Source organism: Pollachius pollachius (assembly GCF_949987615.1).
Source record: "Pollachius pollachius genome assembly, chromosome: 8".
NCBI lineage: Eukaryota > Metazoa > Chordata > Actinopteri > Gadiformes > Gadidae > Pollachius > Pollachius pollachius.
The window spans coordinates 19029184-19173362 of record NC_136941.1 but is presented as its reverse complement, the minus strand read 5'-3'; the positions used below and the strand labels follow the sequence as shown (position 1 = coordinate 19173362).

Genomic DNA, 144179 nt, shown 5'->3' with positions numbered 1-144179 from the left:
TTCAGCCCTGTGTGTCAGCTGCTGCAGCAGTCACTCCGCACCGCCGCGCGCAGCAGCATCTGACACATAGCAGGGCTCCTCTCTCTACACCTCCCTCTACACGGGGAACGGCCACGATAGAAATTGCCATCCTTGGAAGAAAAACCCTGTGAAGAGCGTTTTCAAAAGATCACGCCTTCATCATCTCCATTGACCAGGGAGGGAGGGAGGAGGGGGGAGGGCTGCACCCGTGGACCCACCTCGCCACGTGAAGCCGTTTGATGTGTTCGCCGGCGAGTTATATAAATGGATCAATGGAGGACGAGAAGAAAGGGGTCCACAGAGGGGGCCCGGCCGGCCGCCGTCGGCCCCCAGGGAGGGGCCCGGTGTCGGGGAAAGGCCAACACAAGACGGGAGGCGGGCCCCGTCATCCACCGGCTTGCGCCGCACACTTCCTGTTTGGTCTGGACGCAACGGAATCAACTCGGGGAAATGTTGCTATTGATGTTGTTTGCCCTCGCTCTCGCTCTCTCTCTATCTCGCTCCGTCTATCTCTCTCTAGCTCTCGCTCTCTTGATCTTTCTCTCTCTATCGCTTTCTCTCTCTCTCTCTCTCCATCGCTTTCTCTCTCTCTCTCTATTTGTAAAAGTCAGGTCTGAGAAGTTGTCTTCAGGGTTATGGGCGAGCGTAACGAAGGGACAGCAGTTATCCTCCCTGGCAGCTGTGTTGGGGAGGGGGGGGACGTTTACACAAAGTACAGAATACTAATTCTGATCAGGACTCATTTCAAAAAGCCACTAACATTATACAGACATTGTGTGGCGTTGCATGAGAAAACGAAACAGCAAATGAAACATTTACAATTCTGTGGAAAATGACTGTACTGTCGCGGTTCAGAGATTAGCCACCAGCTGTATCAGCAAATATGCTTTGTGCGTACCAGCTGTGGCAAAATAAACACACAGAAAAAAATAAAACATGACAGATGACAACAGTATCTTGTCATCTTCAAATAAATAAATAAAAACACATAAGGACCCATCCGACCGCTCTCAAAGTGACAAATGAGGGACATTTAGCAAGATACCAGGAGATACGCGCCCACAGAGATAGAATGCAAGGGGGAACGGAGAAGAGATATGGAAGAGGAAGAGGGCAGAGAGAGGTATCTTGGGAGAGAGGGAGAGAGGGAGAGAGGGAGAGAGAGAGATGGAGAAATGGAGAGAAAGAGATGGAGAGGTGGAGAGAGAGGGAGAGGGACAGAGGGAGAGAGAGAGAGACATGTCGGCGGCAGCAGAGTCTCTGAGGGTGTGAATGTGATTTAGAGATGGTGTGCACTGTTTACACGGTCTGCCTGGAGGGATGTGCGTCCGTCAGCACCAGAGAACATTTCTTAGCATGGGAGGCACGTAACGCCCGAGACCCCTACTCTCTCTCTCTCTCTCTCTCCCTCTCTCTCTCCCTCTCTCTCTCTGTATCTCTCTCTCTCAATCTCTCTCTCCCCCGCTCCCCCTCTCTTCCTCTCTCTCCCTCTGTATCTCTCTTTCCCCCTCTCTCCCTATCCCCCTCCCACTTCCCCCAGCTGCTCAGGGGCACGCGATGGTCTGGAGAGATTAATGCATCTCCGACGGCAAGCCATGAAATAAAATTAGCAAGCCCTGATCTAGGGCCGTCCGGGGCTCAGGCCAGGACTGCAACAGGGACGGTTCCTCAGTAACCTGCTGGCTCCGCCCCCAATGCCCCCAATGAAGCCAAACGTTTGCTATTTAAACGGGCTGAAAAGGTCTGCCTTCCTGCACACTACTTTTACAAGTTTTTTACATTATGCCGGAGCAGCTCTGCATACTGATTCTCAGCATGTGTCGGCCGCGCTACTATTATTATGAAGGCATGTGAGATTGCGTTTGCGTAGCCGACGTATTGATCTCACACTTTGGCCGGCGATTAAAGAACAGCTCATTTAATGACAAATGTACAGTTTACCAGCCCTCCAACCTGCCAACATCACCACCCCCTCCTTAGCACACCACCCGCCTCCATATTGAAAGGCTCTATCAAACTCTGTCAACGATTAACACCTATCCACTATATAAGCAGCATGAAATGATATTTGCGCGACATAGCACATCTTCTTTGTGTCTACCACTTCATTCTGAATCCTGTAAAAGGTCAGGGGTGGTGGAGAGAGATTAATCGCCTCATGGTGTTCTCAGAAGGGGGTCAACGCAGGGTCGCAGAAGAAATATGGGGTACCAGATTCTGGGCCCTGAATGGCTCAAAGCCCAAGTGGTGGGTGAGAGAGAATGCTTTGATAAACAGCAGAGAGCTAACAGTCAGTCCAATGGAGAGTCCAAAGCGTGTGTGGCTGTCCAAACCGGATGCAGAAATAATTGACACGGACAACGCTAGCTGAAACAGTTGGAAAACATGTCCGACCTGAGTAAAACACCTTGTCAAACACAATGTACTGTATATCAAGAAGCCACGGGATGTACCTTGTTTCATAGTCATGGCTTGCAGCCAGCGCAAATGAGTTAAACCCTCTGTGAATGACGAAACTGAGGAAGCTTAGCATTTGGGGTATTTTTGAAAGCTTAAAATGAAACCAATAGTACATGAATTGCATACTCATTACGGTACCCCACCCTGTTGGGAGGGATGGCTGGATATGTGTGACATAAGATGGCGGATTGGTTCTGCCTGCAACCTCATTAAAGGTGGCTTATTAAAGCCAGGTCACCTCCTTAAACCTACCGTCTCCATCCTGCTCTCCTGGCCTCCTACAAGCTATATTCTGGCTCTTCAGGGGAGGGAGTAGACTTAGCAAAGGAGAAGGTTCACACGTTCACACGACATAAACCAAGGTACTATTTCCAAAACCATTATTAACACACAACCTCCTTCTGAGGTCCTTCTCCTTCTAACCATGACAAAACCGTGTTTTAGTCATGGTTTTGGATTTACTACCTTGGTTTATGTGCAAGGAAAGTTCCTTGTGTTTTATGAATTGTCCCCAAAGAAATATTGGTCATGAAAAGTAATATTTTCATAAACCAAACTGTTATTCTTTCAATGATGCCACACATAAAGATATTCATATTGACCCAAATGCCACCTGTGCCTTACAAAATGTGGGCCCAAGGACCTACTTTATTTGAAAAAGTTCTGAATTCCAAAGCCTATGTTATTTGAAAAAGTTGGAAACCTTGCTTTCTTTAACATCTTGACTTGAGCTATATGTATAATTATTAAAGACTGTTTTGAATCATGATATAGAAATATCAAAGGTGAGAACATTTTGCTCTTCACAGAAACATTGCCCCTTTGAAGCAATTCCACATCCAAGAAGATGCAGGAAACGTAAGTAGAAGATTGAGCTTCCACATTGCCCTCCTTACCCACATACCTAGGAAGTACATTGAGACGCTACAAAGATTTCAACAGAAGGAAGGAGGAAGCCCATAGTAATAACAATAAAGTATAGGGAGTGAGGTTAAATCACACACCGGTGGTATCTTTCCTGAGCTGAGAGTAAAATACATTGAATCTCCCATTTAAAAAACATCTGTTTTTATTCCAAATTGATTGATTGATTGATTGATTGATTGATTGATTGATTGAATTGTGTCACACATTATAAACCATCCAAGCAAGTTCTACTTAAACTATGTCATACAGGCTGGTTTGAACCAGTGTCCACTGCTTGTTATTAGATGGTCCTCTTGAAGAAAGTGACTGTAGTGACCAGTGTTTGCACAATGCACTACGCCAAAGAGAGTACGCCACCAGGGTACGATTAGCATAGTGCTGTTTTCCTGCATACGCGTTGATATGATTTTGGATATAATCCATGCTACTCTGGCCTCATATTTAGTATGCTGGTATGCTGGATGTGTTTGCCACAGCAGCTCATTTGCTCTCTCCCTCCAACTGAGCAGAAACAGCTTTTTGTGTTTTGTTCTTTTTGTCTTTAGCATTTTACACCCTCCCAACGGCACACTAACTCTTCCATACAACACACAAATGTTAGTGTACCATTTCAAACTCACACCTTATTGTATATTCTGAGGTCTATGCTTATGTTTAATAAATACATTATGCTAAACCTCAGTATGTGTTTGATGTCCTTTTGTTGTGTTGAGAGCTGAGGGCCATAACAAGCCATTTCAACTTGAAAAGTCCATGCTTTTTATTTACTTGAAAGTTTCTATTTGTACTTGTGTTTGAAGTTGTTGTTGGTTGAGGACATTTTCTACATCCTACCCTTTAAATGGATTTAACTGGTACCGCGGATGGATTTGAAAGCATTTTTTGTATAGATCAAAGTTGATTTACTGTTAACATATAATGAATTAATTTGACTCAACATAAATACTGTAGGTTGTCAATGCACAAAAGCTCCTCTATTAACAGTATATCATTGTCATTACTATTGTTTTACTGACAACCTTTAATGGGAGATATGCAGTTGTTTAATAAGCAAGCATGAATTATTTTCATGTCATCCTTAGCTATAGGCTCTGAAGGTGAATGATGATGTTTGGTCATGAACAGAGAGAGATAATTAATGTTACATACAGCGGCTTGAGATGATATTAAACAGAACGATTCATTGTGAGTCATTATACAGTATGATCTTTTGACCGCCAGGATTATGCATAATTGATTTTACTGCTCGAGTGCTAATCAAGACAAGACAAGCAATAATGGCTATTGACATCCTGATAACTCTAACAACTAGACGATGTAGCGCAGCTTTATGGAAACACCAGCAGTTAGAAGCTCATTTGGGACTCATACACGATAACTAATTAGCTAATGCTGACAAAAATGTTATAGATCTATTTTCTGTATATTTTTTCTTTCATGAAGTGATGAAGTGTCTTTGTGTAAAATGAAAAGTGCATTAAATAAATTCTATTATTATTATTATTATTATTATTATTATTATTATTATTATTATTATTATTAGTAGTAGTAGTAGTAGTAGTAGTAGTAGTAGTAGTAGTAGTAGTAGTAGTAGTAGTAGTAGTAGTAGTAGTAGTATTATTAGTATTATTATTATTGGTATTATCATTACTATCATTAATCAGTCCTACAGTGTCCTTTGCTTGCTGCCATGACAACCTAATTCCTCATCAAGAATGAATACTTACTACTACTTACTTTAACAACCATACAAATGGCAAATTTGGTAGAAAGAAACATTGAGTTAGAAAATAGATTAATTATTAAACCCATGAATGGAAAACCATGCTGTTTCCATGGGGTGTATGGGTTAGGGTTCTGAGCCCACAGTCTGGCGCACACGTGATTCAGCGGTAAAAGGACCTTAAAAAAATCCAAATATCTCCACACAATAGCGGGGGATTGTGACCGCAAGCGTTGAAATCCATTTAGAGCTCCTCCTGCGACAATTACAAAGTGCATGTGAAATGTTATATTAGCTGGTGTGCCGGCTGCCGGGGAAGCCGGTGATCAGTCTTGGCCCAGGCAGGTGCGATAAGGCTGCGCAGCAGGGCCTAACAAAGACAGATTGGGACCTGCAGGGCACTACATTGCTACAACCAGAGAATCCTCTAGCTTCAACGCTAGGAAATGTGACTCTACATGGATCTGTGCAGTTAGCACATAGCAGATATTGAGCCTGTGAAAGCTCGGGTCTGAGGAAACTAAATAAAACTGTGAAGCGAAGCTAGCAAGTGAAAAGATAAACACAGGGACTAGCACGGGCAATTTGGTTACTTCAACGTAATTTGGACTGGCTTTTTCAATTCTCAATAATCACTTAATTATTATTATCAACCTTTATTTACCCAGGCAAGCAAATTAATAACAAAATTCTTATTTTAAAGTGCAGCCTGAAAGTTCTCTAGATAGCAGCCATGACGCTAATGGTCTAACTTCTCCAGAGTTGATGTTGCAGACCGCAACACATCACAACACGAGTATGAAACAGTATTAGAAGATAGAAGCATGGATATTTATTTTTTTGTTATATTTTCCCACAATATTATGATTTATTGGAGTAGACAGACTTCCAATAGTTATCCCAAGGCATTCTTTTCTATATCAATCCATAAGAAGAAGAACAAACGCATGTCTCTCACTGTAAACTACCAGACACAACCCATGCAACACGTACACCCAGCTCCTTGGATCACCTCTGTTTAAAGGTGAGCTCTGACTTAGGATGGGGAACATGTCCTCTGGAACCTGCCTTCGGACAAGAGCACACATCCACTGCGCACGCTTCTCTTTACCCTATTGACTGAGGAGGAGGCTGTCACTAGATCCGGATTAAAGTCTTAAGACTATCTATAAAAGCAGGGCTAGGCAGCAGAGAGGGGGCGTTGTTGTTTGCTGTCAGATGCTTGTTAGGGCCTGGGGAAGATGTAGGCTGATGAAAAAGACAAACACTGGCCTCCCCTCCAATGTCGACTGAAGATCACACACCTTCGTCTGACCACTGCCATAATAATGACAGCCAGAATAACGGCAGCTGAGATGGAGATCTTAATAAGTCATCATGCTCTTTTTATTTATGTTGAGGGCAGTGGAACCCTGGGGCCGAAGTGAGCCCTAGATCAAACATATGACTCACATCAATACGTCTTTGTTTAACGCCTCAGCTACAGTCCATATGACTCTTATTTAACACTGCAGCGACAAAACTGCATAGGTGACAATATATGTAGGGTAAATGGTACACAGTGGATCCCTGGCCTGTTGTGTTATGTCCTGATATTCATTAAAGTGTTGCTTGAAACCTATTTTGTGTCTCATGGTGTGGATCATGACAAAGGCATCCTGAAGTCTAGAGTGTACCTGCTGCCCTCATACTCACAGAAATCTTGGCTTCTCAGTGGCCCGTGAACCCTATTACCATTCGTTCACCTCTTAATACCCGGCCTAATCTCCTTTAGAGCCAATTACAAACCACATCCATTCTGCGAGCACCCATAACAGATCAAACGCTACCTACGTCTCGTCTGCTCACAGAATGCAAATCCAGCGCCCTTCCACGTGGAAGTGCACCCGTACCCACGACCCATCGTCTCCGGGGAAGGATGCGTATCGCGCCGCATAAATAGGCCTGCCGTACCCACACACATGCAGATTACCTGTCCGTCAACCTACTTTTAATTAGTATTCATGTTTACAAACTTTCATCTCTTGGGACGGGCCACTAAAGCAGCTGCATATGTGATTAGCAAACAGAGCAGTCTACAGCACACACAACCGGACATGCATTTATTCATGCGGGTCCAGACGGTTTAAACAAAAAAAAAATAAAAAATACAACAACGCTCTATTTGCAGAGGGGCCCCTGCATCCTCCCCCTGCGTCCCCAGGGAGCAGACATTTATGAAGACATTCCCTGAAAGCGATTACAATAGCATTGCTATTCCGGGCAGCTCCTACCTGCATCATGATTGCAATTTGTGTTTTTTCTTCTGCTCCCCTACTTCTCCGTACTGTGCTGACGTAGCCAAGCAAGGTGGAGGGAGAATGCAGCAGTGGGGCTTCTCTGGAGTCATGCGGAGAGGTGATTGTGGCTTTGGAGGTTGTGGTAAATTCTGGTGCTGGACTCTCAAGAGACACGTAATGACTAACAGTCAGGGCAATCTGTTAAAATACAAAGTGAATACATGTAAAATATACCACCCTTTCTCCTGTGTAACTGAAAACACACTTATGCATGCACGCACAAAGATATGCAATTCACGTGCGTGTGCACACACACATACACAAGGTTGTGTGTATGTGTGGCTCTCAGCAATCACTTCAGTAGCAATCATGCTTTAATATCTCTCTGACATAAAACTTGAAAATGCATCATTAACGGGGAAACACATGATGCATCTTCTTGGAACTTACACAAACATACTCCGGTTAATAAACCACATTCTAATAATTAAGACATATGGGGGTATGGGGATGGGTTGTAAATCTGTAGACAGCCATCTCCATTGTTCACTTTGTTGCATTCCTCCCAATAAAACAGGACTAAGGAACGCGCTCTGTAATTACAGCTTGCTGTGACATGATGTGTGGGATTCTGAAAGAGAGAATTTATTTTCAGATCGATGTTTGCGCTTCGCAAATATTGTTTGGTCACCAGGAAGTCGATGAAGATGAACTTCTACTGTATGTCTAGGGCTGGAGGGGATTGATTCATTCAAAACGCTGGAGACAGACAAATTTGTTTGACAATGGAGTTTTTCCACGGAGCATTGAAGAAACAACCAATTCAAGACATTGTCGGCGTGATTGTCACATTAAGGACCGAGGACTGAGGACTTAAAGACGACAAGGAGGGGAGCCAGGGTGGCTCACCGGGTAGAGCGCATTACCTTAAGGCTTAATCCTGACCGCAGCGGCCAGGGTTTGATTATCTGCCCGTGGTAGTTTGATGCATGTTCTCCCCTCTCTCTCCCATACCTTCCTGTCTATCTCACTCTATCATAAAGCATAAAAAATGCAAAAAGATAAAACAATATATATATACAGAAAAACCCATATGCCTTCCTCTCCAAAAGAGTAAAGGCCATCGCTATCCAAACTATGCCTATATTGGGAGGGTGCTGGTCCCGATGTGAGCGCTATGAGACGTACGCACGGAAACTAATCAATTCCACCTGACCTTCCATCTTAATCACCACTTGCTCCACAGCTCTGCCGCTACTTAGACCTTCAGCCGTTTGCTGTAGACCTTCAACATCGGGGCCATCGGAGGCCATGAGCAGACATGACCTGCCTGCGGGCGGCTCCTTTCACTGTGTGTGAAGGGGGGAGGGGTAATTGGTTGTAAGAAATAAGCGCTCGCTGGCATAATTAATTTGGGAAGATATTGGCTGCCACTAACTCTGTGGCTGCTGACTGCCCAGGTCGGAGATGGGGATGGACAGTAGTAATGAACACGTATCACAGCTCACTTTCTTTTCTCCAAGCGCCTGAACCGTGGATGCAGCGAAATGGTTAAGACTGGGATTAAAAACTGGGTTTTCAGGAAAAAAAGGAGGAAATTATTCATATTTAATGCTCCCATAGTATACCCAACTCATAAATTCAAGCAAACAGATTGTATATCTTTAGGACACCTCAGACAAGCGTTTGATAAATTCAGAACAACGTGCAAGAAGCTGTTTTGTTTTGGTTACTCTTGCCACATTTAGGTAGTTAGTTTAGGCACTCTGGCGGAGGATTGGTTCTGCTGCTTCTGAATTCCATCGAGGTGTCCTTCATGAAGGGTGGAAGAGAATAACTTCCCTCTTAAGCCTGTTGACGCACACACACACACACACACACACACACACACACAAAGAAAAACACATACACACACACGTGCACACACAGACACAAACACACCCCCTTGCTCACACAAATTCCCACGAACACCCATACACACACACTCAATCGTACACATGTGCGCTCACACACACACACACAAACACGCACGCACACACACACACACACACACACACGCACACACACACACACACACACACAAACACACACACACACACACACAGACAGAGACACTCACACACACACTCTCCCTCACACACACACACATGTGCAGGCAGGTCTCCTGAGAATACACCGCTTCCCTGCTCATCTCAGGAGCGCCAGTCTGGCCCGTGCAAGGTCAACGAGCGGGAAATCAGCCCGGGCCTACCAGGGGAGCGAAGGGGATGGCATGGAGCAGCCTCCGACACACACACGCACACACAAACACACACACACACACACACGCACACACACACACACACACATAGGCACACACCACAGGCCACTATAGGCTGCACAGGCCTCGATGAGTTGGGGGAGTGAATTATGTATAGAGAGTTTGAAGACAGCAAATACATCCTTGTTTGCCTTCATCCACTCCGGGAGGATGAGCAGGATAATGGAAGAGAGGGAGCAGCACTCGTTAAAAGTCAAACATACGACTCCGGAAATCAGCAGTGAAGCTGCGCGGTCTCGAGGGTTCGGGAGCGCCTCTGCCCTTTTCTTCTTCCATCTTCTTCTTTCTCGGACCGAGAAAGAGGAAGATGGAAGAGATGGAAACTACATGTTCTTCGCTGTGGTGAGACCGGTACATCAACGATAACGACTTATCCAAGTGAGGACAGACGTGGGGTCCAAGAGGGGGGAGACCAGCCACTGGGCTTTCTGAGAGAGAGAGAGAGAGAGAGAGAGGGAGAGAGAGAGAGAGAGAGAGGGAGAGAGAGAGAGAGACTAAGAGAGAGACAAGGAGAGATAAATATTCTGTTTTCCTGCAGATGCTTCGCGTGTCCTCACTCTCTCTCTCTCCTCTCTCTCTCTCTCTCCCTCTCCCTCTCTCTTTCTCTCTCTCTCTCTCTGCCCCTCTCCCAAGCCTTAATTTATTCCCTGGGGAGCTATGAGTGATTTTGTCTGTTCTTTCCTTTATATTAAACCTTGCACCCTATTAGCTCTCAATAATCATTTGCTGCAGCCCAGGACACAATGATTTCCCCCGACACATAAAAGTGCAATAACGTCAACTCGGTCTCAGAAATATTATTGCCATCATTCGTTTTTTTATGTTTCTCCCCCAGCCGAGGAAAATAGGTGCTCACAACTTCATAGCCTCACACTGAGAAGAGTGAGTGTGCACACTGTGCATTTGTTACTCAGAAAGTTGTCAAAACAAGATGTCATTTTTCCTTCCACCACAGCTCTGTAACAAGTCATAAAAGAAGGATTTTGCAAAATAATATATGACCGAATAATGGAAATTATTGTTCAGAACGAGACAGAAGTAGAAGTATGGCTGGAGGAATACAGTTTGAACGGATGATGAATCGTGTGCATAAATATTGCCTTGAGTCAAGAATTCAAAGCTGGAATACCCATTACACACAAGATAAAGATCATCATAAATCAGGAAACTGGATGAAAAATAAATGAAAAGGACGCATTTTAATCACATTCAGATCCATCCTACTGGACATTATTTTAACCAGCAACCAAAACTAAAGAAGGTCTTAGGTCAGTCCTGGTTCCACAGTAGATAGAGAGATATCTCATCCATGATTTGCTAATAGAGAGGAGGAGGGAGAGGCAGCTCTCTGCGTGGCGATGGACACACCAGTGTGAAACCACACCAGTGTGAAACCACACCGGTGCCTCAAATTGTGTTCACACTCTGCGCCTCACACCCAGCGAGCGGCTAATTGCCAGGCAGATTCTGGAGAGGAGGGCTGCATATGGTGGGGGGGTTTATACCAGAGAATAGAATCCCATTACATGACGGGCGGCTGACTGCCCCGGGTTATTAGCTGGGGCAGATTATCTTAGTTTATATGTATTACATTTTCCACACAAAGGCCTTATGATTGTATATATCATTTGTTTCTTTCTGCTTTCTTTGCGTATCAAATTAAATTCACTAGGATCATAGGCTATTACACACATGCATGTGCGTACAAATACATGTCTGTGCAAACGTGTGGGTGGGTGTGGGTGGGTGCGTACATATATATATGTATATGTGTATGTATATATTTTGTATAGATATATTTGCATATCGACCTACCTATCTACATAAACAAAAAAATTATATGTATATGCAGAATATGCATATATATAAAAATGAGAAAATGACACCGTTAATTACAAGGGCAAAGCTACAATGTGCAATATTGAATCACTAGAACACATAGATATTATACATTTGGAATTAATGAGTCACACATTTGAGAGAAGCACAGACAAAAATACATGATATTCATCGGCCCAATGGGCATCTCATTATGCACAACGTCATAACTTGAGAATGAGCTAACACATTTCCCCTCCACATAACTACATATTAACCTTAAATAATGACATAACATAAGATACCAATTAACAAAGCCGAGACAATGCTTTCTGTCTAAACCTGGGGCGCCGTTACCAATCCGCGGTGGAAACGGCTCCTCTCCTGTGTGTGTGTGTTGGGAGGAATACCCAGGTTTCAGCTGGCAGCCGGTATAGCATGAAGACACAGTGGCCTCTGGTGGCACTCAAGGATCTGCCCCTGTTTCCTCATTTCCTGCTTCTGTCAATAGATGGCGCTCCACTGGCATCACCACCGCTTTGTAAACACAACTAACCCAATGACTCCCTAATCCTCCTGGAGGTCAGATTGTTATTGTCTCAACTGGGTCCCACTCTGGGTTTCATTATTCCACGGGTAAAGGGAGCTGCATTACTAGATGCGTTACTGTGTGTTTGTTCTTGTTAAGCAAGAGATTCCTCAGCATGATCCCTTATTCAGAGATAAGGGTAGGATGTCCCCCAAACAAGGCCCGGGTTTAGCGCTGTCATCGGTGCTGCGCTGCTGAATTTTGAAGGATGAAGCACATGAAGAACTGACGTTTTCCCAAATCATTATCCGAGGTCCGCGGAGCCGCAGCGTTTCAATGTTCGTGCCTCAAACAAAATCTCCCCTCAGAATCAAATTTCCACTGCTGACTTAACCCTGGTTGATAAGAGGGGACAAGGAGCTGAACAAAGAACGCAGGCTCATGTTTCTTTTCTTCAGTATCGAGGAGCATAAAACACACACAACCCCCCCCCCCCCCCACACACACACACACACACACACACACAAACACACACATTCCTGTAGTAACCTCAGTAGTCTCACTACAATGTGTGAAGAGTTGATGGGGGGAGGCGGGGGGGAGAGGAGATGAGAGAGGCTCTGATGTTCCTCTGTCTGCGTGAAGCAGCTCATCACATGTCTTCATTCGGTGCAGTTAATGGCAAACTCTTGAATCTTTGAATCCCCTTCCTCCTACTTTTTTTTATTGTTTTAAAAAACTGTTCACTGGATGCAATGTAGCCTCACATCTGTCCTCATCCCACTGCCGCCCCCAAACCCCAGAGGTGCATGTGATGTTGTTCCATTACAATGTACTGTCAACGCGTGTGCTTGGATTGGGTTTGTTGGGTGTGCGTGGAGGCTAGGTGGACCAGGCCACTAATATAAAGGGCTGAGCTAGTTTACACACGCAGGAGGAAAAGGGTGAGGGAGGAACGCAGACAGGAAGAGAGGGCCGGGACTTGTTGACTCCTGTCCACATTCCACCCATCTTCTGGAGGAGCGAGAACTAGAACAAGGCCCGCCGAGTGGGGGGAGGCAAAGTGATGAAGAACCCAAAGCAACACAAACCACACACACACAACGCGTCGGTCTGGTGGGCTAGGTTTGGGTTGTTTATCATTTAGGCCGAATGCGTTCCTCCAAGATCAACTCTTAACATACAGACGGGCTTTAGCTCGCCTCAGGTCATGCATGAGTACAAATCACCCCCCACACACTCACACACACACCCTATCCACCAGCACCATCCCCCCACCAACACCACCACCACCACCACCAGGTAAGCCTGATCCACACTAGAGAACTCCAAAATGTCATGAATCTATAGAGCACCAGACTAATTTCTGGCTTCAATTGAATTGAAAAGGCCAAGGGATGCATATTTATCGCATTAGCTCCTTCAATCGAAACCCTGAACCCAGGACACTATTTTGATTCACATGTGAAGTGGGGAATATTGCAGCTCTGTGTATGTGTGTGATATAAATAGACTTGTGACACAATACACCTGCTCTTATTGTTGCCCTCTCTCCCGGTAAAAAGCTCACCTCATAAAGGGGAATCGGCGTTGGATCTCGATATATAATTTGTTTTCCTAGACTACAATTTCCAACCTTTGCTACTGAATAAATGGACGCCATGGGCTGGAAGCCAAATGTCGAAAAAAAGTACAAACAAATTTTTCCTCCTCCTGTTTCATCTTGATAAGTAACGGGCAAAATATGAAAAATAAATATTTATATATTTATTTACAAATATTGCCAGATAACGAAATGTCAATTTGGTGACAACTTCTACAAATAGAGCGGTAGATAAATTGCCCGTGGGCTTAGCAGCAACCTCTTTAATGCAATGGAAATAAAAAAGAACCTTTCTAGAAATTAAATATGATATATTTGCTAGAGTCGTCATTTCGATATTCAAACGGTCTTAATTTTTATAGTGTGAAACTGATGATTGAATTGCTGTTAGTGGTAAAATGCCCAGACAGCTAAAGCAGAAGAATGCAGAAAGTCTTACGAATCACTCCTCATTGTAGTAAAGAGGGTTTTAAAGTTTAACAGACCTAATCCACTCAATAGCTTTATGCTTCGTTTCATTATCAAAGTTGTTTCCTTTTTAACGGCTTACATCTAAAGGTAAAGGTTTAATGTTAAGAATGTGTCTAGCAGGTCAAACTTTCAATAAAATATATTCAAAGTTATCTAGGTTCATATCATATGAATTTTTATGTGGTCATATATCATACACTCCATTCCTGATTGTTTAGTTTATTGAACTAGACCACCTTTAACACACAGCCATCTTACATTCATCAATGTTTGTCGTCAATGGATTTCACATTATGTCACCGGTGTTGCTTAGTGATTGTCCAAATTGCCCTCCCACTTGTGTTCCTCTGCTTTCCCGATGCACAGCCTTCAAGCCACCTTTCTTCTCTCCATGAATGACACATTTTGAACAAGCAATCTGTGCGTCACATCCTCCTGTGTAATTAGTGCCATTATGCGAGCCACCTAGCGCCGTGCGTGTACGTGGGAGGTTCAGATGCCCTGGACTGTGGGAAGACTCATCGTCAGAGAGTGGTCTGGTATTACTGTTCCCATTAGCCTCCGAACACCACTTCCACTCTCCCAATTAGAAGTAGAATCTGCTGCCAAGGATTTTTTTTTGTTTATGTAATAACACCTCCTACACATCTCGAGGAGGGAGGTTGTGTTTTAATTAAGAGTGCATTTCAATATTTTGCATCCTGATAACCAGACAGGCGATGGTTTTATTTTTCTGAATATGGAAAGAAGATTAGGTTTATCTTGATATAAAATAAACCAAGTGCTTCCTCACCTGTATCTATACATAGAATTAACGTACATAATACGGTATATACAATATGCTTAACCATGTGTATTACTGTATTTCAATAACAAAACCATTTCCATTTATATTACAGCTGACAGCTCTTTTAATTGAAAGTTACATTAAATCAAACCCAACCAAAATAATAAAACATAATGCTAGCCAGGGACAGAGACGGATTGCCTTCACTATCTAATAAGGATATTTTTAAAGTATATCATGCTTCTTCTGTTGTGCTTTATCATACCTTGAAGATAAATTTGTTTTGAAAGAGCAGATGAATGAACAAGCAGGAAAGCTCTTCCAATCACATTATGTTCCTACATCAAACTGAATCAATATCAACCAGCAGAGTTTTACGTGCACAGATGCTCTCTATACTGGTCGACAACAGGTTGAAAGTTATGCACAGACACAATACACCAAATTAGTGGGACGCAACACAACACACCCACACACACGTATAGATGTTAACCCAAGCACACAATAACCACAGGCTTGTATAATCAAATGCACATCACTCAACTCACACTCAAGCCCATAACATTGTTTTACTGTAGTTTTGGTCAAGCATAGTGGGATGCAGGCCACGGTATTGCGATTGGTCCACAGAAACCGATAGCGTCCAGCTAACTGACCATCTGGATGAGACAGATCGATGGGCAGAGCCATTGTTGACCTATGCTAGCTCCATTCCACCAACACCACACACACACACATACACACACACACAAACATATACACACACGCAAACACACAAACACACACACACACATCCACCCCACCCTTCCTCCTGCAAACAGACTTTACACACACATGTAGAGCAAACTCAGGCTAATCAGCACCTCTCAAGCCAGCCAGCTGGAATGCTGTCAGCTCTATAGACGTGGTGACAGAGGCGCTGTGCAGCCCGACAGCAAGCCCAGACTCATCCAGCTCATGGGGGATGAGGTTCACTTCAAACCACAGCACTGGTGGATGGCACACCAGCCACCATTTTACCAACTGTTACAATCCCACTGAGGCCCACCACACCTGTGTTGGACAAAATAACTGCAAACAAATACAAATGTTTAATGCTGTGTCGTGCAGCAAGGCAAGAGTTCTTTTCGTTTTCACCCGGATTCACTCACTTTACAGAAGAGGTACATGTGCACGCACACACACACACACACACACACAAGCCCACAACCTCACCCATACTAGTCCTAATTTGTCCGCTAATATCGGGATAGGGCAGAACCCAGTGGGCAGGAGAGAAGGTTTCCATTAAACCTGCTGGGGTGTCATCTCTCATCTCCCCTCTGTTATTACAAAACATTCCATTACGTCAACCAGAGCCTGAGATAAACACAGGGCACTGACGGACCCCCCTGTCACCACCATGAATACCAAACGGAGGACCCCCAGCCCCCCCGCATTCATTCTGGGGGGGGGGGGGGGACCAATGTTTGACATGCTGTATATGTAACACCTCATTTGTTATCTATTTTTACACACGTTTCTCAGTGCGCCGGCTGGAAGCATACGCTGCCACTCAGTGAAGGCCAACAGATGGCTGTTGGATGCAATAGCGTTGCAATTCACAGCAAAAGTTAACCCAATCCGTTTGTGAATTTAGTTGTGTTGTCGTTTTGGCATTGCAAGACAATGTGAAATCAATCCAAATAAACTTGACTGATAAGTCGTTTCCACCCCCTCCCTCCCCACTCTGGAGCTTTGAAGGGCTTCCTTAGGACGGTAAAAGGTATGTCATGTTCACACACTAAGTACTGGGTCATCTGAATTTCTCTGTTCAGTCCATTATACACTCAATACATTGAAATTCCTAAACCTTACCAAAACAAATAGAAACTCTTTGTATTATCAAATTAATCTTGAACACATCAAACCATCATCATGCAGCTCTGTCGCGCTGTATCCCAGTCAGGCCAGAAGAGTGTCCTCAACTTCTGGGAGAGAGGTCATTGGTATTCTGAGAACCACTTCTGGGATCCACATTCAGAATCCAAATGGAGAATGAAATATGTACACTGCAAAACGCTGCTGTTCTTCAGAGTTCATTTGCATGAACATAAAGGTGCATTAGGTTGTAGGTGCATTCCTGCTCAGGCAAGTCTGAACAGAGTCAGCCAATGAAACGAGAAATTACCCAGAGAATCAGAGCAAGTAGGGGATAGAGAGAGGGGGGGGGGGGGGGCAGTCTGCAAACTGTCCACACCCAGAAGAATATATATATCCTCCTGAATGCTTTAAAGTACTCAACATTTTGCAGACTTTGTGTGGTTAAAACACATTTTCAATTGTTTATCCATTAAACAAACAATGGCCCATACAGAGAGAACTAGGGCCACTGTAGATGTCTTAACCTGGGGAGGACGTTCATTCCAAAGACTTTTGATGCCTTTAAGAGCTAAAGCAATCCCTGTGTGTATAGGTACAGCAATACAACATCTTTGGAGGCAATACACTGAATATGTATTTTTCATACAGGAGCCTGCCTGTAGGTATCAATTTAATGAGTTATGTAGAACTATACCTGCTCCTAAATTTTCTGTACCTGAATTAACTTCAAGTCCATTTGGAGCGAACCCTCTGCTAAACCCAACATCATGTGTGTAAAGCTAAACTCCCGGCACAGAGCTACCGTAGTCTGTTCAGTATTCACTAATGAGTCGTGCTCAGAAATCACTTTGAAACATTATGTTGCTTTATGTATTATTGCCCTATGTATTATTTATATGTATTCTAATGTAGTTCTGGTTGTATGACCTACAGTTTATTTCTATTATACATTTGTGTTTCAGTTTTTATTGTGTGTTGTAATCAGACGTCATTGAGAAAGAGAGCCTGCTCTCAATGGCCTTCCCTGAATAAATAAAGGTTGATTCAAATAAAACAAAAATGTGAAGTTTGTCAAAGTCACTGCAACCGGGGGCTCGCGGGTTCATCCTAGAGCGGAGTGTGGTGAAGACCCTGGAGCTGCCCTCCTGACCGTGGCAGACCCACACACAGTGGATGAAGAGGAGGGCTGAGCCCTCCTGACCGTGGCAGACCCACACACAGTGGATGAAGAGGAGGGCTGAGCCCTCCTGACCGTGGCAGACCCACACACAGTGGATGAAGAGGAGGGCTGAGCGGCGCGTGAGAGGATGTTCCCCGCCTGGGGGAAGCACACATTCCACAGCATGACGTGTCCCAGCGAGGCCTCTGCCTCCACACAGCACGACATCCAACACCTCCTCATTCACACTATGGTAATGCCTTCGTTTCACCTCTACGGACGGCATTCCCATCTATAGATAAATATATAAACACACACAAGTACTACATGACTACATGTATCAGTAAGGCTGCCAAGTGTTTTCCCAGAAGCATACTTATTCTAATGAGGCATTAAGTTAAGTTATTCAAGTTAAACTTATCCACTCTGTAACTTTTGGAGTGCACACATCACTTTTGGTTTATTATTAGATTTTCATGACTTTTTTTCCACGAAAAACAAATAGATTCAGTGAGAATAAGCCTCTGGGTTGATTAAGCTGCGGCTGGATGGATTTTGTACTTTTTCATCATTTCTTAAATAATCTTGCAGAAGTGATGGGAGCATTAACAACATGACACAGTGCTATTAGCAAGTGAAATCCCTTCGATCCAATAAACAACAAGGGTGTGAATAAATAATTTACAAAGCGATTGGTGATGTTATTTCAGTGAGACAATGCAACGAAAGGGACAGCATCATTAGAGGTCTATACATTGGAAGCCTAACACTTAACGTCTCATTCATGAGCCTGAAACACGCCCTTAAGCTCCAACAGACACGCTCATTAAGACTTACAGAGATTGGGCAACAGAGAAGCAGCAACAAACTAAAATACCTCTTGCATTGATAATGATTTGATATACATTTGCTTAAAAAACATGCATTGCGGTTTATTAGTTCCCATTGCAGTAGACCTCTGTCGCATACAACTTGTTGTGTTTGTCATTCATTCATTCTACACACCGGAATATTACGGTTATGGCGTGTAACACATGGTAAAATAAAACATTGTAAAAGATATTCGACTCAGTGGACTTGGCCTCTGTGCCTCCATGACCTTTTGCTGTGGACATGTTGTTCTTGTGCCGTCATCGTTAGGACTTTTCTACTTTTATATCCTCGCTTCCCAGCTGTCAAGATGCTGTTGTCCAGAGTGACCTGGCTCAGAACAAACATTCTGGAGGAACACGCCGAAAGATAAAGCCAACACCATTTCCTCGACATCGCTGTCCCTGTCAATAGAACGATACACAAAGCACATCGGGCCATGAATGAATGTATACCCTCAAAAGAAACATGTTGGTGAGACTGGAGTGTGGAGCTACACCTTAAGAATGTGCTCAGGTGGGGCTCCCCCTGCTCGTCCCCCCCCTCCTCCCCCCGGCCATCTATTGTACGACTAGGAGGCAGGAATGTTTTTAGCTCGGCCCAAATCCTTTCAAAGTGCTGAGATGTTGGGTGTCGCCGCATTTCCCCCAAAAAGAAAAAAGACGAGGAGGGGTGACTTGGGGCTTTAAATATTCTTGCTAGAATCTCCCGAAAGCAGAGTGCCTTTTGGAGCCAAGAATATTGTTTGGAGAAGGCAATTGTGTCCAAAAAACCCTGAAAAACATAGCCTAAAGGCAGATGCAGTTAGCGGGATTGTTGAATTATTATGATAATTTAGTATTTCCATGTGGAGTTGAATTTTCTGGGGATAAACGATGCTCAGAGGTAGAACATTAAGCCGCCGCACTAATTACATAGAGCAATTTTTATTCCTATTCCGATTGTAGGCAATTATCTCTCAAATATTGTTAGGAGAATTGAATTGAGATTGATTTGGTATGAGTCCTGAATTGCAACACAGACGCTTTAGAAAGGTAAGAAAGGGATGGCCTTTCAGATAAAGTGACAAACACATATAATTCATGAAATAAACATTAGGGTGCATTGATACATTTATACAACATATGTTACATATAACTTGGTTTTCTGTCAGATTAAATAAAACTCATTATTTCCTTAATAACTTCAGATTTAACAGATTATTCGTTTTAGTCACCTCACAACTATGTCATATTTCTTTTGCGTGTTTTTTAAGAACAGGACCTTAACTTCCTTTTTCTAGTAATGCAATAAAACAAGATTGCAGGGCGTGGCAGCTCTTTATTACCCAAAGGGGGTTGGTCTTGCTCAAGCACCCACATCCGATTGGTCGGTGGGGCTTCTAAAATACCAATACCTGAGCCAGGTAGCCAAAAAGGTCAGAGAGAAGACAGATAGTGCTTTTGTTAGTGGTGTCTCCAGTGCTGCACGAGGAGCCTTGAACATGGTGTTATTGGTATTATTCTTGAAAACTCACTGGGAAACAAAGATGAGGGAAGTAATCAAGGTAAGACACTGAACTTGTACTACAGAATGTGAGAAAGTATCAGGAGACACTTTACATTTTCGGTGTGTAAGTGTAGTCACATTTCCATCCTGATTTCTTTGCTAATGCAATCAAAGAATAAATACATTATTTAGTGGGTGCATGTGATTATTTTGCCTTTCACCACTGGCTGCCTGATTCAAAATACATATTCAAGCGATCAACAACACCCTTTTTTAGTCTAGTTATGTGAAAAAGGAAGTGAGGGTGAGCTGTTGGGACACGTGCAGGAGGGCGTGGGGGTGATAGAGTCAGGCTGGCGGTGGACTGGTGTAGTGTTTCACCAGGAAGAGCGTCACGCTGGCCCTGGTTTTGGCGCGGTTCGGGGGGGGGGGGGGGGGGGGGGGGGGGGGGCGCAGGGGACTGCAAGAGGAGTGAGGAGTTTCTCCAGTCACCTGGCTCAGGACAGGAGCGGGGAGTTCCAGGGCAGCCCCGAGCCCTGCAGCCACGCAGCAGAGCAGGCCTGGGCTTGCAGTGCGCTCCGATTATAGGACTCCATGTGAGCCAAGGTAGAGGCTGGGTTGTGCTCCCTCTCCCTTGTTTCCATCGTCCTCCTCTGCCTCGCAGGCGCCCGCATGAATCACGCCGTCCAATAAACCCGCTGAGACGTGTGAAAGGCTAGAAAAATAAAAGTTGGTGCAAATGGGAGGTTATGTTGGGATAACTTATGGGAAACTGAACGCTTTAGTCAATGTTGGGATTGCAGATTACGATCCAATTTTATGCTCTATTTTGTGTGTCACATGTGTTTCAGAAATGATCCAATCTGCTGAGAGTCGGGTTATATCATGTGTTCTATCCTTCATTCCACCGGAGTCTGTATCCATGGTAACCAGATTTCAGTGGTGTGAAGAGTAAGAGGCATGGGGTTGTACGTCCAAAACCGACCAACAAGCCAGGGAGTCTTCTTGAGATAATGGCACCAGAATGACTTTCCATGATTGCCAAACTATTTTCACATCTAAAAATAAAGGTTTATGGTAAGTGTTGCATATGCTTGCTTTACTTAAATGTATTATTAGAATGTTTGTGTGAATTGTTAGCCTTGAGATGTTCTGGCTGGTTGTGTACTACGAATACTACCTAAATAAAGACATGTCCTGATCAATGCCTGGTGTTGTTCATTTATACAATTGCAACATTCACAAATAATCTCTATAGCAATCATACTGCCCTCAACCGATCATTACTCTTAAGCATACAAAATGACTTTCTTCCCTTAGTGAGCATGAGTAACATTTAGTTCAAGCATACAGACTCTACAATTTAATGAAAACCATCTACTTATCTCACAAAGGAGGGACCAAGTTTTTATTTAAACCGTAAAGTCATTAAATATTGTTTTCCATGCTGGGAATTACTGCAGTTATAGCCCAGTGCAATTGTCTCTGGTGATAGTATATTAAACTAATAACAAACAAAGACATCCCCACCAGCTGATGTTATTTCATTCACCATTGAATCCTAGTAGATATTATGGGAATTGCACCCAATTAAAAATGGAAAAGATACCCATATCCGCATGTCAATTTTGTGCTTTTGATACCTACTATTTTTGGGGTGTTTTCATCTGCATGAGACTTTTAGGTTCAATGAGAATAATTATAACCCCTGAAAGAGGCATTTGGAGGTTTTAAAGCACAACAACTTCCTCTTCCTGTTTTAGCTCAATCCAATCAAATCCCTGAAAAACCTTTTGAAATAAAAATAATGATAAGCAACAGATTTCTGCCTGATGGCGGTGCTTGTCGCACCCACCAAATAAACATGCATTTGCTCCTCACACACACACACACACACACACACACACACACACACACACACACACAAACACACTTGTGAAGCAAGTAGGACAAATGCATGTGGTAGAACCAATTCAAATATTCTTATAAAGAACTAATTATATTTGTTTCAAATAAAAAATACATACTGATATAGATGGACGCTAAATGGATGGCATCATGGAGTTGCTATGGAGAATTTAGAATCATGGTAAATTGAAGTAAAAGGGTTCTATTGTTTACAGTCAAGATAACTTCACTGTAAAGCGTTTGAGGGTTTGAATGTAAACATTGAGTGGGCACTACTTCAGACAATATGAAAGATCAGAGGCTCTTGTTTTTCCTCTTTCTTCTCTTAATTCCTTGCTATGGAGAAGAAACAGGTAAGAACCAATGCTACAATAACACCATTAGCAATCAATAGCAATGCTAAAGAGAACGAATTTAAGTTCACTAAAAAATAATTTACCCTTGAAACTAAGAAAGAAATAAAAGATATTCCTGGTTAGGTAGAGAAAGATATCCTGTTATTTAGTTTGTTCGTCGGGTGCTTTCACCATCGCCCAGGGTTCACATTGTGGAGGTAGCCCTACTAAGCCTGTGTTGTGGTGATTCAGTGGCCGAGGACGTGGGGGTCCATCAGATAGACCGCCTGGTGGAGCTGCTGACATCCACAGAGTGCAGGGACCTCCTCACAGCCCTGTCCAGCCCAGAGGAGAACATCTTCCAGCACCTGAAGCGCCTCCTTCCTGAGAACAACCACCTGGACGCCCAGCCCCGAGCCAGGAGGGACGCCTCCGATGCAGATGGTAATGAAACTCATGAACGTCACCAGACCAGCTACCATAACCTAAGCAGGTACTTACTTCTGACTAGAAGAAAAAGTACTGGAATATTCTGTACAAACAATACAAATATCTTTCGATATTATTGTATGCTTTAGAAAGAGCCTCTTCTATTGTCTTTTCACAAGTATTTTATACTCTTTTTGTGCTTCGGATATATGTAGCTTCTGATGTATACTCCATTCACAACCTTTCAATTCCATTTGTATAATTCTTCAAGCCAAACAGTTTCTATACAAGCGTTGTTTGCGTCTGTGTCGTTGATTTTGGAGTGCAGTCAGTTGGCGTTCCCGGGAAAAGAACTCGGGAAGGTCGAAATAATAAAATGACGTGATGGCAGAGAAAACGAGCCTACGCAGCCCTCCCCAGAGATTCTTCTGGCACTTCTTGCACCTCCAAAATGTTGTCACTTGCACTTCTTTTGAAGTGTGCTGACTGCTCCAGTGAGAGTGGAGGAGGAGGACAAGCCACCCAGCTCTTCCTCCTCATCACACCGAGTGTTAGCGGGCTCTCCGGCGGGGAGGTAGTGGTCCGTCCTGACACCCATATGTTGAGTGTGTTTACCAGCCAGGGAGGCGGAGTGCAGGACAGCGCTGACACGCTGGCTGCTGAGGAACGGGGAGCAGATATACTACGACAGGCTGTCCCGCGGCCTGCAGCACATTGGCAGGTCAGACATCGCCGCAGGTGAGGAACTAACGCAGTGCGGAGAGAGAGAGAGGACGGAGCGGCATGACAATAGTACTGAGAAGAGAGAGAGAGAGAGAGAGAGAGAGGACAGAACGGCATGACAATAGTACTGAGAGAGAGAGTGAGAGAACGAAGCGGCATGACAATAGTACTGAGAATAGAGAGAGAGAGAGCGAGAGAGAGAGAGAGGGAGGACAGAACGGCATGACAATAGTACTGAGAGAGAGAGAGAGAGAGAGAGAGAGAGAGAAATAAGTAAGCACAAAGTTAATGTTAACTTAATGACTTTCAAACAAAGTAGTTAAGGTTTCTTCCCTCCACAGCCAACACTGTTGGTTTCACACCACACTAATAAACTTTCCATGTACAATTCTATGTTGCTGATTACAGCGAAATCTCCGGGGGCCACTACACAGCAATGCCATGGTCCCTCGATGGCAAGCAAATTGGAACAAAGCACCCATGGGCTATACTGTTGTGCACGAGTGTGTGTGTGTGTGTGTGTGTGTGTGTGTGTGTGTGTGTGTGTGTGTTTGTGTGTGTGTGTGTATGTGTTTTCAAACTGGGTTTACTCCAGTCAATAGGACCTATTCAACACTTTTTAACAACGTCTTGTAATTGCTTCATTACTCGGAGATCCGTTTTAATTGGAACTTCAAATGTGGCGTATTCTGCACAATGCTCATTCCTGACATGTGGCGTGCGGCGTGGCGGTGGCGGCGGCGGTCCACTGTAGCGAGGAAAACTCTCGCACAGCCGAGTGGCGTTGGATAGCGGGGAGGTGTAAATGATCAGACAGAGGACTCGCTGAGGAGACGACACCAGCCAGAGTACAAACCATCTGCTGCTTTCATCAGCTGAGTCTGGGGGAAGACGGCAGAGAGGGGCAGGGGAGGATTTAAAGGAGAAGGAGAAGCTGCGATGGGCAGACATGAATCATAAGATGGGAATTAGACGGCGTCAACAGCGGCACAGAAAAAAATAACACTCTCTCTCAGATCAAAAGGCTGCATACTTTTTTCCCTCGGATTCAGCAATTAGCGCGCGTCTCGCTGCGAGGCGGTGTGCACGTGAACACGATATTCCTCATTTCTGTTTGCAAACCCAACGGCTCTCCTGACGACACCGGCCGGTTGTGTTTTTTTTAGGATAGGAAGTAACGTTCCGAAAATATTTGAATACTAATAGTCAGTACTAGTATATTAAATGAAATACTGAATTGGAGAATCCCTTTAAAATGTAATACTGAGTTGGAAAACTATTAACTATTAACTACTATTAACTATGAATTTCTTTCAGGGGTATTTATTTGAGGTCTAATATGAGACTCGAATGACTTTCAGCTATCCGCTGTGTTTGTCTATTCATTTCCATGCCAATATGGAGTTGATTTACTTTTGATAAACTGCTTGATTGGTGCCAGACTAAATGATGGAGTCTAGTGCTGAGGATTCTGTTTTTGGTTTCCAGAGGTGGGGAAGAACATCAACCAGGACAAATCCCTGGGTCTCAAACGCTACGTTGAGGGCTACCACAAACACGCCAGCCGGTTAAAGACGCTGCCCGCCCGCTCAGAGAGAAGCCGGCAGCCACGCCAAGACTCCAGAAAAACAGCCAGGAAGGGTAAGGTCCTTCATCTGGTGACGCACTCTCACCACACTCGGCACAGCACGCTGTCACTTGTCGCTGACACCCTTCAGGGACCGGCTCCCCGGGAGGAAGTTGACATTTGTTAATGACACATCACCAACAGCGGTAGTACGAGAGGTGTACAGAGTACGTCACACAGCCCCGATTAAAGATTCCTCCCCTGCCTGTGAGTACTGAACATGCTGACGTCTACTCAAGTTAAACTGCTTTCGCTGGAAGCAGTTGCTTTTAGAGAAGTGTATCCAGAAACATTTGCATTTGCAGAACTCCTCTAATGAACAGACTTGCTGCTCGTGGAACAACTAATGCGCCACACAAATTGCCTCATGAGAATCCTCCGAGAGCCCCTGCACAGTTTGTCTTTTGAGTCGTGGTGGCGTGGAAAGTTTCCAGAATAGTGCGCTCCCACATACTCGAGTACTACAGTACAGACGGAGACTTCAGACTGTACTGAGCTGCTGTCCACCACCGCAGAACAAGCAGATAATCATAGTAGTTGGCAAGATTTCCTGACCAAGCAGAGAATCGTGAATCTTGGAAACAGTAAACATTTCACATAAAAAATTTGCATGAAGCACATTGTTCTGTTAATAGAGTCAATGTGTCTGATGGATTCCAAAACATTATGTCGTATATAAGGCATTAAAAGCTCAGAGGACATATAATGGTAGTGATGAACAAATCCTATTAAGGACTGCTTGGACTCTGTGTAGTTCTCTGTATCAAACCAAAGTTGTACTTTCAAGAGAGTATGACGTGGAGAAGTCTCAACCAGAGCCTAAATATCTTGGATCTTTCTGGGCTGTCCCTCTTGAGACTGTGTGGATTCCAAAAGGCACGGATGGCTTATTTGATTGTTTCTGTCCCCACTGTAGTCCTACATCTACTTTGTGTTTAGATGAGACGCCAGAATAGATTGGTTGGCCGTGGGCATCTTTCCAACTCATTACTGCTAAACTTCAGCACCCTAACCATACAAGGCTATTTGTTCCCTGGACGCCTGCAAACTCAAAAATGTAATTATCACCTGTCATTCACACACAACAGCCTCCTCCTGGGAACTTTACCCAAGTTACAACTTCAAGTTAAGAAGGAATGGCAAAGGCAGGAGGCTCCTCTGATCACAGAGATGCCCTCCCACCCTGGCTTAATAGTCACTTTAGAGAAGTTATATACTGCTTGTGTGTGTGTGTGTGTGTGTGTGTGTGTGTGTGTGTGTGTGTGTGTGTGTGTGTGTGTGTGTGTGTGCGTGTAAGTGCGTGCGTGCGTGTGTGTGTGCGTGCGTGCGCGTTAGTCCGGGACCTAACATGGCGGGACCTGGACCTGGTTCTGGAGCGGGCCCCGGTCCTCCTGCGGGGGGGCCAGGGGGTCCTGGATGGGGCGTGGCCGCTGCTCTACGGCCTGCTGCTGGGCGTGGGCGGAACCCTCCTCCTCCTCCACATGGCGGTCCGCATCTCCATGAGGGGCCGGCAGAGTGGCCCCCCACGAGGGAGCAGGGGGCAGGGAGACGCCGCGTCCAGGGGGCCCATTGGGGCCCGGAGGACACATGTGACCCAACAGAGGCCTATCAGGGGGTGTTGATGGCCACACTTTAATGATTAAACCAAGCTATTCCTGAAACCGTCCCTGTTGCGTGAATCATGATACGTGTCAAGACTTCCGTGCAAAGAAAATATTCAAGTTGAGTACATTGTCGGTTGAAAATACAAATCCATTGTTTCACTTCTTCAGTAAAACTATCCGGTCAGTTCCAGTTTTCAAAATGCGCCACCAATTCCAATTTCAAAAAGACATCGGATAGGATTCACCTGTGGACAAGGTAATTATGCACCCGGTGCGTCGGCCAGGGTGCCAGTGGCGGGAGGACTGGAGGAAGGGGACAGATGCGCCGGTAAGCCAACCCTTCTCACACCAAAGGGCATTCCGGTGTTCCTGTGATACCGATGCCACTTTCCATTTCCCCCGCAAGTGACGAGTGTGTGCCCGTCTGGCGTGGAAGAACAACTAATTATCCAGGCTGGCACCCACTCTCCATCCCCCTCACCCCACCCCCACCCACCCCCCACCCCCCAAACCAAAGCCTGCAGATCGCCCCACAGGCAATCCAAAAGACTAATAACAATAACAATGCAAGCAGACAATAGAGCACTCTTGGCTGTGATAGCAGACTTGGGCATCGGTGATCGAATCCAAATGGAAAAAAAGATGGAGGATTATTTTCGCAGGTATGAAGTAGCCAGGGTTTGCTGGCAAGCTGGGATGACTTTGTGTATGAAAATACCTCATAGAAATACCAGGAATGACACAGAGGCTACATCCATTTTGAAATAGTAAAGCTATGTTAAGAACGCTGGGATTTAGGGAGGAAATGGCAGTGCTTCCTGGAACATTGTTATACATTTGCCTGCTTGGCCAACGTTATATAGCACAAAGCATCTTTATATTTAAAGGTTTCTGTCTGTCAAATCCTCTAATTATTAAGAATATAAATGAAATAATTATATTATATAAATTTGGCCAATTATGTTTCAGCATGCATAGCGAATCAATAATTAGGAGGTACTAAAACGGCAATTAGACTGCTCTTATGTTATTTTCAGAAATGGATTACAAGTCTGACCAGAAGTGGGGAAAGGCTCATCCCTCAAGGCTTGCTTATACAAAAAGAGCAAGAGGATGTTAATTTGATTACCACTGAGAGAAATATGATAAATATTTCAACACGAGGGGTCACTGTCGTGTCTAATTACGACCTTCGGGGACATTATTTACATTACCAAGAAGAGCCATGTCGTGCAAATATGTTGATGAAACGCTTGTTTTTCTCGTCACCACAACAGCCGTGGCCTGTCACGCCATCTCTCTCCACGTGCAAACTTTCCTTCTTCACTTCTTCCACGCCAGCTGTTGGCATCGTGCATGTGCCGACGGTGACAGGTTCACCTGCTGCGGGCTCACCTGTACACCTGTACGCAGCGGAGAGGAAAGCGGAAGTTTTGCATGGTTGAATGAATCACGGAGAGGAACAACACGCCGCATGAGGCTGGCGTCACCGTAAAAGTGACACGTTCAGAAAAACCACCCGAGCCTCGGGGGACCATCAGGATATTTACGTTTGCGTCTTTTGACGAATATCAGCAGATGATTCTGCAGAGAGGAACATAATGTCAACTCGCGAGATCGAGGAGGTCTCACGAGACTTAACACCCCCTGAGACTATACAGTCTGGATGTTTATCACTAGACACTTTTCCAACTTTTTTGACTATCTGAAGCCTGAACGTGCCAACTTTAATTTCTTAACGATGCCAATATCACGGAATAGGCAGGTCTATTCGGCAGTTAAAAAATATGTCATTTGAATACAAATGACAAAATGAACAAAAACTTGACATGGAATTGGCATAACATCCAAGGGATGGGAGAAGCATGAGGTGTCACTATTCAAGCACATCAGTTTTACATTTATTTGAAAGCTTATTTTTCTGCTTGTCATGCTCTTCTGTTGGCCGTGTAGCATACAATAGTTTGTGGAGCGGATTCTATGAGGAGGGTGCATCTGTCACTTGTGATTGGCTTGGCCCGGCATCAGGAGTCAAGTGCCTTGTCTGGATGAAAATGTAGATGGGGGGGAGGAAGCGATGCGTGCCGAGACGACGCATGGCGGCGGGATTGTGTCCTTGATGCGGCGGCGGCGGGGCGTTCTGCTCCGCGGCCTCTGGGGTGTGCTCAGCGTCACTAAAGGCTTTGACTTCACCTCCCTCCCTCCTATTTGCATCTCCATTCATCCGTGGAGTTGCCGCAGTCCCCGCACACAGCCATCACTCTCCCTTTTGCTCAATATATCCAGATCACACGAGCAAACAAGATCACACTGGCTATTTTAAAGTCACATTGGCGTACTTCTTTTCTTCTTTTTTAAATCGCATTGGCTCAGCTCTTACAACTTCGTTTTCATGGTTACCTCAGCTGGACTGCAACACATCATCTCGCAAAGTTTTGTTTCTGATTAGAGGTTTCTGGGGGTGTTCTAGTGATGCCACAGTGCCACCCTGTGGTGGAAAAGGCAATCGCAGGAGCAAATGTACGAATATAAGATCTTACTATGGCAAGTTATTAAATAACAAAACACTGGAAAAGGAAATGTGGCTATTGCTCAATTAGGAAATTACAATATATTTCATTCTGCAAAATCGGAAAACAGATGTGGGCCATTGATTGCTTGGTAAAGCTTTACAGATAAACTAAAGTAATCTTCAAAGGAATATGAGGTATAAACGATGCCAACAAGCAGTCCAAGCAGCCAGACATCTGTGAGCAGATAGCAGTTCCGATCTGTCATCAGTCAGTGTAGCTGTCTCTGTAATTGGAATTTGCTGTGTGTGGTATACACATTTGTAATGTTTCAAACCAGATGTGCAGTGTCTGAAGCAGCCTACCTTTCCATAAAGTCCACACAGTGTGAGACTCAGCGCAATTATATGGGTAGGCGTTTTTAAACTGCTATGCTGTCACAATAGAGTTGATTATTATGGACGGTTGCGGAGGAGAAAATAAATTTTGTCATTTTGTATGGATGAATCAATACAAGGTTTGGACACATTCAAGAGAAATAATCATGTACAAAAATAATTGCAATATGGATTTTCTTTACCTGAAGTGCCCTACAATCACACAGTAATTATTCTGAAGAAAACAACATAACTATACTTTCCTCCTTCACCGCTGTTTCAATATTGTTTATATATATATAAGTGTCTATTAGTAAGTGGCAATAAACATAAGTGTACTATTACAATAAATAACTTTGAAAAATTGTAACAGCATTGAATTCTGCCGATTAAAGGTCAGAAGGAGGACATGCTTGTAGAAAGAAAATACATCACAATTGATATGCTTACTTTTATGCTTGCTTATATTATATTTATATAAGTTGTTAACTCAGAGATCTCACATTGGCTGTCAATATTTTATACATGCTAACTCATTGGATGTCAGTATTTTATACATGCTAATTCATTGGATGTCAGTATTTTATATACGCTAACTTATTGGATGTCAGTATTTTATATACGCTAAATTGCAAACTCACAGGTCTCACCCTTGAAGCTGTGGAAGAGTCTTGGTTGCCTATGGGAGACCACCCAACTACAAACTGATAACACCCCTTCTGCTTGTGGTTCTTACCCCGATTCAGCCAAACATGGTATGTTGAATGGAGACTATGCATCAAAAATATGTTTTCATCCACCAGATTCAATTCGTTTTCAGAAATGCCATATGCCATAAGTACCATAAGAAACAGACAAAACCTTTTAAAATCGTAGAGCAGGGTAATGTAGTTTGGCAAACAAATATACCTAGATACTCAAATCTTTAAAGCCATATTCAAGTAAGTGTTTCACTATAGTATATAATGCATTGAATCTGAATTCACCCAAAAGTGATTATAGACTGCACAGACAGATACTTGCTGTTGTGTTTCATGTGTCCTAGTGTTTTTCACGTTTATTACATCCACCTCATGGAAAGGTCATCCATGTTGTCCAAACCATAGGCGTGGCAGCCGCAGTGGGCACCCACACACATACACACCTTAAGTGGTTACTACCACTGCACTCGCAGAATACATTGCATTATGCATGCGGTAGCCATATAACATTTGGCTACCGAAGCATCACACATGAGTTATAACACTGATGAAGCAATCATGCAAAAGTTATTGAATTAGGGCCCTGTAATAACATAACAAGCAGCTGTGTTGGCATGTTGGTGCAAGGCATTACAGGATCCACTCCCATGATGCCCCAGAGTTCTAATGAGTGTGGCCTGGTGACGAGGCTGGCTACTACGTGTATCAACAGACTGGTTTGTTTATCTGATTACCTGCTTCTCTGTGGATTGAGTACGATGATGTGATGACGTATCAGTCATTAAGTCGATTCCTCTTTTATATTATAGAAAAGCACATGGTTGGATGATCCTGTAGTAGTATTATTGCTAAATTATTAGCTAGTAGTATCAAGCAATGACCACAATAAAAGTTATTGTTAGTGAGCTCAGGGTTGCACACAAGGAATCAAATACTTATTTCAATGGAAAAAGATACTTATTCCTGCTAGAACTCAAAATAAATAGGACTAAGTCAACTAAATGGTAAAGTAGCAGTCTATTTATTTCCAGACATGCGATCGCAGTTTAATTGTTTGGGTGAATAATTAGCCAAGTGTCTGCGTGAAGCAGGCTCAATAATTGTAATTAATCACTAGAGATTGCTGCATTCTCGCGATTCTCTTGCCATCGGTGTACGGGAAGTGAAACAATAGGCAACATTAATTCCCGTCAGCTATCAGCGGTCAGATGCCCTGAACTGCTCCGTAAATAGGCTAAATCCTTTCCAGAGGCGCCACGTTTTGCTGAAAAGGCACAATCAAGATTTATGATGCCAACTGGTCTGTTAATGAAGCAGAATACATCCCCCAACACGGGCTTATGAATCACTTGTGTGTAGAGTCACAATTTGCTGCTTCATCAATGTCAAACAGCTGTTTACTACATTTACAGAAGTGGTGGTGGTGGAGTTGGTGGTGTGGGATGCTCCGTCATCTTTGGTGTGGAAGATTAATTTCTTACAACAAGCCACGCACGCCCGTTTTGGCAGCCGCCGTGTAATTGGAATAGTTATTCAAGTTGTTCAAATTTGAATGTTTTGAAAGGGTCATGGCTGAGTATTTCTTGGGGAGGTGCTCTCCGTGTAATAGGCCGCCGCTACCCTCGGCCCGCACAGGTCCCCTGGTGACACAACACAAGTTATCCTCCTCAGACACAACGCAATTAGTCTCAATAGCAGAGGAGCTACTGGGCGTGTGAACAAACTTAATGCATTAATCTCTCAGTCGCTCCTTTCCAACGGGGACCTTGTTAATCAAACCATTATGGTCAATGAACGTGCAATGAGTGCAAAATTAATTTCTCGCAGAACTTCATATTACAGGGATTGAAAACTTCAACAGTTCATTACAGGCAGCGCAGTCTAATTTGAAAAGGGATTTGGCAAGAATTATGTCCTTATTCAATGGGATTGGAGTTTAACTTTTAAAAAGGAAAGGTTACGGCATATATATATATATACATATATACGCATCCAAAAGGTTCCCCTCATTTTGAAGTCTGTGTGTTTATGGTCTTTGTTTTTCTTCGACTGGCATCCCAATTAAGGGATAATTTCTCCAACAACTGGAAGGTTAAATGAATGCAGTCTATAGAGCTTCCACGGCCATCTGAAGCTCACAAGAGCGACCGGCACTAAAATCAACAAACCGCAAGTCAAAACTGGAAGTCAAAACAAGTGAAAACAGATTAGAGTGGCACTGCCTAGACTCCACGGCAGGATTTTCATTTAATTTCTCACGAGAGCACCCACCCCGAACCCTGATTGCACAAGGACAATCCAACCCCATGTCAAGTGACACGGCGCAGACAGCTCCCCTCATGGCAGGCCCCAGGTGGCGGGCGAGTGAGGGATGGGAGAAACGAGTGGGAGGGAGGGGAGAGAGAGATAGAGAGGGGGATGTAGATCACAGAGAGGCAAGGCCTTCCAAATGAAAGCTGATTGCTGTCTAAGCCTTGTAATCACTTGTGGTGCCAATTTGCTTTCGGGGAAGGAAGAGAAAAAAAGAGGTGGAGAGCAGTGAACCAGGTGCAGGCCAGAATATCTTTGGAAGAAGTTGTTAATGGCTTCATAAATGCATTCATGCGTCATCCGCGGCATACCGATGGTATCACCTGCCAGCTACTGAGGCTTGACACCTGCTTCATTCTAACCCAGACCTGCTCAATCTTATACAGACCTGCTCAAACTAACCCAGACCTCCTCAATCTAACCCAGACCTGCCCCATCTATCCCAGACCTGCTCCATCAAACCCAGACCTGCTCAATCTAACCTAGACCTGCTCATTCTAACCTTTAAGACTCAATTACCATCCCTTTTCTATCCTTTATAATATATATATATATATATATATATATATATATATATATATACTGTGTGTGTGTATATATATATATATATATACACACACACAGTATATTATAAAGTGGGATCTGTGGTAATTGCTGATTATCAGATTCTTTGTGTGGCTTTATTCTTTATGAAGTTTGAGGTGGAAAGCAAAAAGAACGGTCTCCAAGCTTTTCATGAGGATGTATATTTTTTCTGTAAAAACTGAGGGGTTGCAGCGGAGCAGAGCAACTGTATGTAAAGTTGCTGATGCCACGTACTTTATGCCTTCCTCCCTTCCCTGAGACATTGTCTCCTCACCAGGGAACAGCCAACAGACTGCTAGTCTAGCATCATCTCACAGCTGTGGCCCAGCGCACTTCTCAGTTAATTACAGTAGCGCTCTCTCTCTCTCTCGCTCTCTCTCTCGCTCTCTCTCCATGTGCATGTGTTAATGTGTGTGTGTTTATCCGCTCGGTCAGCAAGTTCACTCAGTAGTTAATTTAAGCGGTGGGTCATATTTGCCTTATGGCTCCAGGCACCGGATTATGAGTCAATATACTGTTGTCTGGGATTTGGATTTTCTCTATTGCTCCATCAGGGGAAGGAAGTACTGCTTACAACAAAATATACAACTTTGTATGACCTGTTCAAATTGTTGTTGAGTAAGAACACACAAGTTCACAACTACAGCATATTTAAGACACTTTATTACAATTACAAAACAACGGATGATTCATTCATGCGGCACATGCTCAAAACATTTCCTGTGGAGAAACAAATTCATTTTTTAGATATAGCGTACTGCATCTGTTGTGTCAGTATGTCTCAGCAGGAACACCACGTCAGCGTTTGATATAAGATCACAGAGAATGACAACGTACTTGTTCCAGGTCCTTCTGATCGTCCGTATTGAAGGCCAGTTCTCGCCTCTCCCTCTCTACCTGCAGACGGAGAACATGTTCAAATGCATACAGTCCAGCATGCATTCCAGTACTCCAGCAACAGATTGGTGGTAAGACGGCCATGTTTCAGACATGGGCTGTGTTCGAATTGGTCCACTTTTGCCTTGATAGTCCACTATTTAGATTGTCACCATTTTGTAGTGTTAGAGTATAAATCTAGTTCCCATTATAGGGCTTATATAGTACTCAATACCCATTTTGCGCCTTAAATAAGTGTACAACTGATGCACTTATTTCCTCATCATATCCCATGATGCATTGCTGATTGCTTTGTCATCCATTGGAGATCGTCCAGCACATATTTGTTCTTTATGCAAATAAGCTGTAAGTGGGTTGCAAAAACATGTCTGTTGATTTATGAGACAATACCTGTCTCGCTGATGGATTTAACGATATAGCGCACTATTCTTAATAGTGTACTATACAGTGTTCACTATGTAAGGAATAATGACCGTAACAGTGAGCCAGATCGAATGCAGCCAATGTCTTTGAAAGGCCAGTCGTAACATGAGTAGCAAACGTAGCCTGCCTTGGATAGTCCTGCGGTGTTTCCAGCGGATGTGTGCTGAGCGTGGAGCACGGCATCGTGGACGGAGAGAAAGAGGTGAGTACGAGGTATCCCCCCCTCGCCGTCAAACACCCCGCCCACCTTCAGCTCCTCGTACACCTGGGCTGCAAACCAGCGGCACACCGACGTCACGCATAGCTGTCCTTACCTCGGCTGTTGGCTATGTTACTAGATAGTCATTTAACCACAAATAATAGATCTTATTGTTTTACCTTGAACATTGGCCAGGAGCAGTTTAATCCCCAGCATCTCGTAGCAGGAGTTCATCTGATTGGAGGTGAACAAAATCAAAAACAAAATGGCGATTTTTGGGTGGGGAGGAGGATTGGATTGGTCAAAACATTACCCAACAAGACCCCGCCAATTCTATAACCACCCCACCACAGGCTGAAGCACATACACGGTATACCCACAGTTCCTGTCTGGGATTCAGTGAGTCCCACCTTATCTTATGCTGATCACACACACGGAGGCTGACCTTGGTGAGCACTTTCACCCCGTTGAGGTCCACAAAGCAGACGCCGGCCAGGTCCAAGACCAGGGTGTGGAAGGGCATGGGCTGGGAGTCCAGGGCCGAGGGGCTGTCGGGGGGACCGCCGTCGGGCATCTGGTCCTCCAACCCACCGTCACTGAAGTGGAAGTTGACATAGCTGGTGGTGGGGGAATCACTTTTGGGGTCGAAGTCGTTCTGCAGCTCAAGCTGTGAGATTGTCTTGGGGAGGACCGGCAGGGATAGATGAAAAGAGAGGGGCGCTCATCAATAAGGGATGCATGCAATACTCTCGGATTCACCGCTCAGGGTGTCAAATGATTTCAGGGAATATAAACAATATAAATATTGCAGATGAAATGGAAAGTGATGGCAGGTTAGAGTCTATGCGCACAACGCTTTCAGATTCAATTATTTTTCAGAAATGCACGGCACAAAGTTTCAATGGCTGGAGGCTCCTGTGCCTCACTATACTGTAGAGTAAGTCGGTATTCTATCACTTCCGGGTCCCTTCAACGCCGAGCGAGCCCCACCTGTGTCTTCATAGTGACCAGACTACTGGGCTTCCTGCATCGCGACTCCTTGTCCTTCTTATCCTCCTTCTCCTTCTCCTTCTGCTGTTTCTTCACAAACTTCCTCCTGGCCAGGATAAGCTTGCCAGGGTCCAGATTGGTCTACAAGTAAACACTTATAGGTAAACACAAGCACACTTACACCCACACACGCACACACACACTGCGACAATGCAGGCATGCAAACAGGGTTGACCGTGATTGGCGGTGAAACAAGGCCATTCATTCAGCGTACCTTCTCGATGACCTTCTGTCGAAAGATTTCCGCATTTGCAAAGTAAAGTGGAGAGCAGTAGTTTACTACTTTCACACCCTTCACAGAAGCCACCTGTCCAGGAAAGAACCATATTTTAGGAGAACATACAGTAACTTGCACGTTATGTTGCAAAAATAATGTGTGCATGCTTGTGCAAGTGTGTTGGTTGTCTGTGTGTGTGGGTTGTGTGTGTGTATGTGTGTGTATGTGTGTCGGGGGTGTGTGTGTGTGTGTGTGTGTGCGTGTGTGTGTGTTTGTATGTGATTAAATGTGTATTTGTATTTATGTGTGTGTGTGTGTGTGTGTGTGTGTGTGTGTGTGTGTGTGTGTGTGTGTGTGTGTGTTTGTGTGTGTGTGTGTGTGTGTATGTGTGGCCGTGTGTGGGCTTGTGGGTGCGCGCTTCCGTGAATGCTAGGGAATTTTCAGTACCTTACTGTAGACTTTAGGATTTTTGTAGATATCCGTATCCTTAATTTGGTCGATTGCAGAGCCATTTCGACTATGAGAGGAAAAGTGTGCATTAAAATAGAAATTACATGCAATCAGAAACGAGTGCTAATGATAAAGCTCCATGCCACCCACTTACAACTGTGTTTTGAATATAACCACCAGTATGGAGAAGCCCACTCCGATGGCGACCCCATACGGCAGGCTGAGGAAGAACGTAGCCAGGAACGACACGACCCACACACACTGGATACGAGAAACACAATCACATCAGCACCGGGAAAAACAATGAAACAACTTTGCATGACAGCGTGCAGCATTGTGATGCATGGCCAAGGCTTACGCAATCCAATCTGCTCTTCTGCCACAGGTAATAGGGGTCAGAGAGTTGCAGCAGAGTGTTCTTCAAGTTGACCGCAATCAGCGCTCCGAGCACCGACTGCAATAAACGGAGAGCGACGCAGTACCACATATTACACCGCTGAAATGTTTGTGGTGGCCGTTTAATTCAATATTTCCCATAATGCAGCTCTGCGCCCACATACTTTAGGCAGGGGTTTCAGATACACGCCCAGGGTTAGCAGGGTGATCATCACCACCAGCATCACACACAGGCTGGCAAACTATGGGATGGAAGAGGCAGAGAGGTATGTGGCAGGTAATAGTGAGACCTAGATTGCTTTTGCAGGTTGTATGTGTTTAGTGGTGCAGCTCAGGGCCCCCTCCCCACCTGCGAGGTCCCCCCGGCATTGTCCACGGCGAGGGTCACCGAGAGGGCACAGCAGATGACGTGGATCTTGAAGAATGACCCGAAGAAATTACTGCATCCTAGAGCCAACATTTCCTGTCAGGGAACACACATAACGATAGCACGATGAAGTGACAACATGATGAACTGATATTAGCAATCTATAGCAGGATACACTTATCATGTCATATCATGTTGAATGAATATTAAAACAGCTTGTGAACTGATATACTCAATATTTGATAAAAGGGTCAAATTATAAATTGAAGACATGACAGAGGCCAAGCAGTTGTGGTTGATTCTGCACCTGATTGGGGTCCACGTCGTAGCCGTGCTTGGCGGCCAGGGTCCTGCCCATGGCCAGGTTGATAACATATCCTACTATAGCCAGGGAGAAGGCAGTGCTCAACATGTCCTCCCATTCACACACTGCTGGCAGGATGGGTGCAGGAAAGCTAGGAGACACATGCCAGGAGTGGTTATGGTTTGCAGTAGTGATACAGACATGATAACATCACTGAATCAGGCCAACATATGGGCTGAGGCTGAAGAGGCCTTTGTTACCCCAGAGGAATCTCCCCCACTATGTCCATGTGATATTTCTCTGGCAGGTCCAAAGGCCCGGATATGGCCGTGGCCACCACCACCTATGTAAGCAGAAACACACAAAGACCCATTGTAAAAGAAAGATCCAAAAACAATGGAAAGTGTAGATGCAAAAGTGCAATTCATAGGAAAAACAAGCTTAGTGAGGGCTGTTTCTTACTATGATGATCTCCATGGGGATGGGGAACGGTAGCTTGTGGCGGTAGCGCGCCCCCAGCTCCTTGGACACGATGAGGACCACACTGCTGATCAGGGCGAAGACCAGCGAGGAGATGTTGGTGTGGGGAAGGCCGCGTAAGATGTCTATAAGAGTCTAGTGGAGCGCAGTGAGGAACAGGGTAGGTTCATTACAAAATATAGGGATTATACCTTGGTCTTTAGCTGAAGACAGCTCAGGAACCTCCAGACATCACTTACATACACAACGGCCAGGGGTCCGCTGTAGGGCGGCACCTTTATCCCAAAGATGTACTTGAGAACTGAGATGAGGATCTGCAGTCCTGCAGCCGTCATGAAGCCTCTGATGAAGGACTCCGAGAGGTAGATGGCCACGAAGCCAAACTGCATAAGGCCCAGGCCCATCTACACACCGTTACAAGAGGGGCAACAATACAATGCACAGCAACGCTACAACAGTATATCGACAATGAGCTGTAATGACATCTTTCAGTCAGTGTGATCTCGATGTGATGCCAATGCGACGGCGAAAGTGTGAAGTGAACGTGACGCCAACGTGACGTCAGCGTGACGACAATGTGACGTTAAGGTGACGACAACGTGATGAATTGCTTTTTCTATAGATCTATAGATCTATATACATAATAGAGACCGATTGAGGTCTTTCAGGCAGCAAAAGCAGAACTAATTGCATTACCTGTATGATAGCTGTGAGGCAGGCGAGTGTTCCAGATATTCCCAGCCGGACGTCGTTCATCCTGTCCGTGTCCACGACGCTGGCGTTGAGCGTGGCGTTGAAATGACTGAAGTCTGACTCTGGGGCCAGCCGCAGACACACCATTCCCACCATGATGCTGAGCACAGCGAAGGTACCTGGACACATGGCCCTGATGATAATGTGTTTTACCGTCGCCTTGAAGCAGCCTATTGGGAAGACTAAGGGCAGAGTGTGGGCTCATTGAAGCAGGGCAGCCCAGGGGCCCCGAGAAACTAATCACTGGTCCTAAAAATCAAGAGGAGTGCACATAAATCTCCCAGATTTACCTGGGACCATCTGGTGGACCGTGCCCATGAAGAAATACGGGATGAGGGGGAAGAAGGAGGAGTAGAGGCCATTTACCGGAGGAAGGCTGGCCAGGAGAGCAAATGCCATGCCTGAGGAGAGGAGACAATATGCAAGTGTCAAATACTTCAATACGTAAAAACATTTAGATAGCCAGTTCATCTGTCTGTTTGCAGCCACATTATTGGGAAATATTGTTTTTGGCTATAGAAGCTCCCAGAAACCACGGGAGAGAAGGCTAGTGTTAATTTTATCACTTTATTTGAAGATAGAGATAGCACAGGACAAGAGTCTAGAATTGTAAAACCAGACTAGAAGGACTAAGTGCTAGAATATTTTTGTACTGATCACATTCACCTAATAGCGGTTTTCTAGAGAGAGACAGAGACAGAGTGACAGAGAGAGACAGAGACATACATAGAGAGAGTGCCAGAGACAGACAGAAGGAGTGACAGAGATAGAGAGTGACAGACAGAGAGAGAGACAGGGACAGTCAGAGAGAGCCAGAGACAGACAGAGATAGAGTGACAGACAGAGAGACAGTCAGAGACAGAGAGAGAGAGTGACAGAGACAGACAGAGATAGAGAATGGCAGAGAGCCAGTCAGAGAGAGAGTGACAGAGACAGAGACAGACAGAGATAGAGAGTGACAGACAGAGAGACAGTCAGAGACAGACTGAGAGAGACAGAGACAGGCCGAGAGAGAGACAGGGACAGTCAAAGAGAGAGACAGAGACAGACAGAGATAGAGAGTGACATACAGTTAGACAGTCAAAGAGAGAGACAGAGACAGACAGAGATAGAGGGTGACAGACAGAGAGACAGTCAGAGACAGACTCAGAGAGACAGAGACAGGCAGAGAGAGAGACAGAGTCAGAGACAGCCAGAGAGAGACAGAGACAGGCTGAGAGAGTGACAGAGACAGAGAGAGAGACAGAGACAGACCTTGGGGCACTTGTATAGTACCAGCGCTGACCCCACTGACGACGTCCACGAGCAGGTTCTCCTTGACCTTGTAGCGGGGCAGCCAGCTCAGCACGGGCAGGTGTCTGTACAGCAGAGCCTTCAGCCGGGCCTCGGAGCACCTGACACAGAGCAACACTCAGCTCAAAACCCCAATCAGGGGACAATCTTTTAACTTAAACTATGTTACTTTCCTTCCACCAATGACATGTCACAGTGCAGGTTTAATTGTTCTTATTGCAAGTCACATATTATCCAGGTAATTTTTGTAAAGGATCTTATACCTGAAGAGTTTCTTCACTTTCTCTCCCACTGGGAACTGCCGATCCTTTTTGTCAAAATCTCTATCGAAATCGGCAATGTTATAGGTGGGCCGATCAACCACATATCGGGGCCCGTCCTGCTCCATGGCTGTGGCACCTAGGAGGAACATATGTTGATACGTACGTATTGCTTAAATATTTGCCCCTAATAGTTACATGTGACCTTCAACTAGGCTCCATGAGTGCATTGCTTTTAGTGGACACCTTATCTAACCCTGAGCTAACCTTGGGCCAGCAGGTCAGTGGAGTGCTCTGTGTTTGATCTGGTTGATCTAGCACACCTACGCCACCAAGCCTTCTATCTCATCCATGACCAGCCTTGTTTAGCTCAAACAATAGACTTCAGGAGAAAGCATTACTTCTAAGGGAAAAAGTTAACCATCTAGATGCCATGTCATTTAACAAAGTTGAGATAAATGAATTACATAAATTTGGATGACTTAGAGTTAAGTGGTAAAAAAACCACCAAGGGATCTAGGAAATCTTAAGGGCAAGTTTCCTACAAACAGTAATTACAGCTATTGACGCGCAATTATTTGTCATTAATTTGTCTTATGAAGATATGAAAAGCTAACCACCCGATATTATCACAACAGATTATGATGTGAATAGACCCCATGAGTTAAACTGCATTAGTATTGAAAAGCAATTCTGTACCTTATCACCGGAGGAGTTCCAGTAGCATGAGGCAGACCTAAGATTTATTCAGAAGGCGGTGTTGATAAAACATCTTGAAATCCATGACCTTCAAAACTTTCTGGGTGGAGCTTACTATGAAGTTACACCAATTGTTGTCAAATAAATATATACACCTGTTGCAGTGGTAATTTAATTTTCCCACTAGGGCAAATGACTAAATACACAATCAAAATATGTGCATGTTTAAGGGATTTTTAATCTCATACCAACTTCCTTAAATTCTTTAAAAATAACAGTAATGGCTTATATGCTTAGGAAAAAACATAATAAAAGTCTTGGGTTACAAACAATAACTTACAAATACATGTTCAATTTGACAAACACAAACATAATAAATCCAAACAATTAAATGCCAATATTGTATTGAGCTAGAGGCAAGCAATACTTCATTAGAGTGTGTAGTGGTAATGAGACATTTGGGTCTGTAGACAAATGCCATAGTAGACAAGCAGAAATATCATTCAAAATCTAAAGTGCAATTATTTGTCTAATAAATTTCATGTTTTCTCCGAAGGGGAATGTTAAAGTCGTCAAATTAACTCAGCAAGCAAAGAGAAGTCTCCATCTAGTGGCATAAAACTGAAATGATCTGTAAAACGACCCAAGCCCTGTTCTTTGAAAATTGGCATTCTATGCAGCTGCTTTAAACAAAAGGTAGCTTTTTAACACATGACTATGTCAAGTGTTACTTATATTTATAGGATCTGCTGCATGAAGCCAAAAATGTAATGCCTCAGACCTCACTACAACCAAAAGATAAATAACAAACTAATTTGCCATTTGTTTTCCAACAATGACTCCTCATCTTAAATGACTACCCCAGTATAATAAAATTTCTGTCTTTGTTCAGCTCAAAATCATCACGGCTATGGACAGACAGGCTTACATACTACATAGATGTTCACTGTCATCAGAAAAGCTATTTAAAAAAAGGTGAGTATAACGGTAGACTTCAACATGAAATATCTTTTTTTTATCCAAAGTGACCTTGGTGAAGAAGAAAAACGGGAATATTTGCGGCGAGGGGAAAAATATTGTTACTTTCAGATGTTACGCTGGGGACGTCAGTCAAAGCAATGAGGGCAGCATTTACATATAAAGTGTTCGATAAAATGAAGCTTGAGTAGTTTCCGTTCTAGCACTCTGTGTTGTGGTACAACAAAAGACATTATACACCATTGGTAGTTGCAGTTAAAATTACTCTTCCGATGTGTATGTAGTCCTTTAAAAAAATGAGCCCGGCATTCAAAAAAAGAAATACACAGCTACACAAGCACACACACACACACACACACACACACACACACACACACACACACACACACACACACACACACACACACACACACACACACACACACACACACACACACGTGAAATGGGAGAACAGGTTGTAAAACCACTGTTTGTGTGTATGAAGCATGTAGAACAAATGCATGTGGAAGAGAGTCTCATGACTTCTTTTTAAATCCAGCACTATACGCATTTCCTCCCCTTGAAACAGAAGCTCATTGAACAGCTCATGCTGTTCAAATCTCCATCAAAAGCATACTCCAGTGAGTCTGACAATGTTGGTGGACTAGAAGTCGCTGAGGATGCTGATGTCTGCAAACTCCTGGCGGTATCGGTGTGAGTACATGGCCAACAGGAAGGCCCATTTGAGGGTCATGAAGCTCCAGACGCAGGACAGGTACAGGCTTTGTGGGTCAGTTGGAGCTGTAGGACAGAGTGACTCTTTCCATTAATTCCCTTGTAGCGCATGTCAACATGATGGACAACTTGGTCCAAACCGTGTCCGTTATGGTCGGTGTCCAACTTATTAGTAGTAATGTTATCCAAATTTATCTTGATACATTGTGATAAATAACATTGTTATGCATGTAAAAGCTAATACCCCTTGATGTACTTATATTGCTATAAAAAGTATGCATTGTGAATTACTTTGCTTCTGCGTGATGGCGACGGTCAGGAAAGTGATGAATGCCACGATGGCTAACAGGCAGAAGACAACACCGACAAAGATGAAGAACTTGAGCCCCTTGAGCCAGGTGCGCCAGTAGTCTTGGAGATACATGATGTGTGTCACAAGAGACCACAGGGCCAGGACTCCTGGGGACAGAAATAAACATGACCACTTCAAGTTGTTGTTATGTTATGTATCAACAGTATTTGCCAACCATAGTGTTATATCCTATACGTGGGTTGTTGCGACAGGGATTCAAGGAGGAGTGTCTGTATTGTATTTAGCGTTGAGGATCATGTGGATGTATTATGTAGAATGTAGGAATAATAATACATAATAACATGTATATGTAATATACATAATCATACATAATAATACATACTTATATGTATTATTATGCATATTAGTTAATATCTTGTTAATGATGATGCTTACTTACTGAGATCTAGGTCTCATGCTTAATGATGATGATGATGCTGATGACTATCAAATACATGTTTACTGCAAGGTGGGGTTTAGACTAAAAGGTATGAGGAACATCAAAAGGGAAGATGTGTTTGATATGAGACGTAAGTGAGTGACCATACCTGACAAGCCTCCCATCGTCGCCGTCCATGGTTGTTTATACGCGATGTTCCAGACGAAAAAGGCCGAAAATCCCACCAGCGTACCAAACGTAGCATACCCTATGCTGATGTACGTCCTGCTCGTCCCCATTATAGCACAATGTGTGTACTGGTCCTGACTAAAACACGTAAGCGTGGAATGTTTGAGGATGTTTAAGTTTAGCTCTAGCTGGTAAACACTAATCTCTTAACCTATGATGTAACGTCCTGGACGATCCTCAGCACCGCAGAAACTGCGAAGTGAGAGAATACTTCACAGGGAGAGTTGTGTTTGAATACAACTTCTTTGTTTTTCGTAAAATTACATTTAAAAGCTACATGGTCTTATAAAGAATCAACGATTGTAATCGGTAATAGGTTGAAGAAAAAATACATCACAGCAGCAGCCAAAACAAAATACCTTGTTCTTCTAATGCCATCTGTAATGTCACACAGTGCTCTATAGCGCCACTCTCTGGTACGGAGCATAATGTGGATTTGTTCTAATAAACCAAACACACAACTACTTATACAGTATTCTACTACACAACCCGCTGGTGAGTACAGCAATTTTACACACGCCGGGTTTAAATGGACACTTCTGATCCGATTAGAAGTGGACGAACAGCTCAATCGGAATAGGGTAGGATCAGAATCTCTGTCGGATTAGAAGAGGTAGTGTAGTCCGCTATAATCGACATACATTTATTCCGATTGGTTTGGGGTGGGTGCGACGACTTTGTTACTTAGAGAGATGGCTTCAGCCGCTGCAGTAGTTCGCAATTGGTCCGCTAGTACTTTTATGCACCCCGAACTGAGAGGCGATCATTCATTCGGCACTGCTGCCCAACTTGTATAGCACCATGGCAACTCTCAGATCAGGGAACTGATCACCACACCAGCACGGCCTGCAGTTCCAGATAGATCTCTTTCTTTCTCTTTAACACAAGTTGGAACCACAATGGACGTGTCACACTGTAACATTTCCCTTCAAAATATATTCTTCTGTTAGTATGTTTGTGTTAACTATAATTGTTTCATTTACTGGTCGCTAAAGATGATGCTTGAAGAACAAAGGTAGGTTTTGGAGGTAATTTAGCCGTCTTTGTAGTTGATAGACGTGCCATCCTAACTCACGTAGTGGTAATGTAGATTTGATTAAACACGTCCACATGTTAATTTCCCTTAGCCCTGCTGCATCTCTTAACATTCGCCTTGTAGCACTAAACCATCTGCCCCAATCAATGGCATGCTGCACGTCATGAAAACTCACTTAGTCTTGCCTTCCTGTTTGTTGCCCCATGACTATCATTGTGCTGATGCCATTTTGTTATGTGTGACTGGGTCAGAAGCAGACGTACAGGTCCTTCAGACTCTCCCGCTCCCGCTAGTGACGCCTCCATCTTCACCTCCTCTGGCACCGTCCTCCATCCCTCCCCCACCCCTCCCACCCACCACGACCACCACCAACGCGTTGCGGCTGCTCCACCAACTCTCGCTGTTCCATACGTAACTGAGCAAAGAGAGGTAGGGGGCATCTTCGATCAAGTAACGCACAACTTTCCAGATCGAGACTGCTGTGCAATTCCGTTGTGTCTTTGAAAGAAGTTCCTTTTAGTCGGCGATCAAATTCAGACAAATTGTCATTAAAACAATCAGGACCTTTCAAGATCAAATGTAATAGTTAAGCAGGTGTCTACAAAAATTTCATACATTAGAGGATTTTCAATAAATTGGTACAAGAGAAAAAGCTGGCTAGACGGCTGTGAAGAAGCTAATGCAGTCTTCTGCTACTCCTGCCGCCTCTTCCACCCTGACGGCGGCTTGGCAGACAGCACTGCTGCGGGCATCAACTGGTGTGACAGATTGAGATGAGATTATCGGCTATTGGGAGGGTGAACATTGCCACTCAACTCCAACAGCTCCAAGATCATTTGACTGCACTACCTTTGAAATGTTGTAAGGGTTGTGAAAACTTTTGATCCTACAATCTGAACAAATGCCAAGATTCTGTATTTGTATTTTATTTGTATTTGTTGCTAATGATATCGAAATATTGTTGAAAACTTAAAACAATTAAACGGAATTCTGAAATAGTCTGCCTCATGTTATACGAGCATAACTAAACTGTTGGAAATATTAGATTCCTGACGACTTTTAAAGTCTATAGCCCCCTGGTCTATAGTGACGCGCTAAAGCACAGCCAGGTACGGTGTGTAATGGAGATTCCAAAGCGCTCTTCTTTGGTCAGAACCAAGAGACGTTTTCCCCATCCCGGACCTACACACACTGGCGGTTTCTTTTTGATGTAAATGTGATAGACGCTCCGCAGTTCCGGGGGGGGTGCGGGTAGAGGTGTTGCTGCGTTGTCTCCATGGGAGAGACGGTGATACAGTCACATTTAACAAACACGTTGAAAGATGGTGCGATCTACGAGAAAGACGCAGAGGAACGTTCCTTGCGTGCCAAGCCGCAAACGAACCGGCTTGGCAGGGTAGAAAGGCCTAAGGAGCGATCTCTGATAGGTCCGTCCTATGCACCTTAACTTTTTAAAATGCAACAAAATATTTAAAGAGCATCATGCTATTCAAATCTCTATTATGCACAGATAATATAACAGTTTATTAGTCAGCCTTTTTTATTAGGTTAAACAGGGATTTGATTACGTTTTTAATTTAAGGACCACCCACAATTGGTCTGGCCCATCCACAACTGGAATCCTGGTGCTGTGCCTGCTTCAGGGAGTCAAAGCCAAAGTTCCTTTCCCCCAATTCCTTCCCCAATTCCAGAACGGTTATCCAAATAACAAAGAAGTGTACAACACTTGCGTTACAGTGTGTGTATTCACACACACACACGCATGTGGCGCTTGCACGGTCGTAGCTCATTGGCGGACCAAATTCTCTGGGGGTGCAAGGCAGAGAAAGGGGAGGTAACTTGGCCCCTTACGACGACATATGGGGCCAAATTCGAAGTCCGAGCGTCTGAGCTTTCATCTTTCAAAGGCGGAGCAGGTTACCTAGTGCTCGTTTTACACCTAACTTAATTGCTAGCCACTGAGGGACCATAGGCAGGCTAGGGGTACTTAATGTTAGAAAACCTCAAAGTGATTTTCATGCCATGGGACCTTTAAACTCATAAACCAAACACACAACTTCTAATACAGTATTCTACCGTGTGTTATCGTAGGGGAAAAAAATATAGCTAAAGGTATTTTTTTCATCAGTTGCATTCATCTTTCAACATCATTTTACCAAGCAATGAACTTATTGTATCAGTTGTTTTATCTCCAGAACACAACATTCACTATTTGTGTGAGCTTGAGTTGACATCCCCACCCCCCACCCCAAATACACACACACACACACGCGCGCACACACACACACGCACACACACACACACACACACACTGGCTCACAGTCCTATTAGCACGATCACCAAAGAAAGTGTCTTTGCTCTCCTCCCCCTGATGCCCCAGGCCTGAGGTTCATGACCAATCAGAGAGACACAGGAAGTTGTCTGAGTCAAACCCTCCCTAGAACTAGACTAACCTTTCAAGCTCTCAAAGTTTTCGAGCCGATGAGAAATGACAAGAGTAGCAGGCAAGCTGGAAGTTACGAAAACCTCTCAAGCCTGAAGAAAAGACCTCAGGTAAAATGTATAAAATAAAAATATCAGATGTCTTTGCTGAATAAAAACAACAAATTTGGGGTTCATTTTGTAATGGCATATATTGCCTCAGTTTTCAATGTTGTGAGATCCTTTTAACGTTACTTCTCATGTATGGAATGGAGAAATTAAAATCTGATACAATTTTAGCGGTATCGACTTTATTAACCCCATTGTCGACCTTAAAATTAAGTAATGTCCAGTGATATAGTACAATTGCGACCACAGAGTGGTCACGTCAACCCTTTATTTGCTCTTAAATTGTTCCTAAATGACTATGGGACACTGCAGAGTACTAAGATTACTAGATTAGATTAAGTACATTTGTGCAGAGACTCAGTAGCACACACCACTGCATGCTTTTGAATGCCTTCATCCATAATGACCTTTTAACCTTTCAACGTCTGCCATCATCAACTTCATTGTCCATCATCATGGGGTCTGGCTGTGAACTAGCCAGTGGAGTCCTGGGGAAGGAAAAGGGTGTTCACGTGCTTGGGTTTGTTTATATATGGGTGTGTCTGTGTGCGTATGTGTGTGTGTGTGTGTGTGTAGGCGGGGGGAGGTTTGGGGCATTTATGTGTGTGTGTGTGTGTGTGTGTGTGTGTGTGTGTGTAAAGGGGATTGGGCAGAAGACAACAACCCCAGCTGTCTAAGGAGACATTTCATGGGCGTAGTAGCGTTGCAGGAAATCCTTCTCCCATTCCCAGAAGAACAGTCAAAATAAATACACACACCGAACTACACTAACACTCACACACACTCATCACATTTGACATACATTTTACGTTAAACCTTATGTTAATGCCTCACACAAGATGGCAGGAAGATGAAAAAAACGGGGAAGCATTATGTCATATCACACTTTTGAACTCCAACATTGTTCCGTGCACTGAATGGCTGTTGTATTACCAATAGAGGGCAGCATTACTTCGAAATGTTGTACAGCCGAAATTGCCTTCTCTTATTGAGTCAGGAATTAAGAGCTTTGACATTGAGGAAAGAGTGAAACTTAATCTAGAATTTGTGGTAATAATGATAATAAGAGGGAGAATAATAATATAATCAAAATTGTAAGAATAACAACACAGCTGTTCACAGGTTCTCTGACCATCAGCTAGATAAAGTCGTGGCCATGACTTCCACACAGCCTTTTTAAAAAAAACACTTGCTCCACATGTCCCTCACAAGGGCAATTATCATCATTTCGATTGCACATTTACTTCTCACTTGAGATTGGATCACATCTGGTAATGATAGTCAAGTATCACTCATGGCTCTACAGCAGCATCTCTTCCAGTCATTAGCATAAAACCTGCAAGACATTGACCTTCCCCTGCATGTCTCTCACCGCAGATAGGCCTCAGCTATGTTCTTTCTTAGCCACGTGAGCCTGTTGACATTCACTTTCGTTCATGAGAAAGACAACTAAAGCTTCCTCACTCTTTGAGAAGTGTGCATCACAGAAGCCGCTGAGCAGGGAGGCAGAGTTATACCCAGCCCTAGACAGAAACAACGCCGTCAACACTCGTTTGGCAAGGTGCGTTCTTCCTTTGGACTGTTTGTTTCCTTATTTGTATGAATCTGGGAAATCTAAGCTTTTATGAAGGAAACGGAAATATACAAAAACCTGCTGAAAATAGAACCAGACTGGTGAGTAGTTTGATGTCATGCTGGTGGTGATGAGCACAAGGCTCTGCAGTTACAGCTTACAGGAAGATAAAGATTCAAGTTGATCTTGTTTGCTATAACTCGGCAAAGCAACTTCACACTCTATCCTCATACTATGCATTCTTTTGTTGAGGTTAGTTAGAATTATTGAAGGATTTATTGAAGGATACAGGTCCTACACAAGTGGGCTATGGATTGCTAAAAAAAGAAAATGCCTTTAGGACACGCACACACACACACACACACACACACACACACACACACACACACACACACACACACACACACACACACACACACATACACACTCACACACAGAGAAGCAGTGGTCAGGGTACTTCAGGGGCCAGGGCAGCTTGACAGAACTCTGGGTCGGTGCAGGAAGGGCAGTGCAGGGCTGGAACAATAGCTGGACTTTAAACAACTCTGTCTCTTATGTAACATGTCCAGCCTGCTGTAGCCATACCACACAGTAGGCCACGGGAGACATTAGTGGAATACACAGGAGTACTACTTACTGTTTAGTATTATATACATTTAATAGAATTTAGTTTTTCTGGTGGCAGACGATGATGAAAATCATTGCATTTTTAAGTATAATTTCTTTAGGCACTCAAAGTGCTTCACATGGCGTGTTTATGGTGTGTGTGTGTGTGTGTGTGTGTGTGTGTGTGTGTGTGTGTGTGTGTGTGTGTGTGTGTGTGTGTGTGTGTGTGTGTGTGTGTGTGTGTGTGTGTGTGCTTGTCAACTTGGCAAACACACCCAAAAATAAATCAATGAAAAATCAATGATGTGTAACCTGTTAGTCGACAATGTCGACCAAGTTACACACCATTGATTTTTTCCTCAATCATGATATAGTTTCAAGGCTTATCGAACAAGTAAAGCAGGTGTATATAACAGCATAATAGATACTTAGAGATTATTGATCTTATTTCATTCAGATACTGCGGCGGCCATGTTCTCTATGGAGGCAATAATCACAACGTTACTCCCATCCAGACGAGGGACGTCGGTGCTGGGAGAAGTAAGTTATTTGTTCACAATCAACAATGAACACAGTATTTTTATACACATTAACATCTGTATTCTATCCTTATCTTCATCATTTTTGTGAAACTTACAGTGTAATCCAGCTGAACAGTCACATTTGATCAGTAGTTTGATTCAGTTATTTTCCCTAACAACATTGATATTATAGAGAGCAGGATTTAAAAGTGTTTGTGAGCACTATGACTTTCAAACCCAGGGAGAGGCAATCCCCCCTTCATAAAAAAAATAGATTTATCACGATAAAGAGTAGCCATGGGTATATTTTTATTGACTAGGACCTACTGTACATTAGCAGCCCTCTAATCACACCAATATCCTCAACCCATCGTCAACGCCAAGAGTAAACATCAATGCAATGGAAGAGTGGTCGTGTGTTAACTAGTCTCTATGAGGCCCATGCACAGTGCAAGCTCAGCGTCGCCCCAGCCATCGCAAGCCCAACGGTCTGCCCTTGAAACTCTTTATCTCAAGCCCACATACAGCAGTGGGCCATAAATCTAGCCCATCTGATAAGTAGTCCTACTGGCATGTTGTGTGGCGTGCATGGCCCACAGCGCAAACAGCAGCAGCAGCAGCCGCCTGACATGCTGTTGCGAACCACCTGTACACCACTCTAGGCAGCGCATGTGAAGAAGTAGGCCTATAGTCTCTTACTGTACAAGGACATTTCAAAGGAAACAAGCACAAAGCCTAGCATATATAATATACTTACTGGCTATATTGTTATTTATTTTTCAATTAAATTGAGCTACTTATATATATATATCTCCTCTGCTTATATAGACTATATACTTATAGTCTAAGCTTCTTAGATATCCTCCATACAACGACGATTCCTAAATTCAAAGTAATGTTTAGCCTATACAAAATACGAACACAGGCGATCGCAGACGGTTTGATTAAACGAAATTAATGAACAACAGACTGGACAGGCTAAACTGAACGGAGCGCTTTAATCTCTAATGATGAGGCGCTCTGAAGCGCACGGAGCCCGCATCCCGCGAGCAGCAAAGTGCGCCTGTGCTGCAGGCGGAGGGGCGGCTGTGCTGCGGGCGCTGGGGGCGGCTGAAGACACAACTTGCACGTTTCCTACAAAAACGTGTCGTCATGCTTGTTTGGGTACAGACGAAGAAGCAGCAGACTTCTCCAGTGCCTGGATTTTTTGTGAATATAATTTCTTGGCAGATGACGTCTACAGCTTTTAGAATCCTGTTGCTGTTCTTTGCTTTATAAGTCGAATTTAAAAAACGTATTGAGTCCTGAATGGATCTGACAACTAACTGTTGCGCCTACTACTGCTACTACCACCACTTGTACGCCGTTGTAATGCACCGGTGTGATATCTAGCATACCTCAAAGTATGTCTCGAGTGGATCGACCGTTCTGCGGAGTCGCTGTCTCTCGATGTGGTTGGTTTTCTTATTAAGAGAAGACCATGCATCTCTTCCGGAGTTACAACTATCAAGTGTTCCCGGACCGAGGCGCCCTGAAGCAGCGGGCGACCATACGAGGCATCAGCTGGGTAGGCTATTCCAGACAACGATCTAATAGGACAATGACCTCTTTAGTGCCATTAGGAGGTAGTTGCTTTTAGTGGACGATTAGTTGTTGACATAATGCAGATGCGAAGAGCAGATTGTTACCCGTGATGTTCTTTGAAGTAGTAATCTTGTATATAAGTATTAGGCTACTGTTAGAATAAGAAGTATAGAAGGCTGATATTGCTGTCATGTTACTGGCGTTAGAAGGTTGTTATTGTTATTATAGGGGAATCAGACTCACCGTGAGTACAATAGTTTAATTATACCTAATTAAACTATCAACCCAATAGCAAGAATTCTTCATTGGTAGTATGATGCTGGTTTTGATTTATGGCATAATCCTATAGTGCCTCTAGGGCTAGGCTATCTTAGACGGTAGTGGTTGGCAGTGATGGCAGAGTCTCTATTGCTGGTGCTGTGTCTCCTACTGGTATCAGCTACTGGTGTACATACTGGCCGAGTGTCTGCTACGCTGAGGACTACAGGTTTGTCAAATTAAGATCAGTAAGTAACAGGTTAAATAACATCCTATTCTTTACCTACATCAAGCAATATCTTAAGGATTATTAGAAGTATTAGTAAGTTATAAGTATTGACAGTATTTTGTTTGATACAGAAGTGGAAAGAAGAGGAAGAAATGGGACAAAGACATCATTTTTGATTCCTTATTAAAAATGTGGTTATTAATAGTGCATTGTTTATTGTTCGCCTCCATCCACCCCTATTTACACTCCTTCACAGTCGTCATTGAGGAGCGCCAGTGTGTGCTGAAGAATGCACAAGAGGAAGTTCATGAAGCTGGAGCCATCAGGTCACAGGAAGGGCCAGAATAGGGCTCTAAATTTACCTGACTTTGACTATTAGGAGACATTACTTCACAGGTCAATTATCTCACCAAACATCTCCGCTGTCACTACATTATGTAAAAGGTTAAACATGTTGTTTTTGGGAAAGCTAGAATCTCTATCAGAATGACATTAGGTTTAATAATTGCACACGTCAATCAATTTTCCCATTAAATGTTACACATATGCCCCAACAGATACATTGTTTGGTAAATGTCACCAAGATGCTGCAGCTTCTGGGCTGCAGTCCATTTATTTGGAAAGAAGAGGATATCAAAACTCACATTTCCCTTTTTCAGGGTATTTCTCGTTGTGTGACTCATGACTTATTTTGTCATGCAGATAGGATCTAATAAATATATACAAAGCCAGAAACAACTGACACAAATGCTTAAGTGACTTGAGGTGGACGGCAAGGTAAGCAATACACACACAGTGCCATCCTACTGACCTCTGGGACATTTCTCCATTAACATTCTGGCACAATACCACAGGCAGCGGCATTCGCAACATTGTTCGAGAAATTATGTGCAGACGGTATGCGCAAAATGCTACTCTCTCTGCTGAAGCATTTCTTGCACTCCACTATCTATGTTTCGTCATTTTGTCATTCATCGACGTGCGGCTGCCGAAACGCACCCTAACAGCAGAGAGTCCATTAGCAGGAACTCCTCACTGCTAAACACCAAGCCGCCCAGCACCTCCCAGGAAGCACGGAGAGTCATTAGGGGATGCTGGCCGCTGCTGTGGTTGCGGTTGCATACCGGCGCAGAGGTGCTAAGGACCAAGAGCAGTGTGCAGAGCAGCATGCCTCGCATTCATACTTCTCCTCTGTCGACCCACATTTCTATTTACGTTTTGTTTTTGTTTTTCCTCTCGCATTCCCAGGCGCGTGTATTTAATGCCTAGAAATGTGTTGTATTATCTAAGACTCCAGAGCCCTTTCAGGTAAAAGCTGTATGCATATGTGGTGACCCTTTGAGGTTCAAGCCATTCTTCTCTCGACGTTTTTAAAGAAGCTGTTTCGAACCAAAAGGCAGTGCACCACTCTCTCACCATGTAACGAGGCTGGCTGGCCACCAGGCTGACTCACTGCCATTATAAAAGTGGATTTACAGCTATGGCCTTGGGGGAACAATTTGAATGAACTGGACAGTGAAATGGTGAGGAATAGCAGCAGATCAGCAGATCTCGCACGGTGTGTAAACAGGTAGACAGGCTGTCATAAACCGCTCCTCTAACAAGTCACATGTGCAGTCTCACACAGTGTCAAAGTTAAATGATGTTGTCTAAAGCTCACAATTATTGCTTTGATCCTAAAATTTACCCCTGAACTAAAACTTAGGAGCAACATTTGAGGCTAAAGCACAGGTCTCCCCCATAGCCCTGTATAATAAACATCATCATATTAAGCATATTTCTAAGTGAACTCAGCTAGAATGGTTCCCAAATTTCGATAGGCAGCACAGTAGCTGCCAGGGTTCATAAACATGGACATAATAAAGTTTGAGGCAGGGAATCACTTCATAAAAAGGAAGTAAAGCTTAGACCAAAATGCATGCATGACAGATAGTAGGTTAAATTATCTTTTTTTGTTTGTTTAGTTTTATTAATTCTGTGATCTGATCTGGTCCGAGATGTTCTTTTAAGACTAAGGGACACTTGAGGTCTGACAACGTTGTTAATCCTTGGAAGTTAACGCTCACTTTGTGTTTCTCCCTTCAGCAAGATGAGAAGGAAATTGTCAAATGAAAGCAATTCCTTTCATCAAGAAAATGTGTGGCGTGGGTGCGGTGTGCGTGTGTTTGCTAATGTTCATGACCCATCCAAAATTCTCTTTGTTGTCTTTAAATACACAGAATCATCAAGCATATTTTATTCGTTTGTATTTTGATTTGAATAACACACATAAACCATTGCAACCAACATACTTGAAGTACCTTGCATTTTATGGGGTGCATCAAAACGGGAAGCAGTGCAAAATGTATGAGAATTTTATGATTCTAATAACCCCTCTCTCTCCCTCTTTTTCTCAGACCCCACTACCAGAAAGGCTGGATTCCAAGGACCCAATGAAACAGGTGTGTTTGGCAGAAGCAACAAAAATTAACTGATTGATGGACCCGTCAACGGGTACATCAGTCTTCACCTTCCCATCGCTCACCACTTAGCCAAAGGTTCTGTTGAGTCTGCATCTGCTTTTGCTGAACACAGTGACAGCCATTGGATCGAAAGGGATTCATCAACATATACTAATTCAAACTGCATACAGCTTATCGAGACGTACAGAAGGAAAGATGTTGAAATCTTAGACCACATGGTCACTTACTTCTTCTTAACTGTCCCATTATTGTCTATCTTACAATCCACACAACCTTTTACGTTATTGGTCTTATTGGGACTTAAACCCCTGACCCTGGTATTATTAATATCATGCTTGGTAATATCAAAATCACATCTTATCTATATTTGACTGCTTATTAACTCTTTGTTGCCACACTATCCTGCATGTTAGCTTGTCAGCAATCTGGCTATTGGCTGATCATTGACGACAGTTGTCAACACTGTTCTGCACGGACTCTGTGGTCATGTCCAGATTCCTCAGTGCCCGCTGCTCAGAGTTGCTGTGCTTGCATCCTCCCAAATTGCTGAACTCGTTCTTTTTGTTGTTGCTCCGCTCCTATCTTCCATTACCGCTCATGCGAGTGCTATGTACTAACCATGCACTCCTAGCGTGGCAGTGAGGAACAAGGATTCAGAAGAGCATGCCAGGGTACATATCCCTAACTGACCCTCAGTCAATCTGCTCAGGCCCTGAACTAGACAGCTTTCAGTCTATCAAAGGATCCAGCTCAGATAAAAGGGGATAAAATGAACCCTCTTTCTGAGGCCAGACGCTGTGTATTTCTATGCATCAGGCCTCCTGGTAGTTTCTATGCATCAGGCCTCCCTGAAAGAAGTTCTTCATTATTTCCCTTAAACAAACAACAGAAGCTGCATTAGCCCCAAAGCCATGTGTGTTTTTCCAGGACTTGCTAACATCAGGCCGGGGACTATCTTAGAGGAATCTCCGGTCACGGAGTTAGTGATTTCCTCTCAGAAGAGGTTGTCTGAATGCTGGTCATGGTCCTACCAGGAGAAACACGGCCGCAGGACAGAGAGTAGAGCTCTGTTGGACGCTCTACCTTATAACATGTATTCTTATGAAATGGTCTACAATTAGATTGATGGACTGGATTACATTGTATACAAGACATTTTCACTTTCCGTCCATCAAGTTAACATTGCACATGAAAGGGCACCACTGACGTAGTGTTACTAGTTTAGTCGCGGTAAATGAGTGGGGTTGGACCTCTATTGCGAATGGAAAGGGTGTTATATTTCATTGTCAAGACGATGAAACACAGTTTCCAATATACAGTTCCCAGCTAGTGTTTGTAGACCTTTAACGTATTTACTCTATGGTTTTATATACGTCAGGAGACCCTTTCTCAGCCGGCCTCTCCTCATGGTTACCCCTATAGGAGGGGTCCAGGATGACCTTCTAAGAAGCCCACCCTAGATTGCTTTGAGGGAATGCTGTAGTGCTGTGATGACTGTAGTAGTGAAGAACATGCAAAAACCAGCCAGCTTGTAGTATGTGGCTTAGTGGCAGACAGCTCATTGAAGGGGATATGACAGGTAGGCAGAGAGGGGGGTTTTTCCACCCTGCGTGTCGCTTGTAGAGGAGGAAGCGACGGGGGTTAGAGAAAGTTTCGGCCACAGCGGAAACATCCGTCTCGTTGGAACTCTCAGCCCACCTTCTACGACGTCAACACATCGTTCACATCAACCCCACACCGCCACCCTCCTCCAGTCACAGGTGAAACACAGACTGCACCTGAAAGTCCCTGTTCCACTTAATGACTGCTAGGTACTGCATCCAGTGCAGCCCCTATTTACAGTAATACAGGGTCACCACAGGTTTAGGTTCACGCATGGCATGGTGGTACCGCTTGTAAGGCACACAGTTTAAGGTAAGGCATGGCTTAGTCCAGGATTAACAGTTGAGGTGAGTGAATGGATTACGAGTTCAAGCATGACGGATATCCACCAGACGCACACCTTTGGTGAAGGTCTTTGAGGTTGAGTGGGAACAAGTTGGACCCGTGGATCATTTAAGCAACATAACGCTGTGACCTGCATGCGATGCAGCCTCTTAAAGGGCCGGAACCAGGCAGGTGTAGACAATTCAAGGCCAATGTACTCCAGGGAACCGTTTACGTAATTCTAGTGTTGTGTTGTGGAAGTTTTTATTGGTGTGATTGCCTCCAGGTCTGTGAGTTTAACCGCTGCTTACGCAAGCTAGAGACGCTGTCACTGTGATGAAGTGAACGGCCTCTTAGAATCCATTCCTCTGGATCTTGAAGTTGACGAGCATGAGAACGTGACTAGGGGTCTCCTAAGGGTGGAGGCAGGGGCCGCTGGTGACCTGCTGTCTGCTCCGTCTCCTGGGAAAGGGATATGTGGGGGTGAAGGGGAGGCGTAGTAGACTCCAGGGAGCCCGATAGGGCGGCACAATGTCAGCTCTGGGAATTGGCCAGCCCAACATATGTGGCAATGTTTCTGTTTGTGTGTGTGTGTATGTTTGTCACATTGTGTGTGTCGCATTGTGTGTGTCGTATTGTGTGCGTGTGTGTTGCCTTGTGTGTGACGTATTGTGTGCGTGTGTGTTGCATTGTGTGTGTCGCATTGTGTGTCGCAGTGTGTGTGTCGCAATGTGTGTGTGTGTGTGTGTGTTTGTGTGAGTGTGTGTGTGTATGTGTGTGTGTTACATTGGGCATTTTGTTGTGTGCGTGTGTAGGCATGCCTGAGTGTGTGTGTAATAATGTAGTGTGTGTACATGTGCCTGTGTGTGTTTGTGTGTGTGACAATGTGCATATGGGTGTGTGCGTTTGCATGTGTGTGTGTGTGTATATGTCTCGGTGTGTGTGCATGTATGTGAGACAATATGGGTGTGCTTGTGTGTGTGTTTGTGCCATTGCCTGTAGATGGTTTCATTGTGTAGGTATTTGGTTTCAGTGGATTCCGACACTGAGTTGTTGTGGGTATCCCCTGTGGATGCTTGCCTTTGTGTATTCAAGTCCCCTGTTCCATGTGCATTCAGAGAGCACATGCAGTGTATGATGACTCTTACAGGGCATGAGAGACTCTATGAGAACAAGCTTTATCTGGCAGACAGGGTGTCAGAGGCCTGGTCATTTCTCCATGGTACACATTGGTTTACGGGGGCCAGAGAGGCGGGCGGGGGGGGCGGTCCCAGGAAACATGACAGCAGAGAGAGGCAGACTGATGTGCCGGCTGCGGTCGGTCCCAGCCGTTGGCGGGAGCACTGGAAGTGGTCAGCCGTCCGGGGCTCTCTACACACGCTCCGCCCACAGCCCCACCTTGGACAAACAGCGGTTCCTCTGGGAGAACAAACAGACGACCGTCTGAGTCACTCGTGGAATCACAAGACCACGAGGACAGAGGAAGGAGAACAGGGGCAGAGGAGGAGGGGAGAAACGTTGGGGTTTTCTCTTTGAGCCACAGGGTGCTGTCACCGAGACGTACACGTTTCTGTTGTGGTACAGTACGGAAAAAAAATAGATATTGTATTAATACTAACAAAGTAAGTTGAAAAGCTTAGAACTAACGCTTTTCAGCATCTAACACATTATTCATTCAGTTTTAAAACTTTACACTGTATGGTACAAACTAGATGCAGCAGTAATATTTGGGCATGTTTGGTCGGCATTATACGAGAACTTGGGGATCTTCCACACTATTTTCAGATCATTTTCGGTCCAGAGAACTCGGTCAGGCTGCCATGTAATCCTTTTGGGGTAATAGCGTATGGTTGATCTTGTCACCGTTCGGCTCAGATTATATTCTATCATTATGAAAAGGATCCATACAGAGAAATACATTTTTTTTATGTACCTTTCACTTGATGTGGTCTGTTTGATTTAGTGTCTTATGAAGTTTTGCTGGAGGAGAAGTCTCACGAGAGTTGGGTTCTGCAGGAAGAGAGCATTGGAAACGGGAGAGAGAGCTGGAGAAAGTGCTTGTTTTGTTAGGCTGTTGTCTAAGAGATTGGATCAAGGAGAGTTGAGATGTTAACAACCAAAGGGAAATTTCCTGCAACAGCGAGATTTCAGAGCAAGATTTCCGATTGACAGGCGTTAGTGGAGGATTACATTGCAACCAGTTCCCGGATAGTGCAATAATCAATAACGGTCCAATTTCATAAATAAAAATATCCATTAGTCGCCTAGAACTAAATGGATCAGAACATATGTTTAAAGTCCCTTTAAGGCCACTGTAATGACATCAACGGAGAACGTGCCTTCTGTGCCGGCCACTGGATGTACTGTGGAGTCGCAGAGCTCAGGTGTGGGAGAGTATAAACCAGCCATTACTTTTCTGTCTTTTGTTTGATTAATTCTCACCATCCTGCCTCCTACACTCTGCAAATTACAGTCGGGCACCCACACAGTTCTCGGCTCACAACCGTGGACGTGTTTCACCTCACAAGCTTCCCATGAGCATGCTTGCTCTCTCTGTCTCTCTCTCCCTCTGTCTCTCCCCCTCTCTCTCCCTCTCTCTCTCTCATTCTCCCCCTCTCCCCCTCTCTTTCCCCCTCTCTTTGAATTTCTATCACTCCGATGCGGAAGCACAGATGAACACTTTGCTCTCTAATTTACTTTCCTAGCCTCTGTTTTCCACCGATAAACTGTAGAAGCGGGTTGTTTGTGTGAAGCTTACCATCTGCATTTATTCTCATTATAGCTCTTGTTGCCAGCTCTCGCTCTCTCTGTTGTCTATATGAATCTCCTTGTTTTTCATCTCACCTCATCTCACTATCTCTCTCTCTCACGCCCCTTTCCCTCTCCCTCTCTCCCCCCTCTTTCTTTTCCTTTCTCTCTTTCTCTTTCTTTCGCTCTCTCTCTCTCTCTCTCTCTCTCTCTCGGTCATCCTCAAACTCATACATAATGTTAAGCTCTTGATGAACTTTATGGTTTGTCTTCTCTTTCCTCCTCCTCCTGATGTAGTTTCTATCAGATCGCATCCTGAAGGCGGCGAGGGTGGTGTACAACAGCTTGATAGAACGCAACCCCGCCCTGATCCGGGACAGAAAGCACCACCTAAAGACGTACAGGTATTTTCCTACTGGTGTCCTCTTCCTCCTGACAATGTAATGGTGTCTCTCGCTACGATACTAGCTTCATATTAAAACCCTACCTGTTTCCTCCACTCATGTCTGTAGACAGTGCTGCTCAGGTAAGGAGCTCGTCGATTGGCTGTTGAAGCTCAACGAGGGCTGCCAATCAAGGAGCCAGGCGGTCGGCATGTGGCAGGTGTTGGTGGACGAACGCATTCTTGTTCATGGTGAGGGGAAACGGAGGTGCATTGTGAATAACAATGGTTAAAGACCTGCTCAGTCAAAACAGGTGTATCGAAATAAACCACTACCATTTTGTTTTGAATTTTAAAGCCGTTGCATATTGTATTTGGACAGTCTGTGAAGTTGTCCAGTTTATGTCAGCTCTGTATAATCTAACTCAGACCTCAGTAAACACAGGGGTTTCCAGGATTTGAAAAACCTTCATAACACAACAAAAGAGCTATGATGACAGCAGATTGTTGGGTAACATTCACTCTCGATTGCTTGTGATGAACTGGTACTTCAGTTTGAATTTCTATGGCTTGAATTATCTGGTCCGTATTTTGACCACTTGAATATGAGTATTTCGAAAATCTGCAACTTGATTTTTTGTATCTGAAGTAGTGCACGTTGATTTATTTTTTCTAAATCATGTTGTTGAAATGGTTCAAGTTGAAATGCCAGATTTGAGATTCAAAGAGGTGAATTCAAAATGAATAAATTCAGATTACTTTAACATTGCAATGTTATGAATTCAATTGTATTCACATTTCGATATACAAAATGCAATACCTTTTAAAATTCAGAACATTAGGGTGATTTTTTTCCATAGGAGCCAGATAAATTCCTACTTGTGAAGGCTTACACAATATTTATTTTATTTTATTACTTTTGATGTTGTGCCTGTTTGTTTGGATTTTGAGAATAGGGAATGTCTCCCCCACAGTATTTTACATAAATGTGCAATTAGCCTGAATAGCGATGAGCTGAGTGCCATGAGATGTTTGACAATGTTTCCTCGCTCAGCACAGTATTCAGACACCACTCATGGTTTTGTGATGAGGCCGTTGTCATCCAGCATAAAATGGAGAGTAAAATACACCACTGCAAACCCCACTGCAATCAGGACAGAAATACTTCACCAGAGGACGAAATGACTCTGGTGAAGCACGAAAATGACCCAGAATGGTGGCACATTTATCATAGATTTGAATTATGATTATTTAGTTTGCGATCAAGCTAGAGGCTATGTGTTCCGCCCGATTGGGACACTTAAAAATAGCCACTCTCAGTATCTTAGTTTTAGTATTTTTGTTTAAGTTCCGACGGTTTGTAATCAGTACATTTTCTACCCTCAACAGTCCTAGATGCCTTTTTCAGAATATTTTCTGCCATTTGTGCCAATATCTAGTGAAACAAGAGCTGAACTACCACGACAAGGACACCCAGTTCTACCGCTTCCTGGAGTCAGAGTTCAGCCAGGACCCCATGAGGACCACGGAGAAGGACCTGGAGAAAGACTCGGAGAGGGACTTGGAGAGGGACTCAGAGGACGAGCTTCAGGAGGGCCTCTCCCTCCTGTCCCAGATGGGCCCTGATGCTCTTCTCACCATGATCTTACGCAAACAGTCAGTATTCTCTCTAGTGTCATCACTACACGATAGCTGGTGTGAAACTATGTCCTGGATGTTATGTGAGAGATTAAAAACAGTAGGCCTGCTAACAAATCGTATGAATAAAATGCGTGTGTGTTGGTGTACACACTATGGGATTGCGCTAATTCCATTACAGGGATTATCAGGTCGGCGATTATGAAGGTTCACTGAGCATGTCATCGATTATGTTAGAATTTGAAACAACGCAACCAGCGACGCAAGCCTTGGAAGCGATCTCTGGCTCATTTCATGTCTCAACACAGGATATCCTATATGTTTCTTTAGCATCTGTATCTGTCTATCTGTCCCATGCGGACTGATAACGTGTGTGGGTGTGGGTGTGTGTGTGGGTGTGTGTGTGTGTGTGTGTGTGTGTGTGGGTGTGTGTGTGTGTGTGGGTGTGTGTTTGTGTGTGTGTGTGTGTGTGTGTGTGTGTGTCTCCAGCCCCAGCCAGAGGAGTGCGGAGGACCTTGAGGTTATCTATGAGGAGCTGCTGCACGTCAAGGCTGTAGCCCACCTCTCCACCTCAGTCAGTACACACACACACACACACACACACACACACACACACACACACACAGTGATTTAGACTTACACACGCAGTTTGAATAACCCTGGTCCACATATTGTTTTCAGATATACTACACGTGAACACTCCGAAAATAAACAAAATAACGCTTTTTCCCGTGATTTATTTGTTATTATTAGCAGTTTATTTGTTTTTATTAGTGCGACGAGACGACCGTCACGTAATATCCCGAGTTTGAGATCTCAATCATGGGATATTGCCCAATATCCCGAGATAGCGAATTAATAGTAACAATTGAAGTCATAGCCTGGTTGTTGCCTGTCTAGTGTACCGCAGGACTTTCTTCAGTGTGGTCACCTTCTGCCACGTTGTGCCTGTAGGTGCGCAAGGAGCTGGCGGCCGTGCTGGTGTTCGAGACACACGGCAAGGCTGGAACAGTGTGTGAGTGGGACAGCCTCGCCGACACTGGAATGTACTGGGAGATAACCTTCATTTGAGCACACACACACACACACACACACACACACACACACACACACACACACACACACACACACACACACACACACATACACCTTTACACACATGCACAAACACACACAATGTTGTCTCTCATTCTCACATAATGAATACATTAAGGCACAGGCACAAACATACACACACATACACACAAATCCCATGCATGGTCTACAGTTAAACACACAGTACCAACACCAACATGTTTAGTTTGTCTTTAAACCTTGTCCTGAACACCACTCGTCGTACCATGAGAACCCTATCAACCAATTTCATTGGTTAAACATGCAGCTCTCATCACTGTATCACTAATATTTACCCACGGTCCATCCAGAATCTTTGTTGTCTCCTCCATTTCCTCCCTCACAATGAAAGTGGAGGATCCTATGATTTATGTTGAGTTTATTTATTTTAGTTTTTAATGAAGAGGTAGAGGTGGACCTAGGTGTAAATGACCAGCATGACGGCGCCATTCAAAGCTTTACTTGTGTTGCAGTGTTTAGCCAGGGGGACAAAGGCACATCCTGGTACATCATCTGGAAGGGCTCCGTGAACGTGATCACACACGGGAAGGTAAGCCGCTCGTGTTATCTTCACCCTTTGACTTCGGAAGGGCTGCGTGCGTACCCGTGTTCATTCCCGGCCCGCTGACCGACGACCCGAGCCGTCCGTAGGGTCTGGTGGCGAAGCTCCGCGAGGGGGAGGACTTCGGCCAGCTGGCGCTGCTGAACGACGCACCGCGGGCCGCCACCATCATCCTGAGGGAGGACAACTGCCACTTCCTGAGGGTGGACAAGCAGGACTACATCAGGATCCTCAAGGTAGACCAGGGCTGAACACACACTCACACGTGTGCAAAGAGCACGTCCCCGAGTGGCATCGCTCTAATAAGTGTATGTACAAGTAGCATGCTTTCAAGAAACACATGTACAAGTAAGTATGTGTCAAAACGTCCCATGCATGCATCATATCATCACCTGTGTGCAAGTTGCGTATGTGTGTGTTTGATTATGTGTGGTAGCCTATGAGCCAGTAGCATGTTTGTGTTAACATGTCTGTCAGACAGCATGTGTGCAACGATGTCCGTGTGCATTTGCATTTCCAAGCTGCCACATGTTGGTGGCTGGACAGATCTCCTGCCATGGTCGTGGAGAGGCTGCTCACCTCTCCACGTGTTTATTGGGTCTCAGGATGTGGAGGCGAACACTGTGCGCCTGGAGGAGCACGGCCACACCGTGCTGGTCCTGGAGAAGAGCACCACGGACTCCACCGAACAGGGCGGGGCAGGAAGCAGCAGCAAGTAGGCATAGAGGCGGGGCGCCCCGGGGGATCACCGGGTAGAGCCTGACCCTGGGCTTTTGCTGCATGTCTTCCCCTCTGTCTCCCATATCTTCCTGTCTTACTCACTCTACATGAGGCCTCCCAGCCCGACACACCCATCCAGCTGCACTAGGCTGCACAACTCGGTTAACAAGCACGGGTCTACAACTGTGGCAACACCCTTTACACCCTTTTTGTCGCTGAGACACACTAAAGGGAGCTACTTCACTTTACTGGGGCTGTTAATAACGCAGTGTTCTTATGTTAATATTTGTCTATCGTCATGTGGCCGGCAACGGACTTCAAACCCTCTGTTTGCAGAGAGTTTTCATCCCACCCTCGAGTGTGTATTTCCTTTTATCCCCCCCCCCCAGTGAGAGTTAATAATGCAGTGTTGACTCTCTGACTCTTTGGTGATGTGCTGCCATTGTTTGGTCCCCTGACACACTCCTCCATGAGACCTCCATGATACTCCACCTACACTCTCTCTCTCTCAGTTCTCTCTTCTTACACACTTCTCCATGATACACCTCTCACCCTCTCTCGGTTCTCCCTCCTGCTTCCTCTCTTGTTCTCTGCCATCAATTCTATCCACTCTAGTTCAGCAATCAAATCCTGTTTTTCTAATCCGTTTTTTTTCCATCCCCTGAATCCAAAGGTACACCGTTATGTCGGGAACGCCAGAGAAGATTCTGGAACACCTGCTGGAGAAGGTGAAGCTGGACACTAACGGAAATGACACCATAGGTGGGGGTCCCGGTTCATCTCCTATAGTCTAGGGCGCTCTCTGCATATGCAGACCAAAGTCCCTATACCTTAGAATGCTGCTGCACAACAGTTTGTCAAACTGCATTGTAGTGTACAATCCAATATGTGCTGAGCTTTGTGTGTTCCTCCACAGATTCCTGCGTGGGGGACTTCTTACTCACCCACAAAATCTTCATGGCCTCCAGCCAGCTGTGTCCAGCTCTGCAGCACCAATATCCACTGATGTTTACTGTGAGGTGGCGGGCGGGACTGTAACAACAGCGGCGTTGGCTTCCGCACATGCCATCGACATGACAATGTCAACAGCTTGCATTCAACACATTCTGTGTGGCGCAAACCTCGTTGGCACGCGAACCCCGTTGGTTGATTTAGATAGTGGGGTTGATTTTCAGAGAAGAGTCGTCGCAGGAACAGGTTCCGCTCATATCACTAATTATGCGTTTGCTCCCTTTATGTACCAGGGCACTTGAAGAAGAATAAACTAGTAAAAATACGTCTACTACCCGTGCCCTAGTATATAAAACAAACAAACCTGTAATTTTGTGTTTTTCCTGCAATGGCGCCTCTGTGAAAAGGACCTATTCAATGACATCACCAACAAGGTTGTGTGATTGCAGACCAATGGTCCATAATCAAGTGATTGTGGACCAATTAGCACGCACCAGACAAAATGGCTAGGACAATTAGCTGGCGGGGGATTGGTCAAGTATGCAGCAAAACAAACAAAATCCATAAAAAAGTAATTGCTCATGTTTTTACTCAAAACACTCCCACACAAACACAGCCTTGACGGGTCTATGTAGAGGACAGCCCAGAGTATTGTATGTGACCAGTGTGTATGTGGCTGCCTGGACCTTAACCCATGGCGCACCTACCACGCCCAGCCGCCCCAGGGCTCGGAGCTGGAGAGGGCAGACTACTCGCTCACCGCCAGGCAGAAGGTGGTGAAGCTGCTGGGCCAGTGGGTGCTGCTCTACGGCCTTCTGCTCAAGGATGACCCCGTCGCCCTGGACCTCCTGGAGGTAAGGCCCCCCTGAGCTAGGATAGAAACACACACCGGCTCTGCGGAGCGGATCAGACGCACCTGATTGGTCAGTGGCCTGAGCAGGACCAAGAGTGGGTGATGGGGGAGAGAGGGGGCGGCTGCTGTGGGCTGCTGACGTTGTGTTACTCATGGGTTTCTGTTGGACCCGAACAGAGGCTGAAGAAGGAGGTGGCAGCGGATAGCCGGCTGTCCACCATGCTGAAGGATCAGCTAAGAGAAAGGAGGAGGACTCGACTGTAGGTTGAAATGATCTATTATTTATAGATTATATAGGATCTATTACATTCTTCTTCCTATTACCTGATGATTACCCGATTTTTTTACTGGGTTGGTATCTCCACAGATCCGAGAATGGAAATCATTCCCTTAGCAGGGTAAGTTGGCTGACTCTTTAATTGAACTCTATTTCTAAGAATGCGATCATGACTACAGGGTAGACTCACAACTAGTATGACCAGAAGTACAGCTTTGGCACACACCTTTCAGTTGTTGTCGTTAGAGATTAATCTTAATGTCACGTTATTGGCACCTGTCATTTGAATGTCACCCACGTGCTCCATTGTTTCCTCCCTGCAGCAGCACAGCCAGCAATTTGATTGGTTCTGCAACTGTGAGGAACCAGTGGGGAGGTTACAGCCAATCAGAGGCCAGGATAAAGGTCAGTTACGTCAGAGCGTAAATATGGGCATCTCAAACCAAATGTGTGTTATTATAATTAGAGGGAAGCAAAACAGTAAGATGATGTTATCCCATTTTGCAAATGTCATATTTCTATGCCATCCTCATATTTCACCTAACATAACTACCTTTCTATCACAGTTCACATCATTTAAAATGGAACAGTTCTAAAAGCAGCCATTTACGGCAAATTATCATGCCTTCCTCTATTGATATTGATTATGTCACATGTTTTTGTTGTCTTTTTTACTCTAGTGTTGTATGAGATTTCTAGGCCAGACAACATCCCCATCACTCTGATGCTCCCAGTGAACACATCTGTACAGGAGGTGCTGTCGGCAGTGGTGAAGCCCGGGGCGGACTACGTCCTGGTCAAAATGAACTCCATGGGAGGTGGGGTCCATGCCGCAGCATAGAAACACCTAGCACAGCATGGCATAGCATGGAACACTTACGCATTCAGATTCTGCTCATATCATGACCCTTGCATAGCATAGCACAATGCAACATGATATAACATTACTAACATATCAAAAAATAACAGCACAACAAAATAGAACAGTGTAACATAATTAAGCCTTAACATAACCTAGCTATTACTGCTTCAGTAAGACACAGAGCAACCCCAACATACAACCTATGTTACTGACATTAAGTAGGATTTAGTTGGTCGATTAGTAATACTCACACACTCATTTTCATATGTAACATACATGTACAAACAAAGGCCTTTACAATAAAGTATTAGAAACTCAACCAAATGTGTGTATCCAATAGGCATAGCTCAACCAAACTAAATGGTTGAGTTATGCCTGAAATAATATGCTATAAACCTCTGTGCTACCAAAATTTGGTTGAATTACTGGCACCTGCCAGTAATGTATTAATGTTGACCCAATATCCTTTGGCATTTCAAGCAAACTACTAGGGTGCAGTATTTTCAACTATTCACACTATATTTTCTTGATAAGCAAAAATGTCTCTTAAATCAGCCTAGCATAACAAACCTTAGTGCAAGGTTTCATCCAAAGCAAATCACAAGAGTTATTGTGAGGTCTGATGAACTGTATATGAACTGAAGAATAAGCCTATTCTTTGGGTTCCCCTCCGCTGCAGACCGGGCCCAGCTGAAGCTGGACTCCAGCGCCGTGTCCACCGGCCTGGGGCTCAACGAGAGGCTCTTCATGTGCACCTCCAGCCAGGTGGAACGGCTGGTGAGTTACTGTTTACATTCCACCGCAGGCTAGAGATGACATCTAGCGCATGGCTGCCTCCCAGTGGACCACACCCACACCCCCAACCTGTCACTGTTACTGTCACAGTCTGGCGAGTACCGATACTAAAAGTATTTATTTGACACTCAAGATAACCTCGTAGTGCGTAGGGTCGGTTCATCAGTGGTGTCGTGGGTCTATGAGTGGGTGATGTTTAAGTGTGGGGTTTGTTGTGGGTGCATAAAGCAAGAACAACCATGTTGCCCAGCATGACTCCACCTCAGAGCCCCCAGAGAGAAGGACAGCACTCATGTACATGTACTTCAGCGACCCCACTCCACTGTGCGTGCAACAGAAAAACAGGAAGGGTGACGTCGTCTCAACACAAATAGTACTTCACCAGGTCAATGCACTCTATAATGCAGACCTGAGGGAACAATGATCGCTGCATGCTAAATATTGGTCGAAGGCTTGTAGGTTCTAGAGTCTTTCCAAGCCCATCTCTAGCTCTCACCCTCTATCCCCTTCTCTCTCTTTTTCTTCCTCTCTTTTCTCTCTCTAACCCCCCTCTCACACACTACCCTCACTCTCATCCTCCGTAATCAAACACTCTCCTTCAATCCCTCTCTCTCTCTCTCTCTCTCTCTCTCTCTCTCTCTCCACTCTGCTGCTCCCAGAGGCCCTTAAAGGAGCAGCAGGGGCCCGAGCAGGGGACTGCAGACGCACTGGAGCAGATGTGCTCCAAAGACGTGGCCAGCCAGCTGACAAACTACGACTGGGAGCTCTTCACTGCCATGCATGAGGTACGCTCGTCCAAACAACGCATTCCTGAGGATGAGGAGGACGCAAGTGCTTGCTTAGCGCCAACAAGGAAACGGGCGTTTGCATGTGATTCACATTCTCAAAGGCAGCTGATACTTCAGTTCCAGTATCTAGCCAGATAGACATCTCGTCTGGCTGTCTTCCTGCATGCTTCACACACATGTCTTCAGGTGGAGCTCCTCTACTACGTCTTCGGCCGCAGCAAGTTCCCCGGCGCCACGACGGCCAACCTGCAGCGCTTCGTGCGGCGCTTCAACGAGGTGCAGCACTGGGTGGTGACCGAGGTGTGCCTCTGTGAGGACCTGATGAAGAGGGCCACGCTGCTCAAGAAGTTCGTCAAGATCGCCTCTGTGTAAGGCATCGCTTTGGTTTGGTTTAGAATAAAGGACGACTCGTGAGTTCAGGGTCGGCCTGCGGGGGCACTAACCCTAACCTTTGATAAACCGTCTCTTAAAGCTGCTGTAGGTGAGATTACAGAGAGAGAGCAAAATAGAACAAGATTTTTTAATCAAAAATATATATATATATATATATATATAATTTTTTATCCATCCACCCTGCTCCCACCCTTCCTTTGTTTCTCTGCCTTTGGGAGGTCTTGCATTTCACACACCGGTGATTGACAGGGAAGATGTAGTCCCCAAACCAATCTGGAAAGAGATGCCCCTATGGATGAGAAATTTGCATCCTACAAATCGAAATTGGCTCATAAAGAGGCAGGACCAGTCAACTAGAGCATTTCACTCACTAACAGCTGCAGGGTTACATTCAAATAATGGCTCTTAAATCCTACCTACAGTATCTTTAATCAGTTGATTAGCTGAACTTGATTTGAATTCTGAATCTGAAATGCGGTTATCAGTATGTAAATACCTCCCTTAGCACTAATGTGGTCATTCAGCCCGAGTGCCCTAGTGGTGTTCATGTAAACACACTCTGAGGGGACTTGGGAGTGCTTGTCCTTCCTGAGCCTGTTGCTTTGCTTCACAGGCTGAAGGAGCAGAAGAATCTCAACTCCTTCTTCGCCGTGATGTTTGGACTGAGCAACAGCGCAGTGCAGCGACTGTACAAGACGTGGGAGGTTAGTGGACGGGGGTCCTGAGGGGGGCAGGTGTGTGTGTTATGGTGGGGGGGGAGGCTGCAGGTCACCTGACAAGTGAACATAAAGCGACTTGAAGGCCTCCTTGAGCAAGACACCCAGACCACTAGCTGTGTGATGTGGATGTTGACTTTGTGTGTCAACCTGTGTGTGTGTGTGTGTGTGTGTGTGTGTGTGTGTGTGTGTGTGTGTGTGAGGAAGGGAGGGTGAAAACCTTCCTCAGCGAGGGTCGGGTGAGTGGGTTAGGTAAAGGGTGAACAAGGGTTTGGTGACGGTTAACGGTTAACAAAACAGCAAATCATACGTAGTCAAGTATTCTGCTGCAATCGGCCTACTTTCACAATGACACTTCTTTGTGTCTGTGTGTGTGTGTGTTTGTGTATGTGTTGCAGAGAATACCAAGCAAAACCAAAAGGATCTACTGTGCTTATGAAAGGTTGATGGTAAGTCTCACACAACCTAATGCAATAGAAGTAGCTGTTCATATTTAATTTATTAACATATTATTATAGATCATAATGATATATATGCTATAAATATTTAGTATATGCTACACGTGAACCTCGTAAGACGGCGCAATTCGATTGGTTCGCTATCTGGGGATATTGGGCAATATCCCATGATTGAGATCTCAAACTCTGAATAATGTTCATCGACGGTCATCTCGTCACGCAAATAAAAGCAAATAAAAACAAATAAATCCTGGCAAAAAGTGTTTATTTTTAGAGTGTTGCCGTGCAGTATACACTGTAGTCAGTACTATCTTCAGTGAATAATTGTTAAATGTCATTGTGCTTCATGCAGGATCCTTCGCGGAACCACAGGGCCTACAGACTAGCGGTGGCTAAACTCAGCCCTCCCTACATCCCCTTCATGCCCCTGCTGCTCAAAGGTAACGGGTGCCTAGGTGAACGATACTACACACAGAGCTGCCAGCTCACCTCCTGATCGCTTCATCCATGAGCAGTAACAAATGAATAGCTGTGCTCCACAGCTATTCATTTTGAATAGCTCTTTGATTGTTTATGTAGGCCATTGTTGAAACGGTCCAATACCATTAAAGTGTACCTTTACTGAAAAGGTTATTGCTAGGTCGAGGATTGATCGATATGTGTCCTTTAAAGAAATGTCTTGTCATCTGAAAGAATAACTGATTGATACGATTATTTATAGACATCATGATAATGTCAAACACACACATTGGACACACATTAAAAAGTGCATGAGACATCCAACAATAGGTCAACATGTTACAATACGTCTCAAAGCCTTGTTTTTGAGAGGATTAAGGGTTAAAGGTGCATTTGTTCCATCTGTGGCCAGACATGACATTCATCCACGAGGGAAACAAGAACTACACGGACAAATTAGTAAACTTTGAGAAGATGGTGAGTCAAACAAAGCTTTCTGTTCATCACAAATGTTGCAGTTGCACCAACTTAAGTATAATGTAACTATAATTCACTTTAATGTAAAGGCTCTCGCCTCATTTGCATCAGACATAAAATTCCTTTCTATTTTCTGCAGCGGTTGATCGCTAAGACACTGAAGATAGTGCAGGGATGCAGGAGTCAGCCGTACGGTAAGCTGCTCAGCTTGTTGACGCCATGCGGCCCTCACACTATCGAGTGAGATTAACGATGAGTAGACTGATTAACATTATCTACTCTGTATTTCTCTCTCTCTCCTGCAGTGCATTCATCCCCAACCAGGGGGCTGGCCGACCGCATGCTGCTGGAGGCCCCTTCCATCCGCATCTCGACGTGTAAGATACCACTCGTTATGGTCCCACGTCTTCTATAGGGTGGACATTTACATACAGTATAGAGCTTGTTAGCGTTAAGGAGAAACTCCTAGGTCAGAGGTCAGCTAGATCTATGTTATTTAATTTAATCCTCATACCAAAATGGGTATGAAATGTTATATTTTCTTCTTCTTTGGTTTTTAGATTCTGACTCTCTGCCTTGCCGGAGTCCCAGCAACATCCGGCTGTACGTCCAGAATCTGAGCGTGATCGACAACCAGTGCAGACTCACAGAGCTCTCCAGGACCCTGGAGTGCTAGGGCCCGGACCAACGCAGACTCACAGAGCTCTCCAGGACTCTGGAGCGCTAGGACCCGGACCAACGCAGACTCACAGAGCTCTCCAGGACCCTGGAGCACTAGGGCCCGGATCAACGCAGACTCACAGAGCTCTCCAGGACTCTGGAGCGCTAGGGCCCGGACCAACGCAGACTCACAGAGCTCTCCAGGACCCTGGAGCGCTAGGACCCGGACAAGCGCACAAAGAACTTATAAATGCACACAGAGCACCCTACGCCACGCACCGCATCTCAGAGTGAAGGCCGTCCCCCGATGAACTGATGCTTTTCGTTCTGGAATACATTTATGCAAGTGATGGAAACCGAACGTTGGTTTTTATAAGAGAATGAAGAGCACTACTTGTGTCACACCAGTGACCTCTAGTGCCTTGCCAGTGAACTACAGATACATGTGTGCGTTGGATTGTGTTGCTGCCTATAGAACATAAGCCTAAGTCTGGTGCCTACAAGGACATTTGTGTAGCACTCACTGAATACCTGCTTTTGGATAAGGTTACAATGTTGATTTTAGAGCCAATGTATATATGGGTCAGAGGTGATGGGCTGATGAAGTATATTTTCACATGAAGGAGAAAAAGCACTGAATCAGCACAGAATCAATGTTCGAGATGTCATGTAACACCTGTTTTATGTACAGTTTTTGTATTTCATAAATTATTTTTGGAGTTTAATGAACACAAATCTCAGTGTGTAAAAAGGGAAATACTTTATTTAAAATACACATTTTGAACAAAAACAAAATCCCTAAAAACAAAAATTCTCCCCAATATGGGGTGAGAAGAATTCACAACAAACAATTTATCATTTGAATTTAAAAATAATCTTCTTGTCAGAAATATATACAACTTATTTTAGAGTCCAAGAAATGGGGTTGTTTAGAAAAGTCCTGACCCTCCTCCGACTAGAACCGTGGATGAAAGATCGCATCATCATAAATAACAGGTCGGAAAATTATGTTACAGATTGAATCAATTACCAAATTAATCTAAAAGACAGTCTTCTGAAACTGTGATGTTTTTTACTTGACATAAGGCTGCGCTAAAGACAGAACAGCTATGTGACACATATGGTTAGTAAAAGGTGGTGTTTAAACAGCATGCCACATTCAAATGTGACACCACAAAATTATCTTGAGCAGCGAACGCGGCGTGTTTCTGGGGAGGGGCTCAAGAGAATGTGCTTCACACACACGGCAGGTTTGTGATACAAAAATCTGATAGCAAAGTGGTCCAAGATGTATGCACTGAGGAAAAAAAACGCCATAGTAGAAAACCATGGAAAAACGACCTCTTCACTGCTGCCATTAGTGAGAATATAATGGCCTGTGAGGGAAACATAAGGCTTCAAGGACTCTTGGATCAGATAGCGAAGCACACACAGAAATACGCTGAAAACAATAAGAACGCATGAAACTGATCATAATAGTAGATTACAAATATTGCACTTCCAAACAACATGTTTTCCCAGTGCCCTTTTTCCGATGTCATTGGGTGTCAAACAGAATATGCCCCTCATTTTGATGGCAGCCATTGATTGTGATGGGATTAAATCCCCATGAAGATGGAAAGTCTTTGCAGTTCCACATTGTGTTCCAACGATTACACCATGGTCAGAAAAGAATAACGACATAATTACGACATCAGAGCAAAGGCAAAACAGTTTTTAACTGATTCATACAGAAAACAGACATTCATAAATACACCACTCACACACACCATACTTATGTGCTTGCATACAATACGCATTTCGTACGAGCACACATCCTCACAAAGGTCATTAACTATCTACATTTAAGGCACCTGTGAAACCCTATGCAAATACTCCACACACAACCTGTTCAATGTTCATTCCCTGGGTGGATCTGCAGCCCTCTGTGGCAGTGCGGTGTGACCTCACTACCCTCTTTGCTAGCGCACATCCTCATACACACACAAGCCCTTTAATTAAAGAGACCGTTAAAGCCTACAGAATCGCCTGCGGTGAGCTGAAACCTCTGCAGCATGGAGAGGGGAGGACCCCACCACCGCACGCACCCCCAGAACACATTGCCTCCACCTGCCCTCGGCTCCAAAAGGATGATTGTCGCTTCTGCTCTTCAAGACATCATTACGTAACGGTGGCTTTACAAGAGGTTCTTCCTCCTGATCTTTATGCCTTTTTTATGACCTCACGATAATAGAGCAGCTCCTGTTCTGAGGGAAAGGCGACAGCAGCCCGCCCGCTGTTGACAGAAGGCGGGAGCCTGGCTCCCCTGCAGGCCGTGGGCTCCAGTCCCCTTCCCAGGGGAGAGAACAGGATGTGGACGAGGCTGCAGCGGGTTCACACCTGGGGAGTGGATGAGGCTGGAGCGTGTTCATACTCTGGACCGCGGCAACGAACAACCACCAGTAGGAGACCAAGGCTAACCTCTGAGGAAGGTCTTCACACAGTCTTTGGTGTTTTATCAGTAGATTCCTCCGTTGAGTGCAAAAAAAACGAAAAAACAAAACAAACAAAAATAAAAAATGTAACTACACTGAAGTATCCACCATCCTCAGGCAGGTTGAAATGAGGTTCATCAACGCTTTAGTAAATTGTGGTGTTATATTATCTTTGGTAATAACGTTCTATTCTACACTTACTGTCTTTGATTCAGCGTGTATCTTTCCAGATGAATACCCTGGATTCCTATTTGAAAAACTAATGGGATTTTCAGAAAGGTGGACAGGGAGTCTGGGATGAGTCAGCACGGGGCTGCGGTCCTTCAGAAGTACATGCAGTCTTTTTAGCACCAATAATAAAGTGTTCAAACAAAATGTATTATGTGGAGGTGTGTAAAAAACTAAAATCCTCAGGAACCTTCCATTCCATAGTGTAGGACAAAATATCTGGTGGTTCAGTCAAACCTTGAGCCTGAAGCCAGTTTCTACCGAGCAGGAGAAATAGTCTTGATCTGTCAGTTGAAAACACTGCAGAAAAGAAAGTGTAAAAAAAGAAAAAAAAGCAAAGACATTCATTTGGTTTGGAGATCATTTTGGTTTGTGTCGTCTCATCTTCTAGTGCAGCACAGTGGAGTTCCAGTGGTCGTTTCTCCTCCTAACTCTCTTCACACTGCAAAGTCTGATCGTCTCTCCTGTTCCTCCATTGCAATCATATGGCTCGATCCTGCTGGTCTGCGGTGGGTTCCGGGGCCTCCTAGGCCTCGGACGCAGCCTGGGGCTTTAGTTGGGCCTTCTCCATGGCCGTGCCGTACGGGAGAGACCTCTTGAAGAATCCCAGCTGCAGGCGCGAGGAAAGACAGTTTGAATCAGCGCGCACACACACAACCTCTACCCAGAATAATGCAACGGGCCTTGGGATAAAAATAACAAACCTAAAAAAGAATAGATCATTATGTTCCTTGTTATGTTCAGATGGATACGGTTGGGTGAGGGGGTCTCAGGTTTGTAAGACAACCCCATCAGCAGCAGCACTCACCTTGTACATGACGTAGATGAGCAGAGCTAGAAGCAGCAAGCCGGCCAGGATGGCCAGGATGATGATCCACAGAGGAACCAAGTATTTACCGTCTGGCTTGTTCCACACCACAGATGTCACCACCTACACAGACACAACACAGGGCAACGCTTGAAAAACAGTGAAGGGCACAGTATATTCCATTACCTCATATGATAATATTGATGAATTGATGCTGATGAGGACATTCAAATCAATCAGTGTAAGTCGAGGCACCTTTTTGTGTTCGGTGGGGAGGTGCTTGGGTAGGATGGCGTAGGGCATCTGCCTCACACTGTACTTGGCAAGACACTCCAGCACATAATTCTTGTTTTGCTTCTGAAAAGAGGCACATCACCAAACACATGAACATAGGAACCGAAGACTTTGGTCCTGCGAGGCATTTCCAACCAAAGGAACACGTTGTTTGTCCCGTTGGTGTCGTTGCAGTTCAGGTGATATACAAAAGGTGGCGATAAACCCTTACGTACGGGAACCATGCAATTAAAACGCTATGAGATGTGGTGACCACCAGCCAATGAATGACATTATGCACATTATCTCATAATTGTTGTAGCACTCCCTTTAAAAAAACAAGTCCAATGAGTTTAACTTAACTGAAAAATCCAAAGCACTAAAGCAGAGGCCACAAATGACAATTATAAAAGACTGATCAGCAATCCAGTAAATAGCAGTGCATGTTTAGTGCCCTGCTACTCTGTAGCTTATTTAGCCAAATAGTGGAGGCTGTGTGTATTGGCAGGCCCAAGGCTTCACAAAACACGAAGGCCAACGCACAATGATGCATTATAGACCAGAACAGAGGCTCCTTCTGCCAGTAGGTCTCTCTCTCTCTCTCTCTCTCTCTCTCAATAGTAGTGGGCGTAAACTCCCGACACGAGGAAACACAAGCGACTCCCTGGGCTCCTTTTCGAAGCGGTGGTGAAAAAGCAGACGTGACGCACCCAGGGGCTGCTCTACGTACCTCCAGGAAGGTCTCAGCCCAGAGGCGCGAGCGCACTTTGAGGATGGCACTCGTCCCCTTCTCCAGCAGACCCACGTTGCACTGCAGCGTCCAGCACTCAGTGTTGGAGCACGACTAGAGAGGGAGAGGGAGAGGGAGAGAGAGAGAGAGACATAGAGAGACAGAGAGGGAGAGCATTATTAATAAACTCAAAAAGGAGCAATCGAGTACAAAATACTTTGACCTCTAATGACACCAAGCGCCAAGCAGACGTCATCGGACACGTTCTTTTCATTTGTCATTTTCTGACAGAATTAAACCAACTAACCCACCCACCGGCAGCCATGTTCACGAAGCTGCCAAGGCCAAATGAACATAACAAAGAGGCTAATGTTATGATCCTCATACCAGGCCTGCTTCCAATTAAAACACTGGGGGAATGTCATGAGACAGTGGAGGGCTGCAGCAGCAGTCACCATGTCGACGCTGCTCACAGCCCCCTCTCCGAACACCGTAGAATAGCCCATCTACACACGTTTAACTTTAAGACATCGTAAACATACAAATAAAACCTCCTCAAGCTGTGTGTACTGTTATATTTTTAAAGGAGGGCAGCTCTGCTACAGGGGTAGACCACCCCTGCTGGCCTGGCCCGGTCTCACAGTGTTTCCTGTGGGAGAAACTTTAGTAAAGGCTTAAGTGGAATGTTATTATTATTATTAATATCACTTAGACACCGGGCACGACCAGCGCTGAGGAGGGGAGAGGATCTGGGTGGCTCCCGGAGGGTCCATATTAACTGATTTATACGGGGCCCACACAGACAGACAGGCAGACGGACGGGCCGAAAGACCTCATACTGGTGGACCCCCCCCCCCCCCCAACCACAAGATGCCCACGAGCACAAGACCTTAGGTGCGGCGTGGAAACCGCACAGCCCAACTATATGAACCACCCTGGTGGGATAATGTGTGGTGGAATATTTGTTTACATGTGAGAATCATAAGCAATGGGTTCATGAGAAGAGCGGGTACGGGAACAGGACTATCGTTTTTCACCGTGTTGTCCCAAACACACAATAAAAATGTCACCACAAATGAACCCCAGAGCATTAAACTACACTAACCTGACCAAACGTTTCCAAACTTAAAATAAAGTGCATGCTTCCCCTTTGAACCTAGCTTTGGCCGAGAGTTGTGGTCCCTACACTGGAACCCCAACACAGCCGAGCTCGCCTGTCATCAAGACCTTAAACGTGTTATCTCTGTCTTGCCGGCTTAAGACTCTGAAGCACCGCGCCCAGCAAGTCCAGACAATAGAGACCTTCATAAAGACGTGTCATCAGACTGATTTGATAACGGATCAGCGGTTTAGCACCGACAAGTAGACACACAAAGAGCTCTTTTACTGACACAGGTAGGGAGAGTGAGAGAGAGAGCGAGAGAGAGCGAGAGAGAGAGAGACACACACACAGAAAGAAAGCATGAGACAGACCGACAGAGACAGCGAAAGAGAGCCACAACAGAGCGAGACAGAGACAGAGTGAGAGAGACAGAGACAAAGACAGAGAGAGTGAGATAGAGAGACAGAGTGCGACCTGCTGCTCGGTCCATCAATAGAGACAGTGTGCTGGGGCGCTGAGCCTGACAGCCTTCAGAGTGGAAAATTAAAGGCTGTTCTGTGAGGTAAGCAGTACCTCGGTGACCTCACGCTGCACCCTCCTCCCCCATGCCCCCTCACCTACGAGCCCAACCGCTCAAAAATGCCTTTAAAGTTAATCACCACAGCGGACACCACCCCGTGCCCTCTGACCCCCCTCACCCCCACCCCCCCTTCTATAACGACATCATAACCTAATACACCAATCCTGGGAGCCTTGTGAAAAAGACAAGGGTTCAGGAGAATCTGAAGGCCCCCTGCAAACCCGCTCTAGTGTTTATTATCCTTGTCTGCTCTCCATGTCAAACAATAATAGCAGCCTCAACCTATATACCGAACACCACTCTCTGGTAAAGTGAGGGACATGTTAGCCTGTTCCCAGTTCAGCCCTTAATGAGTCACCATGGGCCGTGTGTTTGTTGGGAAGTGTGACCCGAGCAAGAGAGGCCAGCGCCTTCGGTGGGAAAACGTCAACCACCTAATGGATCCTCTGGTCTCCATAATTGGATTGTGAGTCCAGGTTAGTGCCGGGGGGGGGGGGGGAGGGGGAGGGTCTCACCAGGTTGGTCAGCTGAGAGAGGGACTCTCTGTGCACCTCTCTCCTCTCCACGTGGTGTTCATGGGCCTGCAGCGCCAGCAAGGACGGAGGCTCTGTGGAGGTCTGCTGCAGCTGGAGAGGGACAAGACACACACACACACACACACAGGGTTACATCACTGCAGACAACGGCCCCCCGGGGAGGAAGGACCACACTGGCCTCTCTGTGTGTTTGTGGGGCCTGACGTTAACGCGACCCCAGGGCCTTGTTTTTAATCATTCATCCTGTGGAAGTTTCTCATTGGCCAGGCCGATGCACCTATCACACGGTGGGAGGAGCACAGAATAAATAATAGAACCACAGTCCACACACACACACACACACACACACACACACATGCACACAAATAAATATTTTTTTCAAATAAAACTATAAGCAACAACACACCCAAAAAACAACAACACATGAGTTGAATCTCTGCCGTAAACAAACGACAGGCCTCAGGGCTACATCCTGGTCTGTTGGGGGGTGATGATGGGTGTGGGGGGGGTGGGGTCGGCTGATGGTGGAGATGAGTGAGTGCTGTGTGCGGTGGTCGGTATAAGAGTGCTGTGCCCTGGGGACGATCTGAAGGCATCAAAGGGAAGCACTGGGTGGAGCAGGAGGGAGGAGAGTGTGTGGTGGGTGAGGCGAACCAGAGGAGGATGAGCCCTATCTGTTGAGCACATATATTAAACCCTTATGGGGCCTCCTCCTTATCATCATCAATTTCTTCATTAACTGCTCTTCCATTCATAAGGACTTTTCTTTAACAACTAAACACAAAAAAAAAATTCTCTCAGTCTTTTGCAGTTTTGCCTTCATGAGGTTTCTATAGGGATACAGGATTGTTGTCGTCTAGCTTCAGACTTTGTTCGTGGGGGCAGTAGCAGAGACTGAACACCGCCGTGTCGTCGTCGCCCCCCCCCCCATCACAACAGTCCCCGTGCCCAGGCGGCGAGGAGCAAGGGTGCTGCCATCCGTCCGTCCCCCTCCCTCCCTCGCTCCGTGCAGCCGGGTGAGAGGCAGCGGGTGCGCGGGTGGTGAGCGGATTTACTTTGAGGCGCAGGGAGTTCACGGTGTAGTTGGAGGTGCAGTTGAGCGGGCCCTCGGTGGAGAACTCCAGGGGGTAGAGGAGCTCGTAGCCCTGGACGCGCAGCGGGCACCGCAGCTGGAGCAGGGTGCTGCTGATCCGGCTGGGCCCGTTGTTCACCAGCTGGGAGCAGAAGGGGATGGAGGGGGCGGTTAATGCGGGAGTGGAGGAAATCGGAGCTCGAGATCGGTCCGGAAAAACCTCCATGAGCTGGTTGCTCGCTTGGATTCACGGTTTGAAAAGATGAGCTGTTATTATGTTGCTACTGATCTTGCTACTGTTGCAGCTTCTACTGTTCCTACTACTTTGAAGGCTACTTGGCCGTTGAGTTACTTTTCCAAAGGCAGCGTGCCTCAATATGAGCTCTGTCAGCATGGTAGCTACGGTGGAGCCCCCCGTCACACTGCCGATCTGCGGTCAGTGTGGACGGCAGCGGGCCGACTGTCTGCCAGGAGAAGCCCCGTTACCTCATAGACGTGCTCCACGGCTGGCCCCACGTTGTCCTCGGCGGCCTCGTCCTTGGTGCCCTTACGGTTGGCAGGAGGGAAGAAGACTTTATCTGGCCGGGACACGCTTCAAAGGAAAGGGGAGGGGAGAGGGTTAGTGACCATGACAAGGTGAAGGCCTTGAGGTTCCAAAAGTTCACATGAGGGGGAGACTGTGTGTGGTGTGTGTGTGTGTGTGTGTGTGTGTGTGTGTGTGTGTGTGTGTGTGTGTGTGTGTGTGTGTGTGTGTGTGTGTGTGTGTGTGTGTGTGTGTGGGCGTGCGTGTGTGCGTGTGTGTGTGTTTAAACTCACCCTTGTAAAATGACGTTGGCCTGCACCACCACCTCCAGCTTGTAGGGAACAACCTCACTGTGGGAGTTGTTCTCGTTTTTACTGTGGAACGGGAGAGAGGAAACGATCCATCACCGGTTAACAACGCCTCCGTCTCCACACGGCGATGGAGCCCATGATGTCATGGAAGCTAGCCAGACAAAGGAATAATCTGGAGCCCTGCAGGCGGGGTTGGACGGAAGCTTTACCTGCGGATCTGGAAGTCGAACTGCACCGTGTTGTGCTGGTCCTTCAGTCGTGGCACGGTGAACCGCAGGCCAGCCCAAAGCTGCAGAGACACAACACACCAGGGTTAAAAACATGGAGCAATCCATCTTGCGCTGTGATCCACAGAGAACCATGTGTCCATCACTTAGATAAAGAACAACTAAAGGAAAGCAGATCGGGGGGAAAGAACAGAGGATGTGAGCCGAGGTCCACGTGAACGCTGCCATATGATGTGCATGCCTTCCAGACAGAAAGCATTCTCAGAAGGCCATGCCTCCATTCCTCTCCTCTCCCTCCCTGCCCTGCCCCTCTCCTGTCCTGCTTAGTTGGCAGGACCACCAGGGTCATTCGCTCTGTGAACCCGCCCCTCGGTTCCTCTGTGAGACACCGGGCTGCTCCCAGACTGGGCAGAGAGATCTTTGCCCAATCTGGGAGCAGCCCGGCTCCCAGGCATCACCATTACCTCCATTCCATCTACTTTCATATGCTTTTTGTTTTCCTATCCAACCCACACACATAAAACACGCAGACTAATTTTTATCAGAAGTCCTGTGTGCAAAGTGGTTGGCTGCTATGTGTGTGTGTGTGTGTGTGTGTGTGTGCGTGCGCACCTACGTGCGTGCGTGTGTGTGTATGTGTGTGTGTGTGTGTGTGTGTGTGTGTGTGTGTGTGTGTGTGTGTGTGTGCGTGTGCGTGTGCGTGTGAAGAGTGAAAGCATGGGGAGAAAAGTGGTTTTAAAATAAGCCCATTAAAACCCTATGTTTAACATTCATTAAAAAGTTCTCCAACTTTTGCTGTTAAAAGCGCACGTCTTCCTGCCTCTACCTGTGTATGTTGATTAACAACAGACCGACTGCTTACCACTGATTGTTAACAGCATTCCAACCACAGGCCTCTGATTGGCTATCAATGCCCTTCCTTCCGAGGTCACCAAATCAGATACATAACAGCTACCACTGTTTCCACTAAAAGCCAATCGGGCAGCTGACAGCAGCCAGTTAAAACTCTGACCAACCGCTTCGCTCTTAATGGCCGCCTGCCCCGTTCTGTGTCCCGCCCCTCCCTCCCTCTACCTGCCGGCCTCTCCCTGGACCCATCAGGCAGTGACAGCCTGTGTGCTGGGCTCCTGGAGAGGAGCTCTCCCCAGCGGGGGCCCCGACCCACGGACCGGGGGAGGGGGGACTTCCTAACCGCCTTTCGTAAACTTCCTGTGACAACGCTGTCCTACACATGAAACCACTCACGTTTCCTGTCCTCCTGTGTGTGTCTGTGCGTGCTTTATTCTCCTTCTCCCCCCCCCCCCACACACACACACCAAACTCCAAACCCCGCCCCCTCTACAAGACGACACACAATCCTCCCCCCTCTGCACTGCAGGAAGCTGAGATTGTGAAGCACAGGCCTGAAAAAACATTCTTGTTTATATTCTTTTGCCGCACACACAAACATCTCAAGAGGCCGAGCGTATCACATTACATCACATTATATTAACCCCGGTGAAGTGATGAGGTACCTACGACTCCCAAAGAATCACACCCCTCGGACAGTATCAAAACAAATGATAAAAAAGAAGGGGGGGAGCGCACACACACACACACACACACAAACACACACACACAAGAGGACAGATGGTGGAAGCGTTGTCGGAGGGTTCTTACGCTGGTGCCGGACTTCATGGGGTTGCCCAGGTCACAGCTGAGGTAGCGCGTCTGGTTCTCCGTCTCGTAGCTGCAGGTCAGCTGGGCCAGGCTCTGGGGAGGGAGAGCACAACAGAGGCTGGTCACGCACCACAGAACGGACCCGTCGCCGCCGACCCTCTACCCCACAGGACGGTGTGGCTGCACCGAGAGGAAGAGGGGAGGAGGAGGAAGAAGAAGAAGAAAAAACCCTGAACTGCATCCTGTGCTAAATGGGATTCACAGCGGAGTCAAGAATGTGTCTCAACTGTTTAAATAATACGACTTCAGCTTCAAGTTGATATCCAGTCTTCATTCGATTATTTTCTCTTGGTGTGTGCGTGTGTCTTGATGTGTGTGTGTGTGTGCGCGCGTGCGTGTGTGTGTGTGGCTCACCTCGTTGTTGCGGGCGATGCCGCTGTAGTCGGCCTCGGGGGGCAGCACCACGTAGAGCTCCGCCTCGTACGCCCCCCCCTCGCCCTCATTGCGGGCGTTGAACGTCAAGGTCAGCGAGTTGTCATCGCCGAGGTAGACTTCCTTCCTGTCCCTGGGGATCACACACATACACGCAAACACAGACACACACATACACACACACACACACACACACACACACACACACACACACGCACACACACGCACACACACACACACACACAGGGTTAGGAGATGCTGTGGTTGGAATTCAACAGAAAAATCAAACATCTCAAAGGGAAAGTTTCCTTTGGTGAGGCATGACAGATAAAGCGATTCAGCGAGATGCTTTATTTGCCATCATTGGCCAATCCCCTGGCCAATAAAGTGCTGATATAGTGTCATGAATAACACCAAACACATCTCTGAGGAGCGACGTGTGCTACACATCTGTCTGCACTGGGCGCCGGCCCAGAAGGCATAAGTCAGCCTGGAGAGGCTCCTCCTCCCTGGACTCCACTGACAGCGTTTCCGGTGTAGCAATAAAGTTCTACACGTAGTACAGTACGGAGCAGCGTTGTAAAACACCGCACCCCCCCCCCCCCCCCCCCCTTACTTTCTCTCCCCCGTCCCTCCCTTTCTCCAGCTCACTAAACTCCTCCCCAGAACAATGCGGAGCCTCCATAAGAAAGGCTCACACAGATGCTTCTAATTAAAGCCTGCCTTTATAAAAGGAGAACGAAGTGAGGAGAGATAGTGGGGCTGACTTCAGACGGCCTCCCGTCTGCCTGCTCAGCCCTTCAGCCTGGCGTCACCCGTCTTACACACCCGAAACCAACGGTACGGAGAAGAAATAAAGGAAAAAAAACAACGGAAAACCATGAAAGCATACCGGCTTTCCGGGGCTGGCTTTATCAGGGTGGAAGATAAACCAAAGGAGGGGTGATAAATGTGTTTTTTACTGAAATTCCAGAAAGAAATTCCATTGCCCACCTTAAGCTACAGCTCCCCCTAAACCTTAATGGAATAAGTGATAGCAGACCAGGGGAAAGGAGCCGTATTCTGACTGTATCAGAAGTCTGTCACTTTTTAAGGAGGACTTGTGCTGTGTAGGCTGGTATGATGCTGCTGCCCGCTAACAGCCACATGCAGGTTATTGTATAAGTGATGGATAAACATGGCTTTGTTTCGTTTATTTAAATGAAGGTACGGAGGGTAGTTAAATATAGACAGGAGACATCTTAATGACAGAGGAGGGGGGGGAAGTATCAGGGGCAGTGTTATTTTTGGGAAAAATGCTAACAAAACATTGCATTGCATTTTTGCAACCAGAAAGTGTGTCAACGTGATCCCATAAGTAGCTTCAAAAAGGAGTCTGAAAGCCGTTGGCGTAAAAGGCTCATACTTTCCACAAGGAGCACCCTCCCTCCCAAACACTCTATCAGCCAATCAAAGCACCTGTAGAACAAAGCTACTTCCTGTTTACACAGAGCCGAGCATTCCCCCATTATGCCAATGGAGCATTGTGGCTATTAACAGTAGGTCTTGATACACAAAAGTTAACATGCAAGGAAAATAATTAATGTCTGGCTTCTACTTCTCAACCACAACAAGTTCCGTAATGGTGGAAAAAGAAAGGGAGATGAAGAGTTCAGTGTTATTGTCTACAGGAATCTCCTGTACTTCCTCAGATCTTTATGCCACCGGATTCATGGTATTATAGGAGGAAATTAATGGGGCTCACCCTTGGACTGCTAACTTCAGGTCGGGAACACAGATGTTGTCTTCTCCACAGTCCAGCAGAATCTGAGCCTGGAAGGAGCATGAGGAGAAACAGAATGCCTTTAACGGGTCGCTTTATTGGGGGCTCCAAAGAGCGACATGGGAGCGATTCAGGTGTTGGCGTTTATATGAAAGTATTCCTGGTTCTTCTTGTTGTGGTGTTTCACTTTGGCACGTTTGTATTGCTGTTTTGGCCAGAGGGGTGCTCTATAGTAGGTAGCTTTATCTGTGCAGACTCCCTGTTAAATGTGCTGTGTGAAGGATTCAGTGGCATCTAGTGGTGAGGTTGCTGACTGAATACCCCACTCACTCCCTTTCCAACAACGTACGAGAAGCCACGGTGGCCTGTACCTCTAAAACGATGTCATCATCTACAGGACACGGTAGTCAAGTGTAAAGCGATGAGGTTCCTTGATGGATTTAATAATTGTATTAACTTATTGTATTAAGTTAATTAGTCTGTAAAACTGTAGAACCTAGCTTAACCCATTTGTACCGGCTGCTGTGCGGCGCAACATTGTATCTAGTAGATACAATGTTGCTCCGCGCAGCCGGTGCAAATGGGTTAATGGTAAACATTGATGTGCAATCCGGTCTTAAAGGTAAACACGCACAGATGCGTGATCCGGTCTGAATGGGTTAAAAGGGAGATAGGGATTATGATGGAAATTAAAAACCCATTCTAAAGCCATTTTACAATTGCAATAATACACTAATTGAAAATACTACTTGGGGTGATGGGGTTCAATTAAACATAGCCCAGCTAACAAGTTGAAAGATGCGAAGGGGTGACATGAAGAGGCTCTGCTAGACACGCACGCACGCACACGCACACACACACACACACACACACACACACACACACACACACACACACACGCACACACACACACACACACACACACACACACGCGCGCGGGTGTGAGTGGAACCGTATGGCGGAGCACCCAGTGAAACTCGGGGATCTTGGGGATCAAATTGCTCCCTGCTGGGATGGCAGCACTGTGTCCCCATGCTGCCGGTGACGAGCCGGTGATAATAAATAGAAAGATGGAGGAGGATTAGAGAGGGCCGGGCGACTCCCCTGTCATTACGACATCAAGGCGGGCTCTAATTATGGACACCATGGTAACCACCAAGCTAACTCTGCCCCGTGTGCACTCTCTCTCTCTCCATCTCTCTCTCTCTATCACATTCTGGGGTTCAGCAGACGAGGTTCAGCGGCCTTGAGTGGCATCAACAACGGCTGAGAGAAATTACGGACAGCTTGTGTTGCAGGGTGGTGGTGATGGGGGTGGGGGGTGATGGGGAAGGGGGCGGAGATGCAGGACACACCGTATTCTGTTTATTTTATGATCATGCAATCAAGAAGCTGCACATGTGCTTTGGGTGTACCCGGTGCTGCAACAACTGGGGGTATTCAAGAGCAACCCCTGGCCGCCGGCCTCTTCCTCCGCAGCCGGAGCCCGCGACCACAGCTGGAAGCACTCCAGCCTCTCTGCCTAAATGTGTGTCTTTGTTCATCAGCTGGGCGACGTCGGCAGAGGGACCCAGGCGGGGCACTTAATAGGTCCGTCATCGCGCAGAGGGGATGGGGGGGGGGGGGGGCACATGTGGAGCGCATTAGCCAGGGGAGGGAGAGGAGAGGCAAGGCTGCGCCGCATCACACACACGGCCCACCGCTTCTCCTTCGTACTGCCTCGAACCCTTCAGCGGTGTGAGGGGAAAGTTGGCCGACTGGGAAAAACATTTATGCTAGGAGGTCTGCAGCACGCTTCCAAAGCCTTGAGGGAGGTGGGGGGCATGGTGCTTCTGATCGAGGCCAGGGCTTTGGCGCAGCACGCACAGCCTCCATGGTTCACACACAGACACACAGCAGGCCAGCGTTAAGGTCTACTGTATGTTGCCAGCACTACAACCCCCTTTCCCTCGCGACATGCCCTTGCGCATACACAGGGGTTCCCTCTGCCCATGCCATTTTGGAACTCAGAAGAACTAGTGTGTGGAGTTAGGGTGGTTAAGGTTTAGATTGATGCTTTGGTTGCACAGCTGCACTACTGCAGAAAAACACCACATCTGATGGAGGCTGATCTGACGGAGCACGGCCGGTGACAGGCGTCAGTCCTGATCCAACAGGGGGCGAGACACAGATACAGAAAGAGAGTGAACTGGGGTGAGTACTGTGTTCAATGCCTTTCCCAAAGATGGCTTGAACTGCTGGGCTCACACATCGTGAGCGCTGAAGCCCACAGCTGAGAGCAACCCCGCCCCCCACCTCGGGGGGGGGGGGGGGGGGGGTAAACAGCCTCAGCAGTGCCGACCCAACCCAGACATATTAGAGATATTTATTATATATATACACACACAAATATCTAAAGGACTCCACCAATGCACCATTCCATAGCCAGAAGGGAAGGAGTGCTAGGAGAAGTGAAACACTTAATGTACATAACGTAACTTATACCACGGCCTGGGGAATGCTCGATTCTGATTGGCTGAAGGGTGTGCATTAACTCTTGATATACGGACACCTGCTAAGTAGTTCCAGTCAAATTGTCTGTTCAGCCTTCAAAACGAGTTCTGGTAAATTGTGAAAAATGCATTAGACTGTAATCAGAAAACGTGGTTATATGCTACAGACCCAGGAGTAATTGTGGCATAAAGCCTGGGACGAATTTGAAATTATAAATATGTACAATGCATAACGTTAGCTCTCTGGCTCATAGCTGAGCGGACTAGAATACCTTGCGTTGCCAAGTCGTAGCTAAGGTCCATCCGATTTACTGGAGGAGTGAACAACAATCAAAAAAAAAAGAACCTTACGGGATGGTAATGGTTGTTCCAGGAATTAGTCAAACCCTCAGGCGTTACCAGAGAAACAAAGTTTTGGCTTGTGAAAAACTTTATATTTGGATTGTAAAACGCATGAAAAAATAAATGAATGTTCTTAATTTATTTTCTTTGGCAAGTGACTGTGGTATAAGCGGGATAATGCCCTTTGAGGTATCCATTATCAGGAATTAATGGATGACGCAGAGGCGTGAACCGTTGCCTCCGCAAAGTCCATCGGGCATTATCCCTTACATAATGTTCACTAGCACCAAACACTTTAGTTTCAACGTGATTTCCAGGCCCTCCAGACTTTAGACGGCTTCCCAGTGGGGCCGTTTAAGATGGGGGGGGGGGGCAATAAAGAAGTGTGGCCCCAGTCCCTCAGCAAGAGTGGGGAGGGGGACAGGCTGAGCGTCGGTGAAGGCCGTTGAGCGGTCTGGGGGTTGAGCCTGTGCACATGTAAGGAACACATACTACGATGAGGCCTGCAAGCTGAGATTACTACACACTTTACAGCGCTACGTGACCAAAGCTGGAGAGCTGGAGCAGCACACTCATATAACGCTCACCGCCGTTGGCGTTTTAGCCTGTGGATGGCTTAAAGAAGGTTATAGTGCTGGGATCAGAGGACTCCACGGGGAGGAGGGCTGCGTACCTTCTGCACGATGAGGCTGTCCGTCTGGTAGTTGAGGACGGGTCGTAGGCCATGGGCGTCGGCCGCGGCGTAGGGGTCCAGGCTGAAGTTCAGCGCCACGTAGATGGAGGACAGCTTGTCTCTGAACTCCTTCTCGTCCTGCACCGGACACAACAGCGCCAGACACTTAGGCACTGCGGTCAAGCTTTGAGAAAAAAGGGGAATATTTTCCGTAGATGACGTGACTTCATGAGACGAACCCGCAGGTAGATCTTGGTGTCGTGGCAGGAGCGCTCTCCGCGCCTCATCCTCAGGCTCCTCTGCAGCGAGGCCTGGTGGGAGTCCAGGAACAGAGCCCGCCTCACCCCGCCCTTCTGCTGGTGCTTCTGGCTGTCCAGCTGCACCTCCACCTGGAAGTCTGCAGCACAGACACACACACACACACACACACACACACACACACACACACACACACACAGCATGATGAATGTCCTAGTCTCACCTAATGACAGGTTTTTAAAAAGATTCATCAGAACCACTCAGGCTCACGCAAAATGAGGTCAATGTGGCCGCTACATAATGCGGGGATGACAGAGAATTCTTGTTCACCGGAGCACAGGGTCATTAAGGGGTGAGTTACCGGGGAGCCGAGGGGGATTATGAATGAACAATACGGGATGCTAAGGGTTATGAATAGAGCACAGAGTGCAGCCCTCAAGGCTCGCTACTATACATTCTCTTAACCTTACACTGACGGCACTTAGCCAAACAAGACCTAACATCTCTACATTATTGTGTGACATGAGGAATGGATTCTCTGTGTGTTATAGGGAGCAGATGTGGGGAGGATTGTCTCACCTAGTGTTTCTGGCAGGTGCTTCCCATCCGCCGAGATGCAGAAACTCAGGTTGACACTGTTGAACAGAAGGAAGGGAGACAGGGTGAGTCAAACAAGAGCACTCCTGGGACCCCAGTCCTCAGAGCCCGCCCTGATCCCGCTCGCTCTTGCCGTCACCTTTGTTTAAAACTGTATAAATGTACATGAGTGTTGAACATAGCATTCAACACTCGTCTGTAGCCGCCCTCCAACCGCTCGTGTCCATGTGGACCAAGTAGAGAAGTAGAGTGTGGATAATGTACAGTATTTAGTCCCCGCTGACACCCCTAACCTCTCTCCAATCTTGGCCGATTGAGCCTGTGTGTGTGTGTGTGTGTGTGTGTGTGTGTGTGTGTGTGTGTGTGTGTGTGTGTGTGTGTGTGTGTGTGTGTCTGTGCGTGTGTGTGTCTCTCTCTCTCGCTCCCCCCCCCGCCACTATGACCCCCGTGTGATGGAATGATCTGGAAAGAAGGGTGAAATCGGCCGGCTTCTCGTGTTTCGCCGCTGACCGCTGGACGGCTGCCATCTCGTCCCGTCTTCCCATGACATCATGCACACGGTGGGGGACCGCTGTCCCACGCTGCCACCCCCCCAACACCCACACACACACACACACACACACACACACACACACACACACACACACTCACCTTACCTACAGAGCAAGGACAGGGGTAGATGAAAATGGAAGTCAACACAGAAAGAAAACGAGAAAGAGACTGAGAAAGAGAGAGAGAGATACAGAAAAGAGCGAGCGAGACACAGAGTAAAAGAGATTGTGGAGCCCGAGAAAGAGAAAGAGAGAACGCAACAGCTACATGCCTTTGCTCTAAAGTCTGTGGGTCTGTTAATGTGCCAGTGTGTGTTTGTGTGTTCACTTTTTTTACACGGTTTGTGTGTTCATTTTTTTCTTTTTAAAGAGTCCCTGCGTCCTGATGCGACCCAGCTGTTCTCCACCACCAAACAATATCTCATTCAAAAGCCCCACAGTGGAGAGACTAAAGGCTCCCCCTTTGTAAAAAAACACCACCAACAACGCCCCAGTCCATCGCCAGGCAACACGGCCTAATCAAAACACATGTGTATACAAGAGTTTCCTTCATGGATCGGGGGAGCGCGCGCACACACACACACACACACACACACAGCATGTCAACCGTGTTGAGCAACAGGCGGCCCCCACCCATTGCCCCACCCCTCCAATCTGTTTCCTCTCCCAGCTGCTGGAAATTAAAACCACGCGCATTGGTGAAATCGAAAACAAGCTAATATAGAGCTGAAGAGATGTTTTGACAGAAGTATGGTTCAGAGAGTTATCACTGCTCCTATAGAAGGTGAGAGATGTCAGGCCGCTGTGACGCATGGATCAGAAGGTCAGCAGGAAGGACAACGCGTAACACAGGGGGATGTTGACAGTTGCGCTAGTCCTTATCAGAGTTTCCACACACACACACACACACACACAATAGTGTCACACACAATAGTGTAATGATGAAGCATCTTGAAGGAATCTGATTGGTTGAACATTTACCAGGAAACTAGTATGGTGGTGTTGTCGTTGGTGACCGGGCAGTTCTTCTCCTCAGGGTTGATCATAGTTGGGGAGATGGTCAGGGTGGCGCTGGTGTTGACGATTGGACGAGACCTGTCGATTGCCACACACACAAAAACAGAGAAAAACAACCAGCAGCGCAATCAGTCAAACGTCCACAGTGACAAAACATTGCACAGAGCCGCGAGCATGCTGGGTAATGTAGTCCGGTGCAACGGAGCCAATACCTGTAGAGAAGCGCCCTGTCCACACCGAAGGCCCCGACGATCAGATCTAGCCCGGCGAGAGAGAGAGAGAGAGGGTTTAAATAACCAGAGCAGTACCAATAGATCATGACTGGGTCCACTCGTCTTCCTCCTCCTCACCCGGGTACCCGTTCATGTCCAGGTCCTTGGCTCCTCGCATGGCGAAGCCGAAGCTGGCGGGGATGACCCCGGCCGCCCACTGGCCGGTGATCACCTGGGAGGGTTTGCTCTGCAGGCCGCCCGCGTGGCCGTTGTAGATGTAGACCAGGCCCTGCAGCCCCTCGCCGCCGAACGGACTGCTGACCGCCACGTCTGGGGCACAGACGACCAAGGACCAAAGGTGAGGGGTTAGCTACCGAAACCCATGCGGCTCAAAGACACCAAACATGAAACCCCTTGGATCACAATAGTTTTTGAAGCGGTTGTGCTTCTGATCAACAATTAATGGCATCCTCCTCGTGTCAGAGGCTCATGTCACGTTCAAAACAACTCGGAACCTGGGAGTTTCAACTCCGAGATTCTGACTTCCGACAAAATTGTGTTCCCGCTCAAAATTAAATCAAGGGGCTTGGAAGGGGGTTCATTGATGCTCGAGGGAAGATTGCCATATTGTGGCTCAATGCTGAATACCAAAAATGTATACCGCTGCAATTTATGATACTTTTGGAAAACATATGGAGAAGAAAGGAGATGAACACTGGCTAGTTAATTTAATCTGTAAAATAGACGATTTATATACACATACTGGATAATTACACATCAAACGATGTGTTAAAAGAATAAGAGAACTGAATCTCCGACCTGTAATCTAAAAACAGTTAAATTAATTTCTCTCCCGACTTGTCTTGAACGCAGCATGAGAACCAGCCACCCACCATTGAAGCCGTCCTGGTTCAGGTCGCCCAGCGGCGCAATGGTGTTCCCGAAGCGGCCGTACGCGTCCACGCCGGTCAGGTGGGGCTCGCTGAGCTCCAGGACCAGGGGCCCGCGCTGCAGATAGACGTACACCCGGCCCACCTCCTCCAGCCGCCCGTCAGACCCCCGCAGCATGAACATGGGGGCCCCCACCAGCAGGTCCGTCAGCCTGGGGGACACGGGGGGGGGGGGGGGGGGTCAGCATGTTGTATGCTCAGACACCCCGGCGCCTCCACGCACGCGTTATCGTGTGGTTCCCCACACAGACCCCGCACTCGGGGGGGAACCTCTTCACAGAGCTAACGCCCAGCTGATTAACATTCAGAGGGGAGAACGAGGTAAGAGACGAAGAGAGAGAGACGAGAGAGAGAGAGAGAGGAGACAGAGAGAGAGACTAAGAGAGAGGAGACAGAGAGGAGGAGGGTTAGAGTAGAGGAACAGGGAGGGGCAAGTCAGAATGCATCTCCTGCTCACCCGTCGCTGTTGATGTCGGTCGTGGCCAACGAGTAGCCAAAATAGGAACCCATCTGTTGAAAGAGCATGGTTACTGATGGGTGTTGAACAGAGGTGAGCCTAGAATCTAAAACCATCATCTTATTCCACGTCATGCTTCTTTAACTATACACAGTCATCACACGATCATAAAAACACTTTGCTCCTTAGTACATGCGATTCACGGTTTTAACAAAGTGAGAAGTTACAGTCATAAAGGCAGCCTCTAATACAGCCGGCTAGAAATGGGGGCTTTTTTTTGTGAAGTTGAAGGATAGTCAACATGTTAAGAGAATCAACATGGTAGGGGAGTCAACCTGTGAGGAGAGTCAACATGTTAAGAGGGTCTATGGTGAACGAGAGGTAGAGGCAGAGTGATTATCCAGACCCCAGGAACCAAGCGCTCTCCTGATGGTATTTATTCAGCTGAGCCAATCAGCGTGGGTTAAAGCCTTGGCCAGCCCTCTCTCTGTTCCCAGAGTCATTTGCACAAATTGCCGCTGCACTTTCCCTGAATAATTGAGATTTACAAGAGAAACCGCGAGCCTGTAAACTATTCAACATTTTTTAAAAGGGAAATTATTTTTGCTTTTACGCTGATTCAACGAATAAGGATCTGTTGCGTGTAACAGCGCTATGAAAACACAAAAGGGCTCTGTGTTCAGTTTCCAGACGCAGTTGAATTGGCTTTTGCCTTTTAACACGTTTCTTCATAAAGTAGGACGTCACTTGCCTGTTCACCTTTGAACTCCACCATGGATTTCAGGTTGGTACCATTGAAAATGGAAACCTATTTGGGAGCAGAAACATGGAGTGAAGCCTCACAGCTTCTGACCATGAATTGATACTACGATGTGTCTTCAGGTGACTGAAGTCCACAAAATGCGAGTGTGGATGTTTCTTACCAATCCGCGAAGAATGGACGCTTTAGGAACTCCGGCAACGAAATCTGTAAGAGAACGAATTATTAACTATTCAGTCATGTTCTCATCAGGGAAGTAAGAATACACATTACATATACTGTATACACATTATATATATTTAATGTGTGTTTATCTATCTATCTATCTACACAACTTTGAGTGGGATATGGGATATTTTTAAACTATTTATGTTTAAATAGTTTAAAAACTCATCACTCTATCTTTATAGAAATAGTATATTGTAGAAATGTAGAAATTGTTGTTGACATAAGAAAGCCCTTTGCTATGTGGCATCTACTCCAGCAGCTTGCACTACCACTTGTTCCCCCATCTGACAGGTAAGTCACTGGATAAATGCTTCCGCTCCATGACTAGATGACTAATGTAATGCAGTGTGATCATATAAACTGGAGCTTTGCTTTCTCCATGAGAGCCTGAGCGGCTGGTAGGCTGGTCTAAGACTCACCGTCCAGCTTATCACCGCTGAAATCCCCCACGGCGATAGAGTAACCTGTGGACAGCACAAGAGGACATGTATGAGCTCAGACCTGCACAGCAAACTCATTATAATGATATCATTCGCATTTAAAAACAAGAAGACATATACATCAATTATATATAGAACACGTTAAAAATATCTCACACACACACTAAATGCGTAGAATCAGTGGTATGGTTGACACAAATTGAAGAGCAGAAAGCCCGCTGTGGAGATGAAGGGTTTGGTCTTACCCTGGTAGTTATCATCGTGTTTGATGGCCGTCTGTTTGGTCTCCAGCTGACCGGCCACAGACTGCATGAAGTAGCCTGGGTAGTACGTCTCGATGATCTTGTCCTTGTCTGCCGAGATCACCTGGCCTGAGGTCACACAAGACAAACACCAACCACTCGGTGAGCTGACAGTGTATAGGGCTTGTACAATGTAATGTCACAGCACTCTGCATCCTTTTGGAAGCAGAGTAGCATTGGAATGGTCGTTACTCTGTAGGTAGTGTCGTTTTTTGTCATTGTTAATAAATCCATGGGGAAATTATTTGTCATCATGGGAAGACCTTGTTGTGTTTGAAACTGCCACAGCGTTTTTCATGCTTGACGTAACAAAACAGCATTAACACTGGCCTAGGTTATGGTATATTAATGTTTTACTCTACTACAATTCTCTTGAGTCCTCTCAAAATGGCGTAGTATCACCAAGAAAACATCCCAAGATGCATTCTGATGTTCACGCCCTGATCCTCATTATCAGGTCAGGTGCTTCCACAGAGCAGGTGTTTTGTGGCACGTACCTTGCCAGAAGTAACTGCCCGGTCCTCCTAGCACTACTTTTCCATCCTAGGGAAGAGAACATTTGGGGGATTAAAGCATTAAAACACAACCACCTAATAGTATTTCAGTAGACCATGGAGCGGTGGGGCTTACCTTAGTGAAGTCTGCACTGAACCCGCCCTGGCAGTAGCCCTGACCACCATGACCTGTCACCTCTGCACACACACACACAGACACACAGACAGTTTTACTTTAAAGGGCGTTTCTTCACGGTTTCCGATGTCTTCAGATTTAAGACACAAACTCACTGGACATTTGAGGAGGAGGTGAGAACTGCGATGCAGGGTTTACCCGACACCGTTTTGACATATTGAGGCACAACAGCTCTTAACCAAGTGTCCTCACCCATCAAATTATACAACAGCCGCTCCCATCTCATTGTTTTTGATAATAAACTCAATCTGTCAATCCCCTCCTCCATCTCCCGAGAAGGGAGGTGGAGGAGTGGAGGGGAGGTCCCACGGTCCGCCAGAGATCTCTGGAGGTCCCACGGTCCACCAGAGATCTCTGGAGGTTCCACTGTCAACCAGAGATCTCTGGAGGTCCCACGGTCCACCAGAGATCTCTGGAGGTTGTTGGCCCACTGTCCATCCGATATCTCTGGAGGTTGTTGGCCCACTGTCCACCAGATATCTCTGGAGGTTGTTGGCCCACTGTCCAACAGATATCTCTGGAGGTTGCTGGCCCACTGTCCACCAGATATCTCTGGAGGTTGTTTGCCCACTGTCCACCAGAGATCTCTGGAGGTTGTTGGCCCACTGTCCACCAGAGATCTCTGAAGGTTGTTGGCTGTCAACCAGAGATCTCTGGAGGTTCCACTGTCCACCAGAGATCTCTGGAGGTTATTGGTTGTCAACCAGAGATCTCTGGAGGTTCCACTGTCCACCAGAGATCTCTGGAGGTTCCACTGTCCACCAGAGATCTCTGGAGGTTGTTGGCCCACTGTCCACAAGAGATCTCTGGAGGTTGTTGGCCCACTGTGCCACTTGATCCCATAACTCATGAACCTCTCTCACTCTCCCTGTGCGTCCAGAACTTGACTCCCCCACCCTGAAACCCTCAACTCGCAGCAGGGGGGCCCAGCTGTCGTGTTAAACGGTGGTGTAGAGGGGTGGGGGGGGGGGGGGGGGGGGGGGGGAGGCATAGAGATGAAAATAACGTAGCCAAATTAATTCAATAATCATTATTGTATTTATTATACCTGTGCGACACGGCGCGTATTCAGCGAACTTAGTAAAGTTCTGGGCCGAGAGGTAGCAGGTCCCGGTAACGTCGGACTGGGCGACGTCCTTCTTGGTTCTCCAGGAGTAGAGCGGGGCGCAGGCCTGGGGGGAAGGAGGGGCGAGGGGGGGGAGGAGAATGAGGTCAGATGGAAAATGTTTTTTCCCTCTCATTGAAAATAGTCTCCTCCAGACCGTCACTGGGGAGGAGCCCCCGGGGGTCGGAGGTCAGGGGTGCCCCTGGAGCCGGACTCCAGCGTAACTCAACCCGGGTTGTGACCCTGACAACGCCTCCCCATACCAACGGAAGAACAACAACACTCATCACTGAGGTCATCGTCTGAACCGAGCGTTGTGCGTTTTGGGGAAGTAGAAAAGAGCAACTCCTTCAGAGGACACACCCTGGAGGAACCGATGGGGTAGTCCAAAACAGCCCTGACCCGACCCGAGTGGGACTCACCAGCATTCAGAACCAGTTTCAGTTGTTGGCAACGCCAGTGCAGGGAATACCTTGTCCCGAAATGTTTTTAAAAACACAGCAACCCCCCCCCTTGCCCATCATCCCCTCCCCCCAAGAGCGGAGTCAACTTACCAGAATGGTGTCTCCGTGGGAACGCACGGTGGCGCCGAACCACTGGTGGGACTTGACCTCCGCCTTATGGTCTGTGTCATTGATCAGGACGGTGCGATCCCCTAGGAGCAGGAGAAAGGGGGAACACAGCGATGAGAACATGTTTTGACAGAACACAGCATCAAATGGAACTTGCATGGAAAATGCATTCAGCCTGCGTTCTGCTCAAAGGGGATTTTGTACTAGAAACGGTCAAGGTGAGGTTGCTGCTCTGGGCCTCTCGACTGCAGTTCCCCGCTACTTTGGGGTATTATCCGCAGGGTTTGGTTCACGACTGGCCTGACCCCTGTTGACCTCTGATTCTGTTCGGCCACCTGGCCATCAGTAAGCCTGATCACTCCCTGCTTCCACTCTGGGATGGCAGAAGTTCAGGTAACAGATGGCCTGAGAAGACAGCGCTTCACTAGAGCGGGCCGTCTCTCTGCCCCTGAAATCGAAGCCAAGCACTGAACATGATCCAGGCCTGAGTGGAGGAGAACGCCGTAGACCCTGGATGGTTTGTTAATGAGAGAGAGATAACAAAGAGGAAGCTGTTGGTGACCTCAACATTTTCACTTCTCCCGCTCATTTCCCAATGTGTGTTACTAGTAATAACTGCACACCCACACAACCACAGCGACTGTTGCAAGAGAGCAGAACACGGTCTGTCTCGGTGGGCGGGGTTCATCAGTGAGTAGGGGGGAGGAGGGCGGGTGAGTATGTGGAGATCATGTGCCTTCCAAGGCTGTGATCTCTCCTGATCCCTTCCCCTTCACCTCAGCGGTCTCCCCTCTCTGCTGAGGGACTCCGGAGTCGGGGCTGACGGCTTGCGCTGCGTGTCTTGGTGGAACCAGAGAACGGGGCGGCGGTCCAAGGAAAACAGCCAACCCTGGCCCAGTTTTCTCCCAGCAACCTCACACTCATCATTTCAGAACACACACACGTTTTCTCTTGGTGGCTCAGACTCTTGGTTTCTAATTCCCCCTTGTGTGTGCCTCTGAATCGGGTAAAAGGGAAGATAGGCTGACTATTAACACAAATATACAAATGCTGTATTTTAACACAAATGGGCGTCTGCCAACTGTCCCTATGTTTCTACACTCATCTACAGTGCACTCTCAGTCTCACATCATGCCGTCTGTCTTCCACCACCGCCACGGCTAGCCGGCTATCCCATCAACACAGCGTGTTCACAAGCCAACAGAAGCCAACTTTAATTGGACGGTATGAATTCAAAGGCGGCCGGTCGGAGGATAAATAGTACGGTGGGCCGTACCAGCCATAACATGACCTCGGCATGAAAGTGGCTCCCGAGAATCGTGTTACTTTAACTAATCTCCGATAGCTCCGCAGCCCTTCTTTACTGCAGCATACCTTCCTTTATATTTTCATAACTCAGGGGCCCTTGTTTGGATAGGAGGAGTGAATCGCCACCAGGGATCGGACGGGGCCAACCAGGACCGCTGTGTGTTTGGGCCGCGTCGCCTAGACAACCGGGCCCTAGCAGCGCTAGCAGCCAGGCAGCAGCAGCAGCAACCTTTAATTCATATTGCGAAAGCTGATATCATCCAACAGTTCCCTCACATCTGGCCGTGGAATGTACAGGAAATATGTGTGTGTGGCTGAGAGTTACAGTAAGAACCATGTCAGGCGCTGGGTTTCTGCCCTGTGTTGGAGACGAGCAGGAACATGTTTGGGGGTTCTCCGTACCGCACAAGGACTACACTGCTGATGACGATGACGTTGTCCCCGGCAACGACACCCAGCCGATGTTTGGATCGATGACATCACCTACGGCCCACTAGTCAGTGTCGGCGATACTCAAATGAGAGGTCAGATACAACAATCGCACGCTATCTGTGGCTGACTGCCGGGAAGCTGGTTAGCGCATGATGTGATGGGATGCCGATGCATCACATGGGGGGAGGGGGGGGGGGGGGGGGGGGGGGGGGGGGGGGGCTGTATGTGTGTGTGTGTGTGTGTGTGTGTGTGTAAACTTTTCCCCTTTGAACCCTGTGCAAGAGACCAGCCATTAGTAGCTGGCCACTGAAATAGGTTTTGTGTGTGTGTGTGTGTGTGTGTGTGTGTGTGTGTGTGTGTGTGTGTGTGTGTGTGTGTGTGTGTGTGTGTGTGTGTGTGTGTGTGTGTGTGTGTGTGTTTTAGTGTCCATTGGGTAAAAGACAAATGGTTGAATTCACTTATCACACCGGCTTGCCCTGCTGTGATGAGTGAGGAGGAACAGGAGGAGGGGGACTATGATGACCAACGGGGGTGGGGGGATTCCATATCCCCCTCCATACCACAACGTCCCCGAATGCCCCCCCCCCCCCCTCCTCCCCTACGTCCACGGGGCCGGCTCTTATCTGGATGGAGGAGGAAGTGGATGGGAGTGGGCCCTCTGGCCGGTCTGACCCAATTAGTCAAGCTAATTAAGAGGCTCGGTGGTCTGGGGGTCAGCCCTCCCCCACTCTCTTTGATGGAGGAGAGAGCGGGAGACCCTGCATCGCTCGGTAATGGGATTGATCCGTATCACCGTCCACCCTGGCTCAGTGACTAAGTCCCACTCGGATTAGATCCCCTGTGGTCGCTCAAGATATGAAGGCACTGACATCATGGCCTAATGTAACCGCTTATTGTCCACTATGCCATTACCTGCTCAATATTAACATTGCCGTTCGTGGGTTTTTAATGAAGTCCGTGGACTAGAAGACGTACGGCCAGCAGCGCCCTCAGTCCAACGGCGCCCTACAACACCCGAGACATCCATACATATCACAGGCGTTTACATCACCAAATCGGCATGTATGCGCTCACAGTCCGAGCATGTTCATCATATTTGTGTGTGTGTGTGTTTCTATATGTGAGTGTGTGTGTGTGTGTGTGTGTGTGTGTGTGTGTGTGCGTGTATGTGCTATTGATACCAGATGGCTGAACTGGCTCTTCCTCACAGATGTGCGCTCTCAATGCGTCATGAGAAGGAAGAAGGACCCATCCCTCACCCTGCAGCCGGAGCACGACCTCAGCTCCAACACGACCTCGGCGCCGGGTGGCGGCCGGCCAGCGGATGTAATGCACATTTTTCCTTCTTCTGCAAAATGAGCGCAACAGTATTTGAGCATGAGCGGCCAGCAAGCGGCCAGCGAGCAGCCAGCAGGCGAGGAGTGCTGGATGCCGGTGCAGAGTGTTAGTTAAACACGGGCTTCTGAGAGGGTCAGTGGAACGTCTCTCGCTCAGTTGCATAATGGACAGTTAATCAAACCAGGAAGGGGGACACTTTCCTGTTAGGAGGTCCCTCTTGTCTTCTTCAGGAAATTGTAGCTGCTCACACACACACACATAAACACACACTCAATCCTCCTTAAAGCAAGACCAATGCTATGCTATTGCTTCCATCGGGCAAGTCAACGCCCTCCTGCCTTATCTCCATACTCCGTTAAACCAGGGCTGCTCTCGACAGGCCGCACAATGGGAGCCGTCCATTAGAGCATCTCACCCACTTCCTAATTCCCTCCACAGGTGATCTATCTGATGGGGACTGAGCTGACGCCTTCACCACCCGAACAAGACACTGCTTTGTTTTCGGAGACGCGTGTTTGCTGGTTTTCTTATCTCTCTAAAGCGCCGAAGGGCGCAGCAACACAAACCCAGTGGAAGAAGAGGGAAGGAATAACCTTTGTGTTTTGTGTTCAGGCCCTCAACACCTCATTATGCTCTTTCCTTCCAAAACAAAGCAACAAAGAAACAGGAAAGAGTTTCCACTGCTAGCGGCAACTCAGCAAAGCTCAGTGCTGACGTCTGATATGCAGCGGCTGGCCGGGAGGAGGAGAGGAGGAGGAGGAGAGGAGGAGAGGCAGAGCTCAACAGAGGAGCAGTAGAACTCGACAGAGGAGTAGAACTCAACAGAGGAGCAGTAGAACTCGACAGAGGAGTAGAACTCATCAGAGGAGCAGAACTCCACAGAGGAGCAGAACTCCACAGAGGAGCAGAACTCAGAGGAGCAGAACTCATCAGAGGAGCAGAACTCCACAGAGGAGCAGAACTCATCAGAGGAGCAGAACTCATCAGAGGAGCAGAACTCCACAGAGGAGCAGAACTCAACAGTACACACACTGATCTGCTTCAGTGTTCGGTAATCATTCAAGCAGATAGAACTCTCACCAATAGATAAATGAGGCTAGCTATAAGTTAATGACGCCAGTTATTATTTACTTAACTACCAAGGAACAACATTACACTAGTAACCAGGCATGGATGTTTGGATGGCCACACCCACAAATGACCTAAAAATGTCAGGATCCCTTTCCCTAGAACATATAAAATTATCTTTGCAAGTTTACAACATTGCCTAGCGAGCACAGACTCCAACACTTACCTTTAGCATCAAACTCGATGTCATGGCACTCTGATTGGCCGAGTCCCCAGGGGCAGTAGAAGACCGATCCTCCCTCTGTGATGTTTGGCTGGCTGGTGTTGGCCTTGGGAGCCCCGATCAACACGCTCACACTGGAAGAGAAAAGACACAAAATGCTGTTCAAATAAAGCAACGACTGGCAGATCTCCCAAACTGCAATTTAATGAGATACATTGTGAATTACTTCACCCATCGTAACCTTAGGTTGTTGCAACATATAGCTTTTGTTTCTGGTGTTAATTATAAGGTTGCATAAACCACTCCTGGTAAAAACACTCACTAATAGTAAACTGCAGGCAGTATATGTGTACTTTGTTGTTCACTTAATGACAGAAACGTTTACCAGGCTTTCGCTCTTTGTTGCATAACCTTGTGGAAACCACTTGTGCTGAAGCACATGTGTTTCTACACACACACACACACACACACACACACACACACACACACACACAGGTACCGTCAGTGCACTAGAGTCACTGAGGCTTGCATGCACAGTCACAGACACAGACATCCGGGCCTCCACGTGCGGCTAATTGAAAAGCAAAAACAAAGAAGGCAGGAGCGAAGCCTCGAGTGGTGCATTCAAAAAGCAGCGGAGGTTGTTTCTACAGCTGTGGTGCGAACACCACTACCACTACTACTACAAGACTATGGCTAAGTCCTTGGGGTTCTCGTTGTCAGAAGAATTTAACTACAGCAATGGGCTGAGGAAAACCGTTCCCTGAGCCCCCAGGAGAAGGAAGGGAAGTGGTGCTGAGTCGGCCCGGTACCCCAGGTCTTCAGAGAACAAAGGGAACCGGCGGGAAGGACTTCAGAGGGAAAAGAACGAAGATGAGCGGTGATGACGGGCTGGATGGGGGGATGAGTCAGAGGAGTGACCGGGTTCATGATGGTTAGGATGGTAACATTGTGTGAATTATTCTAATGTTTTCAGCAGACAGTCTGTCTGTACTATGCAATTAGCCATTACCTCATTGAGGACCACTTATCTTTGTGTCAACACAGACATGGCCGGAGGGCAGAAGAGACATGGGGAAGCTTCTCGGGTAGACAGGGCTTGGGGGGTGGGGGGGGGGGGGGGGGGGGGGATGGCCCAAGCAGGAAGAGCCCACCCTTTCCTGTTTCACATATTCTAATAGCGCATGAAAGTTTAAATGTTGGCTAATCTCGTACTCCTCACCCCGACCCCGACTTAGCACAGTTGGTCGGGGGACCGCTGGCTTGAGTCCGCTTGGGGCCTGTTGAACATCAAACAACCAACATTCAATGAAACGGATATAAAGGAGAGTCGAGGGGATCTGAGAACAGGGGATGTACCAGGAACAATAATACATTATCCAGAAGAAATAAGAAGGAGAAAACCTAGGCTAGTAAAGACGTTTAACATTGCACCGGTAGGAAGCCAAACAATGATCCAAATGTAGGGCAGAGGGTCATTCTGCGGGTTTCTTATTCGCAAAGAGAACAATGAGAACGTGCCAGGATATAGTAAAGCACAGTCTACCTCTCCTTTCACTACCAAGTGCAGTGAACATCCCCAAAGGAGTCTGGGCAGATGTTCCAGCTGTGCTCTAATGTAAAGCCCAGAGAACCATCCCGTCACGGATTCTCACGATGAGGCCAGGGTGGGGGGGCGGTGAAGACTGAATGATCCACCGTATCACGCTGCTGTTTAGACTGGGTCGGTGTTCTGATGGAGGACACTTGTTGAGTGTTGGAAACGCTCATCACACTCATCGCTGTTTTTTCTCGACGGTATCTTCCCATTACATCCAGGGATGTTAATGACGAGGAACATCCAGTTTTTCTGGATGTAAGTGTTAAATCCTCCTATTGAGCTCAGAGATACCCACAGCCCCTTTAGAAGTAGCTAGACACACAGGGGTTTTGATTTATACAGGCTCTACAATTATTTATCTTCACCTAATATAAGCGCAAACAGATACAGATAGAAAAATGGCTAGCGGGTTTGCAGAAACAATGCTTTAAATCGAAACGCAGTACAGGAAACAAAACAACTAATAGACTTGATGAAATCAGCAGGTTGCCAGCTGTGATATGTTCTCAATACCATTCTGAAGGCCAGACATCTCTTTCTCAGATTTATCCTTTTTTCTTCTTTTCTTTTTAAGATGGCATAGTTACCCCTCACCTCTGCTTCTTATTAATGCCTCTATCATCATTGTTTTTCTTTTTTTTTTTTTAGCTTATTTTTTTCTGATATTCATTAAAAGTGGGATAAATGTGGTCATCTTCCCCCCATCACCGATTTGGCCTCCAATACAACATTGGGAGGTTTATCGTTACTTGGGCTAGTGGCAGTCAGCCTCAGTCCTCTGCAGTCTTTCCAAACATATACATGACTTCCTCTTTCAAATTCTCAATTGTTTTCTACCGCACGCTCTTTTCCACTGTAGAGCCAACTCTAGTCACATTGAAAAGCGTCCAAGCGGTGGCTTAGAACCGACTGCATTTCATCTGCCCATCAGTATGACTGTTAATTTAATTAGAATTGAACCCCATTAGACCAGAATGCCCCTGTCAAGCCAAAAACGAACAGTCCAGCTTTGTGCTCCAGCATGAACAGCCGTACACAGACAGAACCTGTTAATCCTTGTTCATTAGTTGGTATGCATTGTTTTTTTGATGAGGCAGCCAAGAGTAGGAGAAATGTGCAGTAGTGCCAGATGTGCCATACATGGTCACGCCTACCAGCCCAATCAGCTGCAACACATCAGTCACTAACGACGCCCTCACCGTCATTTGCCAATTAAGCAATCCTTAAAACTCTCTCTAATTGACTCAGGGCTGCCAGTGGGCGATGTGTTAATACCAGCCCCCCTCCACCGGGGTCTGGGGTCGTCTCTGCTGAACCACGCCATAATTGCTTCACTGCAACCACTTTTTTATAAGGCTTTTTGCTAGACCGAGTGGGTGCAGCAGAGCACAGCAACGTGCTGATGGGACATTAAGCTTATAGCTGTGGTCCGTGGGGTTAACCATCGGGCTGCAGAACCAGGGGGACAGGGCCCAAGTCCCCTCAGCGTGCCTCCTGTCCTCCCAGAAGGTTTTCGCCCTCTTTTTTCCCTGTTTAATTGTCTCCCCCTCCAGCTGCAGGGCTTATGTCACTTGAACACTATTTTAATTACTTTAAGCTACAGATAATGTGGAGCACACACACACACACACACACAACACAATAAAAAGAAAAATGTGTTTTCCGACCAGCTGTGGCTGTCGTCAACGTCTGCAGCGGTCGTTAAGTGTGACCGTACTGTAACGGGGTGAAATCACATAAGAAACCAGAGGGAAACCAGGCCAAGTGTTGCGGCTTTTGCAGACCCCAGCCTCCTCCACTTCTGACGCCTCAGCAGAAAGAGAAGGGTACTTCCTGCTCTCAAGGTCAGGGATGTGTCCGTCACCACCACCACTCAGGTCACGAGTGGTTCCAAACCAGTGATGGGAAAGAACTTAGTTCAGATGAAGTGGTGGCTTAACTGTCACTCTTGACCTATGACCCCCCCACCCAATCCCTGTGTACACACACACACACACACACATTCAACAACCAGTCCCCTCTCTTATTCTTACTACTTGTGTATTTTGTGTGTCAGACACATGTGCATGCACACTCGCGCGCACGCGCACACACACACACACACACACACACACACACACACACACACACACACACACACACACACACACACACACACACACACACACCCACACTAGCTAAACACTGCCACTAGCTAAACACTGCCAAAGCCAAGTTCACAAAATCTTCCACTGAGAGATCATAGCAGGAAGTGGTGGACACTGGACAGACACTCATTGTTACTCCTCTTCATATCATCCCTGGCGTGTCCAAAGAAGATTTCTGCGACTTTATTGACCCTGTGGGAATGAACAGAAGTGGCACAGGCTGCTGTACGGACTGATTGATGATTCATCTCATTCAACACATGGTGCTGGGAGTGGAAGTCATGCACACAGTCAGGGCCAAGGCCACAGCCGGGCCGGACGGGGTGCTGTACGTCCGGAGGATACTGTACAACACACAAACACACACACACACACACTCAGACATAATGAGAGTAGCAGGGACTTGGGCGTGGCTTGCACTGACTGAACATGGTTTGAATGATGATGTCTGAGCAGGCCTGATAGCGGCCAGAGAGGCCCTTTTGTATGTTATCCAAAGACATGTACATTTCCGGCACTTTTATGGAAGTACGTAGTTCTTTAAAACGGATCCAAGAAATTAATCAACACAGATCAGATTGTTGATTGTTGATAACCAGACGACAGATTCACCACAAAAACAACGCTTTCAGTGCCTTAAGGATGTTGACATTGCAAATTACAAGAACTGGCCCAAAAGCCATTAGTAAAACAGTTAAGGAAAAGAACGGTTGTTTACCGAAACAGACACTAATTAGTGCCTGGGCCAGATTACATGTGTGCTATTTCTGGCCTTGTAAACATGGCCAGAAAGACACTGGTGGCTTTAGGGGCCTCATGCTGGGATGCGTATTTCTAGGTCACTAAAACACAATTGATCCAACCACATCCCAATCATTAACAACACCTTCAACCCTCCCCCCGCCATTCTGCTGCCCCCCCCTGTACAGAAACAACACATGGACCCTGATCTGGACTCAGCCGTCATCCATCGTCCACGTGTGAACTAAGTGCCGCTTTCAGCCAAACCGCTAAACCATGTCCGCCTGCCCACCGCAGAACTTGGGGTTCAGGGTAACTGGAAACACCCCACTGCTCCAACACCGAACCAGAGAGAGTAAAACGTGACCCTGGGCAGACTGTGTATTCCCCAAGCCAAGACCGCCTCCCAGGGCCCCTCAGAGCCCAGACACTCGAATAGGATCCCCAAACTGACCCTGAAAACCAGGCATGGGGAGTTTAACGGCCAGTGGTTCACACCTCCCTCCACAATGACCAGCACAGCAGGGGGGGGTCCCGCCGTTCACACCTCTTGACAGAGGGGCCGTTGTGTTTTCAATAGGTTTGTGTATGTGTTGAGGGCCGGGGATGGGAGGGGGGGGTCCTACACAAGCAACTCTATCAACCCCAATCACAGCAGCTGTTGGAACACTTTGTCTCTTTGTCTGTACCCACCGAATGCGCACACACACACACACACAGCGCAGACGTCAGAATTTCCATTTTGAGAATGATTGAAATTTCAGTCATTACAATGTCTCAGGTCACCAATGTGAAACGCATTTGCGTCACTTGCTAAATGAAGGGGGGCCTTCATTCGGTTAACAAAGATGTGAGTCACTATGTGAGGGAGAGGTTAAAACAAACCAGGCCTGATGGCAGCCAGAGATTACGTCGTCCTCTAAAAGTTTGCGTCAGGGAGAGAGCGACCAATGGGCAGCGGTGGAACAAACTAGCTGTGATGTCCGGAGGGCATTCCTGCCTCTATACAGCGCAGCCCAGCGAGGCTAGGGTCTCTATAAAGCCCTAACCGTCCCCTCTCACCCACGTATGTTTTCCACCGGAGCACACTTAGGAGTATTATTTTAAACCTTCTATTGCCTTTCACCATACTAAAGTTAGGAGCAGCGTTTCTTATTAAACGCTGGTCTTATTTCGTATTAAAGGCAGCCTGCCTGGAGCCCAGGCCCGTCCCAAATGGACCTTTCAAAACAGCTTCCCGTACGGCCGATAGTGCGCAGGTCATCATATGTTGCATATAATCAAGGAATGACGAGAACAACAATAATTTATCTTATTTATTATTGTTATTTTCTTTCTTAGGTAAAGAGATATTCAGAACAAAGTGTCATATTGTGTGTAACTGTTCCCTGAAAACTAGGATGAAGAATACAGTAGGCTCCCTTGTGACACCCAGCAGTAACATAATCATAATAATAATCAGTTTGATTGTACATGGGAGTGGAACCCACAAACAGCAGACACAGGACACAGTTCTACTCTGCTGGAAAGTGTCCCAATATTGGTTTAAGGGATAACCTTGTTTAAGAGGGTAAACTCCACCAGAGTGGCCTAGAGCACCGGGGGACCTCCACTGAGCTGCTCGTCATCATGGATCAACCAACCATGAGCTAATGCACATCGCCAACACCCCTTTCTCTCACACACATACACACACTCACACACACACACACTGAGTGGACGAAAATCCATATTCATCTCCATCCCGCATCTCCAAGCTGCAGGAGGGGCCTCAACGTTATCACAAAGCCTCGACGGCAATCTCTTCCAAGAACCATTTTCACAACTCATCCGAAGATAAGAGAATGAAGTGGTTCCCTGTTTGAATGAGAAGAAGATCTGGTGGAAATCCTCCACCAGTGGTGAGCACAGTTAGACGGTGGTTTGGTTACCACTGAAACCAGAGCCCAAGTGCGTTTTTATTTACAGCGTCTGAACCTTGACCCCGTCTATCTCCGCGTGGACAGCTCCGCTCACCTCCCCCCCCCGTCCCCGCCTGGCACCAGGGAAAGTAAGCCTGAGTGAGTTACTGTTGTCCCGGTCTGACCATGTGGTGGGGGTCTGGCGTTGGACCGGCAATGGATCGAAATGAAGAAACAATCATTTAAAAAGATCCACGTTCATTGCGTTACTCTTTACTTTCTCCCCCAGCTGGCAAAGGCGGTGACATGCAGAGAGGTTCCCCGGCGGTCTTCCATGGTGGTCTGCTGCTTGCCGGTGTCCACGCTTAATTCAATTAGACTCAGCCAGGGGGGTCGTGAAGGACAGACGCACAGATGCATCGACTCTCTGTTATGGTTCAGTGGAACACACAGAGAAATAGAGCCTGTGTGTGTGAGAGCGTGTGGGAGACATATGCTTCCAATGTGTCCGATCGCGCAGCCAAGACAACATTTACCGTTTCATGTTCAGAATTATAATCTTTTTGAATCACGCTTGCACACTCGAGGTCAGAGTCCGGGTCTTGAATCATCCTCCACCCTGACAAGATGGATGTCCAGGTTCATCCCCGGTCTGACCCCCGGGATTCCTTCTTCCCCATGGCTCCCCACACCCTCCCCATAGCCTTGGGCAATGATGATGTGTTGCCAACCACGAGAGCAAAGATAAGAAGAGGAAAAACATTTCACGTTGCCTGACAGCTAAGGTCTTAAAAGCTGCGAGCGAGCTGAAGACGAAAACAAAATCAAGATGAAGTGTCAAGATCGGGCCATGTGTCTCCGTCCGATAGAGGTTTCGCTAGAGATTTGGCCGTTAGTTTGGAGGCTAGGATCCACAAACCGAGGAGATTACAGGAGAAGGTAGAAAGGAGGGAGCTGCACTTTCAAACAATCGCTTTCTCTCTAGACCAAGTCTTGCGTGATTTCCTTTTCACCACAGCTCGGCAGACTTTAGATGAAGTCATCCACTTGCCGTGACGGCTTCACAGGCCCATACATCACGATAGCATGGTGTGTGTGTGTGTGGTGTGTGTGTGTGTGGAAGGATTAAAAGTTGCTGTGCTGGATGACATCAGCATAGGAGGAAGTGAAAATGAAAAACGATGATGATAGAGGCATTAATAAGAAGCAGAGGTGAGGGGGAAAGATGCCATCTTAAAAAGAAAAGAAGAAAAAAGGATAAATCTTTGCAGGAGACCCCAGACTACAGGGAGATGAATGGTGGCTCTTAGCGGGGGGACAGGAGGGTGGGGGGGTTCCATGTCAGAGCGTCTGCTGGCAGAGGAGGAAGAGGAGGAGGAACACATGGAAAGAGGAGCCCCGTCCCAGTCTGCACAAAGCCCCGTCTCAAAGCCCAGCCCAGCGCCCCAGCCCCTCTGGCTCTGCTCAGAGGCCAGACACTGCTGCAGCCTACAGACACTGCTGCAGCCTACAGACACTGCTGCAGTCTACAGACACTGCTACAGCCTACAGACACTGCTGCAGCCTACAGACACTGCTGCAGCATACAGACACTGCTACAGCCTACAGACACTGCTGCAGCCTACAGACACTGCTGCAGTCTACAGCCTACGGACACTGCTACAGCCTACAGACACTGCTACAGCTTACAGACACTGCTGCAGTCTGCAGCCTACGGACACTGCTGCATCCTACAGACACTGCTACAGCCTACAGACACTGCTGCAGTCTACAGCCTACGGACACTGCTGCATCCTACAGACACTGCTACAGCCTACAGACACTGCTGCAGCCTACAGCCTACAGACACTGCTACAGCCTACAGACACTGCTGCAGCCTACGGCCTACAGACACTGGTACAGGAGGTCTATTTTCACCTTCATTCCGTTGTACATGGGTGCTTCTGATGCAGCCGTGTAAATAAAAGAACAAGGGGGCTTCTTTATACAGCCTGCTTTTATATGCGTCTCACATCAGTGCCAGACCTTTCTCTATTGCAGTCCTAGCCAGACAAACCATTGAGTAGGAAAAGGCGTTCTCTGAGATAAAATAGACTTTAAAAGTGTCATGCTAACGAGTGATCAGAACAGCCATGCCCTATAGGGGGTCTGACGAATTCAGTGTGTGCTAGAATGCGTTCTTGATGGCAGACAGAGTGGGGGGCCTCCCCACTGTGCGAAGCAACATCATCACCATCAGCCAGAGCTAGGCAATTAAAACCAAATAAGTGGGATTCTTTTTTTCAAGAACCCCACTTATTTCTTTGGTGGATATGTAGGCCTAGCCTCCCACCTCAAATTGAGTGTTGATTTGAGAAAATAGAAGGGGGGGGGGGGGGGGGGCTATGTTTTCAATTGAATTATAGGCTGGTACCTTCCTCATGAATAAAGCTGTTTACTCTGAGCTGCAGTTGTTATTTTAGCAGCCCTGTTGGGCAGCCAGTTAGAGCCCAAAGTGGATGGATACATACACAAGTGGGACTGCAATGGGCGTCAAGAAAAGCATAACAGATCTTTATTAATACCATGGAAATCTCATCCAATAAGTAAAAATTTACAAAAAGTTTTCTGTAACAGGGACTATAACATTTACCCCACATATATAAATTATCCCACCGTTATAATGGCTCCAGTTGAATGGGTCTATGCCTGGCATATGTTCCCAATTGTGATGTGATCGACCAAACATTTCCAAGTCCTTACAGCCTTAAAAAAAAAGAGTTCTCTATAAAGGTGCTGTTGGAGACCCCTCTCGTCCGGTGCTGTGTGTTCGCAACAACCCGTCAAACAGATCCAACTCCTCCATGACAAAAGAAACTCACCTCGCGGAATCCACCAAGTAAAAGTCCACCGCGTAACCGAAGTAGCTCCCGTTAGGTCCGCTGTACACAGCCGGGCTCTCCACGTCAAGGTTGAACGTTTGGCACAAGGGCTGCCAGCAGAGCAAAAGCGCAAAACTGCAAAGAAGTGTGCGTAAAGGTGTCGGTGCTCCCAGGATCAGTGGAGAAAAGCGTATCAAACCCATTTTGTTAATGAATTATCTAACGAATGTTTCTGTATGTCTCGCGGATCCCAATTCTTCTCAAAGACAATGGCTCAACTTTGCAATCCACACAGCGGTCCAGTGCGTCTATCTGTGCATCCCTGTTACATGTATTATCTCACAAACGCTCTGTCAGCTCCTTTCTGTGTCCGCGTCCTCGACCCTCCTCCTCTCACAGCGCTCTCCCTCTGCCCTTCTGATGGACGGAGCGTGATGGAAAGTGGGGGGTTCCTTCCGAGACCCGTGACACATTTTAGGAGAGGCGGGGCTTGGGACTCACAAGCCTCTGGTTTGGTTTTGGACTTGAGAGAGCCCGGGACTGGGAGATCCCTCCTCATCTTATCTGGAAAATATAAAGTTTCCTCCTGAGGTGCATCGTGTAGTGATGAGCCAAAGATTAAACCGCGATAGCCAAATTATTATCCAAACTGGACAATGAACTCGATTGTATCTTGTTTTTGAGGGGTGAGTGATGTTGTCACACAAGGTTAGCATACCTGATGTAGACCCATGATAAACAATGAGAAACCAAACGTTTCAATTCAAATGTTTAAATGGTTCCTGATCCTTGTGTCTTTTTTGTTCCGTTTGTCTAATTTATGCTTATTCTCTCTCTCTCTCTCTCTCTCTCTCTCTCTCTCTCACTCTCTCTCTCTCTCTCTCTCTCTCTCTCTTTCTCTCTCTCTCTCTCTCTCTCTCTCTCTCTCTCTCTCTCTCTCTCTCTCTCTCTCTTTCTCTCTCTCTCTCTCTCTCTCTCTCTCTCTCTTCCTCTCTCGCTCTTCTTCTCGTTTTTTGTCATAAGTAAAAAATACTTACAGAAACACAGCATACATGTTTCTGTATGTATCTGGCATACAGAATTATGATACACATAAAATAATAATAATAACCATAACCCATGCATACTGAATTGTATATAAAAGTTCTCACACTCACTGAGCATGTTTTACTTTATTACACACACACACACACGCACACACAGCGTGGACACATCACATCTGTGTGATTCTATATGCGTGTATCCTTACTAATTACAGCGTGATCTGCGTCGGATTTCTCAAGTGTTCTCTGATGTTCCCGAGAGGTTGGGGGTGTTTGGGAAGATTACGAGTTGGACTGAGTCACACGAGTTCACGACATGGCGAAGGCGGTTAGGCGGCGACTCACAGCAACCAAAACCTTTTAATAAAGCGACACGGGGCCTGGGGAGAATTAGTGCCTGTTGCTTTAGCTGATTCACTTGAAGTTCCGTGTGGACTCGACAGAGTCCATATTTAGCCCTAAGTCATGGTGGTAGCGACGCAGGGACCTAGAGTACCAGTTTTGATCATATTTATATCATCCAGTCCCCCCCAGTTCCCCTATGTGTGAGGCTGGGGGTGGGGGGGTTCGGGGCAGTGCGTCGGTTACTGCTTCTCTGGCCGATGGGAAAAATCCAGAATGTGTGGGGGTCCACAGCTGTCGGTGACGGGGGGAGGCTGGGACGAGACGAGGGGGTGGCACTCTACAGCTCTAATCCTGGAGCTCTCCCATGCTTTCACTCTGTTTATAGTACACTGCGATGACTTCTCAGATAAATGAGGCCTGTAGACTCCCAGGGCGTGTTGGGCCATCACCACGCCCCCCCCCCCCCCCCCCCCCAGCCCTGTATCGTGTCACCAAACCCTGTGTGATTTGTTGCCGGGACGTTCCCACTGGATACACACTTTGAGTTTTGAGTACAGTGAGAAAAGCGTGCGTCCGCCAAGTGTTAAAAATGGATGCAAAAATGTGGTAGGTATGGTTTAAAGATTGCTTGACTTGTGCGTCGGGAATATCCACAGCCACATTAGTCAAAAGAACATCAAAACACATCCACAGCCAGGCGGCTGTCTTAAACCTCTTCACTGAGCAAAACGCGCCACCTTCAGCCGAAGCGGTTGATCATCACCATTTTGAGGTCCCTGCATCACACATAAAGGTTATGAAGTTTACAATCTCCATATACATAAACGTAATGTTTATGTATTGAGAGATATCGAGATACAGAGACAGACAGCTAGCGGCCGGAGTATGCTAGCCTATGGTCTTTGTATGAAGAGACTGCACACACACACACACCAGGTGTGTGTGTATCCCCGCATAGAATGGTGGCTGCTTCGTTTTATGACCTCATGACACTCACACACCCAACAGTGGGCAAGTGAATGTCATGATAGATAAGGGTGGTATGGGTCTCTCCCTCTGTCATTCATTCTCTCTCTCTGAGCTATCTCGGCTGGCTGATATGAAGCCCAAACATTCTGCTTTACGATTATCTAGAAGATCAAACAGGAAGGGTGTAACAATTGACACATGGGGAGCTGCCTGAGAGAGTGCTACTGTCTGCTCAGAGGTTTCTCCTGGCTTGGTGTGGAGCAGAGGCTTCAGAGCACAGCTTTGGTTAAACCATCCGGTTTGTCTGAGAATGTATCTGCTGGACCTCTCTGTTTTGGCGAGCCATCGCTGAGAGGAGCTGGACAGGATTTTCCCTTTCACTCCAATTGAGATTTCCGTCTGACCCATTGAGTACTCTGAGTTGACACGAACAGAGAGGGGGAGTGTGTGTGTGTGTGTGTGTGTGTGTGCGTGTTTGTGCGTGTGTGGTGTGTTTGTGTTCATGTGCGTGTGTGAGAAAATATATTTTTCCATAATAGTCCAAAAAGCCCTTCGTACATTTCGAAATCAAACTAATCAAACCATAACAACACACCTGCATTAGCTATAAAAAATACAAAAAGACTAATATGCACACACATATGTGCACATGCACACACAAACACATGTTTGTATGTAGCCCGCTCCTCCTCTCAGGCATCCCGTCTATAGGCTGGCTCACAGTATTTATAGCACACAACGCTGGCACTGATACCCTGACACAGTTATATTGAGCCTCCAAAGAACCACTTTTGTCCTTCCAGGACACATCCAAAAGTCTTCCCTTGTAACTTCCATCTATGAACAATAGCTTGCGGTGTGTCTGTGTGTCTTTTATTGCCTGGAGCTGCGGTGCAAGCCCCGCCCACACCTCGTCTGTCTCGGTACAGACGAGGTACAGAACAGAAGCGGGGCGGACAGTGATGGACTCCGCGAGGTCGCAGCCCGTCAGACTCACTATTGACGACCACCATTAGGACAACTGGTGGCCTTTCAAGTTCCAGAATAAGCCCCCTGCCCCTCGCTTTTACCGCTCAGGATCATGAAGACGTCAGCAGGCGACATGACACGCCCCCCTGCAATAGAGACACAACAGTCAGCAGAGGTCCATGCAGGGCCTCGAGGAAGCTGAAAAAGTCTTGTATGAAATACATATGACAGTACGTTTGAAAGAATAATTGCAGGGTTGTTGGTTTTTTGCGGTGAAAGGTGTTTATTGTACTAGTTTTTACTTCAGGTTATTTTTAATGGGTAATAATACCACTTTCTAAACCTTTAAATCAGGCTGACTTCTGAACTCCTGTTTGAGATGGAAACAATTGCCCTGATAATGTCTGCCAAAATCTTTAGAAGTGAATCCCATTCTCTATTGCAACATCTCTCTCTTTCTCCCTCTCCATCTCTCCCCACTATGGCATACTTCCAACAGATATCCTCCAATGTTAAGACATGTGTTTCCTGTTTTAGCTAAGTTACATTAACAACCCCCCCCCCCCTCCCACCAAACCCCCCCTACACACCGCAGCACCACAACCTAACACACTTGTGTGCTTCCATTCACTCGTTCACACTTCTGTTCGTTCTGCGCGTGTGTGTGTGTTAGTTCACTAGAACAACATGGCGGTGTTAAATAAAACAAATGAGTGAAGAGGAAGGCGAGGAGAGGAGGAGTGGCTGTGAGGCGTGGCAGGAGCGAAGGAGATGTGCTGCTCACCGGACGACACGCTCGTCCCGACACCGTGGCGCTCTGAGACGGCCATTATTTGTCTTCAGGCAGCTCTTAGCAACGCCCAGTGAATCATAAGGCCTTCTCAGACATGAATTTTACCCCCTCACAGTCGCACAGTAGGCCTACAGCCCTGAATAACCTCTGGCTCCCCTTCCTTTCTCTGCTTCGTGTATTTATTATTTCTTGGCAGGTGAACCTTGGCTCGCCTCCTCGTTGGACTTGCCTTTTACTCGCTGAGTTCTGTTTTAACTTTTTGTTCTTTTCTTGTTCGTCTCTTCGTTCTTTCTTCCTAGTAAAAAGAAGAACACTAATGAGTGAGCGTTGTATTAAAACCCCCTTATAAAGGCTATTCTCACAAATGAGGACCAGGAGGATTCAGGGTAATTGCCATTGTTCAGCGGGCTGCCTCACTGACCACCACCCGTCTGAAAACTAGTGTTTTTATGGAGCACATCCGCTAATCAGTCGCAACCGTAAATACTGCTGTGGGGCTGTGGGGGGGGGGGGGGGGGGGATACTTAACCAGACTACCACCGCATTTAAAAGAATTGCTCAGGCATCTACCCCCCGCCAGGGCCACTGCATTGTAGCTAATTGTCGTTTTATTCATCCCCAGCCATCTCAACAATGCCCCCCTAAGGTGTGTGTGTCTGGGCTCCGGCAGAGAGACCAGTCTAGTCGAGGCCCGGGGAACTAAACACAGAGGAGGAGAGGGTCAGCCTGCCCACTGCAGCACTCGCAACATGTTGGTTTAAAAACACAGTGATTTAAAAGTGTTGTAAAATGGCTGATGTAACTTAATAGGAGGTCACAGAGGCAGAGGAAAGTGGTCTAGAGAGAGGGAGTTTAGAGCGAGAGATAGTTTAGAGAGAGAGAGAGAGAGTGAGAGTTTAGAGAGAGTTCAAAGTGTGTGGTCATAACCACTCACACGTTAACCGTTTGTTATCCCCATGAGAAATATACGCACACCTGCTCGGCGATTCTGAGTCAGTAATTAAACACCAGGGCCTGCAGTGAAGACTTTCCTCATCAAACCGACTTCTGAAGGTCAATAACGACTCGCTGTGTAAATAACAATAATAATAATAATAATAGTCGATTAAATGAAAGAATATGATATGATAATTCTGAATATGATAATTAGTAGTCTTCTTAGACAAACACACAGAGATTAGAGATCAGTACTAAAACCTTGGTAGAAACCGACGATGAAATAGCTTTAACACAAATGTTTGCAAAAGAACTACAAATGCTATGGCTTGCAACTCAGTTACAATAATTTAATACTCCAAACCCACACACAGCCTCTCAACAAACGCACACACTCAACAGACACACAGATACACACACCCACAGACAGAGAGAGGTAGAGAGGGAGAGAGAGAGAGCGAGGTAGAGAGGGAGAGAGAGAGAGAGAGAGAGAGAGAGAGAGAGAGAGAGAGAGAGAGAGAGCTGTGGACAGGGAACCTGTCCACAGACAGGTTCCCCCTCTGCTCTGCCCCAGGACCAGTCGGAGAACATATCAATTAGACTCAACCAAATTATAAAACATCAGAAACAAACCTACCTCACCCATTGGAACACTAAAACACACACACATACCTGACCACAGTCACTGATGTTAGACACAGAGTGTTGTTAACAAAGTACAGACTGAGCGCTCACAGCCTGGCCATAGAAACAGGCCGCCATAAGAAATCATGACTGCCCAAAGAGGAGCGGCTGTGCCAGCAGTGTGAAGAAGCTGCTGTAGAGACCGAACAGCACTTCCTCCTACACTGCCCCAAATTCAAAAATGTCCGCGAAATATCCTTAACAAATTCGGCCAAAAACACCCACATTTTATGAACTCCCATGTAGACAACTACAAATATTAATGGGAGAGAGAAAAGAGAGCTCCGTCCTCGCAGGACAGTTTATTTCAGCTTGCCACAAAATGAGAGGATGACATTCTACACCAGGCCTCACTGTTTGATTGATTACTGATTATTAGTAACCTATAATGCGTTTTATGTAGCTGTTAATTTTATTAATTTAATGACTTTTTTTTTTTATATATGTACATATGTATATCTTTATGTTATGTTATATTGTTACAGGTTGATATAGGTACATATTGTTCTGATGTTCTCTATTGTTATTATATGTAATATTTGTAATACTGTAATGCTTTGGCAACACTGTTTGGTTTACCAATAGTCATGCCAATAAAGCTTTTTTGAATTTGAATTTGAGAGAGAGAGAGAGAGAGAGAGAGAGGGCGGTGGATTGCTGTGGCCACTGGAGAGCCTAAGGCCATTGTTTCACACACACATATATACATGTTAAGGCGCACACACACACATTTAAGTGTACCCACAAATTCCCACATACACGTGTACATACACACACACACACACATTTAAGTGCACCCACAAATTCCCACATACGCACAAACATAACATGTGTGTGCGCGGTCATATAGTTTCCCTAGCCTAAACTTTGCACCCTATAACACATCCCCACACATCCCCTGAGCTGGCTCCTGTGTGTTCCCACACCCCCACTCCACGCTAGCCTGTACGTCTCACAGCATCAAACATGGAAGTGCCGTTGGCGTTGGTCATCGTTTCCCCTGGAAAACCCAGCAGCTCTGAGGCGAACTGATGTTGAACATAGCTGCAGTCACAAGCATCACATCATAAATCAAACCGGCTGCTGCTATTTTAAAAACATAGAACCAATGAGAGAACAAATGAGACTTTAGTTACCCAATGATATACCTTTTAAAAATATTTTAAACAAAAACAAATTCTCACTGTTTACCCAACAAAGGTTTTTCTACTGTATTTATTACAGTCCTGTGACACGGTGGACCGTGAGCCTGTACATGGTGTTTGATGTTTGGTCTTTGGTGTTTGATGTTTGGTGTTTGACGACCAGAGCGGACTATGGTGGGGAGGTGGTTGAACTTCATGGTCTTCAAGGTTACAATCTCAGGGGTGTCGCCTTGTCACCTTCTGTAAATATGACTTACAATGCCGTTTAGGAGGGTGAGTCAGCCACCACCTCAACAACCACCACCACCACCACCACCACCACCACCGAGTCCCCCCTCACCACACCCTTCACCACCACCACCACCACCACCACCACCACCACCACCACGACCACCACACCCTCCACCACCAACACCACCACCACCACCAACACCACCACCACCACCACCACCACCAGCACCACCACCACCAACACCACCACCACCACACCCTCCTCCACCACCAGCACCACCACCACCACACCCTCCACCACCAGCACCACCATCACCAACACCACCACCACCACCACCACCACCACCACCACACCCTCCACCACCACCACCACACCCTCCACCACCACCACTATCACCAACACCACCACCACCACACCCTCCACCACCAGCACCACCATCATCACCACCACCACCACCACCACCACCACCACCACACCCTCCTCCACCACCACCGCTCCTTAGAGCTGCCACCGCCTCCTTATAAGTCAATGTTGATGCTAATGCAGCCCAGACCACCGAGGTGTCAGGCCGTCTCCCAGAGCCTTATATAGCAGCCGCTCTAGTGTCTCCCTCACTCTTCATCAGTGCATTAGCGTATCTAACCATGGGGGGGGGGGGTTGTTGTGGACACATGCACAGTCTGCTAATGCACCAGTCACTCAAAGGTCACGGTCCTCGGCGGGCTGGATGGATGTGTTTAGAAACCGTCGGTACCCGTGTGTGATGGACGGCCCGAGCTCAACCCCGGTAGCCATGCTACTGCTACGTGCACGATGCTCTTGTGTGATTGGGTATTTGTTACGTCCCAAACAAATCGAGGGGCGGGGGTCACAAGCAAACAGTCCGGGGGGAAAGGTGTTCTCTGGTGAATGGGGTCGAGTGCTGCATGAGCTGGTCAAAGGGTGAGGGATACTCTGGTCAACGGGTGAGGGATACTCTGGTCAAAGGGTGAGGGATACTCTGGTCAAAGGGTGAGGGATACTCTCTGGTGAAAGGTTGAGGGATATTCTTGGGTGAAGGGTGAGGGATATTCTCTGGTCAAAGGTTGAGAGATATTCTCTTGTGAAGGGTGAGGGATACTCTGTGGTGAAAGGTTGAGAGATATTCTCTTGTGAAGGGTGAGGGATATTCTCTGGTGGAAGGGTGAGATATTGAGTGCAGGTTTAAAGTGTATCCTCTAGTAGTGAAAGGCTAAAGGCACTAACTGACTGGGTTAAAATACCTTATTGTGCCTCAACAACAGTCCCCCCATTCATCCACACTTCAGATTTTTTCCCGTTTTACACGAAATGACTCACCAGACGACCTATGTTAATTTGCTTGTAAACTGCATACACACACACACACACACACACACACACACACACACACACACACACACACTTATAACACACATTCAAAGCCTCACATGGCTCGAAGGTTACCGCGAATTTCAAACAATGGCCATTGAAATGGAAACTGCAGACTCCGAGCAGCGGATCTGAGTCCACCCCGCGGCTGTGACTGTAGGGCTGGACATCTTAATGGAAAATGTTTTAGTAGGGCTTTCTGAATTTGGAAAGTAGTAAAGGGGGAACCTACATGGCAGCTTTTAAGACTGTGGTGGCTGTCAGGTTACTGTATATCAAGGAGCGTTGTGTGAGCCAAGGGAATAGTTCAGCCGATGCATTTTATTTGTCTTAGGTCCTGAAGACGGATTGCTCTTACCGGCTTTATCCCTGCTCAGGTGACCCACAAGACGCTATTTGTGTCAGCATGGGTCCGTCTTACAGACATTACATGGTTTGGGGGTAGCTGTGGAGGGGTTGATCATGGGGCATTTTAGTGACCGTAGCTCTACAGACTCTATTTGTACAGTGCCACTCACTGGCAAGTAAACAATCCTCGTCTTCCTGCGTTTGTGTTGTGGAATGTTTTGTTTTAGCGCTTCCAACTAATGGATTGACGTATTGTCTCGCAGTGGTGATGGAAGGAGCTGACGTGTCAGGGGATGGCGTTGTTATTTAAGGAAATGTTATGTTTTGAGCTCAATGAAACACATCATGATAATGACCACCCCGCCCTGCCAATGTTTGGTTTGGCCGCCTCTTCCAATACAAAAAATGTTGTCACTTAGTTTTGAGTGACAAAACAAAGCCTTGATCTGCACCACATGTTCATGACAAACATGAAAACCAGGTCTGAGTATGTGAGTGAGTGTGAGAGTGAGTGTGTGTGTGTGAGTGTGACTGTGTGTATGTGTGTGTGTGTGTGTGTGTGTGTGTGTGTGTGTGTGTGTGTGTGTGTGTGTGTGTGTGTGTGTGTGTGTGTGTGTGTGTGTGTGTGTGTGTGTGTGTGTCAGATACCGGTATCAGATACCGCTGGCTTCCTGCCACTGGAGTATTTTGACCACACTTTACTAACCGTCTTTGGCAGAATGATTCTCACAAAACCCCTGTGTGTTGGGATGGAAGAATGAAGCTCATGGCATAGGAAGAGTTAAAAATAATATTGGACCTCTTAATTTAAGGTTGTTAAGATTATGTTTGTGTCATCGATGGTGTTTATTCAAAAGAAGAACTGCCTTTGTGATAACCAGGAAGTTGAATCAGCTTATCGGAACGCTGATTCAAGGGTCTCGTCTCTGACTCCAGGATGTTTTACTACGTGGCTCGAACATTTTCCATTTATGGATTTGCAATTCATACAGAAAGCCACCAGGGCATAAACACCTGCAGATCTTTATGTGATGTCTTGCTCACTGATTCACCCACCCCCCACTGTGATAAAGGATCTCAGTGGTCCAGAGACGATGTTAGCTAGCCGGTGACTCAACCGTCCTCAGACGGGCTCTAAATAAGGCAGTGTGTTTCACAGGCTGTTTATCTCTGCCCTTCCCAGTTAGGAGCACTCACTGTTCCTGTCCTCATACCCCACCCCTCCTCTCCCCCACTCCCCCCACAAACCATGCTCATGACCTGGCACACTGACAGACACACAGACAGGCAGAAAGACAGATAAACAGACAGACAGACAAAGAGACAGACAGGGAGGAAGGCAGGCAGACAGACAGATAAACAGAGGGACAGACAACGAGACAGGCAGAAAGACAGACAGGCAGACAGAAACACAGACAGACAAGCAGACAGACAGACAGGGAGGCAGACAGACAGACAGACAGGCAGAAAGACAGACAGACAAACAGGCAGACAGACAGACAGATCGACACACAGACAGATACACAGACACACAGGGAGGCAGACAGACAGACAGACAGGCAGACAGACAGACAGGGAGGAGGACAGGCAGACAGACAGGCACAAAGACAGCCAGAAAGCCAGATAAACAGACGGACAGACAAAGTGAGAGGCACAAAGACAGACAGGCAGACAGACAGGCAGACAGACAGGCAGACAGACAGACAGACAGACAGACAGACAGACAGACAGACAGACAGACAGACAGACAGACAGGCAGACAGACAGACAGACGAACATATAGAAGGGCAGACAGGCCGACAGAAAGACATACAAGCAGACAGACAGACAGATCGACACACAGACACACAGACGGAGAGAGACACGGGCAGACTGAACGATAGACGAACAGACAGACAGACAGACAGACAGACAGACAGACAAAAGACAGACAGACAGATGGACATAATGATGGACGGACAGACAGGAAGACAGACAGATATACAGGCGGACAGACAGACAGGCAGACAGACAGACAGGGAGGAGGACAGGCAGACAGACAGGCACAAAGACAGCCAGACAGCCAGATAAACAGACGGACAGACAAAGTGAGAGGCACAAAGACAGGCAGACAGACAGGCAGACAGACAGACAGACAGACAGACAGACAGACAGACAGACAGACAGGCAGACAGACAGACAGACAGACGAACATATAGAAGGGCAGACAGGCCGACAGAAAGGCATACAAGCAGACATACAGACAGATAGACACACAGACACACAGACGGAGAGAGACACGGGCAGACTGAACGATAGACGAACAGACAGACAGACAGACAAAAGACAGACAGGCAGACGGACATAATGATGGACGACGGACAGGAAGACAGACAGATATACAGGCGGACAGACAGACAGGCAGACATACAGACAGACATATAGACCTAGCCCGCCAAATGGAGCCACTGTTCTCACTCCCTACACCCCCGCATGACGGGAAACACTCCCGGGAAGGAGACAGAGAAGACAATAGCTAACGAGCAAAGAGGAGAGGAGGAGAGAGGGGATGAGGTGAGAAGAGGAGGAGAGAGGGGAGGAGAGGAGATGAGGAGAGAGGGGAGGAGGAGAGGAAGAGAGAGGGGAGGAGGAGAGGAAAGAAGGAGAGAGGGGAGGAGAGGAGAGGAAGAGAGAGGGGGGAGGAGAGGAGAGGAAGAGAGAGGGAGGGAGGAGAGGAGAGGAGGAGAGAGGGGAGGAGGAGAGGAGAGGAGGAGAGAGGGGGGAGGAGAGGAGAGGAGAGGAGAGGAGGAGAGGAGAGAGGGGATGAGGAGAGGAAAGGAGGAGAGAGGGGAGGATGTGAGGAGAGGCAAATGGTAGCAGGAGTACAGAATTACTATGAATCATTGGCTCTCATTCAACTCCGAAAGGACCGAATTAATTCATATAAATACAATATAACCCCCTCTCCTCCCCAACCACCCAGATAACCTATCAGCAAGGTCTTCCCATTCCTTGCCTTATTTTCTACATTTCAAATGATCTGCTTTTGTTAAAGTATGAATGAGTCAAGCAAGAATTTTGTATTTTGTATCTTCCTCACTCGCGAGACAGAGAGCGATAAAAGGGAGACCGGGGCTATGTTTTGAATGTGGAGTATGTAAGAAGTTTGAATTGAATTGGACAAACATGAATAGTTTATCAGCTATCCTCATACAGTAGGAAGAATTTCAAAGAATTATCTCATGTCTGTGCAATGTTGGGTGACCTCTTTACAGTCTCACGCCGAGCTCTTGTTCTCTGACAGGCTTCTCTCACACCGATAAGGAGTCATAGCCATTGGGAGTCTGTGGGCTAAAGAAACAAAATCACTGAAAATCATTGTTTCTTTCGCCCACTAGATCAAAGGCGTTTTCTGCAGTCATGTTCAATTCTTTCTTTGTTCTACATTTTCCTTTCTCCTTCCAGTCCTCTAACTTGCTCTATTTCTTCAGTTATCTATATCTTTCTTTCTTTCTTTCTCTCTTTCTCTATCTTTCTTTAGTTACTTGATTCTTTCTCTTTTGTTCTTTCTTAAGTTATTTAATTAGTTCATTTTGTAATTATTGTAAGTATTATTGAATTCTATCTTTCTTCCTTTCGTTCTTCCTAATCATCACCCCCCCTTTCTCCTCTCCTATGGTTCCTCCTGGAACGCTGCAGTAGAAGCTTCGCTCCAAATGCACCATATGTCTGCTTCGTATTAGGGATTGGCCACGGCTCCATGTGCACGTTCTGCCTACAGAACGTCCCAACAGTCAGGGGAGGGAGGATCGCTCTCTATCTCTCCAGATCCCTCTCCAACTCCCCTGCGCCTTGTCACATATCAAACCCATGTCCCGTGACACACACACATGCACACACTTGACTTGCAGACTGAACACATACGTAACCGACACACACACGCACCCACGCACACACACACACACACAAAATCGGACACACCTATCTAGGACTGGAGCTGCCAGGAACATTTGAGTCTCCTGGTAAAGTTTATTTGTGGTTGTGTGTGTGTGTGTGTGTGTGTGTGTGTGTGTGTGTGTGTGTGTGTGTGTGTGTGTGTGTGTGTGTGTGTGTGTGTGTGTGTGTGTGTGTGTGTGTGTGTCTATATATGTCTGTTTATGTGAGTGTGTATGTGTGTGTGTATGTGTGTGTGTGTGTGTGTGTGTGTGTGTGTGTGTGTGTGTGTGTGTGTGTGTGTGTGTGTGTGTGTGTGTGTGTGTGTGTGTGTGTGTGTGTGTGTGTGTGTGTGTGGGTGTGTGCATATGTGTGTGTAGAGTCTTTGTTGCCATGGGCACCAACTAGGAAGCTTGGGTCCCCTTGGGAACTGTCGTCATGGACACACCTCACCGGCCAAATAGAAGACATGTGCTCACAGCGCGTCATGTTCCGGGCCGGGCCCCGGCCACAGAGGAGTTGAGCAAGACTGGAAAGAGTGAAATCAACGCCCCCCTGGTTGTCTTGTAATAACCCCATCTGGTGAGGAGGGGAGCCTGTGACCTCATCATCATCTGTGTGTGAGGGGAGATGAGCGGAAATGGTTCATTCTCTGGTGGTGGTGGTGATGATATAATGATCAAAGACGACGGGAGAGAGAGAAGGAGAGTATTTGATATTTGACCTTTTGTACCTCTGTGTGTTATGTTGTGTGTCTGCATTGTACAGGTGATGATGTGTGTGGAGATGAGTGAAGACCCACTAGTGAAATAGTCACTCACCCACCGTGACCTCACTTTTTGCAGTGTACTCATACTGATAATCCAATGTTCACTAAGGTGAGGAGCAATGAGATAAGCGATAGTCTCTGTGATGATGACGCCCACGGCCCCTTGGATCAAAGCCACTGATACGATAAACAAAACAAAACAATACAGTCCATCTCTTATTACCAAGCAACAGGAGAGGTTCTAACAGTGACAGCACCTCCCACCGCAGCACCGCCTCTTCCTTCAGTGGCCCCCCTGCAAAAAACACAACCAAGTGAAGGGTGCAACTGGCAGCCGCACAAAGAACCAAAGTGTAGTCTCCCTTACTGCGCTCTGATTTAAAAGTCAGCTCGCCTAAACGCTCAAGTGCCTGCTGCTGCTGCTCTGTGCTATAATTGGTTCCATGTCTCACCGTGGTGGTGGTGTGAGCAGCACTGGTCTTTTCAGAGAGAGCGAGAAGAGAGAGAGAGAGAGAGAGAGAGAGAGAGAGAGAGAGAGAGAGAGATGTGGACGACAGGGAGAGAGCAAGAGAGAGAGAGAGAGAGAGAGAGAGAGAGAGAGAGGAAGCGAGAGAGAAAGAGAGAGAGAGAGAGAGAGAGAGAGAGAGAGAGAGAGAGAGAGAGAGAGAGAGAGAGAGAGAGGAAGCGAGAGAGACAGAGACAGAGAGAACAAGTAGGAGAGAAAGATAAAGAGACACAGACACAGAGAAAGAGACAGAGACAGAGCCAAAGTGACAGCGAGACACTGTCTCTGTCTCTGTGTCACTGTCCGGGACTGAGACAGAGAGACAGAGAGACAGAGACAGAGAGACAGAGCCAAAGTGACAGAGACAGAGAGACAGTGACAGAGAGACAGAGACAGAGCCAAAGAGACAGTGACAGAGACAGAGAGATGGAGACAGAGACAGTGACAGAAATACAGTGAAAGAGACAGACACAGAGAGAGCGAGAGAGAGAGAAATAGAGCAAGAGAGAGAGAGAGAGAGAGCAAGAGAGAGAGACAGACAGAGACAGTGACAGAGACAGAGAGAGAGAGCAAGAGAGAGACAGAGACAGAGACAGAGACAGAGACAATAACAATGACAGAGACAGTGACAGAGAGGTGCAGCCACTGGGGTGTCAAATGTTCTGTCCAGTGTGTTGACGTTACTGTTATGGAGACCTCTCTCTGAGAACATTCACACATGGGTACTTGCTATGACTAAGGCAGTTCCTATTCTCTGATTGTACTTCCTCACTGTCATGGCAAAGCACCCTGGGGTGTCTTGAACCGCAACCTCCTATTGCCTAATTTCATTTAATAATAAAAAAGGAATGTGGTAAATGTAGCACCTTAGTGGTGGTCTAAAAACTTCTCCAAGTGGGTCTTGTGTCGTACAACGATGTCATCTGGTACCATGACACACACACACGCTTCTATTTAATAAGTTTTTTTTTTTTACAAATAGTACCTTAAATGGTCAATTGAGGACAGGCACAAAGACTGTCTGACATACTGACACACATCGCATGCGATAATGAACAGATGTTTAGCCGGTGGAGAGAGACACAGAGCCCCTGTGTACAGGGTGTATCCAGGTGTTCCGGGGGGGAACTCCTCCCCCGACAGCAGAGAGGGAGGAGGATCCATTCCACAGGTGGGTCTGTCAGCTGTCAACAGCGCTCTCCATAGCTCTCTGAGAGCCCAGTTGGAAGGCACGCTACTGAATGAATGATGGACCCTTCATCGTAGGAAAAACACAGGTGTCCCTCATAACACTAATTATGGCTCTGCTACTTTTAGGTACCAGGGGCGGCAGAGGGAAACCAGTAAAGATAACACTTATTGACCATGTGCCCTGGTACATAAACGTAGCAGACCCATAATTAGTGTTATGAGGAACACCTCTGTTTTTTCCTTTATTTGTGCAGCTTAATTAAAGACAAATTAAGGAAAGATTTAGAAAAATTGGAAAAAGAAGTTCAATTCAAGAGTTATTTCTGTAAACTGGTAATATAAATAATTATAAGAGGAAGCAGCTACATGCATTGCTTGGTTTTGAAACGTAGCCGCGTAGAGACCATGATGAATTGCTGCCCTCCAGATGGGAGCAGCCATTGATTCCTGCAGCCGTCTGTGACTCTTATCCTTCTTACTTCCCCAGTCGCAGGGCACGGGACCGAGGCTAAGCAGGGAAACAGATGCCCATTTATCAGGAAAGGTCTACTGAGTCGCAAGCACCAAATCAAGACAATGCCCGCACTACAGTGACCTGACTGTCTAGCTGTCTGTCTGTCTGTCTGTCTGTCTGCCTGCATAAATCATATGCAAGTCATTTTCCACACAAAAAATCATTTCATATTGATTATTTCAGTGTGAACAGGAGCATATGATTCATCATTCAGTTTTAAATGTATTTGTTACATCTTCAAACTATCTTGCGATTTAATGTTATGTGTTCTCTCGTCCCCTTCTGATTTAATGTCCCTCGTCGGTAACCGTACGAGCGGAACAATTTCAGGACCAAAGAAAGAGACGAATGCAACAGGCTTTTCTCTGTGGGGCGAACGCACGCTGCGAAGCTTCACGCTGCCGTCGTGTTCGGATGCATCGCGTCCTCCCTAGATGTCGCTGAGCTGAGGAGTGTCCCCAGACCCACACGCGGACATGCACAATGAATCAAGGCATGACGTCACCTGAACTAGCCCAGCTCTCTGCTCTCGCTGACGCAGACCCAGAGTGTGGAAGCAGTGGAACATACTGCTCATGATGGCTTTTCGGTCGTACTCCTGCATATATGCGTGAGTCTGAGGGGTGAAGGGTGGGGGTGTAGAAGATGGTGGATGAGGGCTGGAAGGAGGTGGTGGATTAGGGACGGAGGGGGACTTCCACACTCAATGTTCCCATGGACACCTTCCCCGCCCGGCTGAAGGCTGTGCGGTAGGATGTGTTATTATCAAAGCATGGGAGCATAACTTCCTTTCATTCGCTCTAAGGACACACCCTGCACCCAGAGTGATATAAGGACTCAGGGTAAAGGCAAGGAAATACCAGGGGCTTCTGCAATCATACATCATCTCAGCCTACTCCTGCTCCCCCTCGTCCTCCTCCAAATCCTCCCATTTTCCATCCTCCTCCTCCTCCTCCGTCCCCTCCTCCTACTCCTCCTACTCCTCCTCTCCTCCTCCATACCCCCTCCTCCTCCTCCTCTTCCTCCTAATCCTCCCATATTCCACCCTCCCCCTCCTCCTCCTCCCCCCAGCCCCTTCCTCCCACCCGAGCCTCTTTTGTAGTCCTAATTACACACACAGCCATGTTGTCCCTCTCACTCAACATGGTCCTAATGTCATCGTCGGCTCCGTGCCACAAAGTGCTCCGGGCGCGTGTCTGAGGAGCGTCCGGACCGGCACGCATTCTGAGGGAGGACTTCAGCAAAACACAACGCTACACCCTAGCATTATGTCGCTCATCATCCAGGATAGATTACAAGGTAAGGAGCAGAGTGCTGCTCAAAGGAAAGAGGGACAGGTTGAGGTAACGGACACACTGCCACAAGACACGGAGACACTTTCTGAACCAGTTTTTCTTTTCTTCTGCTCCTTACCCCTTAATCAGTTAAAAAGAAGTGTGGGTGGGGGTCAGGTGGTTCAACAAAGAGTGTCTTGGTCCACCTGTCGGCCTCTTTTTGTTCCAGTTTGCGAGGGAGAGAGGGAGGGGGGTTTGGAGGGCTGTCACTAGAAAGGCCTGGGAGGCGCGCCCCTCCACCCTATGGGTGAACGGACACACGCTGCAGGTGCCTAATGAGGGGCCCATCACACGGCGGGGCCCCCCAAGGTCACCGTTAGATGTTAACTACAGAGCCTTGTAATCTACAAACCCCCCCATACACACACAAACAGAGGGCCGCACGTGTGTGGGTGTGCGTTCATTTGTGTGATTGTGTGTGTGTGTCCGTATGTATGTCTGTGTCTGTTTCTTTTTCATTTGTGTGTTTGTGTTTTACCTATTCGTCTCAATTTGTGTGTGCGTGCGTCCATATATGTGTTTCCATGTGTGTGTGTGTGTGTGTGTGTGTGTGTGTGTGTGTGTGTGTGTGTGTGTGTGTGTGTGTGTGTTTGTGTGTGTGTGGGTGTGTGTGTTTGTGTGTTTATGTGTGTGTGTGTCTGTGTGTATTGTGTGTGTGTGTGTGTGTGTGTGTGTGTGGGGACACTTCTGAGCAACCATATGATTTATCCATAGAGTCTTCAAAAGGGAAGTCCACCAGGGTATATCACCAGTGGGAGAGTGGAAAAAGTGTGTTTTTTCTGCACAGGGAATAGAGGAATCACCCATTAGCTCATTGGGACGTCTGCCACGGCGTCTGGTCGGAGGGTGGGAACAAAAGTGGAGTGCATCCGCTCTCACAGCCAAAACATGCCCCTGCAACCATCAGCCATTTACTAACATGTGCATTCCTTAAGTCGCCTGCCTGCAGATGCAAACAGACAGGAACAATGCACTGGTGGGTCCAGGAAGAGACCGCCTTCAGCCCTGGAGAGAGGGAGCGAGTTCATATGACCCATTATGTGTTTTCTTCCTGCGCTGAGAGCAACAATGCAGTCTCAACGCTGAGGCCTGAGAAAACAACCTCTCCAGGCACTAAACGTTCCAAAATAAAAGCGCCAGCCAGCTGACAGTGAGGGAGATACCCCGTGGGAACGGGAACAGGAGCGAGCAGAGGGTGAAATGAGGCGCATCGGCTCTTTACCCTAATCATTAACCATCCAGTCGCCCTCCAGTTCACATTACTTTCCAAGGAATTTATGGCTATTTCAAAGCCTCATCTGTCCTCTTTCCTGGCGTTTAATCATAGGCCGGACGTTTTAGGTTACTATGGAAACCATATGATCGTCTTCCAAGATTCTGTCTGACATGACAACCATGGAAATCCATGTAAAAATCTAAGCTAGGCCCTGCGATTATTATCACAAGCACCTTGTCGATCATCCTTAAAATACAACGGTAATCCTATGAAGACCAGGGGTTGTTGGACCCACCTGGGGCCCTGCCCACAGAGGGCACACCGCAGGTCACAGGAATTGCTGAACCAGAACCTCCCTCTTCAGAGGAAGTCAGGAGGGCACTTTGAAGGAAGATCAAGGATCACTGAGCAGTGAGACCTTCTAGAAGCTCCAGGCAATCAATGTTGTCCTCAAGAAAACTTGTGATAACTCTGGTCTCTCAGAGTGGTACAGTGGAAGGAAATAGACAAGGAAGCAAGGAAGGAAGGAGGGGAGGTGGGAGGGATGTGAAGAAGAGAGGGAAGGTAAGGAGGTATCCCAATGAAAGCAGATGTCCAATTTTGAACACTGAGTTTTACCCAGCCTTATCACTTGTTGATTGTGTAAACTGATGCTTAAACGTAGTCTAAGAAAGCAATGTTTTTCTTTTCCATTATTGGTGGGCATCTATTCCATTCTTCCTTTGCACCAAAGGGTATGTAAAGCCCATTTTGATTCCCCCCAGGCACAAGGTTTATTCTGAGACACGTGGTGGAGCTGTTAGATCATGTCTGTGTGTGTGGGGTTCCCCTTTCACAGAAAGCTCTAGCGAGCAGCCATAAATATTGCTGTGAGGTCACCACTAACGTGTAATTAATTTGGTTCCTTGGCAACGAAGGGGGGCCGAGTGTTGTTGTGACAGACCCCCCGGCCCCCTCCATCAAGTCCATCACCTGTTGGACTCCCGCCAGGCCTGTTAACCCAGGTGAAACCCGAGACAGGACCCCAGTCCGTCTGCAACACATGGGCACTGCTGAGCTACGAGAGGAAAGAAGATGGATTCAGCTGTGTGGGAGTTGATCAATAAATACACACAGCGTGTTGAACCTGGTTTCATACATTCTCCGTTTGTTGGTTCATTTGTCTGGTGGTTAGGGTGGATTCTGGACTATTTGTTGTTCTACATCGTATGCAGTTAATAAGATATGTTGCCTGTATCTTAAATGGAATACAAATATAAATACCCAAGTATATACAGGAAGTGTAAACTTAACTCTTAATATTATTTTGTATTATTTTTGATAACATTGATGTTATTCATTTTTGGGCAAAGCCTAAACATTGATGACTATCTACCCAGAAAGCCTCCCCTTTCTTAAAACAACATTTTGGCTACATATTATTGTATGTAGTTCGTATTTTCCACTCACTCACAGTGATTTCTCCACAACTGGAAAGGGAACACCCTATGGCAGTACTCCATAAACAGAACAATGTAGGTTGGGAAAATAAATCCCTGCTGAACAATTTTTAATACAGCAAGAACAATTTAATATATTCAGTCATCTACAAAGGGCATCAATGAAATATTGGTGATGGACCAAACTGCACTTGTGTTACACTTCTGTCCTCACTTTACCCCCGCCAAACCCTTTCATCTCAGTCTGCCAATGGAAAGCACCAGCCAGCAACGTTGCCAGATTGGGCCAGAATTCCCGGCCAATCTGGCAACACTGCCAGCCATCCTCCCCCTGCCAAAAGAGCTTGTTTCAGCATACATGTTTCCGTGACACCACTGCAAACTGCAGGGGGTGGCTGAATTGCCCGCTAGGAAAGCACAAACAGGCCTACGTGGAAACTTTTACTCCTGACGAGAATGAAGCCAAACATTGTTTCGCAGATAGGACCTGGGATCCCCTTTTGTAACAGGAAATGAGGTCACTATCAATAAAATAGACTCGCTAACAGAGCACTGTGAATGCCAAAGAAGCCTGACCCCTGGTGGTGTTGACTGTCATTACCGCAGGAACGATACAAAGCAAGAGTAACCAATAAAGAATGCAGCAATGTGCTAATGGGGAGACTGGGAGGTGACCTCCACATTAGGGTCCTGCGTTTTTGCCACAAGTGACGACTTGATTTGGTTAATTGTCCACAGGGAGTCAAGGTATGCAGAGGAAGTTATTCCACTTCCTTTCCCAGAGTCACCAGCGTTCAACAACCAGTCCCCTCTCATATTCTTACTACTTGTGTGTTGTGTGGGTCAGACACATGTGCACACACACACACACACACACACACACACACACACACACACACACACACATACATACACACACACATACACACGCACACACACACACACACGTACACAAAAAAACTCCAACTCCACATTGAAAGCTCTCAAACCCCCTCCATCTGGACTTGTGTTGGCCTGAGGCAGGAACAGAATGGCGGTCAGGAACCCCAACTCCGGCGAGAGCAACTTATCTGATGGTAGGGCACTGTAAGAGCTGGGCCATTCATCAAAAACGGGGCGCAGAGAGAGATTGGTAGAAAGCTGATGGGACAGGACAATACATCCTACATCTGCAATCACTAGGGTGGGACATAAGAGTTTTTCTGCTATGGTCTTCCTCTGTCCAAATCCACTGGTTTATATCTACTATTCTATTTCTATTTCTGCTTTCCAATGCAGTACCACTAGTTTGATAGCTTAACTTGACTAAACACAAACACAGACAATTTGAGCATCCTTGACTGGTTAGTGTGTCTAAACAGTCATTATGTCAGAGATAAGGAAGTGATATTGAGTCTCCTTCCAAGAGTTGAACACCATTATGGCTTCCTCAGGATGCTTTGCTCATCCAAAGGTTACCGGCCCACTAGTGATAAAGATATAGATAAGGCGTAGAAAACACACATTCATTCAACATACACAAACAGAAAGTGAATGTGACCGGCTGATCCCGAACTCAAAGTACACACGATGTGCAAACACAACACGACCACTGCCTCTCTGCTGTGTCAGTCATCAAACATCTCAGGCCAACATATTTTCCATATCATCATTAACCCTGTGTGAGTCAAAGGGCTCTCTGTGTGAGATGGAGCCAGATGGGGCTACCCCCCCAGCTGTTGTAAAGTCAAGAGGCTTGTCTACCTCACAGCGCGTGGGCACGCTGCCAGTGGCTGAGCTAATAGTACGGCTTTTTATGACCGCATTAAACCCAAACAGAAAGGGTAGAAAAACATGACTAAAGTGTGAACAGTGAAAGGGAGATTAAAAAGAATGTGTCTGCAACTATGGGCTCTACTCCTGTGTGCTCCTTGTGGTGTTAATGTTGGTTTACCAAGGAGAGGGTGACAAGCTTCTCATTGGACAGGTAAAGCAGAATAAGACACATGTTTTACACAGGTGTGGGAAACACAGTTGTTTTCCTGGTTCAGCTGGGAGCCAATTGGCAAATATGCCATGCTCTGCCGCTTCTTGTTTAGTTTGAGGTTGTATGTGTTTTGGGTTGGCAATAGCATGTCATAACCTGTCAGCATCTGACCACTCAGGGGTTGGCTGGACCTTTTCAAACCTGGACGTTATCGTCGGCAGCATCGATACTGAGAGAATGAAGATTCATTATACAGGCCAGAAGAATATGCACTTGCATATGCATCACATTCTGGGCAAAGCATTAGAATACTCTCAGTTACTGTTTTGAAAATGTTCAAACCTTGTTTCATGTTGCATAATGGACTCATAGTTCACATTAAAATGCTATATCATAGTTGCTTGCATGGCGTTTGGAGACAAGCGGATCCAACCTTGTTATTATCGATGGTGAATGTAAGCCGTTTACATCTTGTATATACCTTGACTATAAGGCCTCCTTTGTTTCCTCTTGCTTATTGAGTGTGAATGTGGCTGAGCTCTCGTGCGCGTGCAGCACAGACTGGACATTATACCGGCATCATGCCTGCAGCATCTGGCTCGCACTGTTTCTCTCTCCTTAAGCTCTACTTGTTCCACCGACGATGGGGGGAGGAATCACATGGCAGATTTATGAATAGTGCTACTTTATAGTAAACTAGGCTGAGTGAAGCAGCACCGATAGAATTTAGTACTGGTGTGAGAGAGAGAGAGAGAGAGAGAGAGAGAGAGAGAGAGAGAGAGAGAGAGAGAGAGAGAGAGAGAGAGAGAGAGAGAGAGAGATTGGTATGGTGTGGCAAACATAACATTTGCATTTTACACTTTTGTAATGGGAGTCCTTTCTGTAGAAAGGAGTTATTCAGACTTCCCTGTAATAACACTAGCATGTTGCTCATTTTGTGTTTTGTTTGTTTGTCAAATTCTTTCGATTTGTTCACCATTCTTCTTCAGGATAAAGACCCTAATTGGGTTATTCTGGCCTTTGAAAAGATACAACAGAAACACAATTGGCAGGACACACATGACTCACAGATGGACTGTGGCCAAAATGTCATTTCCATCTCCAAAAAAGGATCTAATCTGAATTTGACATGAACACAGGACCACCTTAACCCCCCTAGGATTTTAAGATCTGAGTGTTGTTACAGCAACATGGTTAGACATAGTAGGCCCACCTTGGCTTTGCAGCACTAATCTCCAGTTTGTTGTGCTGAAAGCTAGCATATGTAACACAACCTTCTGCTGGTGGAATTGGCAGCCAGCCCCGCTCAGGAAGCCACTTCTTACTGAGGCACTTTGGGAATATAGAGGGGGACATTGTGTCGCTGCTAGCCGCTTCCTGCTATCGGAGCTAAACCAGAGAAAATATGTATCTGGGCCGCTGGTAATACTCTCGCTCAACTGTGTGTGAGCGACACCACAAGGCTGAGCCAATAGAGCGCTGTTCTTCTGAGCCAGTGGTACCCTGATAAGATCGCCTGCCCCCAACTGGTTTTGGTATGCCCCCAACTGGTCTTGGTGTGCCCCAAGACTAGTTTTGGTGTGCAACCCCATGATTCTCCGCCGCCTAATCTGGCCACACCTAGGGAACATTTCCGACTATGGAAGGTCTAGATAGAAAGTGGAGGCGACCACATTCAAAGAATATAGGGTCAATCTCGTTAGCAGGCCATTACTAGAGCTTTAGGATTACAAGCCTTATGAGTGCACAGAAAGTATATGGGTATGTAAGTAATAGCATATGATGATGCGATGAAAATCCTATGGTTGGCCCTTTTTCACATTCCGCAGAACTCAAAGGTAGTCTGTTCTTTGTAATTGCTAAATTACTGAGTAAACAAATAAACTAAACATTTGATGAGGTAGCTTGGCACTCAATTCTTACCCCAGCCCATTTCTATGTGTATGGAGCGCTTCAGGAGACCGCCTGATGCATTGTATATGTACAACTACAGCGCCATCTAGTGGTAGCTTGACGGTTATTCAGTCTATTGAGTCTGTTGTGACCTTCCAAGGCTGCCATGTCTCACATGAGAAAACTTGATTTTATATTCTTTGCTGGTCTTCTCTATTAATTTATCTTCATTGGATTGATTAAACATTTTGATTTGTGTAGTCAATAAACACTCACATATTCAGCTTATATGAAGGACATTCTCACTGCAACATGCAGTATGTCCTTGAGCACAATTTCAATAACAGAATTTGCTTAGTTTGCCAAATAAATAATGTTAAAATGATTGAATAATGTCATCAGACATTATTCGATCATGTTCTTAAAAATCTTGCTCGGACGGAACGTTCTGTAAACAGACACAGGGCATATTTATTTGAAAGTTTTAGGAAGACACACACATTGAAACATTTCTCTTTTTCAAACGGATTCTTTATTTTAAAGTTTTATATAAAAGAACCTTCATATCCACTTTAGGCAACAGTTAGAATGAGAGTGGCTCTCACAGCTTTAAGGTGAAGTCTAAATGTGTCAGTCGTTTCCCACGTTCACACACAGGCACACATACTCGCTCACACACACACACGCAGACACCCATACACGCACACATACATGCACACACATAGTGTATTGGAGTTTGTTTGGTGCAGTGGTCCCAAACCTAAGTCTATTAGTAGACAGCCAGAGACAAAGACTCGACAACAGGCAGCTTGTAATCATGATTTCTTCAGGGACGGTATTATCTTCAAGGCATGTCAAGTAAACACAGAGTACCGAGAAAGATGTTTCGCCTCACAACGACAACGGTGCGATATCGCCTGAGCATGTGGCGGCTGACAGCATCGGTGAGTTAGGTTTGAAACCACTGCTTTGGTGCAACTCTTTAGCATGAATATATCGATTTATATATTAAGAAAACAAAACAAAACAGTCAAATAAAATACATCAGACATCTCATACACAGCACCACATCCTGTGTCAGGCAAGCCATTACAAGGAAGCAACAGCTGGGATTAAAGGCTACACAACAGAGGACTGATTTTGTGTAAGAAGAGTCGGCACACTTCTGTTGAACGGTATATGTAGCTTCAAAAATACACTGAGACAGAGAGAGAGAAATGGGTTCGCATTGACGCATTAAATGACAAAACACTCCCCCACATTCACCATTGCAAATGGTGTGCCGTGCAAACGCTACGGTGGTCCTCAGAGAGGCACTGAAGGACCCCCACAGCTCGGCCCCGCATCAGGGTACACCCCCTGGAAATCACATTGGTTATCATGGTTGTTAAAAACAAAACAAAAAGCTAAGTTGTAAATCTATCACCACAGCACCTTTAGGGGAATAAACATATTGTTAATAATATATCCCTAATTAATATTTCTCATTAATATCACCTCCCCCCTCCCCCCCTTACGACCAAAACTCTTATACTGCAAATACAAACACATGTTTACAACACGTATACACTCACACACTCGCATGTGCACAGGCACATACGCACGCACACGCTCCCACTCTACTCACACTCATCCATAAAAACAGAATAAATCATACTCAGATTGTTGTCGTGGTTCATCATATATCTTGTTGGTTTTTTTGACAACAGCACACGCTATTGTTTGATTTGACTCTATTGTGTTATTTTCATTCTATGAAATCTGGCTTGGATCAGCGCAAACCGTTGTTACAAGACACCAGCAGTCGTTCGAATCATTTAAAGACTACTGTGATCCTTCGTGTCTTCTTTTCTCTAACGTGACGCAAATAACTAGAGGTGGCGTGTGACAAAGCTCCACGCTGCCGCCAGAAACAGCTCCTGTTTCATTCTGTCCATTCTAAGAAAAACTAAAACACAAAAACAGGCAAGCGTGATGACTCACGTCGAACAGATCGCTGTCTTCATCCGCCGGAAACCCACATGACTGAAAGAAGCAGTAGGTCACCAAGCTGGGTGACGCTTTGCTGTAGAAGCAAAACCAGCGCTGCAGATAAATAATTGGCATTTGCCGGAGCGGCTCCAAGGTAGAAACAGAAGAGGAAATGCGGGCGTGGGGCGCCTCAGCGCTGATGCTCTCTTCCTGCTTTAACCGGCACCGTGGCCCCTACACACACACACACACACACACACACACACACACACACACACACACACACACACACATGTGTGGCCCTCGCCCTCGTGCGTACAGATCACACAAACCGCTACCTTGGCTCTAACTAGCTCGTCGCAAATGCATATACAGTACACACTAAACAAGTATCTCCAGGATTATTAGGTCTATTGTGAGAGGCAGGGGGGGGACACCAACGGCGGTTACTTGAAGAGACAGAGACAGCGAGGCGATGCTGTGGCGTCAGGGGAGGGGAGGCCGAATGTAGCACCACTACCCTACCTCGGTGCACATTCCCAAAACACACAGACAACAGTGTACACAGCTTGATACACTGGATGAAAAACATAGATATAAAGACTACGGTTGGCAATCACACATTATGTCCCCCCTCTGCTCTGTAGTGTTAGACTCTGACTGCCGTAGTTCCCGTATGATTGAGACCCAAGACAGGCGCTACTGCGAGCCTGAAGACTGTAACATTATTCAATAGTTCATTCTTTTCTTTCTTGACGTGAAATGTGGACATTATTTTCAGCCTTCAGAGAAAAGCTTATCTTTGTGCAAAACATCTGCAGGTGGGCCGCGAGCTACACCTCGGGCGGCGGCGGGGCGACCTCCCCCTGCGCGGCCGAGCGGGCCCCCGCCTGGCACGGCCCCAGGGAGTGGTTGTGCTGCGGGCCGGGGGGCCTCTTCTCTGCCTCCTCGCATGCCTCCGAGCCCAGGGTCACGACCCCGCCGGTGGCCTGACCGCAGGCCGCGCCTCCGCCCTCGTTATCCCTGCTCCCGCCTTCTCCACCTTGTTTTTGTTCCTCTCCTGCCCCCTCCACCGACACCTCCTCCTCTCTCTCCCCTGGCCCCGGGGCCCCTGGGGGCTCCGGGCCCCCCGGCTGGACGGGGGTGAGCTGGTAGTACAGCAGAGAGGAGGAGGGCTCCTCCGGGGGGGGCTCTGTCAGCTCCTGGATGTCGGGGGCCACGCAGAGCACGGCGGGCCCCGTGGGGAAGGAGCCCTGCAGCAGCACCTGCTCCTCACCTGCCTCCTCCCCGGGCCCCGGCAGCCCCCCGGGCCCCGGCGCCGACGCCTCCGCCTCCTCCCGCTCCCGGCGCTCCTGCTCCTCGGCGCTCTGCAGGTGCAGCACGGCCGTCTCGTTCTCCCGCTCCAGGACGTCGCGCTCGGCCAGCAGGTCGTGCACCGCCACCACCGCCTCCACCTCGCTCTCCTCCAGCTGGAAGGCCGCCACCGACAGGGAGGAGGAGGAGGAGGAGGAGGAGGAGGAGGAGCAGGGCAGCTCCGGGGACGGGGGGCCGGTGGAGGAGGCGGAGAGGAGCAGGTCGGCGTCGGCGGGGTACTGCTCCATCCTCTTCTCCAGGCCCAGCTTCATGATGGTGTGCAGGTAGTGCGTCCGCACGCGCAGCGGGTTGAACTCGATGCGGCCCGCCATGTTGCCGCAGCCGTCCCGGGAGCAGCCGCACGGGAACGCCATGCGGTCCACCTGGAGGGGGGGCCGAGATCAGGCTGGCGTTTGCTTTGGGTGGAGGACATGGAGGTTCTGCTAGGATCTAGAGGAGCCAGACTAGCTGCGTATCATTCAGCAAGGAGGGTCCATAGGGGATAAACATGATAGCACAGGGGACACCTTTTATAACTCATGGATCAATGGTCTATTGACATTGTATTCAAAACAAGAGGGAGGGGTTGATGATGATGTATATGCTTGTACTCCAGGGAAGGGTATTATTCATTTTTCCTCCCATTCAAATGTTTCAGAAATAATATATTGTCGGAAGGCTCAGTGGTGAATAGTATGAAGAAGTGTGATCCTATAACAACACAGCATGGCAGCATTGTGCTCCATCAACTGTACTAAAGCTATTTGTTATCCTCAATTCACAAGTCTGCTCGCAGCACACTAACGACCACATGACTCCAAATAACTATTACACGGCGGATCCACCGCCATACACGGGCGGTCACTTCCTATGCAAAACAATCCTTTACCTTCTCTCACACACACACACACACACACACACACACACACACACACACACACACACACACACACCCCTTACCTGGCACTTGATGCCCGCCTGGCTGCAGCCACAGTGGCGTGGGTCGCAGTACAGGCGGCAGTCGCAGCCGCACTCCTCGCGGGACAGCCGGATGGCCCGGAGCTCCGCCTTCTCGCGGGCGTCGATGCGGGCCACGCCCGAGGCCCGCAGCAGCGCCCGGCGCCGCTTGGTGGGCAGCGGCTGCAGGAAGAAGCAGTCGTCCACCTCCACGGCGTCCACGTCCAGGTCCTCATCCGACACGTCGTCCAGCGTCAGCAGGTCGGCCTGGGAGCACTCCACCGTGCCGCTGCGTGTCAGCTGCACGGGGCGGGACGCACACAAGAGGGGCTGTCAGCCTCGCACGCACACACACACACACACACACACACACACACACACACACGGACGGCCGGACGGAAGGGGCCCTGCCACTCCTTGGTATGAGGAGGCTTAAGTGTTGGATTAGCCCCTCAGTGGTCAACGGCTACGAGGAGCCAGGATCTAAACCTCAGTGTTACAGGACCATTGTAGCCGCTGTTTGAACCCAATCTGGAAGTTACAGTTCTAGAGACTAGATGTTGATTTATATATGTATATATATATATATATATATATATATATATATATATATATATATATATATATATATATATATATATATATATATATATACACATACTATAAACAAATGTCAAATGTCAATAAAATTAGTTCCATTGAGCTATGACCCAGACCTTGATGAGAAACCTCTGTACGATTATGAAACAAAACATTAAATATTCAAGATTGTTTATTATTATTTCAACAACTGCGGCTGGCGTCATGACCACCCTCAGATGTCAATGGGCAGATAGTTAATTAGTGGCTGTCTACAAGCAAACTGGAGCAATGCCCTGCAGTGCCAACTTGCAGAGCCTGTTAGGTCTGTCTTACTCTCTTTCTTCAGGTAGAGTGGTGGGCAGAGTTGGTCTATTGATCTATTTTAGCCGGCAAAAAGCAATTTTGCTCAAAAGTGGAACAATTGATTTGATCTAGCAGCAGATTGCCCCCAAAGATTCAGCCTCATACAACTCTGTACTGACCTAGAATTATGAAGCGAAAATAGAATCAAGGTTGAGAAATATTAGAGTGATATCTCAAAGCCATCATCATTTTACGGCCATATTTATAATTTGTTCCAGTGTTGGCCAGTTGTTCTACTTAATCTCCAAATAAAGGTTCTCCAGGGCAGAGAGGGGGGTCTGACCTTCATCTTGCGGGCGTTGAGCTTCTCCTGGCGGAGGTGCTGGCGCAGTGTGTGCCGGTGGCTGCTCTCCTGCTCGCGGGCGAACTCCCCCAGGGTGTAGTGGCGGATGGAGGAGTGGTGGCGCGCCATGCCCAGCGAGCTGCCCCCCTGGCTGGGGACGCTGGTGAAGCCCTGCCGCCGCGGGAAGTAGTACACCGTCACCAGGTCGAAGCGCACCCGCTTCCCCCCTGGGGACGGCCTCTGGCGTCTGAGGATGGAGGTGGCTGAAGGAGGGAGAGAGAGAGAGAGAGAGAAAGAGAGAGAGAGAGAGCGAAAGGGGAGAGAGAGGTAGAGGAAGAGATAGCGAGAGAGAGAGAGAAAGGAAGGTAGTGGTATAGAGGGAGAGAGAGAGAAAGGGGAGAGAGAGGTAGAGGAAGAGATAGCGAGAGAGAGAGGTAGGTAGTGGTATAGAGGGAGAGAGAAAGGGGAGAGAGTTATAGAGGGAGAGATAGCGAGAGAGAGCGAAAGGGGGACAGAGAGAGAGATTAGTGATGTGTGCTTAGGGGTAGACGATGGACCTCACTCTTGTTATTACTGTACTGTTTTACTGTCTGTTGTCTTCTAATGACAACACTTTTTTTTGGACAATTTTGATTTAAAAGTATTCAATTAGCTTATTGCATGCAACAGAATGTTATGTAACAGGATGTTTATAGCAGACTGTAATACTGTATATTGCAACAAAACAGAAACTTATGTAACAGAATGAATGAGAACTGAATGCAATTTATACAATATGTAACAATAGGTAAGGTAATAAGAGTGTAATAGAACCAAGTGTAATGTAACACAATGTAAAGTAATATAATGGAACGTAACGGTAGGTAATATAACAGGAAGAAATAGAATAGATGTTACAGAACGCCATTTATTCGAACACAATGTAGAAAAACAGAATGGAACACAACAGAATAGAACGTAATTACAATGGAATGGAATAAAACTGAATGGAACATCTACGCTTCCTAGCATTCCGAGCACTGTGCAATGTGTGTGTGGTTGTTAGTATGTGTGTATGATCAGTGTGTGTGCGGGGGGTGGGGGGGAGATTGGGGGTGGCAGATGTTGCTTGGTGATGCATACGTGCAAACGGTGCGCCAGACGGGGGATTGAGGCTGTCACAGCTGTCGGCGCTGTCGCTACTGGAGACCTCATCGTCCGAGTCCTTGGGTGTGGAGAACGCTGAGCTGTGGTCCACCTCCTCATATCTTCGCTTGAGGCCGAGGGACGAGCCTGCCTCCATGGAACCTGGGAGGGAGACAGAGGCATGTGGTCATCACTGGAGAGTACTAGGCAGTGACGGCGTCTGGAGGGAAGTATACAGAAGACGTGCAGTGCGTTCAAAATGGAGCCTCATGATAGGAGTGGATTGTTGCACTTTACAGTCCGAACACACTCCATCACTTTATGGTTAAACATCCTTTGAAACCAAATAGGATGCTGACACTGTACCGATGTACCGTTCTACTGCGCAATATATAATATACATTATACATATATTAGGCTTAATACACTGATACTTTTTTTCAAATGCTTATAGTATTATTCTTCTAATACTGTTACTTACTCGGATAAAACTTTGTCCTTCTACATTTGACTTGTTAATTTTGCCTGCATTGTTGAGGAGAGCTTGAAACTCAAGTATGTCACTGCCTGTTTGTATTTGTGTTGTCCATTTGACCAATAAAACTTGAACATTAACTTGTTTGAAGGTTAGACTGGGCACTTCAACTCTTATCTTCAGAAGATCAAGACACAGTGGGTGATAATATCCTTCATAATGGGATGAGAGCTTCATAATGGGTTGCGGAGCATCCGGGGACATGAGAGCAAACTTGGATAGGTTGATCGGAGCACGCCTATGCAACACAACTATCATCTGGTAGAAGATAAAAAAGGAAAGGTGAGGTAAACTTCCGGTTTCACTCTTTCCCCATCTGTATTCAAGCCCAGTCACTCCACTCCCTTCACCTCCGTCTCACATGAAATCCTACCCAGCTCATCAAGTCTGGGAACGTTGCCACGGCAACCCCCAAAAGCATGGGTTGATAAGGGAAAAGCCATGAATGAAATTGTGTCTGCGGCTCTGCTCAGCCTCTGAATACTGTGGGGTGGGGATGGGGGTGGTGGACATGGGAAGCAAGCCTAGTGGGAGGCCAGGGGGCTGGAAGGAATCATGCAATGAATCATAGCTTTTTGGGGTGGGAGTCAATACGCTCTACTCTGGAACCACTAAACCTCAATTCTTTCGAAATACTGTACACTGGTTTGAGCCTGCAGGCTTCTGATTCAGGTAATATATGATACATCACACAGCGTCAGTCTTGCTGCATGATTATTATGTTGTACATGAGTATCAAAATAACAGTTGATATCAAATGCTTTAATTTAAAGAGTTTACATATAGCATTTGGTTATAGCGTGATCATAAACCAAATCCCAAAAGAAATGCAATAAAATAGGCCTGAACTGTCAGTGATGGAGAGGTTGACAAAACAAAGGTCCTGAGACCTTTATTGGGTGCATATCCGTATTGGAGGGACTTGAATGCGTGTGATCATTAGTAGGCGTCGTTACCGGTCAGGTGCTTTGGAGCCAGCAACCCGTTTGCAGATGCAGCAAATAGACACAAACGAGGCGGATGGGGAAGTAGTCGAAGGATGGAAATGACATTGTCATAGGTCTACGCCTCGATCGCCCTCTCTCTCTCAGGACACACAGGACAGGTCACCAATTTATCATGAGCACAATACGGAGGAAAGGAAATCATTCTTACCTGGGACAGAAATCAGGACTCCGATTCAAAATAAATCGTGGGATGGTTCCGTTTTTTTTGTCAAAGGGAATCGAACATTAATCTGTTAACTGTTAGAACGCAACAAAAAAAAGCCCAAAATAGAAAACACTTGCATGGGATACTACAACCCGTTGTAAGCCAACGTGTTTTGAATTAGTGTTGGTTTGATTTGTCAACTGAACTGCTGTTTAAAAGCCAATCAGGCTACTTAGGCTTCATGTTCATTGTTCTGCACACTGGAGACCAAGGAAGAAAAGGCTGAATTCGTGGCAATCGTTCTGTTTAAACGTTGCATGCCTATCTACTAACGACGGGGGGGGCAGTCGGCGGAAAGAAGGACGTCATATGGTTTAGCTGATGTTTATTGCGTTGAACATTATCGATACAAGATGATGTAGAACGCCGAATGTCTTGTCTTCCTGGTATGAGACTTGAAATTGCCTGAAAAGGGGAAATCCGCTGACATCTGGCTTCGTTTATCCTTTAAATCACAAGGGCGGTTTCTATCAGGTCGGTTTTTCTTGCTGTCTTCGTTGATAAAAGCAAGACAGGTCCTGTTGTATTTGATGTCAAATGTTGCGATTTTCCTGTCGAAGTGACGTCCTTCTCCCCCTTGCCCCCTGCCCGGCTGGTTGTTACAATGTAACAATGGAGTGGGACATTTTCTACGGAGCAATATATACTTATTGTGACGTCATAAACATGCAGGCTTGCCGAGCATGCTGGGAAACGTAGTTAAGTACCGGCTTCTTTGTCTTCCGTCTGCTGCAGCCAAAGGAGAAGATATTCTTGATAAGCTCATAACAAAACATGCCTGTTTTATTACACATTTGAAACATAGTGTAAAGCTTCATCGGCGCAGTTCGAAAATTAAAATAATAAAAAAACGTCTTGACAGTAAGATGGCTACCAAGACAGCAGTGGTAAATGCAGTTTGAGTCTAAAATATATGTAACAAAGGGAAGCGCATGTACACAAATTACATGACATAAAATTGCCACTCTTCAAAGCAGACATTGAGAGATTATAAATCACCTATCCTTAAGAAATGCCAACCTCCAGTGTAACGGTAAACGGCAAAAAATACAGTAGCCATTGTTATGAAGAAGTATTTCAATTATGCCAGCATGGGACACAGCTGATGGACTCTAAAATACCCATGCAAACACATTTTACATTTACATTTAGGGCATTTAGCAGACGCTTTTATCCAAAGCGACTTACAATACAAAACCTGCAGCATGCAGTCTCACCAAGCCAAACAAACAACATACTGTGAGTATGCAATACGATGATAGAGAACCAGGTTTGCTAAAATAATAAGATTACAAAAACAGTCGATCCACACGATTTGTCATGAATACATTAAAAACATTAATAAGAAAACAATTACGTTTGCAAAATTAAGGTTTGAACAGCCCTGTCGCTATCCCCGTGCCTTCGTCGGCACGGGATAGCGATGGGACTTAAGTGTCACCGTGACCACGGCGCCAGGCAGTGTTTCACCAGTACTCAGACAGCTGGAGAAACACTAGGACTCACTACACAGCTCAGACAGCCCTGCCTCTGGTGAAGAACAAAGCAGACGGGCCAACACAGGCGCCTCAACCAGAGTTGCTGCAGTCCTAGCGCACTTCCAATGGACGTCCACTTCGATGGCAGCCTGCGTCGCAACATCAACATCTGGGCTTGTGTGGTAGTGTTGTCTTGTCAATCCACCGCTATGTGTGTGTCTGAGCGGCTAAGGGGGCGAGGATCAGCAGGGACAGGAGGCAGAGGGAAGAAGTGTGGGGGGGCGGGGGGAGGCCTTGAATCCTAGGGGTCAAGTTTTACAGTTTTTATAGAAAGCGGTGGACAGATTACTTCAGCCTTTCTCAAGCACACAGTTTTGGCACACCAGTCGCCCAGTGAGCATAAAATAACGTGATATCATCTCTTCCTCCACGCGAGGAGAAAGTAAAAGCAACACATTAAGAAAAGGAGAGTGGCGGGCGCTGCCTCAGTATGGCGTCTCGGACCGGGGGCGTCGGTATTCATTAAGGTCAGGGAGGGGACCAAGCGTTTCAGTCGCGTGATCCATCACGGCAGCGCCCCGGTAAGTGGGCGGCCCGGGCCGGCCCCTAGACCAGCGTGGAGAGAGGGAGAACGAGAGCAAGAGAGAGCGAGAGAGAGAGAGAGAGAGACTACCCGCGCCAGTGTTGACCTTTCACTTCAGTATGATGTGGTAACCGTCGCTCGTGTCATCTGATGAAACAAATAAACATATTGATTAGATCCATGTCATCACAGATGTTTTGTTTTTTACTCTTTGCAGTTCAGTTGTACTTCTTTTGCTTCCTACCTTTCATCGTGTCCAAAACAAAGCACACCTCGTCCTGGAAGTTCTGGATCATCTGATGAAGAGATTCATGAGAAGAATACTTCAAAACAAAAGCATGAGCAGAGAAAGATGAGAAAAGCCTGTAAAAGCCAAGGTTGCTGGTTACCTCATCGCTGACCAGTACGTGGATGCCAGTGGGACCTTGTTTGAAGATCTGGTTTATCTGTCTGGGTGAGATGTTGAAGAGCTGAGCGATCTTCTCTGTGAGCTCGGCGGCGGTAAGATCCTCCAGGTAGATGGCGTGATAAACTGTAGGCGGACGTTGGCATATTTATCTCTGTTTTACATAAATAGTGTGGTACAGTATGGGTACAAAGTTATTTGCATGCATAATTATGTGTTAGGCTTGAGGCGAGACGGAGGACTATGCCTGCGAAGAGGCATTCAAATCCAAAA

General features: G+C 46.6%; 7 protein-coding genes across 9 annotated transcripts in view; 2 read left to right on the top strand and 5 right to left on the bottom strand.

Annotated features, from left to right (window-relative positions):
- Positions 1-21643: 21643 nt before the first annotated feature.
- On the top strand, positions 21644-26962 carry tmdd1 (transmembrane and death domain 1; the record flags this gene model as incomplete). The annotated part of the gene is made up of 5 exons (XM_079742385.1): positions 21644-21647; positions 22814-23005; positions 23609-23728; positions 25202-25354; positions 26676-26962. 5 exons carry the CDS (start codon positions 21644-21646, stop codon positions 26960-26962), a joined length of 756 nt encoding a protein of 251 aa, XP_079598511.1.
- Positions 26963-32999: 6037 nt separating this feature from the next.
- LOC307079425 (solute carrier family 26 member 9-like) lies at positions 33000-40668 on the bottom strand (the record flags this gene model as incomplete). The annotated part of the gene is made up of 20 exons (XM_079741765.1): positions 33000-33032; positions 34265-34324; positions 34875-35017; positions 35126-35180; positions 35392-35625; positions 35937-36077; positions 36211-36303; positions 36661-36730; positions 36818-36924; positions 37022-37117; positions 37224-37301; positions 37409-37522; positions 37734-37881; positions 37991-38073; positions 38193-38345; positions 38450-38614; positions 38907-39082; positions 39254-39364; positions 40218-40357; positions 40520-40668. 20 exons carry the CDS (start codon positions 40666-40668, stop codon positions 33000-33002), a joined length of 2349 nt encoding a protein of 782 aa, XP_079597891.1.
- Positions 40669-41433: 765 nt separating this feature from the next.
- slc48a1a (solute carrier family 48 member 1a) lies at positions 41434-44252 on the bottom strand. The gene is made up of 3 exons (XM_079741767.1): positions 43808-44252; positions 43199-43366; positions 41434-42973 (listed from the first exon to the last, which is right to left on the bottom strand). Exons 1-3 carry the CDS (start codon positions 43935-43937, stop codon positions 42837-42839), a joined length of 435 nt encoding a protein of 144 aa, XP_079597893.1. The 5' UTR covers positions 43938-44252; the 3' UTR covers positions 41434-42836.
- Positions 44253-48956: 4704 nt separating this feature from the next.
- On the top strand, positions 48957-72209 carry rapgef3 (Rap guanine nucleotide exchange factor (GEF) 3). 3 transcript variants are annotated; one of them, XM_079741763.1, is made up of 28 exons: positions 48957-49147; positions 50110-50192; positions 54641-54685; positions 59678-59784; positions 59893-60014; positions 61202-61418; positions 61890-61974; positions 62355-62415; positions 62987-63063; positions 63165-63311; positions 63681-63790; positions 64469-64557; positions 64712-64790; positions 65450-65600; positions 65777-65859; positions 65967-65997; positions 66200-66281; positions 66557-66694; positions 67418-67515; positions 68193-68318; positions 68508-68689; positions 69328-69418; positions 69829-69879; positions 70241-70328; positions 70760-70824; positions 70964-71018; positions 71130-71201; positions 71385-72209. In XM_079741763.1, the coding sequence occupies exons 2-28, from the start codon at positions 50124-50126 to the stop codon at positions 71498-71500; spliced, it is 2637 nt and encodes an 878-aa protein (XP_079597889.1). In that variant the 5' UTR covers positions 48957-49147; positions 50110-50123; the 3' UTR covers positions 71501-72209. The 3 variants fall into 3 exon arrangements, with proteins under 3 accessions (XP_079597889.1, XP_079597890.1, XP_079597888.1); XM_079741764.1 differs by having other exon boundaries at positions 48962-49034; XM_079741762.1 differs by lacking the exons at positions 48957-49147; positions 50110-50192 and adding an exon at positions 51300-51740.
- Positions 72210-72328: 119 nt separating this feature from the next.
- Positions 72329-109861, bottom strand: itga5 (integrin, alpha 5 (fibronectin receptor, alpha polypeptide)). The gene is made up of 30 exons (XM_079741761.1): positions 109467-109861; positions 100220-100350; positions 95830-95930; positions 95219-95342; positions 94111-94172; positions 93978-94023; positions 93424-93549; positions 93158-93202; positions 92674-92717; positions 92502-92558; positions 91751-91803; positions 91237-91445; positions 90482-90673; positions 90344-90389; positions 90096-90209; positions 88546-88601; positions 87948-88105; positions 87709-87846; positions 84184-84251; positions 82422-82572; positions 82008-82100; positions 80331-80410; positions 80104-80184; positions 79774-79879; positions 79271-79429; positions 78195-78305; positions 75998-76111; positions 75250-75351; positions 74995-75117; positions 72329-74796 (listed from the first exon to the last, which is right to left on the bottom strand). Exons 1-30 carry the CDS (start codon positions 109667-109669, stop codon positions 74713-74715), a joined length of 3177 nt encoding a protein of 1058 aa, XP_079597887.1. The 5' UTR covers positions 109670-109861; the 3' UTR covers positions 72329-74712.
- Positions 109862-133628: 23767 nt separating this feature from the next.
- Positions 133629-142036, bottom strand: csrnp2 (cysteine-serine-rich nuclear protein 2). The gene is made up of 5 exons (XM_079741766.1): positions 141383-142036; positions 139690-139854; positions 138568-138830; positions 137343-137639; positions 133629-136765 (listed from the first exon to the last, which is right to left on the bottom strand). The coding sequence occupies exons 2-5, from the start codon at positions 139847-139849 to the stop codon at positions 135863-135865; spliced, it is 1623 nt and encodes a 540-aa protein (XP_079597892.1). The 5' UTR covers positions 139850-139854; positions 141383-142036; the 3' UTR covers positions 133629-135862.
- A 169-nt stretch (positions 142037-142205) lies between these two features.
- Positions 142206-144179, bottom strand: part of tfcp2 (transcription factor CP2) — a 9279-nt gene continuing 7305 nt past the window's right edge. Inside the window, exons 15-17 of the mRNA XM_079742214.1 lie at positions 143890-144032; positions 143745-143796; positions 142206-143647 (exon numbers count right to left, since the gene is read on the bottom strand). Coding sequence (XP_079598340.1) covers positions 143610-143647; positions 143745-143796; positions 143890-144032 — 233 coding nt within the window. The 3' untranslated portion in view covers positions 142206-143609. The remainder of the gene's footprint in view (positions 143648-143744; positions 143797-143889; positions 144033-144179) is intronic.

What these genes read in the sequence shown, in the direction of transcription:
- rapgef3 (XM_079741762.1), top strand. Translation starts at nt 51,654, where the DNA reads ATGCATCTCTTCCGGAGTTACAACTATCAAGTGTTCCCGGACCGAGGC. An exon ending in ACTACATCAGGATCCTCAAG is followed by an intron (nt 63,312 to 63,680) that starts GTAGACCAGGGC and finishes ATTGGGTCTCAG; the next exon opens with GATGTGGAGGCGAACACTGT. An exon ending in TCGCCCTGGACCTCCTGGAG is followed by an intron (nt 65,601 to 65,776) that starts GTAAGGCCCCCC and finishes GGACCCGAACAG; the next exon opens with AGGCTGAAGAAGGAGGTGGC.
- itga5 (XM_079741761.1), bottom strand. Translation starts at nt 109,669, where the DNA reads ATGGGTTTGATACGCTTTTCTCCACTGATCCTGGGAGCACCGACACCT. An exon ending in GCACCTGCCAGAAACACTAG is followed by an intron (nt 88,106 to 88,545) that starts GTGAGACAATCC and finishes TCTGTGCTGCAG; the next exon opens with ACTTCCAGGTGGAGGTGCAG. An exon ending in ACAGCCTCATCGTGCAGAAG is followed by an intron (nt 84,252 to 87,708) that starts GTACGCAGCCCT and finishes TGCTCCTTCCAG; the next exon opens with GCTCAGATTCTGCTGGACTG.
- slc48a1a (XM_079741767.1), bottom strand. Translation starts at nt 43,937, where the DNA reads ATGGGGACGAGCAGGACGTACATCAGCATAGGGTATGCTACGTTTGGT. An exon ending in GACGATGGGAGGCTTGTCAG is followed by an intron (nt 43,367 to 43,807) that starts GTATGGTCACTC and finishes TTCTGTCCCCAG; the next exon opens with GAGTCCTGGCCCTGTGGTCT. An exon ending in CGCCATCACGCAGAAGCAAA is followed by an intron (nt 42,974 to 43,198) that starts GTAATTCACAAT and finishes TCTGTCCTACAG; the next exon opens with CTCCAACTGACCCACAAAGC.
- csrnp2 (XM_079741766.1), bottom strand. Translation starts at nt 139,849, where the DNA reads ATGGAGGCAGGCTCGTCCCTCGGCCTCAAGCGAAGATATGAGGAGGTG. An exon ending in GTCTGGCGCACCGTTTGCAC is followed by an intron (nt 138,831 to 139,689) that starts GTATGCATCACC and finishes TCCCTCCTTCAG; the next exon opens with CCACCTCCATCCTCAGACGC. An exon ending in AGGCGGGCATCAAGTGCCAG is followed by an intron (nt 136,766 to 137,342) that starts GTAAGGGGTGTG and finishes CCCCCCCTCCAG; the next exon opens with GTGGACCGCATGGCGTTCCC.